Genomic DNA, 144179 nt, shown 5'->3' with positions numbered 1-144179 from the left:
ACACACACACACGGCCCTCAGCGCCTGTTTGAAAACCACCCCACGGCTCGGGGGACAAAAGTTACCCATAGTAGCCAATGTTAGCCCCATGGAGAGAGAAAGGGATAGAGTGAGGGATGGAGGGAGAAACAAGAGGGAGAGATGTGACTGTAATAGTAAACATTCCCAGTCTGCTCGCCATGGAAACGAGGGGGAAGGGTTGATTGAGGTGCCTGTGTGTGTCCACCCTCTAACCCCCCTCTCCCTCTCTCATTGAAAAGTTGTCTTGTTTGGGAGAGTGGGTGGGGGGTTGTCGGTGGCGAGGTCAGTGCCCGTGGAAGAAGGGAATGGGTTTTAGGCATTGCCAATGACCTACGGGTGGGCACAGTGCCCGCGAGTCAGCGCTGCCATGGGAGCCAGTGGCGGTTGCCCCCTGAGACACAGCACTGAGGACCCTGTGATGCTCTGCTCTGTGCCTGTCTAGAATACTGTTTTCACACACCAGATACACACACAGCCCGCCCCCTTGTCCTCCTGACTAGTCGAGACATGTATACGCCCACACACACACACACACACACACACACACACACACACACACACACACACACACACACACACACACACACACACACACACACACACACACACACACACACACACACACACACACACTCCTGTACACCTCTCCTCACCCTCGTACCCACAAGCAATTTGCAACAAAGACATTGGTACACACACACACACACACACTCACTCACACTCACTCACACTCACTCACTCACTCACTCACTCACTCACTCACACACACACACACAGTGAGGCTAGTACAAATGATCACAGTTGCCTTATAGTCACTTCTCTCATATAGGACATTAGCACATCTTTAGACGGAGGATTTAAATGCGCAATCTGTCTTTGTCTTCTCTGATTTGAAGGGATACTACCTCTGTACTTAAATGTGCATGAGTTACAGATTGCACCTTTACAGAAGTTAAATATTTCACCTTTTAAATTGTTTGTTTTGGCGCTGCCATAATTATAAACAGTGTGTTGTGTATTTAGGCGGGCTGGGTGTCGTTACCTTGTTGAACCAGTAGGGGGAGAAGCTCTGACCAGTTTACTTTCCCACAGTAATTATGATGCATTCTAATACAAGCAGACAACTGTCTCAGACAACACTGTCACTTATCAATGCATCTGGGGGTACAGTAATATTACAAGACGTGCCAAGACCAAAAACACACACTGTTAATAATGTTGCATTACAGTACTAGTCATTTCACTGATTATGATTATTTCACTGATTATGAGTTAGTTTGGGTGTCTGCACTAGTGGAGGTCTGCAGGACACCGAGGAGGTGTATCATAGGATACGTCCCAAATGGCACCCTATTCCCTATATAGTGCACTGCTTTCGACCAGAATACTATGGGTCCTGGTCAAAAGTAGTGCACTAGAAATGGAATTGGATTCCATTTGGGACTTTGACATAGCATAGTGTACTGTAATATACTGATAGGTGGCTGATGATAGTATGGATGTAAATAAGTAATGGAGGAAGGTAGAAGGGAGACATAGGTAGAGTGAGAGAAGGGAGAGAGGAAGGTAGAGGGGAGACATAGGTAGAGTGAGAGGGGGGGAGAGAGGGAGGGAGAGAGGCAGGGGGGCGACGCATGAGTAGAGCAAGAGGGGGGAGATGGGGATGCTGAGGGGGAGGCAGTGAAGAGATGAGGTGTAAAGAGAGATGGTGCGAGTCAGATTGAAAAAGGGGTAGGAAGAGAGACGGTTTGGCAGAGAAGAGATGGGTAGAAAGAGAGAGGGTTTGGCAGAGAAGAGATGGGTAGAAAGAGAGAGGGTTTGGCAGAGAAGAGATGGGTAGAAAGAGAGAGGGTTTGGCAGAGAAGAGACGGGTAGAAAGAGAGAGGGTTTGGCAGAGAAGAGATGAGTAGAAAGAGAGAGGGTTTGGCAGAGAAGAGATTGATAGGGGGGAATAAAGGGAGGCATAGAGAGAGAGGGAGAGGTGGTTTCATAAGCACACCGGGCTGGGAGCTGGTTTGCATTACATGAGGCTGAACTCCTCTGAGATGACACTCATCTGCAGGCACTTTAGCCCAGCGTCCTGAGTCAGCACTTCTCCACATGATGAGATTACTGGTTCCATTGACAGGAGTTTAAAGAAACAGGCCAAGATCCCTCCTTTCTCTCTCACTGGGTACTTCTTTCTCCTTACTATCTCTCTGTCTTCTCTCTTTCACTGGGTACTTCTTTCTCCTTACTATCTCTCTGTCTTCTCTCTTTCACTGGGTACTTCTTTCTCCTTACTATCTCTCCTTCTTCTCTCTTTCACTGGGTACTTCTTTCTCCTTACTATCTCTCTGTCTTCTCTCTTTCACTGGGTACTTCTTTCTCCTTACTATCTCTCTGTCTTCTCTCTCACTGGGTACTTCTTTCTTCTTACTATCTCTCTGTCTTCTCTCTTTCACTGGGTACTTCTTTCTCCTTACTATCTCTCTGTCTTCTCTCTCACTGGGTACTTCTTTCTTCTTACTATCTCTCTGTCTTCTCTCTTTCACTGGGTACTTCTTTCTCCTTACTATCTCTCCTTCTTCTCTCTTTCACTGGGTACTTCTTTCTCCTTACTATCTCTCTGTCTTCTCTCTCTCACTGGGTACTTCTTTCTCCTTACTATCTCTCTGTCTTCTCTCTCCTCTTTCTCTCTCCTAGGCTCTCTCCACATGCTTGACTGTATGACTCAAGTGTGTGTGTGTGTGTGTGTATATATTACCTAGTCCCTTAACCCCTACCTACAGTACATGTATATATTACCTAGTCCCTTCACCCCTACCTACAGTACATGTATATATCACCTAGTCCCTTAACCCCTACCTACAGTACATGTATATATTACCTAGTCCCTTAACCCCTACCTACAGTACATGTATATATTACCTAGTCCCTTCATCCCTACCTACAGTACATGTATATATTACCTAGTCCCTTAACCCCTGCCTACAGTACATGTATATATTACCTAGTCCCTTAACCCCTACCTACAGTACATGTATATATTACCTAGTCCCTTCATCCCTACCTACAGTACATGTATATATTACCTAGTCCCTTAACCCCTGCCTACAGTACATGTATATATTACCTAGTCCCTTAACCCCTACCTACAGTACATGTATATATCACCTAGTCCCTTAACCCCTACCTACAGTACATGTATATATTACCTAGTCCCTTAACCCCTGCCTACAGTACATGTATATATTACCTAGTCCCTTAACCCCTACCTACAGTACATGTATATATTACCTAGTCCCTTCATCCCTACCTACAGTACATGTATATATTACCTAGTCCCTTAACCCCTGCCTACAGTACATGTATATATTACCTAGTCCCTTAACCCCTACCTACAGTACATGTATATATCACCTAGTCCCTTAACCCCTACCTACAGTACATGTATATATTACCTAGTCCCTTAACCCCTGCCTACAGTACATGTATATATTACCTAGTCCCTTAACCCCTACCTACAGTACATGTATATATTACCTCAACTCCCTCGTACCCCTGCAACATTGACTTGGTACTGGTACTGTTTGTATATAGTCTCATTATTGTTGTTGTTATTTTATTGTTGTAACGGCGTTCTTCGTTTGTCGAAAGAGAGTCGGACCGAAATGCAGCGTGGTGGTTAATCATGATCTTTAATGAGAAAATGGTGACGATACATGAAATAACTAATAAATACAAAAACAACAAACGGAACGTGAAACCTAATTACAGCCTATCTGGTGAAACTACACAGAGACAGGAACAATCACCCACGAAAGACAAAGCGAACTCAGGCTACCTAAATACGGTTCCCAATCAGAGGCAACGAGAAGCACCTGACTGCTGATTGAGAACCGCCTCAGGCAGCCAAGCCTAACTAGACACACCCCTAAACCTAGCAATCCCAAATCCTATAAAACCCCAATACGAAACACAACACACAAACCCATGTCACACCCTGGCCTGAACAAATAATTAAAGAAAACACAAAATACTAAGACCAAGGCGTGACAGAACCCCCCCCCCCTAAGGTGCGGACTCCCGGACGCACCTCAAAACCATAGGGAGGGTCCGGGTGGGCGTCTGTCCATGGTGGCGGCTCCGGCTCGGGACGTGGACCCCACTCCATAAATGTCATAGTTCCTCCCCTTCGCGTCCTGGGATAATCCACCCTCGCCGCCGACCATGGCCTAATAGTCCTCACCCAGAACCCCACAGAACTGAGGAGCAGCTCGTGACTGAGGGGCATCTCGGGACTGAGGGACAGCTCGGGACTGAGGGACAGCTCGGGACTGAGGGGCAGCTCGGGACTGAGGGGCAGCTCGGGACTGCGGGGCAGCCCGGAACTGAGGGGCAGCTCGGGACTGAGGGGCAACGCGGGACTGAGGGGCAGCCCGGAACTGAGGGGCAGCCCGGAACTGAGGGGAAGCCCAGTACTGAGAGGAAGCCCAGTACTGAGAGGAAGCCCAGTACTGAGATGAAGCTCAGGTAGGTAGTAGGCTCCGGTAGATCCTGGCTGGCTGGCGGATCTGGAAGATTCAGGTTGACTAGCAGATCTGGAAGATTCTGGTTGACTAGCAGATCTGGAAGAATCTGGTTGACTGGCAGATCTAGAAGATCATGGCTGACTGGCGGATCTAGCTGCTCTATGCAGACTCACAGCTCTGACTGCTCCATGCAGGTTGACAGCTCCTTGCAGACTGGCAGCTCTGGCTGCTTCATGCAGACTGACAGCTCTGACTGCTCCATGCAGGCTGACAGCACCCTGCAGACTGGCAGCTCCTTGCAGACTGACAGCTCCTTGCAGACTGACAGCTCCCTGCAGACTGACAGCTCCCTGCAGACTGACAGCTCCCTGCAGACTGACAGCTCTGACTGCTCCATGCAGGCTGACAGCTCCTTGCAGACTGGCAGCTCCTTGCAGACTGGCAGCTCCTTGCAGACTGGCAGCTCCTTGCAGACTGACAGCTCCGACTGCTCCATGCAGGCTGACAGCTCCTTGCAGACTGACAGCTCCTTGCAGACTGGCAGCTCCTTGCAGAACTGGCAGCTCCTTGCAGACTGGCAGCTCCTTGCAGACTGACAGCTCCTTGCAGACTGACAACTCCCTGCAGACTGGCAGCTCCTTGCAGACTGACAGCTCTGACTGCTCCATGCAGGCTGACAGCTCCTTGCAGACTGACAGCTCCTTGCAGACTGGCAGCTCTGGCTGCTTCATGCAGACTGACAGCTCCTTACAGACTGGCAGCTCCTTGCAGACTGACAGCTCCTTGCAGACTGACAGCTCCTTGCAGACTGACAGTTCCCTGCAGACTGACAGTTCCCTGCAGACTGGCAGCTCCTTGCAGACTGACAGCTCTGACTGCTCCATGCAGACTGACAGCTCCTTGCAGACTGACAGCTCCTTGAAGACTGGCAGCTCCTTGCAGACTGACAGCTCTGGCTGCTTCATGCAGACTGACATCTCTGGCTGCTTCAAACAGGCAGGAGGCTCCGGCAGCACTGTAGAGAAGAAAGGCTCTGATAGCGCTGAACAGGCGGGAGACTCCGACAGCACAGGAGAGGAGGAAAACGCTGGCTGCGCTGAACAGGCGGGAGACTCCGACAGAGCAGGAGAGGCGAGGCGCACTGTAGGCCTGATGCGTGGTGCGGGCACTGGTGATACTGGAGCGAGGACACGCACAGGAAGCCTGGTGCGGGGAGCTGCTACCGGAGGACTGGTGTGTGGAGGTGGCTCTGGATAGACCGGACCGTGCAGGCGCACTGGAGCTCTTGAGCACCGAGCCTGCCCAAGCTTACCTGGCTCGATGCCCACTCTAGCCCGGCCAATACGAAGGGCTGGTATGAACCGTACCGGGCTATGCACCCGCACTGGAGACACCGTGCGCTCACTAGCATAACACGGTGCCTGCCCGGTCTCTTTAGCCCACCGGAAAGCACAGGGAGTTTGCGCAGGTCTCCTACCTGGCATAGCCATACTCCCTGTAAGCCCCCCCCCCCAATAATTGTTTGGGGTTGCTTCTCTGGCTTCCTTGCCAACCGTGTTCCCTCGTATCGCCGGCTCCTATCTCCTGCTGCCTCTGCTTCCTCCTTGGGGCGGCGATATTCACCAGGCTGAGCCCAGGGTCCTCTTCCGTCTAATATCATCTCCCAAGACCAGAAGTCCTTATATCGCTGCTCCTCATGATTAACAGGGAGAGTTGGCTCAGGTCTGACTCCTGACTCTGCCACTCTCTCCCTGAGCCCCCCCCCCCAATACATTTTTTGGGGTGACTTTCGGGTTTCGCTCTGCGCCGCCGTGTTTTCCTTTTCAACTCCATTCGCCTATAGCCTTCTTCGCACTGCTCAAGCGAATCCCATGCGGGCTCCTGCACTCTCTCTGGGTCGGCTGCCCACCTGTCGATTTATTCCCACGTCGTATAATCCATGCCATTGCTGTCCATAACGTCCTCCTTTCGCTTTTCCTGCGGTCGCTGCCTGTAACCATGCCGCTCGGTCCGTATGTGGTGGGTGATTCTGTAACGGCGTTCTTCGTTTGTCGAAAGAGAGTCGGACCGAAATGCAGCGTGGTGGTTAATCATGATCTTTAATGAGAAAATGGTGACGATACATGAAATAACTAATAAATACAAAAACAACAAACGGAACGTGAAACCTAATTACAGCCTATCTGGTGAAACTACACAGAGACAGGAACAATCACCCACGAAAGACAAAGCGAACTCAGGCTACCTAAATACGGTTCCCAATCAGAGGCAACGAGAAGCACCTGACTGCTGATTGAGAACCGCCTCAGGCAGCCAAGCCTAACTAGACACACCCCTAAACCTAGCAATCCCAAATCCTATAAAACCCCAATACGAAACACAACACGTAAACCCATGTCACACCCTGGCCTGAACAAATAATTAAAGAAAACACAAAATACTAAGACCAAGGCGTGACAATTGTGATACTATTTCCTTTTTGCCAATTGCTAAACTTTCTTATTCTGGATTGTTTTGGAAAGCTCCGTACCTAAGCATTTCACAGTAGAGTCTACTACACCTGTTGTATTCAGCATTTCACAGTAGAGTCTACTACACCTGTTGTATTCAGCATTTCACAGTAAAGTCTACTACACCTGTTGTATTCAGCATTTCACAGTAGAGTCTACTACACCTGTTGTATTCAGCATTTCACAGTAAAGTCTACTACACCTGTTGTATTCAGCATTTCACAGTAGAGTCTACTACACCTGTTGTATTCAGCATTTCACAGTAAAGTCTACTACACCTGTTGTATTCAGCATTTCACAGTAGAGTCTACTACACCTGTTGTATTCAGCATTTCACAGTAGAGTCTACTACACCTGTTGTATTCAGCATTTCACTGTAAGGTCTACTACACCTGTTGTATTCAGCATTTCACTGTAAGGTCTACTACACCTGTTGTATTCAGCATTTCACTGTAAGGTCTACTACACCTGTTGTATTCAGCATTTCACTGTAAGGTCTACTACACCTGTTGTATTCAGCATTTCACTGTAAGGTCTACTACACCTGTTGTATTCAGCATTTCACAGTATAGTCTACTACACCTGTTGTATTCAGCATTTCACTGTAAGGTCTACTACACCTGTTGTATTCAGCATTTCACTGTAAGGTCTACTACACCTGTTGTATTCAGCATTTCACTGTAAGGTCTACTACACCTGTTGTATTCAGCATTTCACAGTAGAGTCTACTACACCTGTTGTATTCAGCATTTCACTGTAGGGTCTACTACACCTGTTGTATTCAGCATTTCACTGTAAGGTCTACTACACCTGTTGTATTCAGCATTTCACAGTATAGTCTACTACACCTGTTGTATTCAGCATTTCACTGTAAGGTCTACTACACCTGTTGTATTCAGCATTTCACTGTAAGGTCTACTACACCTGTTGTATTCAGCATTTCACAGTAAGGTCTACTACACCTGTTGTATTCAGCATTTCACTGTAAGGTCTACTACACCTGTTGTATTCAGCATTTCACTGTAAGGTCTACTACACCTGTTGTATTCAGCATTTCACTGTAAGGTCTACTACACCTGTTGTATTCAGCATTTCACTGTAAGGTCTACTACACCTGTTGTATTCAGCATTTCACAGTAAGGTCTACTACACCTGTTGTATTCATCATTTCACAGTAAAGTCTACTACACCTGTTGTATTCGGCACATGATACAAATACAATTTGATGTGTGTGTGTGTGTGTGTGTGTTAGCGCGCGTGTGTGTATGTATGTGTGTGAAGCAACTCCTGTCCATATAAAAGCACCTTGAAGGCGTTCAGTTAGGACACTGACTCCTTGCTGTCCCCAGTCCACCTGGCCATGCTGCTGTTCCAGTTTCAACTGACCTGAGCCCTAGGACCATGCCCCAGGACTACCTGACATGATGACTCCTTGCTGTCCCCAGTCTACCTGGCCATGCTGCTGCTCCAGTTTCAACTTCCACCTGACTGTGCTGCTGCTCTAGTTTCAACTGTTCTGCCTTATTATTATTCGACCATGCTGGTCATTTATGAACATTGAACATCTTGGCCATGTTCTGTTATAATCTCCACCCGGCACAGCCAGAAGAGGACTGGCCACCCCACATAGCCTGGTTCCTCTCTAGGTTTCTTCCTAGGTATTGGCCTTTCTAGGGAGTTTTTCCTAGCCACCGTGCTTCTACACCTGCATTGCTTGCTGTTTGGGGTTTTAGGCTGGGTTTCTGTACAGCACTTTGAGATATCAGCTGATGTACGAAGGGCTATATAAATAAATTTGATTTGATTTGATTTGACACCCAGACAGATCAGTACGGTGCAGCTGTCCATTACCTGCTGCTAGTATTTCACTGTGAAGACCACCACACACACACACATACACACACACACACACACATTTGCATTCACTCTCTAAAAGACCTTAAGAACCCTGCCTGGTCTTCCTCTGTAATGCTATGCGTTACTCACAGATCAGTGGGGATATTGATTGGCTATATTGGATTGGCCACAAGGGAATTGAATGTTGTACTACCACAGCCTTTAACAGGACACTGCTTCCCTTACACTATCACTAACTATCTATCACTATCTATCACTAACTATCTACCACTAACTACCACTAACTATCTATCACTAACTATCTACCACTAACTATCTATCACTAACTATCTACCACTAACTATATATAACTAACTATCTACCACTATCTACCACTAACTATCTATCACTAACTATCTATCACTAACTACCACTAACTATCTACCACTAACTATCTACCACTAACTACCACTAACTATCTATCACTAACTATCTACCACTATCTACCACTAACTATCTACCACGATCTACCACTAGCTATCTACCACTAACTATCTATCACTAACTATCTACCACTAACTCTCTACCACTAACTCTCTACCACTAACTATCTACCACTAACTCTCTACCACTAACTAACTACCACTAACTATCTATCACTAACTAACTACCACTAACTATCCACCACTAACTATCTACCACTAACTACCACTAACTATCTACCACTAACTACCACTAACTATCTATCACTAACTATCTACCACTAACTATATACCACTAACTATCTACCACTAACTATCTACCACTAACTACCACTATCTATCACTAACTATCTACCACTAACTAACTATCTATCACTAACTAACTACCACTAACTATCTACCACTAACTAACTATATATCACTAACTATCTATCACTAACTAACTACCACTAACTATCTATCACTAACTATCTACCACTAACTAACTATATATCACTAACTATCTATCACTAACTATCTACCACTAACTACCACTAACTAACTATCTATCACTAACTATCTATCACTAACTAACTACCACTAACTATCTACCACTAACTATCTACCACTAACTATCTACCACTAACTAACTATCAATCACTAACTATCTATCACTAACTATCTACCACTAACTATCTACCACTAACTAACTATCTACCACTAACTAACTATCTACCACTAACTATCTACCACTAAATATCTACCACTAACTATCTACCACTATATATCTACCACTAACTATCTATCACTAACTATATACGACGAACTATCTACCACTAACTATATACCACTAACTATCTACCACTAACTATATACCACTATCTATCTACCACGAACTATATATCACTAACTATCTACCACTAACTAACTATCTACCACTAACTATCTACCACTAACTAACTACCACTAACTATCTACCACTAACTATCTACCACTAACTATATACCACTAACTATCTACCACTAACTATATACCACTAACTATATACCACTAACTATATACCACTAACTATATACCACTAACTATATACCACTAACTATATACCACTAACTATATACCACTAACTATATACCACTAACTATATACCACTAACTATATACCACTAACTATATACCACTAACTATATACCACTAACTATATACCACTAACTATCTACCACTAACTATATACCACTAACTATCTACCACTAACTATCTACCACTAACTATCTACCACTAACTATCTACCACTAACTATCTACCACTAACTATATACCACTATCTATCTACCACGAACTATATATCACTAACTATCTACCACTAACTAACTATATACCACTAACTATCTACCACTAACTATATACCACTATCTATCTACCACGAACTATATATCACTAACTATCTACCACTAACTAACTATCTACCACTAACTAACTATCTACCACTAACTATCTACCACTAACTATCTATCACTAACTATCTACCACTAACTATATATCACTAACTATCTATCACTAACTATATATCACTAACTATCTACCACTAACTACCTACCACTAACTACCACTATCTATCACTAACTATCTACCACTAACTAACTATCTATCACTAACTATCTACCACTAACTATCTACCACTAACAAACTATCTACCACTAACTACCACTAACTATCTACCACTAACTATCTACCACTAACTACCACTAACTATCCACCACTAACTATCTACCACTAACTATCACTAACTATCTACCACTAACTATCACTAACTATCTACCACTAACTATCTACCACTAACTAACTACCACTAACTATCCACCACTAACTCTCTACCACTAACTATCTACCACTAACTATCTACCACTAACTATCTACCACTAACTAACTACCACTAACTATCTACCACTAACTACCACTAACTATCCACCACTAACTATCTACCACTAACTATCACTAACTATCTACCACTAACTATCACTAACTATCTACCACTAACTATCTACCACTAACTAACTACCACTAACTATCCACCACTAACTCTCTACCACTAACTATCTACCACTAACTATCTACCACTAACTATCTACCACTAACTAACATTTAAACACCTCAATAAACTTTATAGTTAAATAGAACAAAAATACACTAACAAATCTAAATGTAAAATCCATATTTACTTATTTTTTATTTTTTACTTTTGATGAGCTAAAGTTACTCTCTCTCTCTTTCGTTGGTTTGATATCACACACTCGTACACATACACATCGCCCAGAGCACACAGCTGCCGACACAGGGTGTTGGAATCGCCACCTTTCTCTCTCCCCGGGCCTGTGTAGTATTTACTGTTCCAACCCCGGGGCTGTACGCCTGGTCTCTCTCTCTCTCTCTCTCTCTCTCTCTCTCTCTCTCTCTCTCTCTCTCATATCTATCTATCTGACTATACCAAACATTGGGAACCCCCCCAATTCATCGGGGCATGGACTCTACAAGGTGTTGAAAGCATTCCACAGGGATGCTGGCCCATGTTGACTCCAATGCTTCCCATAGTTGTGTGGATGTCCTTTGGGTGGTGGACCATTCTTGATGCACACAGGAAACTGTTTAGCGTGAAAATACCCAGCAGCTTTGCAGTTCTTGACACAAACCGGTGCACCTGGCACCTAGTACCCCGTTTAAAGGCACTTAAATATTTTGTCTTGCCCATTCACCCTCTGAATGGCACACATACACAATCCATGTTTCAATTGTCTCAGGGCTTAAAAATCCTTCTTTAACTTGTCTCCTCCCCTTCATCTACACTGATTGAAGTGGATTTAACAAGTAACATCAATAAGGGATCATAGCTTTCACCTGGTTTCACCTGGTCAGTCTATGGAAGGGCAAGGGGGATACCTAGTCAGTTGTACAGTTCCTCATTTAACTGAATCGAAGAGGTGTGGGGGGCTGCCTTAACATGGAAAGAGCAGGTGTTCATAATGTTTTGTAAACTCAGTGTATATATATTTATCTCTCTCCATTTCTTGCTCTCTGCCTTTCTCTCCATCTCCCCCCTTTCTCTGTCTCTAGCGCTCCCTCCACTCTCTCTCTCTCTCTCTCTCTCTCTCTCTCTCTTTCTGTCTCTCTCCCTTTCTCTCTCTCTCCCTCCTCTCTCTCTTTCTTTCTATCCCCCTCTCTCTATCTCTCCCTCCCTCTTTCTCTGCTGTGAAAGTCCTACTCCCCACCCCCACTTTTACTGGCCTGAATGTCTGGCTCTCACAGCACAACCTCAGCTGTCCCCTATTGACAAGTATGGTGTGTGAGTGTGTGACAGAGAGCAGAGTATCTATCTAGAGCCAGGTTGGAGCTAGAGAGAGTGTCTCGAATAAAAAACAGGGCTATAATCGATAGAGAGGAAGACCAAAAGGGAGGAGGATAAAGAAAGAGATTGAGAAAGGGAGAGGGAGAGAAAAAGAGGATGACTGAAGTATGTAATGCGTGTGGTGAAGGTCCTCACCAGTTTCTGTTCTGTCAGAACACTGAATGAAATCAATGTTGCTTTTCTTCACTTTCCTCAGCAAGGCGTGCACACAGCCCCCCCCCCCCCCCCGTTCCTATGTGTGCGTTTGCTCATGTGTGTGCGGTCACTGGTGGCACACAAGGGTCACAAATGGCCATGTCCTACCCCACCCTCCCTGTGCCCGCTCCACCCTCCCTGTGCCCGCTCCACCCTCCCTGTGCCCTCTCCACCCTCCCTGTGCCCGCTCCAGCCCCACAACGCATGGCATTGCTCATCCCAGACGTGAATCTGGTAGGCTTTCCTGTGGGCACTAGAACACACCTCAGTGTAATGGTTGGTGTTAAAGTGGGCCCCAGGCACCAGCTCCAACCAGCCCAGCAGAGCCCAGCACGGCAGAGCCCACAGAGCCCTGCCCAGCAGAGCCAAGCCCAGCCCAGCAGAGCGAAGTCCAGCCCACAGAGCCAAGCCCAGCCCACAGAGCCAAGCCCATCCCAGCAGAGCCAAGCCCAGCCCAGCAGAGCCCAGACCAGCAGAGCCCAGCCCACAGAGCCCAGCCCAGCAGAGCCCAGCCCACAGAGCCCAGCCCAGCAGAGCCCAGCCCACAGAGCCCAGCCCAGCAGAGCCCAGCCCAGCAGGGCACCACGTGTCCTCAATAACAGCCCCCTGTCTTCTGGTTCACAACACACACTGCTAATAGAGTGAACGTGTCCCTATGCTAATAACTGTGTGTGGACATTCTAACTTTCTCTCTCTCTCTCCCTACCCCATCTCTCTTTCTGTCTTTCTCTCTCCATCTCTCTCTCTCACTACCCCATCTCTCTCTCTCTGCCCTCTGCTCTGATGCAGTATCTGCAGTCTAAATCACAGCTGTCAGCACCAGCCCACTGTGTGGTAACACTACCCCACTATCCACACACACACACATACACCCCCCCCCCCCCCCCCACACACACACACACACAGACACAGTGTTTGGTCTGCAAGAGCTCCTCTCCTCAATCTTATCGGGACAGGGGGAAGATGGAGGGAGTTAGTGAAGGAGGGATGAGAAGAAAAAGGAGTAGGTAGAGGTGGAGTGGATGAAAAGTTTGAGTAGACAAAGATGGTGGATGGGGAAAGAGAGGGGGAGGGACGGAGGGAGAGAGAGGAAAGGAAGAGAGGAGAGAGTGGGGAGGGACCGAGAGAGAGAGAGAGAGAGAGAGAGAGAGAGAGATAGAGAGAGAGAGGAAAGGAAGAGAGGAGCGAGAGGGGGAGGGAGGGAGAGCGAGAGAGGAAAGGAAGAGAGTAGAGAGAGGGGGAGGGAGGGACGGAGGGAGAGAGAGAATGAGAGAGAATGAGACAGAAAGTCCTAGAGTCAGTAACTTGTATTGATTAAAAACCTTCCAGTCTTCCCTGCCGCCGAGCAGCAGCGTGTCGACAGTAGAATTTCAACCAGTCAGGAGCTAGTCCCGCTCAGGCAGATGACTGCCCGGCTAGCAACCTGCAGGAGCACACCCACTGACACACACACACACAGTACAGTCACACACACCCACAGTACGAACACACACACCCACAGTACAGACACCCACACACCCATAGTACAGACACACACACCCACAGTACAGACACCCACACACCCACAGTACAGGCACACACACACCCACAGTACAGATATACACACACAGTACAGACACACACACACACAGTACAGACACACACACATACACACACACACACACACCCACAGTACAGACATACACACAACACACAGATACAATAGACACATACGGCACACCCACAGTACAGACACACACACACACACACCCACAGTACAGACACACACACACACACCCACAGTACAGACACACAAACAACACACAGATACAATAGACACATACGGCACACCCACAGTACAGACACACACACACATACACACAGTACAGACACACACACACACACCCACAGTACAGACACACACACATACACACAGTACAGACACACAGACACATACACACAGTACAGATACACAAACAACACACAGATACAATAGACACATACTGCACATCCACAGTACAGACACACAAACAACACACAGATACAATAGACACACACACACACACCCACAGTACAGACACACACACAACACACAGATACAATAGACACACACACACACACCCACAGTACAGACACACAAACAACACACAGATACAATAGACACATACGGCACACCCACAGTACAGACACACACACACATACACACAGTACAGACACACACACACACACCCACAGTACAGACACACAGACAACACACAGATACAATAGACACATACGGCACACCCACAGTACACACACACACACACACATACACACAGTACAGACACACACACACACCCACAGTACAGACACACACACACACAGTACAGACACACAAACAACACACAGATACAATAGACACATACGGCACATCCACAGTACAGACACACACACACACACACCCACAGTACAGACACACACACACACACATACACACAGTACAGACACACACACACACACACCCACAGTACAGACACACACACACACACACCCACAGTACAGACACACAGACACACACACACACAGTACAGACACCCACACACACCCACAGTACAGACACACACACACGCCCATAGTACAGACACACACACACACCCACAGTACACACACACACACACACACACACACACACACACACACACACACACACACACACACACACACACACACACACACACACACAGTACAGACACACAAACAACACACATATACAATAGACACACACACACACCCACAGCACAGACACACACACACACCCACAGTACAGACACACAAACAACACACAGATACAATAGACACACACACACACACCCACAGTACAGACACACACACACCCACAGTACAGACACACACACACACCCACAGTACAGACACACACACACACCCACAGTACAGACACACACACACACCCACAGTACAGACACACACACACACCCACAGTACACACACACACACACACACACACACACACAGTACAGACACACACACACACCCACAGTACAGACACACACACACACCCACAGTACACACACACACCCACAAACAATAGCTTTATTTTAAATGCTTTAGCTTTGGGTACAGACACACTAGTCTCATGACTTAGTTTGGTGATTATATCCCATATTTGTCATTGTGTCTTTATGTTGAAGTGTGTTTCATTGTAAGTAGAGCAGAAGGGAGAGACAGCAGTCTGTTATTTACTTCCAGCAGGTAGAGACAAAGTTGGTTTCCATGTGTGCATTTGTTTCAGAGAGCGTGCGTGTATGTGTGTGTCGCAAGAGGGCCTGGCGGAGTGTGTGTGTGTGTTGGAAGAGGGGCTGGCGGAGTGTGTGTGTCTCAGAAGAGGGGCTGGCGGAGTGTGTGTGTTTGTGTGTCGGAAGAGGGGCTGGCGGAGTGTGTGTGTGTGTGTGTGTGTGTGTGAGCTCCCTCTGAATCAATAGCGATGTATTTGTGTCTGCGGCAGCGGCTGGGTGCTCCAACTTCACAGAACAGTGACAAGAGAGAACAGAGAAGGAGAAAGAGAGGGAGAAAGAGGGATACACAGGAAGGCTACCTGGGTCTTCCTAATGGTAGTCACGTCGACGTCTGTCTGGTTGTCACGGGCAACCAGACATGACGTAACACGGGGATGAACTTGAACTTGGGGCAGGGATGAGGGATGTTGAGATGGGAGGAAGGAGGAGAGAAACGGAGAGAAGAGAAGGAGGGGCGCTTGCTCAATCGCTGAAAACGTGAACAATGGAGTGGAGCAATCAATGAGACTGAAGGATTATGGAGGGCCAGCCAGCTAACCTGAAGAACCACCTCCCCTCTCTCTGTCTCTCAGTCTATCAGTCAGTCTGTCTGTCTGTCTGTCTGTCTGTCTGTCTGTCTGTCTGTCTGTCTGTCTGTCTGTCTGTCTGTCTGTCTGTCTGTCTGTCTGTCTGTCTGTCTGTCTGTCTGTCTGTCTGTCTGTCTGTCTGTCTGTCTGTCTGTCTGTCTGTCTGTCTGTCTGTCTGTCTGTCTGTCTGTCTGTCTGTCTGTCTGTCTGTCTGTCTCTCTCTCTCTCTCTCTCTCTCTCTCTCTCTCTCTCTCTCTCTCTGTCTCTCAGTCTGTCTGTCTGTCTGTCTTTCTCTTTTTTTCCTCTCTCTACCCCTCACTTTGTTCAGAGCTTAAACACAGTAAAGCATGGCAGAAGTTGTTCAGAAGGCACACAGTGACCGGCTGGATAGAGTGTATAGGAACACCCTTGCCTAGCAGCTAGGTACTCAGTAGAGAGGGAGTGAGACAGAGATGGAAAGGAAATGGAAAGGTAGAGCACCGACTTGAGGCAAAGGAACTGATCTATTGTCTGCTTAAATTAACTTTATCTCAACTGTCTTCTGTCTCCCTTCATCCCTCTCTCTGTTCTGCAGTGGTACCTGGGCTAGGGACTCCCCCTAGCAGCCCGCTGGACAGCCCACTGGACAGATCGCTGGACAGCCCACTGGACAGATCGCTGGACCCCCTACTTTCTCCCCTGAGTGCGACCTAACCTGAAACCCTGCAAACGTGCTCACCTGTTTGACAGAGAGAAGCCCAACCCCTCAAATCTGTCACTGCATGGCTACAACAGACCACCCCGCCCTCTCCCATCCCCCAAAAACAAGAGCAGAGATACTGACTGCTTACACACGTACATACTATATATCTATACAGCCCATATATACCCTCATTCATATGGTTCATATGTCTATATTCATATATAGTACCAGTCCCCCCAGCTGTCTATTGGATGTGCTAGCTGGAGCTCCAAGAGAGAGCTAGCGTATGTTTCCTGGTACACGTTGTGTTTGTTTATTTTTGTATTTCTTCTCGTCGTCCCAACTTTGCCGCAGAGGGGGGAGACATCACCTGACTAAATAAAAGAGCTTCCCTCAACCCTTCGTTGCCGTAGCCGACCTGTGGAGATGGTCCGGCACAGAGACCTAAGAGTCCCGTGTACATGTGTGTATAAAGCTCTGCTGGCGTCACATGTCCCGAAACGAGAGGAAGATCAGAGCTCTTGTTTCTTTTGTTCTATGGTTGTTACCGGACTCTGTTTTCGGTTCAGTGGCTCACGGAGGTAGAGGTTTTAGCTGGGTCAGATACCAACCAGTTAATAGCTCTCAGTCTCCCCACCCTACCCCAAACCAGACATACCCAGCACCCACCCTGAGGAGGGACACTCCCCCACAGCCAAGAGTCTGAAGGTCTTCACCCCACCACAGGGCTTTTCCAGGGACATCAGTGCAGCTGAAAGACCATGCAGAGGAGAACAACCAACACTATGAACTCACAGGGGACCAGAGAGGGGATGGGGTATTCATGTTTAATATCGGTCAATCAGGTGACATATTGAAACTGGTTTAAAGCCTGCAACAAGAAGAGAAGTATTTCAATGAGAAGCTTGTGAGAAAACCTCTGACTGGGAGGCTTGTTCATGTTACATTTTTGTATAGAGGTCATTTCAGTTCAAACTAACGGTTTTACAATGCTATACAATGCAAAAGGGCGAAGGTCTTTAATCCTACAAACTGACTGGAGACATCTATCTATCGTCAACAGTGGAATATTGAATTGAGGACAGTGCAATTTCGTTGGATAGTGGTTGGATAATTAAATATCTTTGTAGGATATGTCGTTAAAATAGTTGAAAATCATATATTTTTCTTCCTAGTCCATTCACACCTCTAAAATATCGGGGTACAAAAAAAAGTCAACTAGCACGATGGTCTGGTGAGAAAATAACAGATGTGTTGAGCTTTTGTTGTCTTTTATTTGTTTGTTTGTTCATCTTGTAAATTTGCTAGTATCGTAGAATGTAAAAAATGTAAATCCCTTTTAGAAATATTGTCATTTTAAACAATCCATTTTAAAGCATTTCTTGCAGCTTTGAATCTAGTCTGCTATTAATTTTTAAAAAGCAAAGTGATTAACTTATTTTAAGAAAGCACTTGATTTTAAAAGAAATAAGTAGTAGTTGAAATTTCTCATGAGGCAAAATCAAGAACATACAATGTGAACAAATATGGAAAACATAAATCTCCACTTTCGCTTGAAAAGATCATCTAATACCGGGCATCCAAGTTCTGGTTCGCCTGTTTGATTGGCTAGGCCTTATCTAAGCCTTGTCCAATCAGAGGCACTTATTCCTGCAGTTGGTTTATGGGCTGGGAGTCTAATCAGAGGATTGTAGTTGAGTGAGAAAGAGTGACCATTTGTGTTGAAAACACATTGATATCTACATCAAGGCAAGATTGCAACCAGACGGCGAAGCTTTTCAGTTGCTTCGCATGCAACTTACCATTTTATTGAAGTTTTGTTTTTCTTTCCTATACTAATATATATATATATACATATATATATATATATATATATATATATACATTGTTAAGACGGACTCATCCACCCTCGATCAAAACTGAATAAAAGTATTACAAATGTTTTTTTATCTGCATGTTGTAGTGTTAGTGACAAACTTTTACATAGATTAGAGTTAGTGAATAAAGACACAATATCCTAATCCCAACATCAGGCACTTGCCAATAGACTCTATCTGTTTGGCCCTTCGAGAGGCTTTTTTTTACTGCTGGCCTTCACAATCAACCAGCTTGAACGTCTTTCAGACTCTTCTTCGCTTCTCATCATTTCTGAATCCTTTTTCCTCTTTCGTTCCCTCTTGAAATGATCAACAACAAAAAACTCTAATCTTAAAGTATATCTTTCGTTCGTATGTTCTCTAATTGCACCAAACAATTGTTCCCCATAAATGTGCCTTGAGCGATGGTCTAGTCCCGAGCTGTTGCACAATGTTCCAATGTGGAGAGTTGACCTTGTTTCTTATTTGTTTTCATCCCCCACCTCCCATTGTGTAGAAACTGAATCAGCGTTGTTATACTGATAAGAAACATGAATGATGAAATGGAAGACATCTCAGGCCTGTACGACAGCACACTATGATGCAACATGGTGGTGCTGTGTGTGTAGCAGACCTGAAACACTATATCTGTCTCGTACTGCTGTTTAACTAGGCCAGCGTCAATCACCCCGACATGGCCCCCTTTTTACTCATTCCGTAAGTAGGAATAGACCTCTTTATATCTTGAAGATAGTTTAGTTAACCCCCCAGTCATCGACCCTTAACCATTCTTTGTGTTGAGAATACTAATCTATAGATATTTATGGATGTTGCTGACATTTCTAAATGGAAACTTCTTTTGGCTTTTGGAGTTTTCCTTTTTTATATAGATTTTTTATTCAGAAATGAATAATGAGAAAAGAATATGCAATAGCTGCTTGCACTCATGTAGACAGTCATTTAGTCATTTGTTTGTGATGTTTATTTTTTCTTTTTTTACCACAGTTAGGTTGCACTTGACTGGCTACATGGTTGGTGGTCGGTCCCTTAGGCAGACCCACTCCTGGAGAACAAAGGGCTCGCAAAGCCCAGTCAGCCTCGCTCGGGTATTCTACTTTCTTTGTTTTCAACACTAACAAGTCGACCGCAGAATATATCAGGGTTCTCCTTTTTTGGGGGGCGTTGGGGGGGGGTTCACAAGCAAGTCTTAAACAAGTCAAACTTCCTCTCCATCACAAAATCCACATTTGACAGACAAAAAAATATGACGTCCAACAAATAAAAATGCCACTTTCTATTTCCTCCATTTCAACAGACTTCCTGACATATATTCATTGTTTTCCTGTTGATCTGTCTATTACATTTATCAGTTAAAAAAGTCAATGATGTGTTTTTTGGGGGAAGCCTTGGTGATGGTTTAGTAGTAAGACTTCGTGGGTTTGTGTTTGTCCTTTAGTGTGACAGTTTTTGTCTTTGTTCTTGCCTACCCTTTAGCGATGAGTTGGGCATTACTTTCCTAATTATCTGCACTAAATGTGAAACAAATGACAATAGTGAGAATTATTGAAAAGAAACGGCTTCCACGGCTTAAAAGCGAAGGGAAAAAACAATTGCACGGACATTTTTTGTCACAAAACTCGTTGTGAACAGCCTAGCATCTAATCAGCAAGATTTGGCTGTGTGTGTGTAAGATACGACAAAATGACACCCTTTTTAAAGACAGAAAAACTAAGCAATAGTTTGGGCAGTCTGTTTTTGTTCTTGTGTTGTGTGTAATTTAGTTCTGGGTATAGAAGTGGGGAGAAGAGTTGATGATGACAAAGGAACACCTAAAAAAAGGAAGCGATGGAGCAGGCAGGGCTGAAAGCCCTGACTGTTGGAGACGTGGTGTTTGTATGTTGTATAGTTTTATTAATTACACTGATTTTAAAGCTGCCCTATTTTATAATGCAGGACTTTTGTAACATTGATTAAATGAGGAGAAAAACTAGTGTTGTGAATTTTCTGATTGTTTGTATTAAGGACACAGTCATAGAATGGGGTTTGTTTTTATTAAGGCCACAGTCATAGAATCGGGTTTGTTTGTATTAAGGCCACAGTCATAGAATGGGGTTTGTTTGTATTAAGGCCACAGTCATAGAATGGGGTTTGTTTTTATTAAGGCCACAGTCATAGAATGGGGTTTGTTTTTATTAAGGCCACAGTCATAGAATGGGGTTTGTTTGTATTAAGGCCACAGTCATAGAATGGGGTTTGTTTGTATTAAGGCCACAGTCATAGAATGGGGTTTGTTTTTATTAAGGCCACAGTCATAGAATGGGGTTTGTTTGTTCTCTGGGAACTGGATTTAAGTTGAAAACTTTCCCGTTTTCCTTTTTTGGGTTTTTTAAAAATGTATTTAAGGACTTTTCTTCTTTTGATGGTATAGCATATTCCTATACTTAAAAAGTATAGGGTATTGAGGTGAAAAGCCCATTGTAAATGGATGTTACAGTATACTGTATGTTTTGAAGGTTATTTGTTGCATCAGTGTTGATGAAGGTAAATTGAGGTAATTTTAAGGAAATTGGTAAGAAAATATAGCGTTTTTTTATGCATAATTTTTTTTTAGTTTAGGCAGAAGACAATGACATAGACAGGCAAAGGATGCCCCTATTATAAATGCATCCAGGCATCTTCTTTTCTGTTCACCATTCCATGCAGGAAAATAAACAGCTTGATATGCAACATGATTCTTTTCCTTTTTCACAGATTTCTTTCCCTCTCTCAACCCTTTTTATTGATTTATTTGACCTTTATTTAACTCGGCAAGTCAGCTAAGAACAAACTCGTATTTACAATGAAGGCCTCCCCTTGTTCAGGGGCAGAACAACATATTTTTAGCTCTGGGATTCAATCTAGCAACCTTTCGGTTACTGGCCCAACGCTCTAACCACTAGGCTACCTGCCACCCCACTTCATCACCAAATAGTCCTCATAAACCGTGGGTCCTCTCACACCACTTTCCATTGACACACTCACTTGCGGTTCTTCATTGCATTTGCAAAACACGGTTACCGCCAACAAACACACACCGTTGGCCTAGATTGGGGTGAGTTAAAAAAATAAGTATTGTACAAGTTTCCTGAAACTTTGTAACAGGAGCTGCGTGGGAAGGTGTGTGGAATAACCTGTGCACAACTTATCTGCAGTCACCCTCTGCTCCCTCAAACTGGGAACCTCAAAGATTTTGATGTTTAACTGAATTGGCAAGCTTTAATTCACATTTTGTGCTAATAGAGACATTTTTGGAATATCACCTCAAGAAATTAGAGTTTACAATTTAACCCACGGGGGCCTCAAACACTACTGACATTTTCAGTTGTACTACTTTTCTTCCATCTCCTCAGGTAACCATATCCTAACCATATACTAACCATTCACCACCAACATATACACATTTAACTCAAGATGGCCTGGCTAAGAAAAGCCTTTCCCTTCACCCACATCTTATCTTGGGCTTCTTGTTCTCAACATTTTGCCAAACACCCTTTGGAGTGTCTCTGGAACCGAGTTGAGCTGTAATGCTGAAACAAATAACTGGGGAATACCGTAATGTACAGCAGAGGGTGGAGAGCCAATACACGGTTGGCGATACCACACCTGAGTGGTAGCCCTGTGTGTGTACAACCGTATCAGATCTCCTTTAGAAGCCCACAGACTCCAATAGTAAAGAGTAGTCCTAGGAGAATACACTGTCATCTGACAGAGCAAAAGGACCCAACAGAAAGAGTCATTCCCCAAAATGAAGGATCTGGCTTTGAATTGATCCCTTAGTCTCTTGATGAAGCTCTCCTGTAACAACCCTGTGTAGTCTCGTTGGAGAAGTATACACTAGGTAGTCCTGGAGAAATAGAGGGGACACCGAACGGTTCATATTGATGAGCTGTTCAGTCCGGGCCTACAAGAAGAGCTTTCACACCATCCTTTTCCCATCCAGTCATGTCAGTTAGGCTATTTTATTTAACCTTTTTCTTAACTAGGCAAGTCAGTTAAGAACAAATTCTTACCTTACAATGACGGCCTACCCCGGCCAAACCCTCCCCTAAACCGGCCGATGCTGGGCCAATTGTGTGCCGCCCTATTGGACTCCCGACCACGGCCGGTCGTGATACAGCCTGGGATCGAACCAGGGTCTGTAGTGACGCATCTAGCACTGCGATGCAATGCCTTAGACAGCCTAGCCACTCTGTTTCATCCCTGTGAAACGATATCTATTTTGACCACCGTCTGAGGAATTCTGCCCGTAGATCAGGAAACAGGGTTGAATAACGGCCAGGCTTTGCGAACGCACATCAAAGGCCTTTCTTGTCTTTCATCTGTACAAATTCTCGTGGGCATTGTTGATGTCGTGATTTTCCATTTGCAGAGTCATCGGTTTAGGGCTGAAGAATCATAATACAATGTTTCATGCTGCGACTAAAGAAACAACACGTAATACTTTTCAATCCATTTAGACACCTAAATATGTGAAATATACCAATGGGTGTAATACATAGGCAGAATGGCATTCGCTAACGGTGTGGCAATCGTGCAAGACATGGGAAGAGCTTCAATGAACCCTGAGACACTTCTGTCCAAAGACACATGATACCAACTGAGATGTTTTCTCCCCTGGCATTGAACCCAGATGGAAAAGTTGCCGCTTTATACATATGGAAAAATTCAACAATACGGCCCGAGGAGGTGTGGTATACGGCCACTATACAACGGCTAAAGGCAGTTCTTATACACGATACAAAGCAGAGAGCCTGGATACAGCCCTTAGCAGTGGTATATTGACCATATACCACAACCCCCCAAGGTGTCTAATTGCTATTAGAGCAGTAAAAATGTATGTTGTGTCATACCCATGGTATACCATATACCATGGCTTTCAGCCAATCAGCATTCAGGGCTCGAACCACCCGATTTATAATTTAGTTTAGGGGTTGATCATATTTAGAAAATGAAGTAAACATTCTTCACATTGTTGTCTGTGTATAGAACCAAATTCATTGCAAAACAATAGGGAGGTACATTATGTTACATTTTCATTGAAGGGATAACAGAAAGTCATTTAATGCGAAGGGAGTTAACATGGAAGCTGTTCCATAGCTCTCCACTCTAATTAATAAATAGTGTCACTAATCCTTTGCAAAGATATTTATTTATCCTCTTGAAAAACCATTACATGGTGCTAAGTAGTAAACCAAGCCGCTGAAGGAGAGTGAAATGATCAAATGAGACAAATTGAACTTATTATCCTGCTTTCTGACAACGTATAAGCCTAGCAGTTTAATCTGCATGGCAACTATGCACTGATTAAATATATATCCACATAGTATATATACACATATTATCCATGTATATGTGTGTATATTTCAAATGGAGATCTTTGGTATCTACTTTGCCTTCTTTTATGACAAATTGTTTTGTTTTCGAGATCCCAGCTTAAAGATCAAACAAGTTATATGAAAATCTAGAAGAAACCAGCATATGACATGAAGAAGATGTAGTGCCTGTGAACTGTATTATATTGCTCTACTGAATATGATAATTGTTTGTAATTGTTTAAATCTCTGAACACCAGTAGCCTTTGCTGTCTGTCAGACCCCTCTGATTATAGCTCATGTACAATAACCTTAGAGATAGAATCGCATGCTCTTCCATAATCGCCTAGTAAGCTGTTTAGAATGTATCTACAAAAATGAATTTTATGTTTGTTTTGTATTTTATCCTTCCCATCACTTATACTCCTTTTAGCCCTTCTCTTATCTCCCTAAACCTCAAATGTTTTCTTTATTTCTACCATCCTGACTCCATCCTCATCTGACTTTTGAGTTATCAAGTTTTTTGGAGGGTATCTGGTTGCCATGAGAAGTATCTTCACGTTCATGTCAGTGTTTTTGTTGCACTCCTTCCAATCAACCTCATTGACTTTAGCCGGTGATGGTACCATGATGACTAGGCTAGGTGTTCAGTGGAGCCAGCTAGCTAAGATCCCCCCCCCCCCCCGCACTCCTTAGACAATCTGCACCGACTGACCATCAGGACTAAGCTCTCTCTCTCTCTAATGGGGGAGACGCAGAACTCCAGAACTCCCTACTCTTCTCAAGTACAGGAGTACCATTGATGAGAACCATGAGAAGCACTGCAGCTCCAGTGTGAATCTCCCTCACACGCCCTTTGTTAAGGGGGAGGAATCAATGGCTGCAGTCATTTCTGCTCCGTTCAGCACTATTGAGGACAGAATCCCTCATTGAGCTGCCGAGAGGCCCGAAGGTGGGCTTTCTGAGAGGCCTGCTCTTAGGGAAGCACTTCAAAAGAGAGGCAAATCAGTGCGAAGGTGGATGGGAAAGTTCCAGAAAGACAGCTAAGCACACCTAAGAGACTCTCGGTTAAACAATGCTAATCCCCAATCCTGTTAGCTCAATTGGCTCACCCAGGGATAGACTTCCCAACATCCTAACTCCCTATGTTCCAAACTGGTCAGCTGGTCAACGTGGGAAGCAGCCCTCTTTGAAACTAACATTTAAGCAGTAGGCTATTTCAATCTGACGTCACTTTCCTTCATATTACAAGTGGACTTTAGTAGACTAGTCTTGAACCTTTTTACATCAAACCAGGAGTGGAACTGTTGTAGACACCTGTTCATATGGTGCGTTAGTGAATATCGCAACTTCCCCCAGCCTTGAGTCTCAAATCTCCACCATGGTCAAACTAGCGAATACTAACGAAGGTCAGCTTGAGTGAACCTGAGTGACAGAGGGAGGAGATCAATGAACTCCTGGTGCAGTCTGAGTCCCACATCCTTATCACAAAGGCTTCATATCCCAGCATCCACGTCACCAAGACTTCATATCCCAGCATCCCCGTCACTGCCTCCGCGAGTCCTCACAAACCACCATTCCATTCGGTCCTCATAAATCACAATCAAACATTTTAGGATTCAACAGATAAGTGAAACTGACTAATACCTTGTGCCTCTACTATACTTTTATGGAACAGAACAGTGAACCATTGAGCACCTATTGTTTGTTGGATGTTACTAGCGCCATTGTTTATTGACTGCCATTGTATCTTCTGTTATGATGTGAGTTGTTGTTACCTGTCGGTTGTCCGAACACCTTGTGTGACCGTTGTTTTTTTATTACTGGTGTAAAATCATCCTTCTCATTTCCATTAGTGAAACCATCATGTCCACGCAGAATCAATTACTGGAATCAAGATATGCATTTCCTATGCAACAACAACAACAAATATCTAAATAAAGTCGCTAATGCTGTATTTCAGTGGCCTTGTTACTTATTTCACAAATGCAAGTGTTTGTATGGTTGTCACCACATTTGTGTTTGTGTCAAACTGCTACTGTTTACTCACTGAAATACTGAAGGGATGGAAAGATACAACAAATGGACCAAAAAAGGCTGAAATGTGTTCAGTAATGAAAGGTCATTGAAACATAAACAGTATAAATCACACCTAACTTTTTATATACATTCTCAGAACTTAATCGACTTACTTTCCAACCTGGCGTTTTGGTGCAGCATTAAAACGCCTTTGTGGCTCATCTCAGCACTTAGTGGTTTGGCGGCAGGTAACCTAGCGGTTAAGAGCATTGGGACAGTTACCGAAAGGGTGTTGGTTCGAATCCCCAAGCCGACTAGGTGCAAAATCTGTCAATGTGCCCTTGAACAAGGCACTTAACTCTAATTGCTCCTCCTGTAAGTTGCTCTGGATAAGAGCATCTGCTAAGTGGACAAAATGAGTGCTGACGCCAGCTGTCTGAGGGGAGATTACACCTGCGCTCTGTTGAACACTGCATGGCTGCTTCACACTAGTTCTCTCATGCTTCATTTGAGACAGGTGTTTCTTGGCTCAATCTCACTCTGGTGATTAACCAAAAAAGAGTTGAACATGGGCATAGTGATGGCATGAACTCCTTGACACACCCCTACTATAAATCCCTTACAGTGCCCTTTTTCCCACATCGGTAAACCACTCAAATAGAAATAGATGTCAGGTACAGGTACAGTGAGGTAAGGCTTTCAGTATTGCAAGACAACCGTGAAGAAATCCATTGACACACAAGTAAATGATTATACAACATTACTAGCCAATGTTGAAAGGCTTGTTTTATCACAGGGCTTAAAGACAGTATAAAAAAGGGGCCCCAAACAGTAGATATCACTGGACACGCCTGTCGTCCACAAACAATATGGAACGTGTATTTGTATTTCTAAACTTCGGTACACTAAGCTAACAATGATGTTGTTTGATGTGGTACGACATTCATATGATATAGCATGCATTAATGAACAATACAGTTTAAATTAAAGCCAAAACTCAAAGTAATCCATGAGTAACCGTTTTAAACAAGATATTTTGTCACGAAAAGATGCTCAACTATGCATATAATTGACAGCTTTGGAAAGAAAACACTCTGGCGTTTCCAAAACTGCAAAGATATTATCTGTGAGTGCCACAGAACTGATGTTACAGGCGAAACGCAGATAAAAATCCAACCAGGAAGTGCCGCATTTTTTTAAACAGCCTCATCGCCAATGACTCCTTATATGGTTGTGAATGAGCTACGAATGAGCTTACGTTTTCCACGTTTTCCCCAAGGTGTCTACAGCATTGTGACATCTTTTTAGGCATTTCCCTTGAAGAATGGCTGTAAAGGGACCATATATGGCATGTGGTCACATGGTGTCTCCCGCAGAAAACCTTGCGTAAAATACTGAGGTAGCCATTTTTCCAATCGCTTCTTATGAGAAACCAACTGCCTCGACGGATATATTATCGAATATATTTGATAAAAACACCTTGAGGATGGATCCTAAACAACGTTTGCCGTGTTTCTGTCGATTTTATGTAGCTAATTTAGAAAAAAGTTAGGCGTTATAGTTGTAGCATTTTTGGTCGATTTCTCAGCCAAGCATGGTGAAGAAACGGGAGCTTTTTCGCCTACAAAAATAATATTTTGGGAAAAAAGGAACATTTGCTATCTAACTGGGAGTCTCCTGAGTGAAAGCATCCGAAGTTCTTCAAAGGTAAATGATTTAATTTGGTTGCTTTTCTTATTTTTGTGAAAATTTTGCCTGCTGCCAGCAGAGCCTAGCATAGCATTATGCTATGATAAACTTACACAAATGCTTGTCTAGCGTTGGCTGTAACGCATATTTTGAAAATCTGAGATGACAGTGTTGTTAAAAAAGGCTAAGCTTGTGTTTGAATATATTTATTTCATTTCATTTGCGATTTTCATGAATAGGAAAAGTTTGTAGGGGTATTTATGTCCGTTGCGTTATGCTAATGCATTTGAGGCTATGATTACGCTCCCGGATATGGGTTTGCTCGTCGCAACTGGTTAAGAGCAAATTCAGGGAAGATACATATCTCCAACTGACGGGGGATTCAGTAAGTTGAAGGAAGTGTTTTTGACCAACCTCTCATTGACCTTTTAGAGAATATTTTTTTGTGTTTCAAAAGTGGAATTCCTATGTGCTGAAGTCTCGAAGAGTGACTGTTTAAGGTATGTCTGTAACCAGAGTTGGTGGTTTGAAGATATCCCTCTAGTGGTGTGGGGGCTGTGCTTTGGCAAAGTGGGTGGGGTTATATCCTGCCTAGTTGGCCCTGTCTGGGGGTATCGTTGGACAGGGCCACAGTGTCTCCTGACCTCTCCTGTCTCCGCCTATTTATTTATGCTGTCGGGGGCTAGGTTCAGTCTGTTATGTCTGGAGTATTTCTCCTGTCTCATCTGGTGTCCTGTGTGAATTTAAGTATGCTCCCTCTAATTCTTTCTCCCTACCCTCCTGGAGGACCTGAGCCCTAGGACCATGCCTCAGGACTACCTGGCATGATGTCTCCTTGCTGTCCCCAGTCCACCTGGCCGTACTGCTGCTCCAATTTCAACTGGAATTTCAACTGGAACCCTGACCTGTTCACCGGACGTGTTACCTGTCCCAGACCTGCTGTTGTCAACTTTCTGGAGACAGCAGGAGCGGTAGAGATACTTCGAATGATCGGCTCTGAAAAGCCAACTGACATTTACTCCTGAGGTGCTGACCTGTTGCACCCTCTACAACCACTGTGATTATTATTATTTGACCATGCTGGTCATCTATGAACGTTTGAACATCTTGGCCATGTACTGTTATAATCTCAATCCGGCACAGCCAGAAGAACACTGGCCACCCCTCAGAGCCTGGTTCCTCTCTAGGTTTCTTCCTAGGTTCCTGCCTTTCCAGGGAGTTTTTCCTAGCCACCGTGCCTCTACATCTGCATTGATTGCTGTTTGGGGTTTTAGGCTGGGTTTCTGTATAGCACTTTGAGATATCAGCTGATATAAGAAGGGCTTTATAACTACATTTGATTGATTGATTTCCAAAGCAAGTGAAATAGATAATAAACTAAAGTCAAATAACCAATAAAACTTCACAGTAAACATTACACTCACAAAAGCTCTCTGTCTCTCTCTCAGTAGGCACTTTCTCCAAGACGTGGTGCTGTGGGGAGTGAACTTGGATTCTCCCGGGGGATCAGCACCGACTGAGCATTGGGTTTCAGGACGAGATGCAATCCTCAGATGAAACCGCAAGAGATGCTGTGAATAATTCACCAGTAACAAGGGGCATCACATTTCCACCAAGGGCAAAACCCAAAACCATGTCTCCCCCTAGCTCACCCTCGTTCACCCTCACAACACACCCCTTTCCCAGAGAGATAAGCGGTTAGGAGGTCGGAGGTCTTGACCCCTTTTTGACAGGTTACCACAACATCGTTGGAGGACAGTCTTCTTTCCTCCCTTCCTGTTTTACTACTTGAAAGTGATCTTTATGGATACACACACAACCAGTCCCATAGTGACACGTCTGCACCTTGATTGAAGATCAAAGGAGGGATGGATTTATTTTAAGATAATTCTAACTAACCACACTTTTCACAGAGACTTTATAAACTTTATCAATACCGGTGTCACCCATGACAAAATAATGAATGGATTCCATTGACTGATAGTTAGTCAGTTGAGGTAGGAGCCAGCTGCAGAGCAAGCCCTCATTAAAACACAGATCATAAATTGTGGAGGATCTGAAGGGCTAATCTGGGATTTAAAGCCCTCCTGGCAAAATTATAATTAATTTCCCTTCATTTGCTTAGACAAAGCCTCTCCAATGTGGGAATGACTTGTGGCAAGGTTTTTAATTATTTGAACAAACCACTTAGAGACTAAATTCCACACCTACTGTAGCTAAATGAGTTGAGGAAACTCATGTTGTTTACATCGATTGATTTGAAAAGTTTTGTAGCACCTGTCCTTATATCCTCATTGTCGAAACATTGAGATTGGAATGGCCGTTACACTTAAAAACCCATGCATCCATGACATCAAGTTTTCCTTCAGGCAGGATCTTTTCTTATGGGTATACAGTATGTGTCCAGTATGTGTCCAGTATGTGTCCAGTATGTGTACAGTATGTGTCCAGTATGTGTCTATGCAAGTTTATCTGTAAACACACAACAAACGAATGACCCAAGGGCTCTGAATCTTTAATGTTCCTCCTAACCAGCACCTAGTTGGTGATGTGTGTACAGTACACCTTTAGGGAATATGTTCTTAGCTCGGGCTAAATTGGGGGTCAGCGCTAACCCCTCATTAAAGTTGTGTTCAGGCGTTATTCAGACATCGTTCAAATGTTGTTCGGACATTGTTCAGACTTTGTTCAGACATTGTACATACTTTCTTGTGACATTGTTCAAGTGTTTTTTCTACATCGTTCAGACATTGTTTAGATGTTGGGGCACAAAGCTCCTATAATTCACAGTGATTATAGATGTAATTCTATGCGCTGGGCCCTGTTTTAAATCTGCACATTCCAACGCCTCACTGACTACAGTACAATCGGCCATTCGCCATTCACTGAGTCTAATCAGAGCATGAGATTACAATCCCATAGAGTAATCAGAGGAGAGTTTGAACGCTTAATTGTATAACCATAATAGCCCATCAGGGTAGGCTTGAAGTGCAATGTTCTAGCTTCTTCCACAACTCAAAACAGATGTCACGTCTTGGTTTGAAGAGTTGTTTGTGGGCCAATAATCCCATAGTTCTCTCCAATAGAGCAGTGTGTTTCATGATGCTTTCTAGTGTGGTGGTGTTGTATAGAAAACAGGATGCAGAGGTTGAACCAATAAAGCAGTAGGAACAAGGGGAATGAAAGAAAGAAAGAAAGGGTCTGAGGAGGAGAAAATAATGAAGAGATGAAGGAAAAAGCAACTCAGCAGTTCCATTTTCTTTATTTAACTATCGTTGTTTCCCCCCCCTGGAATTAAAAGGTTTTAACAGCTTGTGTCGCCATGGGACAGGCACAGAGCTCAATGTGTCATGGGGTCATTGTTGTGTGTGTGTGTGTGTGTGTGTGTGTGTGTGTGTGTGTGTGTGTGTGTGTGTGTGTGTGTGTGTGTGTGTGTGTGTGTGTGTGTGTGTGTGTGTGTGTGTGTGTGTGTGTGAGAGAGAGAGTGTTTTGCATGTACACGAGCACCATGTGTGTGGTATTGGTGGTGCGACGGTAATTCCACCTGTGCCTTTTGTTGCAAAGCGCTCCACAGACGAGAGGGATTCCGTCTGTGGCCTGCCCCGCACACTCAGGATTACCACGCATCGTTAATCAAAGGCAACGCGGCAGGACCTAGGAGGGAGAGAAAAGTTCGCCACAGGTGATATCAAGTCCATTATCATATTATCGCCTCAGGCACAGCCATTACAGTGGAAATTGCGAAAAAGGGTTTTTTGAGAAACGGGGGAGATTCATGTGGGGATCAGTGGAACGACTTGGAACAGGAGGAGAGAGAGAGAGAGAGAGAGAGAGAGAGAGAGAGAGAGAGAGAGAGAGAGGGTCCAAGCCCCCCTTGGACCCTCTTCCATCTCCCTCTCTGTCACTGTCTCTGTCTCTGTCTCTCTCTCTTCTCTACTCTCTTCCTTGTTTCTCGTAGACAGAGGTAGGTGAGCTGCTCTAGTCTGGTTAGCCATCCAGTTGCTGGAAAGGATGAAGAAATTACTAATTTTACTTCAAGTTTGATTCAGTTCAAACTAAATGTGCTTCATTGGCACAACAAAGATAGCAGCCTATGTCTTATCGAGCTTAACCAAAATATATGATGAATATATTGTGCAGAATCTCTTTGTCTCTGATCATTTTTTTTCTCAAATCAAACTATTGGCTTTTTTGCAGTGAAAATGACCTATAACAGCCTATGGCTACGCTGCATTTAAATAAAAAACCAGAAGGCCCGCACACTGTTAAAGCTCCTGACAGCTTTTATTAACAACATCCCCAGACAGATCTTCGTTACGTCAAACAACAAACGGAGTGCTCACATCCCAAAATATACACATTTCACATCACATGAACATAGCGGACGTGAAGCATGGTGGGTGCAAAAACAATCTGTGTATCTCGTACATTTCTGCATTTAAACCATCGTAACTGTACCTTTACTTTGATTAACCAACACATGTCCTCAGTGAGCCAGCTATGGCAGCCCATTCACCCCTGTCCCCACTTCCCCCCTGTCCCCTAAATGAGCATTGTGTTGTTTGGCCTGCCCTTGGACTCTGGCCTCATCCATTCAATGGGGGGGGGGGGGGCACCCCACAGTGATGGAGAGCCCTGGCTACGCCTGGACCCCTAATGAACGGGCAATTAAAGAGTGCTTATTGGTCCTGGTGTCCATAGAGAAATGAACATGAATCAAAGACTAGGCCTGTGTGGGGTATTAGGGGGGGGGGGGGGGGACTGGTCCCACCAGGGGCCAGCAGTCAGCCCGACACACTGAATAGCAATGAGGAGCCTGGGAGGGGCCAGCTCCCAGCTTGAAACCCTTTAATTGCCCTTTAAAGTAGGGTGACGATCAATAGCTACCCCAGGACGTAATAACAGAGGCTGACTCAAATGGTACCCTGTTCCCTAAGTAGTGCACTACATTTGACCAGGGCCCATAAGGTATCCCATAGGGCTGTTCCCTAAGTAGTGCACTACTTTTGACCAGGGCCCATAAGGTACCCCATAGGGCTGTTCCCTAAGTAGTGCACTACTTTTGACCAGGGCCCATAAGGTACCCCATAGGGCTATTCCCTAAGTAGTGCACTACTTTTGACCAGGGCCCATAAGGTACCCCATAGGGCTGTGGTCATAGAGGGAATAGGGTGCCATTTGCGACGCAGACAGAGGCTGGGAGGGGTAATGCTAGCAGGTGAAGAGAGACAGAGAACATGGCCTTTGAACCGCTGCACTGCAGTCTGAAACCAATGATCTCATGGCTTGTACAACGCAAGCATAATAGTTTTGGGTGTGGGATGTAGGGTACAATGTGGTTTGATATTCAGTCAGGTTCAGTCTGACTCACTAGTCCCTATATTCCAGGTTCAGTATGACTCACTAGTCCCTATAGTCCAGGTTCAGACTCACTAGTCCCTATAGTCCAGGTTCAGTGTGACTCACTAGTCCCTATAGTCCAGGTTCAGTATGACTCACTAGTCCCTATAGTCCAGGTTCAGTATGACTCACTAGTCCCTATAGTCCAGGTTCAGTGTGACTCACTAGTCCCTATTATCCACAGGTCCGTAACCCCTCCGTGACAGCACAGAGCATCATCCCCTCTACACGCAGACACACGCTAACACACGCTGTCACACTCCACTGGAGCACTCCCTGTTTTACAAATGACTCACACTCTCTCTGTCACACACACACACATTCGGTCGGAGTTTATATTCTTGTATGTTTTCATTCCTGTATTTACAGGATCCAAGACAGCTTCTACCATAAGACTGCTAAATAGTTAATTAAATAGTTACCTGGACTATCTGCATTGACCATATCATGCACTGACTGTATGCACACTCACATGACTATAAAGTACCTTCAAGAAAGTATTCACACCTATTGGCTTTTTCCAAGTTTTGTTGTGTTACAGCGTGAATTTAAAATGTATTACATTTAGATTTTTGTGTCACTGATCTACACACAATACCCAATAATGTCAAAGTGGAATTATGTTTTTAGAAATTTTAACAAATGTCTTGAGTCAAGAAGTATTCAACTCCTCTGTTATGGCAAACCTAAACGCTTCAGGAGTAAAAATGTACTTAGCAAGTCAGATAATAAGTCACATGGAATACATGTGTATGCAGTAATGGTGGTTAACATGATGTTTTTATGAAAACCTCATCTCTGTACCTCAAGCACATACAATTCTCTGTAAGGTCCTTCAGTCAAGCAGTGAATGTCAAACACAGATTCAACCACACAGACCAGGGAGGTTTTCCGATGCCTCGCAAAGAAGGGCACCTATTGGTAGATGGGTAAATAAAAGCAGGCATTGGATATCCCTTTGAGCATGGTGAAGTTATTAATTAGGCTTTGAATGTTGTATCAATACACCCAGTCACTACGATGATACAGGCATCCTTCCTAACTCAGTTGCCGGAGAGGAAGGAAACCGCTCAGGGATTTCACCATGAGGCCAATGGTGATTTTAAGCCAGTTACAGAGTTGAATGGCTGTGATAGGAGAACTGAGGATGGATCAACAACATCGTAATTACTCCACAATACTAACCTATCATGGCGCCAGAGGAGATGGCTGCTGTTTTACGGTCTGCTAACCAATTGTGCTATTGTGTGTGTTTATTCGCGTTTTTGTAACTTATTTTGTACATAATGTTTCTTATGACCGTCTCTTATGAACGAAAAGAGCTCCTAGATATCAGGACAACGATTACTCACCTCGTACTGCACAAAGATTTTTCTTTAATGAGTCGGACGTGAAGGATTTACTTTAGACACCTGACAAGGCCCAAATCCCTGTCATTCCCATGAGAAAGAGACAGAGATATCGGGGATGTAGGTTGGGGTGCCTTATAAGGATCCGACGGCGAGTGGGTAATCTGCCTCTACCATCAGTCCTATTAGCCAACGTACAATCATTGGATAACAAAATTGACGAGCTACGGCCTCCGGTAAGACAAGGGGTGGCGGTCTGTGTATATTTGTAAACAACAGCTGGTGCACGAAATCTAATAGTAAGAAAAGCTCAAGGTTTTGCTGGCCAGAGGTAGAGTAGCGTATCACATGATAAGCTGTAGACCACACTATTTATCAAGAGAGTTTTCGTAGCTATCTATTTTCCACCACAAACCAATGCTGGCACTAAGACAGCACTCAATGGCTGTATAAGCAAACAGGAAACAGGAAAACTCTCATCCAGAGGCGGCGCTCCTAGTGGCCGGGGACTTTAATGCAGCCTAGTACATAACTGGGGCCAAGCTTCCTGCCATCCAGGTCCTCTATACCAGGCGGTGTCTATACCAGGCGGCCCTAAAAATGGTCATAGACTCCAGTCACCCTACTCATAGACTGTTTTCTCTGCTACTGCACAGCAAGCGGTACCGGAGCGCCAAGTCCAGGTCCAAAAGTCTTCTTAACAGCTTCTACCCCCAAGACTCCTGAACGACTAATCAAATGGCTAAAACCCCTCTTTTACGCTGCTGCTACTCTCTGTTTATTATCTATGCATATTTACTTTAACTCTACCTACATATACATATTACCTCACCTGTTGTATTCGGCGCATGTGACAAATACCATTTGAATTGATTTGAAAAGAAGGAAACCTGTACTGTACAGAAAAATATATATTCAAAAACGTGTCCTGTCTGTAGTAAAGGCACTAAAGTAATACTGCAAAAATATATATTCAAAAACGTGTCCTGTCTGTAGTAAAGGCACTAAAGTAATACTGCAAAAATATATATTCAAAAACGTGTCCTGTCTGTAGTAAAGGCACTAAAGTAATACTGCAAAAATATATCTAAAAAGAAAAGGAATAGAGCTAAGCAAAGACAAAGTACTAGATGAAAACTTGTTTCAGTCTGCTTTCCAACAGACACTGGGAAACAAAGCCACCTTTTAGCAGGACAATAACCTAAAAGGAAAGTAAGGGATAGTCAACGAGGGGCTATGCGTTAAATGGAAAATAATGAGCGACTTGGAAGGAGTGTTCCACGACACGACGTGCTAACAGAGTGGAACTAATCTCCTCTGGAGCGACTTGGAAGGAGTGTTCCAAAACACGACTTGCTAACAGAGTGGAACTAATCTTCCGTGGAGCGACTTGGAAGGAGTGTTCCACGACACGACGTGCTAACAGAGTGGAACTAATCTTCCGTGGAGCGACTTGGAAGGAGTGTTCCACGACACGACGTGCTAACAGAGTGGAACTAATCTCCTCTGGAGCGACTTGGAAGGAGTGTTCCAAAACACGACTTGCTAACAGAGTGGAACTAATCTTCCGTGGAGCGACTTGGAAGGAGTGTTCCACGACACGACGTGCTAACAGAGTGGAACTAATCTTCCGTGGAGCGACTTGGAAGGAGTGTTCCACGACACGACGTGCTAACAGAGTGGAACTAATCTTCCGTGGAGCGACTTGGAAGGAGTGTTCCACGACACGACGTGCTAACAGAGTGGAACTAATCTTCCGTGGAGCGACTTGGAAGGAGTGTTCCACGACACGACGTGCTAACAGAGTGGAACTAATCTTCCGTGGAGCGACTTGGAAGGAGTGTTCCACGACACGACGTGCTAACAGAGTGGAACTAATCTTCCGTGGAGCGACTTGGAAGGAGTGTTCCACGACACGTGTTCCACGACACGTGTTCCACGACACGTGTTCCACGACACGTGTTCCACGACACGTGTTCCACGACAGATAGCTACAGTAGTTGCCTTGGTAACCAAACAGACTTGCCAGTTTAGCTAACTTAACCATCAGTCCAAGCTTGCTATTATGACAATCTAATTCAGCAATGACAATAATGTTTCAATTTGACTTTTGCTTTCAAAAGCAGCTCAAACATAGAACATGCAAGAATGAACTATAGCCATTGAATTCTACCGTGCTGACATACTGTGCGTTATAGGGAAATAATGCATGCTCTAGAATACCCTTCAAGACAATCAGAAACAGGTATTCAACAATGCCATGGTATAAGCTCAATTATAAACTGGGTGGTTCGATCCCTGAGTGCTGATTGGCTGACAGCTGTGGTATATCAGACCATACACCACGGGTATGACAAAACATGTATTTTTTTCTGCTCTAAAGTATTCAGATCCCTTGACCTTTTCCGCATTACAGCCTTGTTCTAAAATGGATGAAATTATTACCCACCCCCCCTCATCGATCTACATAATGGCAAAGCAAAGACAAGTGCAGAATGCCACAGGATGTTTCTGTGCTGGTCAAGGGAAGTCAAGTCTGGGGTGAACCAAGGGCTATATCTGTTCTTAGTTCTACATTTTTTGAACGGGGCATGCATATTTAAGATGGAGAGGAAAGCACTTTTGAAGAGCAACCAGGCATCCTCTACTGACGGGATGAGGTCAATATCCTTCCAGGATACCCGGGCCAGGTCGATTAGAAAGGCCTGCTCACTGAAGTGTTTTAGGGAGCGTTTGACAGTGATGAGGGGTTGTCGTTTGACCGCGGACTCATTACGCACGCAGGCAATGAGGCAGTGATTGCTGAGATCATGGTTGAAGACAGCAGAGGTGTATTTAGAGGGCAAGTTGGTCAGGATGATATCTAAGAGGTTACGGATTTAGGGTTGTACCTGTTAGGTTCCTTGATAATTTGTGTGAGATTGAGGGCATCAAGCTTAGATTGTAGGACGACCGGGATGTTAAGCATGTCCCAGTTTAGGTCAACTAACAGGTGGTCTACATGGACAAGTTCTGGCCTGGTTTAGATCTTATCTGTCAGAAAGTTATCAGTTTGTCTCTGTGGATAGTTTGTACTCTGACAAATCAACTGTAAATGTCGGTGTTCCTCAAGGTTCCTTTTTAGGACCACTATTGTTTTCACTATATATTTTACCTCTTGGGGATGTCATTCGAAAACATAATGTTAACTTTCACTGCTATGCGGATGACACACAGCTGTACATTTCAATGAAACGTGGTGAAGCCCCAAAATTGCCCTTGCTAGAAGCCTGTGTTTCAGACATAAGGAAGTGGATGGCTGCAAACTTTCTACTTTCAAACTCGGACAAACCAGAGATGCTTGTTCTTGGTCCCAAGAAACAAAGAGATCTTCTGTTGAATCTGACAATTAATTGTAATGGTTGTACAGTCGTCTCAAATAAAACTGTTAAGGACCTCTGCGTTACTCTGGACCCTGATCTCTCTTTTGACGAACATATCAAGACTGTTTCATGGGCAGCTTTTTTCCATCTACGTAACATTGCAGAAATCAGAAACTTTCTGTCACTTCTAGGTTAGACTACTGCAATGCTCTACTTTCCGGCTACCCGGATAAAGCACTAAATTAACTTCAGTTAGTGCTGAATACGGCTGCTAGAATCCTGACTAGAACCAAACTATTTGATATATTACTCCAGTGCTAGCCTCCCTACACTGGCTTCCTGTCAAGGCAATGGCTGATTTCAAGGTTTTACTGCTAACCTACAAAGCATTACATGGGCTTGCTCCTACCTATCTCTCTGATTTGGTCCTGCCGTACATACCTACACGTACGCTACGGTCACAAGACGCAGGCCTCCTAATTGTCCCTAGAATTTCTAAGCAAACAGCTGGAGGCAAGGCTTTCTCCTATAGAGCTCTATTTTTATGGAATGGTCTGCCTACCCATGTGAGAGAGGCAAACTCAGTCTCAACCTTTAAGTCTTTACTGAAGACTCATCTCTTCAGTGGGTCATATGATTGAGTGTAGTCTGGCCCAGGGGTGTGAAGGTGAACGGAGAGGCTCTGGAGCAACGAACCACCCTTGCTGTCTCTGCCTGGCTGGTTCCCCTCTTTCCACTGGGATTCTCTGCTCTCTAACCCTATTACAGGGGCTAAGTCACTGTCTTACTGGTGCTCTTTCATGCTGTCCCTAGGAGGGGTGCGCCACTTGAGTGGGTTGAGTCACTAATGTGATCTTCCTGTCTGGGTTGGTGCCCCCCCTTGGGTTGTGCCGTGGCAGAGATCTTTGTGGTCTATACTCGGCCTTGTCTCAGGATGGTAAGTTGGTGGCTGAAGATATCCCTCTAGTGGTGTGGGGGCTGTGCTTTGGCAAAGTGGGTGGGGTTATATCCTTCCTGTTTTGCCCTGTCCGGGGGTATCATCGAATGGGGCCACAGTGTCTCCTGATCCCTCCTGTCTCAGCCTCCAGTATTTATGCTGCAGTAGTTTGTGTCGGGGGGCTAGGGTCAGTTTGTTATATCTGGAGTACTTCTCCTGTCTTATCCGGTGTCCTGTGTGAATTTAAGTATGCTCTCTCTAATTCTTTCTCTCTCTCTCTCTCTCGCTCTCTCTCTCTGAGGACCTGAGCCCTAGGACCATGCCTCAGGACTACCTGGCATGATGACTCCTTGCTGTCCCCAGTCCACCTGGCTGTACTGCTGCTCCAGTTTCAACTGTTCTGACTGCGGCTATGGAATCCTGACCTGTTCACCGGTCGTGCTACCTGTCCCAGACCTATTCTTTGACCATGCTGGTCATTTATGAACATTTGAACATCTCGGCCATGTTCTGTTATAATCTCCACCCGGCACAGCCAGAAGAGGACTGGCCACCCCTCATAGCCTGGTTCCTCTCTAGGTTTCTTCCTAGGTTTTGGCCTTTCTAGGGAGTTTTTCCTAGCCAACGTGCTTCAACACCTGCATTGCTTGCTGTTTGGGGTTTTAGGCTGGGTTTCTGTACAGCACTTTGAGATATCAGCTGATGTAAGAAGGGCTATATAAATACATTTGATTTGATTTGATTTAACAGTACGAACTCTGAAGATAGATGGGGGCGATCAATTCACATATGGTGTCCAGGGCACAGCTGGGGGCTGAAGGGGTCTATAACAAGCGGCAACAGTGAGAGACTTGGACCTCAATTCCTTCGACCTCGTGGCTTGGTTTTACTCTGACATGCACTGTGAACTGTAGGACCTTTTATGGACAGGTGTGTGCCTTTCCAAATCATGTCCAGTCAATTGAATTTACCACATGTGGACTCCAAGGATGATCAATGGAAACAGCATGCACTTGAGCTCAATTTCGAGTCTCATAATTGTAGTTCTAAATACTTATGTAAATAAGGTATTTCTGTTTTTTATTTTTTATAAAAAATAATTTAAAAAACAATTTAAAATGTTTTGCTTTCTCAATATGGGGTATTACGTGTAGATTGATGAGAAATGTTTTATTACATTTTTAGAGTAGGGCTGCAACAACAAAATGTGGAGAGGTCTGAATATTTTCTGAATTCACTGTACACTGGAGTTACTTAACAAGATAACGTTGAATGTTCCTGAGTGGATAGTTACAGTTTTGACTTAAATCAGCTTTAAGATCTATGGCAAGTCTTGAAAATGACTGTCTTGCAATGATCAACAACCAATTTTCTTTTAAAGAATGATGGACAAATATTGTATATTCCAGGTTTGCAAAGCTCTTCGAGACTTACCCAGAAAAACTCACAGCTGTAATTTGCTGCCAAAGGTAATTCTAACATGTATTGACTCAGGGCTTTGAATACTTATCTAATCAAGATACAGTATAATGCACGCACGCATGCACACACACACACACACACACACACACACACACACACACACACACACACACACACACACACACACACACACACACACACACACACACACACACACACACACACACACACACACACACTTTATTTGACTCTTATTACTATCTATCCTGATGCTTAGTCACTTTAGCCTGCCTTCATGTACATATCTACCTCAAATACCTTATTATTATCTATTCTGATGCCTAGTCACTTTACCCTGCCTTCATGTACATATCTACCTCAAATACCTTATTATTATCTATCCTGATGTCTAGTCACTTTACCCTGCCTTCATGTACATATCTACCTCAAATACCTTATTATTATCTATTCTGATGCCTAGTCACTTTACCCTGCCTTCATGTACATATCTACCTCAAATACCTTATTATTATCTATCCTGATGCCTAGTCACTTCACCCTGCCTTCATGTACATATCTACCTCAAATACCTTATTATTATCTATCCTGATGCCTAGTCACTTCACCCTGCCTTCATGAACATATCTACCTCAAATAGCTTGTACCTCTGGACAGAGATCTGGTACTGGCACTCCCTGTATATAACTGCACAGTGATCTGGTACTGGCACTCCCTGTATATAGCTGCACAGTGATCTGGTACTGGCACTCCCTGTATATAGCTGCACAGTGATCTGGTACTGGCACTCCCTGTATATAGCTGCACAGTGATCTGGTACTGGCACTCCCTGTATATAGCTGCACAGTGATCTGGTACTGGTACTCCCTGTATATAGCTGCACAGTGATCTGGTACTGGCACTCCCTGTATATAGCTGCACAGTGATCTGGTACTGGCACTCCCTGTATATAGCTGCACAGTGATCTGGTACTGGCACTCCCTGTATATAGCTGCACAGTGATCTGGTACTGGCACTCCCTGTATATAGCTGCACAGTGATCTGGTACTGGCACTCCCTGTATATAGCTGCACAGTGATCTGGTACTGGCACTCCCTGTATATAGCTGCACAGTGATCTGGTACTGGCACTCCCTGTATATAGCTGCACAGTGATCTGGTACTGGCACTCCCGGTATTGTAGCTCCATCTTAGTGTATTTTATTCACCTTGTGTTACTACTTGTATTTTTAACTTTTTTAAAACCTTTGCATCGTTGTGAAGGGGACGTAAGCATTTCACTGTAAAGTTGACAAGTAACACGTGACAAATAACAGCTGATTTGATTTCGGATTGTTACTCTGCTGAATATGTAATATAATCAATATCTGAGCTGTGTGTGTGTGTGTGTGTGTGTGTGTGTGTGTGTGTGTGTGTGTGTGTGTGTGTGTGTGTGTGTGCATGCGCGTGAGTGTGCGCATGTCTGTTCGTGGATGTGTGTTTGTACAGGCATGGGTGAGAGTATGTCCCTGTCGGCTTGCCTGCCACCTTACAGACCAGGTCTAGTTCGTTTATAGGGACTTAGTTTGTCTTCTTCTTTCATTTCTGTCGATGTAGAAGGTGTTGTTTTTCATCAGTCGCCTCTTGTATTTTTTCTGTCCTTCCTCACAATAAATCTCTCTATTCCATGGTTGACAATGGGACAACAGAGTACTGGGGAGTCCATTGGAGGAAACACAGAGAGAGAGAGAGAGAATGGGAGGAAGTGTTTTAGTAAGGTATTATCTATTAAGGTCCTAAGAGATTCTACTAGGTGATTGAAATGGTCTGTGTGAACACTGTGAAAAGAGAGAGGCATTCGACCACCGAACTCACATGTAGAGTTGGGCTACATCCCAAATAGTACCTTATTCCCTACCTAGTGCACTATGGCCCTATGGCACCTGTGGGCTCTGTTCCAAAGTAGTGCACTATGTAGGAAATAGGGTACCATTTGGGATGCAGCCCTGGAAGAGGAGTATTTCCCTTAGTCATTACTCTTCATTGGAGTCCAATAACTCTTTCTTTATTGAGGTCAGTTCACCAGCCTGTGGTAAAATGGATGACGCACACACAGGCACACACACGTACTCTCTCTCCTCTCATTTCTCTCCTCTCCCTCCCTCCCAAAATGGGGGTCGGTGAGAGGTAGGGCCCCAAATTCATTAGACCAATTTCATAATTTCACATCTTAACAGTGACCATTCACATCTTTTGCAGGCTTAGTGATTTTTGTATTTTAGTTTCTATCCGACTGAGGTCATGAAGGTTAGCCCTCTGGCTGCCAAATGTAGAACTCCGCAACATATTAATGCAAGGCCCGGGTGTGTTAATATTCTGCCAGAGTCCAGACCCAGACACTGTAGCAGGAGAGGAAAAAAGAGAAAGAGCCAGCAATCCATTTCTTTGTAAAGTAGTGCTGTCACAACCGTCCACTGTGTTGGGTAAAGGAGAGTAAGCGTGCTTCAGACTGGCTGCCAGGCTGGGCCGCAGTAGAAGGAATATGCACGGCAGCATGCATGGAAGCACACTGTGTGTGTGTGTGTGTGTGTGTGCGTGCGTGCGTGCGTGTGTGTGTGTGCGTGCACGTGCGTGTGTGTGTGTGCGCGTGTCTGCCTATGAGCCACCCCCCCAAAACAGGTGCTGCTTATTTCACGCCCGCTGCCTGTTTTTAAGTGGCTTGGCGGGCACAGAGAGAGATTAAATGGAAGACTTTGATAAGGCCTGTGTGTGTTATTGGTTTGCTTTATTTACCCTCTTGTTCTTCATATTGAGTCATTGAGCTTTTGTTAATATCCCAGCCCACATGTGCATTATAGTCTTACTGATTGACTGAGTGAGGCCACAATGAGGGTCTTTGTCAACCCCCTTTTGGGGGGTGGGGGGGGGGCTTTAAAACACACACCCCTACTGCAGTTTGAGCTGTTGAAACGTGGCTCTGTTCAAAACGTCTTCCCTACTTCCATCAGAGACCTGAATGCCTTGAAGAGATGTGTTTCCACCATTGTGCAGGTGGACACATCCCTTAAGATGAGATCCAGAGGGATTTGTATTGCTTTATTAGAGCAGAATGTGACCTCAGGTGAAACGTGAGGTTTAAGAACTGCATTTAAGATCTGCATTTAAGGGAGCAGGGGTAACCCAAAGCAATATGGGCATCATAACAATAATATACCATAAACCACCCACAGTCCCCCACCCGCCGTGACATAGTGCCCGCGGCGCCACTCTCATGCCAGCCTCCTCCAGCGCCAGGTTCCTGCTGGCAGGGAAGCCAAGTATCAGCTGAGTCGCTATGCCATACCATGCTATGCCTGAGCGCATGTGTGATTATTGAACTGGCTTATCTGGTACCACGCCAGCCTGAAATGGAAAACTAAAAGAAAGGGATTAGGAAGGGAGAGAGAGAGAAGGGGGGGGGGGAGAAGGGGGAGAGAGAGAGAAGGGGGGGGGGAGAAGGGGGAGAGAGAGAGAAGGGGGGGGGGGAGAAGGGGGAGAGAGAGAGAAGGGGGGGGGGGGAAGGGGGAGAGAGAGAGAGAGAGAGAGAGAAGGGGGGGTATAGGGGGGGAGGGGGAGAGAGACGGCAGGGCCTGAGGATTTCATTATTTATTAGCTCCTTTGATCAACACTTTATGAAGCCTGTCACCTTATCAGTGAATTCCTCTCCTGCACTTGGTCATGAGCGAAGTAACTGTAATTTCATGGCTTCTGTAACTTTGCAAATGTGCCAGTGAGGGGTGTTATGGGGGGGTAAACCATACTAAATCAAAATCGGGGTTTTGTTACTTTCCTTTTTTGTGTGCATTTCTTTACCACACCAACAAACAAACAAGGAAATTAAGTTTTATTTCAGTGATTAAATATCTCGTCTGGTGGTGACAGTTGACGTTGTCATTCTTTAAAGGGCTTTAATACTTGACCAATGTAGTCGAGTGGAGGAGACACCCACCCAGCTAGCATACAGACTTCCCTCCAGACTCTGAGGAGGAGTCATTTCTTTATCCATCTTAAACAGAATGTTATTGAACAGCAGATTTCATTAGCCCCAGGGAGGGACGCGTAAGGAGTAGAGAGGAAAGGGTGGCCATTTGGGTGTAAAATGGAGTGAGCCAAGATGAGGAGGAGGGAGAGGGAGCCAAGATAAGAAGGGAGGGAGCCAAGATAAGGAGAGAGGGAGTGAGCCAAGATTAGGAGAGAGGGAGTGAGCCAAGATTAGGAGAGGGAGTGAGCCAATATTAGGAGAGGGAGTGAGCCAAGATAAGGAAAGAGGGAGTGAGCCAAGATAAGGAGAGAGGGAGTGAGCCAAGATAAGGAGAGAGGAAGTGAGCCAAGATAAGGAGAGAGGGAGTGAGCCAAGATAAGGAGAGAGGGAGTGAGCCAAGATAAGGAGAGAGGGAGTGAGCCAAGATAAGGAGAGAGGGAATGAGCCAGGTAGATGTTTGTGTGTGTGTGTGTGTGTGTGTGTGTGTGTGTGTGTGTGTGTGTGTGTGTGTGTGTGTGTGTGTGTGTGTGTGTACAAGAGAGGGAGATGAGGGTATTACATGCAGTGTTTCTAACGGCCCTCAAGTAGTTTATCTCTGATATTGAGACACATTTTTGTTCAAGTGTGTAAGATGAGAGAAAGAAAGAATGTGTAGTGGAAAGGTGTGTGTGTGTAGAGAAAGTGTGTGTGTGTGTGCGCGCACAGGGTAAGGAAAAATAATTAGCTTATTGAGCAGTTTCAGACCACACCATTATCGCTGTGCACAGGGCCACGGTCCAATGAGACTGCAACATGACCTCCAGCCCTCCAATCAGCACATGATCAGGAAGTAGAAATTAGTTGTGACAGAGTCAACAAGCAGCTCTCAGAAGGCCTGGCGATGCACATGAATCAGTCTTGACCTGTGCTTACCAAACTGAACAGGGGTAATGAAAGCCCTCCCTTGGGCAGTTACGCAGGCACTGTGTGTGTGTTTGCTTGCGTGCCTGAGCATACTGTACGCCTTTGGGTGTGTGAATCTTCTCTTTTCTATGTGTGAGTGTGGTTTTGTGCATACGCCTGTGTGTGTATGTCTATTCATGTATGCCTGTGTGCGTACATCTGTGTGTGTACAGTAGGCTCATGCGTTGGAGGCTATGGGCAGAACAGTGCGCTCAAATACCTCAGAGAACCTTTAGCACAGGAAGTGATTCATCATAACATGTGTGGGGGAGATATTGCCCCCATACTGAACCAATTAGGGCCTGTCCTCTATGACCTGGGATGTGTCCCAACATAGTATTCCCACTAGGGAACCATTTGGGATGTAGTCCTGCTGCTGGGCTGAGAGGAGCTGAGGGGGCTCTGGAGCGTGGTACACTGCAATAATTACGTTGTGATTAAACACACATGGCTCGTGACCCTGCATGGATATACAGAGAGTTGTGACCTGTCCAGATATCTCTCTCTCTTGCTCTCGATTTTCTTTTTCAGAGCTGAGAAGTTGCCAGAAACCAGGACGTACTTAAGGAGTGAAGGAGGGAAGGAGGGAAGGAGGGATGGACGGAAAGATGTATGAACTTTATGAAAATCAGGGACAGCTGGAGAACAAAGATTGCTTTATGTCCCAGCTGGCCACCGCCGCTGCGGCTGTTTTGCTGCGCTAGCGAACATGATGTGAAGCCTGGATATCTTCTCTGGTGTTCTACTGGAGCTGAAGACTAGGTCTGTATCCCAAATGATACTCTATTCCCTACATAGTGCACTACTTTGAGACCAGGGCCCTATGTAGGGAATAGGGTGCCATTTGGGACGTAACCTACATTCACAATGCGACCCCCCCCCCCACACACACACACACACACACCTCCAGCATGACGGTACAACACAGTCAGACTTTCAACTATCATAAGACTTTATAAAAATAGAATACAGTTTTGTTCCCATTGCAGTGCTCAGCTTTTCACCCATTGAAGTCTGTTTAAAACACAGCTGGTTTCTCAGGTAGAACTTAAGTCTTTGGTTAAAAGGCTTGGACTAAAACCACATTGGTGCACTACTAGACTGGTTAAACTACTAGCCTGGTTAAACTACTACTCTTCCAATAAGGACAGACCCCGGGCTGTAGGCTCTTCCAATAGGGACATACCCCTGGCTGTAGGCTCTTCCAATAGGGACATACCCCTGGCTGTGGGCTCTTCCAATAAGGACAGACCCCTGGCTGTAGGCCCTTCCAATAAGGACAGACCCCTGGCTGTAGGCCCTTCCAATAAGGACAGACACCTGGCTGTAGGCCCTTCCAATAAGGAGAGACACCTGGCAGTAGGCCCTTCCAATAGGGACAGACACCAGGCTGTAGGCCCTTCCAATAAGGACAGACACCTGGCAGTAGGCCCTTCCAATAGGGACAGACCCCTGGCTGTAGGGCCTTCCAATAGGGACAGACCCCTGGCTGTAGGCCCTTCCAATAAGGACAGACACCTGGCTGTAGGCCCTTCCAATAGGGTTCTATTTGGGACATACCCCTGGCTGTAGGCCCAAGCCTTCCAACCCTGTCTCTGAGTAAACAAACCAGCTGGGACTCTCCCTGTGCCACTTTATGATTTCACTCACTTGACTTCTATAAAGACAAGCAAACGTTACTGAGGGGCCGGTGACGACATCATCCCAGCCTTCCTGTTATTTCAGCTTAGACTTTTCTCACAGTCCACTGTAGAGGTGCCTATAGGGGACAAGTTACTGCAGGGCCTCTCTGATTCTGAGAATGGAGTGTGTGTGTGTGTGAGAGAGAGCCTGGGAGAGAGGGAGGGAAGGGGGGGGTTGTGTTTAAACTCCTTGACATCAGGGTTTGCTTGGGTGTCAGTGTGAGTCTGTAGAGCAGCTACATCCTCCTCAGTCTGATTCAACTAGCACACGCTAAGGCCTGCATGCACTTCACAAATCACTGCAGACCAAACTATTATCTACTCCTCTCCCCACGCTCTCTCTCTCTCCCCTCTCTCTCTCTATGCTCGCTCCTCTCTCTCTCCCCCCTCTCTCTCCAGTCTCCGTTGTCAGGCTGTGGGTGCAATAGATGGAGGTTGCAATGCAGGAGAATTTCTCCAAAGGGGTTGAGATTGTTTTCAGGGGAGCAGGTTTGGAGCGGGTGCTGGAGTCTGACTGTCTCTCCTCTCCACTCTGTGTGTGCTCTGTAATATCAGTGTTCCACACTAGAGGAATGTGAGGCTATAAAGCACTCTGCTATATGAGAAATGGCCTCCTCTTTGTCAGGCGTGTGGTGTGAGGGAGGGTTAGGCCCAGCTCAGCCTCTACTCTGCAGCTCTCTCCTCTTCTGGGAAGTGCCCTATAAATCTCCTCACTCTTATCCCTGTACTGTATTGATGAGCTCTGGCTAGGGCAAAGGAAGAGGGAGAGTTGGGGTGAAGAGGTGGAGGGAGAGTTGGGGAGTGGAGGTGGAGAGCGAGACAGGGGAGTGGATTTGGGGGAGTTTTGAAATGAACTTAACCACTGTGTTTCAGACCACCACTTGGTTCTTGTTTCACTTCATACTAAAACAAACTTTATTCAGTTCTAACTGCTAACAAGTTCCTTCCTTAGGATTGCCCCATTATTGAACTTTAAAAAGTTATCCCTTCATAAAAATGTATTTTGCAAAGAAACCTTGAAAAGAGACTTCAAGTCCCACTGTCATTGAATATTACACACTCAGCTCCTACACCCTGAAACAGTCAAAACAACACCGCGACACAACTCTTGCTATAACAAATTGCATGAGCCACTGTATCCACCACAGTGGTGTTGGACATCCATACTGACACATCTACAATCTCCAGCTGCACACTGTTGCCTTCTATTGCACTGTGTTGATTAGGAGTGTCACATCCATCTAAAGATGGCTTTCAGGCTCACGGATCCCCTGTATCAGGCCGTTCACACTATGGGTGTGTTCCAAATGGCACCCTATTTTAACTATAGTGCACTTCTTTTCACCAGCCTTATGGGCCTTGGTCAAAAGTAGTGCACCGTGAAATGATGATGCCATTTGGGACACAGCCTGTATCAGGTACCCGATCAGGCAGACACACAGCAGGAAAGCTCTGCCTTGTGACTCTTCCCAAGAACCCCCACTTGGACCCTTTGTAATAAAAATGACACAAGGGATGGTTCTGGGGGGAGCGGGAGAAGATCGGTCTTCATCTGCAGGATGATGCCGAGAGCTAGCGTGTCATTTCTTTGACCTCTGAACTCCCTGCAGGACGATCGGTCACTGCCACAGTTCCTCCAATGAGCTCAGAGTTCGCTAAATTAACTGCTACTGCTCTGTGTTGGACTTAAACGGCAAGTTTGAACAGAACTTAATTTACAAAAGGCGTCCATTTTCATAAAATTACAATTTTATTACAAAAAAATAAAAATAAATCGCTAATGACAAATCAACAAAACAGTCATACAGAACATAAATAGTTCCCTTGCTGCCAGACATACTCAAATAACGCAATGGATGACATATTTACAGAACTGTTCTCAGTGCAGTCTAGATTATTATAGCTCTACGGCAGTGGTCATCAAGTCCTTGGTCCTGGAGAGCTACAGGGTGTGATAATGCTGGGTTGGAACAAAGGTCTGTACTCCTCTAACGCTCCAGGACCTGAGCTGGTGACCGCGGGTAAATATAGGTTTTTGCTTGATTCATTTGCAACCTCTATCCTCATCTCCTCTGATCTTTTAAAATGTGTTTGGAGGAGGTGGCAAGGAATGAAGGAAGGACTAAGGAGATGCTGGGTGAAGTCTAAACCAAAATGAAGCCTTCACTCTTAAGAGTATCCATTTTAAAAAGCCGAGCTTCACCACATTGGGGTACATGCAGACAGGATCAGTGATCAATGTGTTGACTGGGATGGTCTTAGTGTCCGTGTATCGGAATGATCAAGTGAAAAAGATCCCAAAAAGAGCGGCATAATCGACATGACAGGGTTGAGGGTAACGATAGTTGTTTTTCACTTTGGTCCTGAAACGAGAGAAAACAGGTTGTAAACAGTTGAACTTGGATACTCGAGGCAGTCAGTGTTACATTTTTATGTGGCCCTGAGATACATGCAGTAAAATGTACTGAGAGACTGAAGAACTGTAGAGGTGTGGATGAAGACTTCATCGCTCTCTCTCTCTATTTGTCTGAGCGTAAACACTCAAGGGCTTGTAATGGACTCCACATGTGTATAATTGAACCCAACACCCCCGTCACCACAAACACACTGCAGCTTCTATAATGCTAACCAGAGACACAGACAACAGAGTGGGAGAGAGAAGGGAGAGCTGAAATCTTGGAGACTTAAAAATGTAGATATTTTGTTGTTGTTGACAAACTGTGTGAAAGGGTGTGTGACTCTCGTTGCTCTGTGGTAGAGCTCAACCAATGAGGGACACCTATGCCAGGTATAATAACTGCACTCTCACGACCCTTTTCCCCCTCAGTCCTGAAGTGCCACCCTCCCCAAACATTTACTTAGCAGGCTGACATTAAAAATTCCCTCCCCAGGGTAGAAGGTCCGTCCTGGAGTACCAGAGAGGGGGGGGGGGGGGGCCAAGTTGTCCTTGGCTGGGTGTTTGCCTTTGCCCCCCATAGGTCATACAAGCTACAGAGTGATGCAAAACCACACATCCTTGGGATCTGGTTCACTTTTAGTGTTTGAGCCGTTCAGAGTTTGTCTTTCCACTTGACTGTGTACATGTCATTTTGTATTTTATTTAACTCTGCAAGTCAGTTAAGAACAAATTCTTATTTACAACGATGTCCTAGGAACAGTGGGTTAACTGCCTTGTTCAGGGGCAGAACGACAGATATTGGGTTGTTCATTTCTGGGAACGTTCAATAGATTGGAAGGATGTAGAAGGCCAAAACATCAATCTTTTAAACTTGTCTAATAAAAACTAGAGTGTTGTGAACTTCTCAATAGATTCCCTGGTTTCCCTGAAATCCCAGTTGGAGGATTCATAGAATTATGATGTAATAAGCAGGAAATCCAGAATCCTCCAGCTACGACTTCTGGAAAACCAGGGCATTTATTGAAAGTTAGAGAATTTCGCAACACTTTACAGATGTAATAATTAGACAATCAAATGTACATTAATACAGGGGCAGGTGGAAAGAAAAACTGTTACACAGTGAATAATCATTTGTGGACAGACTACGTAATATATGTTGAAAGGTACAAAACATTAGGAACATCTGCTCTTTCCATGAAATAGACTAACCAGGTGAATCCAGGTGAAAGCTATGATCCCATAGGGCCTCCCGTGTGGCGCAGTGGTCTGTGCCACCAGAAATTATGGGTTTGAGCCCAGGCTCTGTCGCAGCCGGCCGCGACCGGGAGGCCCATGGGGCGGTCACTTCAATCACTTCAATCAGTGTAGATGAAGGGGAGGAGACAGGTTAAAGAAGGATTTTTAAGCCTTTAGACAAGTATGTGTGCTATTCAGAGGGTGAATGGGCAAGACAAAAGTGCCTTTGAACGGGGTATGGTAGTAGGTGCACCGGTATGAGTGTGTCAAGAACTGCAACACTACTGGGTTTTTCATGCTCAACAGTTTCCTGTGTGTATCAAGAATGGTCCACCACCCAAAGGACATCCAGCCAACTTGACAACAGTGGGAAGCATTGGAGTCAACATGGGCCAGCATCCCTGTGGAACGCTTTCGACACCTTGTAGAGTTCATGCCCCGACCAATTGAGGCTGTTCTGTCGGCAAAAGGGGGTGCAACTCAATATTAGGAAGGTGTCCCTAATGTGTTGTACACAGAGTACATGTAAATGGTAGCTGATGATGTTACATACAATTTTAGTTCTGAGTTTCCACAATTACACAGGGAATGACTCACCGAAGCCTATTGTATGTCTAACTAACATGTTACTAGTGTAGCTACCTTCAGGGAGACATCTGGGTTCTTCTGTAAGTCTCATTGGTGATGGAGAGGCGTGTGAGTCTGGCACCGTAGTAGTCCACTATGTAGTCAGACTTATCTGACGGACCCACAATCTAAAGGAAGGAACGAGAAGAGACATCAGGGTACAGACGGTGAAAACCTAGGTACAGCAGGTAACACATATCTGGCAATCACAGCTGAGGGGGAGCAGTGACAGCACTCCACCTACTAGACTCTAGACCAACAGCACTCCACCTACTAGACTCTAGACCAACAGCACTCCACCTACTAGACTCTAGACCAACAGCACTCCACCTACTAGACTCTAGACCAACAGCACTCCACCTACTAGACTCTAGACCAACAGCACTCCACCTACTAGACTCTAGACCAACAGCACTCCACCTACTAGACTCTAGACCAACAGCACTCCACCTACTAGACTCTAGACCAACAGCACTCCACCTACTAGACTCTAGACCAACAGCACTCCACCTACTAGACTCTAGACCAACAGCACTCCACCTACTAGACTCTAGACCAACAGCACTCCACCTACTAGACTCTAGACCAACAGCACTCCACCTACTAGACTCCAGACCAACAGCACTCCACCTACTAGACTCTAGACCAACAGCACTCCACCTACTAAACTCCAGACCAACAGCACTCCACCTACTAGACTCCAGACCAACAGCACTCCACCTACTGGACTCTAGACCAACAGCACTCCATCTACTGGACTCTAGACCAACAGCACTCCACCTACTGGACTCTAGACCAACAGCACTCCACCTACTAGACTCTAGACCAACAGCACTCCACCTACTAGACTCTAGACCAACAGCACTCCACCTACTGGACTCCAGACCAACAGCACTCCACCTACTGGACTCCAGACCAACTTCAGCTCGGCTACCACTCAACTATGATGCATTCCAGCCTATATTTAATCCATAGCAGGTAGTGGCTTTAGTGATTGGGTTTTCAGAAGTGGGTTTGATTTTCACAACAACGTATGCCGGCCTGGAAACCCACTACCTTGTATTATTTAATCCCGTGCCTGACACACAGCTCCCTCCATTCACATTCCATCTATCTATCTATCACATCTGTCTAGCTCCTCCTCTGCCCAGTTTGAGAGTAAATTGGAAAATTCCCCAACATCATTCATCTGGTGTGGACCTCGGTCTTTCGATAGAGAGAAAGAGAGAAAGAGAGAGAGAAGCCTCAAACAAATGCTGTCCGGTTTCCTTTCCTCAAGCCCCGTCCAGCCAGAATCTATTAATAATAATTCCATTAGTTCAACTTCTCAAAAATGCATTTGCCCGCTCCGACGTTGCGCTTAGTCGCAATAGTTAGTCTTTCAAATATAGGGCAACGCCTCGCGGGAAGTTTAAATAGCTTCTCCGGACACGCAGAACTATTTATCAAAAGTGTCACTTTTACAAAAGGTGAGCGAGCCCAGACGCAGCGTATACACCTAATTGACAATGTAAGTGTTGCGCTGGGGCGTGCCAGCCAAAGCAGCATAAAAGCATTCCTCTCTCAGGGCCAGTAATACATTAGGAGAACAATAAACAGTGTGACGGTCGCCTCGTTTAATCAAAGTGGCCTAACGGACGCTGCTGCCATTTTCAGATGAAATAGCGACTTTATACAGGCCTGCTACACAGTGGGATGTAGTGTAGAACTGGAGAGGAAGAGGAAGGGGTTAAATAGAGGAAGAGGGGTATTCTGTTTCTTTGAAGGGTGTATCATGATGTGTGTTTTGGTCTCAGATGTGATACAGGGTGACTCCAGCAGCATAGGCCTTTGTTGAAATATTATTCAAGATGAAGGCATACAGTCCTAAAACTACACACACCACCACTAGTCTATATGACAAACTAATATATTTTTTCAAGGAACACGAGAAAAAAAATGAATCCCAAACAAATAAGCCTACTTTTCATTATAAATACATCCCACCATGTTGACTGAGTTAAAGCTGAAGGTCTGCTCTATATGCGTGCCGATGCTTGTCGTATTCATTAGTCAAATCAAATCGCATTAGTCACATGCACCGAATACAACAGGTGTTGACCTTAGTGAAATGCTTACTTACGAGCCCCTAACCAACAATGTAGTTAACAAAAATACGGATAAGAATAAGAAATAAAAGTGGGGTACGAGTACAGAGTCAATGTGTGGGGGCACCGGTTAGTTTAAAGTATGTACATGTAGGTAGAGTTATTAAAGTGACTGTGCATAGATGATAACAACAGAGAGTAGCAGCGGTGTAAAGGGGGGGGGGGGGGGGGGGGGCAATGCAATAGTTTGGGTATCCATTTGATTAGATGTTCAGGAGTCTTATGGCTTGGGGTTAGAAGCTGTTTAGAAGCCTATTGGACCGGGACTCAGCGCTCCGGAACTGCTTGCCGTGCGGTAGCAGAGTGTGGCTGGAGTCTCTGACAATTTTTAGGGCCTTCCTCTGACACCGCCTGGCGGTGGCCCAAGTGGTGTACTAGGCCGTACGCATTACCCTCTGTAGTGCCTTGCGGTGGAGGCAGAGCAATTGCCGTACCAGGCAGTGATGCAACCATGCTCTCGATGTTGGAGCTGAATAACCTTTTGATGCCAAATCCAGTTGCAGAGGGGGGTGTTTAGTCCCAGGGTCCTTAGCATAGTGATGAGATTTGAGGACACTATGGTGTTGAACGCTGAGCTGTAGTCAATGAATAGCATCCTCACGTAGGTATTCCTTTTGTCCAGGTAGGTACGGGCAGTGTTGAGGCCAATAGTGATAGAGATGGCAGGAAGCTTGGCCCCAGTGATGTACTGGACTGTTCGCACTACCCTCTGTAGCGCCTTGCGGTCGGAGGCCGAGCAGTTGCCGTACCAGGCAGTGATGCAACCATGCTCTCAATGGTGCAGCTTTAGAACCTTTTGAGGATCTGAGGACCCATGACAAGTATCTTTTCAGCCTCCTGAGGGGGAATAGGTTTTGTTGTGCCCTCTTCACAACTGTCTTGGTGTGTTTGGACCATGTTAGTTTGTTGGTGATGTGGACACAAAGGAACTTGAAGCCCTCAACCTGCTCCACTCCAGCCCCATCGATGAGAATGGGGGCGTGCTTGGTCCTCTTTTTCCTGTAGTCTACAATCATCTACTTTGTCTTGATCACATTGACGGAGAGGTTGTTGTCCTGGCACCACACGGCCTACCTCTAAGTCCTCCTCCCTATAGGCTGTCTCATCGTTGTCGGTGATCAGGCCTACCACTGTTGTGTCATCGGCAAATTTAATGATGGTGGTGTAGTCGTGCCTGGCCATGCAGTCGTGGCTGAACAGGGAGTACAGGAGGGGACTAGACACGCACCCCTGAGGGGCTCTTGTGTTGAGGATCAGCGTGGAGGATGTGTTGTTACCTACCCTTACCACCTGGGGGTGGCCCTTCAGGAAGTCCAGGATCCAGTTGCAGAGGGAGGTGTCCTTAGCTTAGTGATGAGCTTTGAGGACAATATGGTGCTGAACGCTGAGCTGTAGTCAATGAATAGCATTCTCACATAGGTGTTCCTTTTGTCCAGATGGGAAAGGGCAGTGTGGAGTGTAATAGAGATTGCATCATCTGTGAATCTGTTGGGGCGGTATGCAAATTGGAGTGGGTCTAGGGTTTCTGGGATAATGGTGTTGATGTGAGCCAGGACCAGCCTTTCAAAGCACTTCATGGCTACAGACGTGAGTGCTACGGGTCAATAGTCATTTAGGCAGGTTACCTTAGTGTTCTTGGGCACAAGGACTATGGTGGTCTGCTTAAAACATGTTGGCATTACAGACTTGGACAGGGAGAGGTTGAAAATGTCAGTGAAGACACTTGCTAGTTGGTCAGCACATGCTCGCAGTACACGTCCTGGTAATCCATCTGGTCCTGCGGCCTTGTGAATGTTGACCTGTTTAAAGGTCTTACTCACATTGGCTCTGGAGAGGGTGATCACACAGTTTTCCAGAACAACAGGTGCTCCCATGCATGTTTGTGTTATTTGCCTTGAAGCGAGCATATAAGTAGTTTAGGTCGTCTGGTAGGCTCGTGTCACTGGGCACCTCTCGGCTATGCTTCCCTTTTTAGGCTGTAATGGTTTGCAAGTCCTGCCACATCCAACGAACATCATGGCCGATGTAGTACGATTCAATCTTAGTCCTGTATTGACGCTTTGCCTGTTTGATGGTTCTTTGGAGGGAATAGCGGGTCCGGGTTAGAGACCTGCTCCTTGAAAGCGGCAGCTCTATCCTTTAGCTCAGTGCGGCTGTTGCCTGTAATGCATGGCTTCTGTTTGGGGTATGTACGTACGGTCACTGTGGGGACGACATCATCGATGCAGTTATTGATTAAGCCAGTGACCGATGTGGTGTACTCCTCAATGCCATCGGAAGAATCCCATAACATATTCCAGTGGTCGAGTCACTGGTGGTTCCTGCTTTAATTTTTTGCGAGGGAGAGCTTTGTATGCGTCTCTGTGTGTGGAGTAGAGGGGGTCAATTTTTTCCCCTTCTGGTTGCACATTTAACATGCTGATAGAAATTTGGTTAAACGGATTTAAGTTGGATTCACTGGTTCCCCAATGAGGATGGAGAGGGGTAAGAGGGGTGAGGCCCTAACAGGGTGAAAAATGGATTGGCTTCTCTCCCTGTCAGGCTCTGTGGACTAAACAGGTTAGGGGGGTCCTGGGGGAACGAGGGACGGGGGGGAGAGAAGCCCTTCTGCGAAAACAAACCAGTCTCATTAACCCCCATTTATAGAGAGCTTAGTGCTGAAAAGAGCAGAGGGCTGCGGCTGCACTGATTGAGACACAGGTTCCCTCTGAATACAAACAGACATTCACGCAAGCACACACACACTCCTCCTGACTGGCTTGGCTATGCTTCTGCGCAATGTTCCATGGTTTACTCTGATTGGAGTGTGTGAAGCATGACCATTGTAGCAAAGCCCAGGCTGCTCTGTGATGAACAAAATGTGCTCCACTTCATTGATTACCATCACTGTTAGTGGGAGAAAGAGCTACGGTTTATACATGAGACTGTGCCCAAATTGAGCAACTTGTTTTTGAAATCTTAGAAGTTGTTTTGAAATCATACAATTATCAAACTTGCATGAAATCCATCCGATTCTGATATCACAGTTGTTCCCTAACTCACTTTGCAGTGTAACCCAACTCAACTTTTGTGTCTTGTGACCAACCAATGTAATCATCAGCTGTGACCCAATAGGAGTCAGCTTCTACCCAACATTAGGGAAACACTGACCTAACCCACCCTTGTCATCAACACACCACATAAACCATTCCTTTCATGGTTACTGTGAAAAGAGCATCTTCACAGACATAACCAACAGATAAGAGGGCTTACTTAACAGCTCTGTGTTCCACAGCTGTCCCCTGAACGCCACTCACCTGCATTGAGATCAACATGAAATCCACCAAGCTCCCAATCCCACAGAAGCCAACTGTGCAGAATTTGAGCAGCCCTAGAGAGAGAGAGACATGTTGGAGTTAAATAGGTTGTAAAACAGGGAGGCCTCTCCAACCGTGTTACTGGAGAGCTACCCTCCTGTAGGTTTACACCGGGGCTCTCCAACCGTGTTACTGGAGAGCTACCCTCCTGTAGGTTTACACCGGGGCTCTCCAACCGTGTTACTGGAGAGCTACCCTCCTGTAGGTTTACACCAGGGCTCTCCAACCGTGTTACTGGAGAGCTACCCTCCTGTAGGTTTACACCGGGGCTCTCCAACCGTGTTACTGGAGAGCTACCCTCCTGTAGGTTTACACCGGGGCTCTCCAACCGTGTTACTGGAGAGCTACCCTCCTGTAGGTTTACACCGGTGCTCTCCAACCGTGTTACTGGAGAGCTACCCTCCTGTAGGTTTACACCGGGGCTCTCCAACCGTGTTATTGGAGAGCTACCCTCCTGTAGGTTTACACCGGGGCTCTCCAACCGTGTTACTGGAGAGCTACCCTCCTGTAGGTTTACACCGGGGCTCTCCAACCGTGTTACTGCAGAGCTACCCTCCTGTAGGTTTACACCGGGGCTCTCCAACCGTGTTACTGGAGAGCTACCCTCCTGTAGGTTTCACACCGGGGCTCTCCAACCGTGTTACTGGAGAGCTACCCTCCTGTAGGTTTACACCGGGGCTCTCCAACCGTGTTACTGGAGAGCTACCCTCCTGTAGGTTTACACCGGGGCTCTCCAACCGTGTTACTGGAGAGCTACCCTCCTGTAGGTTTCACACCGGGGCTCTCCAACCGTGTTACTGGAGAGCTACCCTCCTGTAGGTTTACACCAGGGCTCTCCAACCGTGTTATTGGAGAGCTACCCTCCTGTAGGTTTACACCAGGGCTCTCCAACCGTGTTACTGGAGAGCTACCCTCCTGTAGGTTTACACCAGGGCTCTCCAACCGTGTTACTGGAGAGCTACCCTCCTGTAGGTTTCACACCGGGGCTCTCCAACCGTGTTACTGGAGAGCTACCCTCCTGTAGGTTTCACACCAGGGCTCTCCAACCGTGTTATTGGAGAGCTACCCTCCTGTAGGTTTACACCAGGGCTCTCCAACCGTGTTACTGGAGAGCTACCCTCCCGCAGGTTTTCGCTCCAACCGCAGCTGTAACTAACCTGATTCACCTTCTGAATCTGCTAATTATTAGAATCCGGTGCGCTAGACTGGTTGAGTGTAAACCTATAGGACCGTAGCTCTCCAGGAACAGGGTTGGAGAGCCCTGGTATAAAGCTTTATGGGGTACTCCATGCCTCTTTAAAGTTGGCATAAATTAATCATAATTTGCTAGCTATTGTGTGAGGCGACTGGGCAAGGTTTCAGTTTATTCCCCATGTTCGGTTCCAACTTTGCCCATGTGTGGCTGAATGGGAAATTAACTTGCGAGGCAAAGGTGAACGATACTGAACTCTTTGACTGCTGAGCGGCGGAGTGGAGAGGCTATGTGGGTGTGTGGGTATTGGGTGTGTGGGTATTGGGTGTGTGGGTATTGGGTGTGTGGGTATTGGGTGTTTAGTTGTTTGCTGCCTGATTTGCTTTCAGAGGGAAATCGTGCCAAGTCAACTTTGTGTCCAAAACAACTTTGAGGATTGGGAATAACAGGTCTTTATCGTTGAGAGGAGCAGAGAAGAGTAAACATGAATTTGTGCAACTGAGCCGCTGTGAGCAGCTGAGGGTGTGAATTGGATGTATGAAAACACAGAGCACGGCGAGCAGGTCATTCAACTAAACACATCATCCTGTTAACATTCACACGGTCACTAGCTTACGACATAACTATGTAACATAACTTTAAGGTAGATCCGGAGATGACACTACTGCATGTCGGGGCGTACTCACTGCATCACTGGGCAATGACTACTGGCACTCACTAGCTCACTGACACACACACGCACGTACACACACACACACAGCTAAACCACAGAGAATCTGAATTGCAGGCAAATTATGGAAACACCAACTCCAAATAATTGTTAACACTATTGTAAATTGCTCCATTGGGAGGTAACAGGGGTAGCTTTGTTGATTCCAGGGTGGACGTTTTTAAAAACGATGCCAGTCGGGTGGCTACTCTACAAAGCAGAAGCCCACTTAATAAGCCACCGTTCCATGGTGATGCCCAAGCCAACCGTGCCAAACCAGGCCAGGTGTTGCTCAGTGCAGCCTCTAAAGCCGGCTCATGCCTGTCCTCAGTGTGGCTCTGCGATGCCAAAGTACTCCATGCTAGTTGGAAAAACTAAACCCCCCCCCCCCCCAAAAGAAAACAAGGCAGGGCTTTCAGCCACCAGACACTTTGTAATCTTGCAGGTGCCTAATTAAGAACAAGAATAAAGGAAAGGGAAGAAACAGCAGTGTTTCACTCCAGTGTCTGAGTTTACCACTGTTTTATAATGTCATGTAATAGTGGTTTCTTTCAGGTCCTCACAGGAAGTAGTGACCCTCTGTTTCTTATAAACCTGCTTCATTGATTAATGCTCAACTTTGATAAATGGTCTACTTTATACTAATCCACAAACATGCAAGTTGCGTTTCTGTCCAAAACCAGTAGATCTTTTCAAACTGTCTAATATGAATAAATCCAATAAATGAATGGGTAGCTAGTCATGCATTTCAACATGTGTTCTTCCTTTTTTTTACAAAAACAATTACAAAGAAAATCTTTCATTGTATTTAGACCGGTTTGTTAGCAGCAGATAGGATTTGAAAATGAATCTACTTATAAATATAATATAAATTCATCCATTGCACCCCCATGTCAGTTATTGAACAGCAATAACAACAGTCAGACTGTACCTAAAGCTGGGTATCCCAAGTAGAAGCGATCTGCTCCTAACCATCCCAGGAAGAGCGACAGGGCCACCGCTACTTTGTAGGAGTACCCGCTCCTGTAAGGAAATAACATGCTATCTCAAAACAGTTCAATAATGTTTCACATTTGTACAAAAACATCACATATGATGGTATATGATTTAGCCTAATCAATATCAATTGAAAATAAAACATGTTCAGGGTCATCATAGCTAGAACTTTTTGCTATGGTCTGATACAGACTATACAAAACATTAAGAACACCTGACCAGGTGAATCCAGGTGAAAGCTATGATCCCTTATTGATGTCGCGTGTTAAATTCACTTCAAATCAGTGTAGATGAAGGGGAGGAGACGGCTTAAAGACGGATGTTTAAGCATTTAAACAATTGATACATGGATTGTGTGTGAGCCAGTCAGAGGGTGAAAGGTCAAGACAAAAGATGTAAGTGCCTTTGAACGGGGTGTGGTAGTAGGGGCCTTTGAACAGGGTGTGGTAGTAGGGGCCTTTGAACGGGGTGTGGTAGTAGGGGCCTTTGAACAGGGTGTGGTAGTAGGGGCCTTTGAACGGGGTGTGGTAGTATGGGGCCTTTGAACGGGGTATGGTATATGGGGCCTTTGAACGGGGTATGGTATATGGGGCCTTTGAACGGGGTATGGTAGTAGGGGTCTTTGAATGGGGTATGGTAGTAGGGGCCTTTGAACGGGGTATGGTAGTATGGGGCCTTTGAACGGGGTGTGGTAGTAGGGGCCTTTGAACGGGGTGTGGTAGTAGGGGCCTTTGAACGGGGTGTGGTAGTAGGGGCCTTTGAACGGGGTATGGTAGTATGGGGCCTTTGAACGGGGTATGGTAGTATGGGGCCTTTGAACGGGGTGTGGTAGTAGGGGCCTTTGAACGGGGTGTGGTAGTAGGGGCCTTTGAACGGGGTGTGGTAGTAGGGGCCTTTGAACGGGGTATGGTAGTATGGGGCCTTTGAACGGGGTATGGTAGTATGGGGCCTTTGAACGGGGTGTGGTAGTATGGGGCCTTTGAACGGGGTATGGTATATGGGGCCTTTGAACGGGGTGTGATAGTATGGGGCCTTTGAACGGGGTATGGTAGTAGGGGCCTTTGAACGGGGTATGGTAGTATGGGGCCTTTGAACGGGGTATGGTAGTAGGGGCCTTTGAACGGGGTGTGGTAGTAGGGGCCTTTGAACAGGGTGTGGTAGTAGGGGCCTTTGAACGGGGTATGGTAGTATGGGGCCTTTGAACGGGGTATGGTAGTATGGGGCCTTTGAACGGGGTGTGGTAGTAGGGGCCTTTGAACGGGGTATGGTAGTATGGGGCCTTTGAACGGGGTATGGTGGTATGGGGCCTTTGAACGGGGTATGGTAGTATGGGGCCTTTGAACGGGGTGTGGTAGTAGGGGCCTTTGAACGGGGCATGGTAGTATGGGGCCTTTGAACGGGGTATGGTAGTAGGGGCCTTTGAACGGGGTGTGGTAGTAGGGGCCTTTGAACAGGGTGTGGTAGTAGGGGCCTTTGAACAGGGTGTGGTAGTAGGGGCCTTTGAACGGGGTGTGGTAGTATGGGGCCTTTGAACGGGGTATGGTAGTAGGGGCCTTTGAACGGGGTATGGTAGTAGGGGCCTTTGAACGGGGTATGGTATATGGGGCCTTTGAACGGGGTGTGGTAGTAGGGGCCTTTGAACGGGGTGTGGTAGTAGGGGCCTTTGAACGGGGTGTGGTAGTAGGGGCCTTTGAACGGGGTGTGGTAGTATGGGGCCTTTGAACGGGGTGTGGTAGTATGGGGCCTTTGAACGGGGTGTGGTAGTAGGGTCCTTTGAACGGGGTGTGGTAGTATGAGGCCTTTGAACGGGGTGTGGTAGTATGGGGCCTTTGAACGGGGTGTGGTAGTATGGGGCCTTTGAACGGGGTATGGTAGTATGGGGCCTTTGAACGGGGTATGGTAGTATGGGGCCTTTGAACGGGGTATGGTAGTATGGGGCCTTTGAACGGGGTGTGGTAGTAGGGGCCTTTGAACGGGGTATGGTAGTATGGGGCCTTTGAACGGGGTATGGTAGTATGGGGCCTTTGAACGGGGTGTGGTAGTAGGGGCCTTTGAACGGGGTGTGGTAGTATGAGGCCTTTGAACGGGGTATGGTAGTAGGGGCCTTTGAACGGGGTGTGGTAGTAGGGGCCTTTGAACGGGGTGTGGTAGTATGGGGCCTTTGAACGGGGTGTGGTAGTATGGGGCCTTTGAACGGGGTGTGGTAGTATGGGGCCTTTGAACGGGGTGTGGTAGTATGGGGCCTTTGAACGGGGTGTGGTAGTAGGGTCCTTTGAACGGGGTGTGGTAGTATGAGGCCTTTGAACGGGGTATGGTAGTAGGGGCCTTTGAACAGGGTGTGGTAGTAGGGGCCTTTGAACGGGGTATGGTAGTATGGGGCCTTTGAACGGGGTATGGTAGTAGGGGCCTTTGAACGGGGTGTGGTAGTAGGGGCCTTTGAACAGGGTGTGGTAGTAGGGGCCTTTGAACGGGGTGTGGTAGTAGGGGCCTTTGAACGGGGTGTGGTAGTATGGGGCCTTTGAACGGGGTGTGGTAGTATGGGGCCTTTGAACGGGGTGTGGTAGTAGGGGCCTTTGAACGGGGTGTGGTAGTATGGGGCCTTTGAACGGGGTGTGGTAGTAGGGGCCTTTGAACGGGGTATGGTAGTATGGGGCCTTTGAACGGGGTGTGGTAGTAGGTGCAAGGCATACTGGTTTGTGTCAAGGACTGCAATGTTACTGGGTTTTTCACGCTCAACAGTTTCCTGTGTGTATCAAGAATGGTCCACCACCCAAAGGACATCCAGCCAACTAGACAACTGTGGGAAGCATTGGAGTCAACATGGGCCAGCATCCCTGTGGAACACTTTCGACACCTTGTAGAGTCCATAACCCGACAAATTAAGGCTGTTCTAAGGGCAAAGGGGGTGGAAGTCAATATTAGGAAATTGTTCCTAATGTTTGGCATACTGGGTGTACATGTGCAACACTTCCACAGTGCCTGGTACTGTACATACACATTCCTGCAAGGGAGGCTTTTGTTAAAGCCCACTTCCTCTCCGCTGAATCGAAACTCCGTCCCATTGGACAAGCGGCAGCTGACATTTGGAGAAGGTAGGCATTCCACTGAAAACCACAACAGATGGTTTAGGACAAAGCAACACAGAACAGCAGTTATGTGGGTTTCAATTTGTGTAGATTCTAATGGAAATACACATTGATAAAAGTATTACAAAATATTATGACAGTTAAGAACCAGGACCTAAATGACCTATCAGGGCTACCTATTATAATTTCTTGTCCCTGCAAATTAGTCTTTCAATTTGAGTTAGGCTACGTGGTACCTCCATGCATATACTGTGTCAACTACATTCTAATTCCCAAAGTAGATGGAGAATCTATTAGAACCAATCATTATGGTGGTCCTCTGTAGCTCAGTTGGTAGACCATGACGCTTGCCACACCAGGATAGTGGGTTCTATTCCTGGGACCTTCCGTACGTAAAATGTGTGCATGAAAGACTAATGGTCGTACAAACTCAAAAAGCACAAAAGAGGATTTCACCACCCATCATCTAAGATTGTTCTAAAATAATTGATGTTAGAAACAGATATGATTAGCAATCATTAAGCTCATTGATTGCATCCAAATTGGCCATTTCTCTTTTTAGGATTCATATAATACTCAATAAATATAGTACCTAACATCCAATTTTGGACCGAACTTTGTTCTGACTATGAGTTAGACATTGGTCAACAGCCACCCACGGACTACCCACGCCAATCCCACCCCAACAATTGGTATATAGTATCAGTTCTGTGTCTGACCAGTAGTATGGAGCTGCGGCTCTAAGTGTTGTTTCTTCATACTATTCAATGTATTACCAGGGAATTTGGTGATGTTTGTTTTACCCCTGTTCTTAGAAATTTGTCATTTAAGTTGTTAGGTTAATGTCCCATCTTACATCCGGATATTACCGGATTCTGACCACTAGACGGAGCTGTTCCTACTATTAAGTTAAAGTTTCAAGACCCCCGAACCCCCACCCTCAATGTTAAATGGATAGTTCACCCAAATGACTAAATGACATTGTTTCTTACCCTGTAAGCAGTCTGTTGACAAGGTATGGCAGAAACATATGCTTTGGTTTTGTTGGCCACTGTTTGAAATGCTAACTTCTTAGAATTTGTGCCACAAACCCAATGCAAGTCAATGGTACCTCCATTAGCATTGTCACATGTCATGTTCAAATCATCCTAAAGTATCTAGAAATGTATTGCGTAACTCAATGGATGTTACTTATAGATGGATAGGAAGCGAGAAAATGCTAATATAGATAACATTGACTTGCATTGGATTGGTGCCACAAAATGCTAAAAAGTTACCATTTGAAACAGTGGCCAAGTAAACAAAACCAAAGCATAGGTTGCTGCCATACCCTGTAAGCAGTCTATGGACAAGGTAAGGAAACCAGTGTAACTTTGTAATTTGGGTTAACTATCCCTTTTAACATTGGGGTGGGGGAATTGGAACTGATGCTATATACTCGTTCTTGGGGTGGGATTGGCATGGGGGGGGGTCCGTGGGTGGCTTCTAAAAATGTCTTTGGAATCCTCATGTCTTACTAATTCTTAGAAAAACATAACATACTATATTTATTGAATACTAAATGAATCATACAAATCTTTAAAATAAAAAATAAAAAAAGATGTTTCAGGAATGCTTATCTAACTACAGAAACGATTTCAGAACAATCTGAGATGGTGGGTGCTAAACGCCATATTATTATTACAATGAACAAAAATAAACAACATGCAACAAATTCAAAGATTTTACTGAGTTACCGTTCATATAAGGAAACCAGTCAACTTAAATCCATTAACTAGGCCCTAATCTATGGATTTCACATGACTGGGAATACAGATATGCATCTGTTGGTCACACATACCAACAAAAAAAAAAGTAGGGGCGTGGATCAGAAAAACAGTCAGTATCTGATGAGACCCCCATGTGGTCATGCACACATCTCCATCACATAGAGTTGATCAGGCTGTTGATTGTGGCCAGTGGAATTTTGTCCCACTCCTCTTCAATGGCTGTGCGAAGTTGCTGGATATTGATGGGAACGGGAACTGGAACACGCTGTCGTACACATCGATCCAGAGCATCCCAAACATGCTCAATGGGTGACATGTCTGGTGACAGGTAGCCTAGTGGTTAGTGTGTTGGGTCAATAACAGAAAGGTTGCTGGATCGAATCCCCAAGCAGACAAGGTAAAAATCTGTCATTCTCCCCCTGAACAAGGCAGTTAACCCACTGTTCCGCGGTAGGCTGTCATTGTAAATAAGAATTTGTTCTTTAACTGACTTGCCTAGTCAAATAAAGGTTAAATATATAAAATAAAAATATGCAGGCAATGGAAGAACTGGGACATTTTCAGATTCCAGGAATTGTGTACAGATCCTTGTGACATTGGGCCGTGCATTATCATGCTGCAACATGAGCTGATGGTGGTCGATGAATGGCACGACAATGGGCCTCAGGATCTCTTCACAGTATCTCTGTGCATTCAAATTGCCATTGATAAAATGCAATTGTGTTTGTCGTCTGTAGCTTATGCCTGTCCATACCTTTATCTGACCACCATGGTTACAAAGTTGACATCAGCAAACCGCTCGACCACACGATGCTGTCTGTCACCTGCCCAGGACAGTCGAAACCGGGATTTATCCATGAAGAGCACATTGAAGGTGTGCAGTCTGTTATGATGCCAAACTGCAGTCAGGTCAAGACACTGGTGAGGACAATGAGCACGAAGATGAGCTTCCCAGAGACGGTTTCTGACAGTTTGCGCAGAAATTCTTCAGTTGTGCAAACCCACAGTTTCATCACCTGTCCAGATGGTTGGTCTCATCCCACAGGTGAAGAAAGTGGATGTGAGGGTCCTGGGCTGGCTTGGTTACATGTGTTCTACAGTTGTCAGGCCAACTGGACGTACTGCCAAATTCTCTAAAACACTACTTATGGTCGAGAAATTAACATTAAATTCTCTGGCAACAGCTCTGGTGGACAATCCTACAGTCAGCATGCCAATTGGACGCTCCCTCAAAACTTGATACATCTGTGGCATTGTATTGTGTTCCAAAACTGCACATTTTAGAATGGCCTTTTATTGTTCCCAGCACAAGGTGCATCTGTGTAATGATCATGCTGTTTAATCAGTTTCTTGATATGCCACACCTGTCAGTTGGATGGATTATCTTGACAAAGGAGAAATGCTCACTAACAGGGATGTAAACAAATTTGTTGCCAACATTTGAGAGAAATACGTTTTTTGTGCATTTGGAACATTTCTGGGATATTTTATTTAAGCCCATGAAACCAACACATTACATATTGCGTTAAAATGTTTCTAAAGTATATTATACATCACACAACCAGAACCACTTACCCCAAGCAATCATGTCCTTGCAATTCTCAGGTTCTTGAGTGGCATCATCTATCCTTGGTTCTTTACAAATATACTTGAACAGTATTAAGGCAACAACAAAGTATCAACTGTCATCCACAGCATAGTAGATAATGTAACATGATATCTAACAAATTGTGCTTGTCAGGTTATACAGTACCAGTCAAAAGTTTTGATTTGTTTAGTGTTAAACAAATCAAAATATATTTTAGATTCTTCAAAGTAGCCACCATTTGTCTTGACAGCTTTGCATTCTCTCAACCAGCTTCATCTGGAATGCTTTTCCAACAGTCTTGAAGGAGTTCCCACATATGCTGAGCACTTGCTGGCTGCTTTTCCTTCACTCTGTGGTCCAACTCATCCCAAACCATCTCAATTGGGTTGAGGTCAGGGGATTGTGGAGGCCGGGTCATCTGATGCAGCACAATCACTCTCCTTCTTGGTCAAATAGCCCTTATTTAACCTTTATTTCACTACGCAAGTCAGTTAAGAACAAATTCTTATTTACAATGACGGCCTACCCCGGACGACACTGGGCCAATTATGCGCCGCCCTATTGGACTCCCAATCACGGCTGGTTGTGAATCGAACCAGGGTCTGTAGTAGCGCCTTTAGCACTGAGATGCAGTGCCTTAGACCGCTGCGCCACTCGGGAGTCCTCCATCACTCGCCTTCTTGGAAAAATGATCCTTGCACAGCCTGGATGTGTGTTGGGCCATTGTCCTGTTGAAAAAATAATGATAGTCCCACTAAGCGCAAAACAGATGGGATGGCGTATCGCTGCAGAATGCTGTGGTAGCCATGCTGGTTAAGTGTGCCTTGAATTCTAAATAAATCACTGACAGTATCACCAGCAAAGCACCCCCAAACCTCCTCCTCCATTCTTCACGTGGGAACCTCACATGGAGATAATCCGTTCACCTGCTCTGCGTCTCACAAATACATGGCGGTTGCAACCAAAAAAATAATCAGACCAGAAGACATATTTCCACTGGTCTAATGTCCATTGCTCGTGTTTCTTGGCCCAAGCAAGTCTCCTCTTCTTATGGGTGTCCTTTAGTAGGGGTTACTTTGCAGAAATTCGACCATGAAGGCCTGATTCACACAGTCTCCTCTGAAAAGTTGATGTTGAGATTTTTTTGTTAGTTGAACTCTGAAGTATTTATTTGGGCTGCAATTTCTGAGGCTGTTACTCTAATGAACTTATCCTCTTCCTTTCCTGTGGAGGTCCTCATGAGACAGTTTCATCAGTGCTTGATGGTTTTTGCGACTGCACTTGATGAAACTTTCAAAGTTCCTGAAATTTTCCAGAATGACTGACCTTCATTTCATCAAGTAACAATGGGCTGTTGTTTCTCTGCTTATTTGAGCTGTTCTTGCCATAATATGGACTTTATTTTCTACCAAATAGGGCTATCTTCTGTAAACCACCCCTACCTTGTCACAACACAACTGATTGGCTCAAACACATTAAGAAGGAAATAAACTTTTAACAAGGCACACATGTTAACTGAAATGCATTCCAGTTGGCTACCTCAAGAAGCTGGTTGAGAGAATGTCAAGAGTGTGCAAAGCTGTCATCAAGGCAAAGTGTGGCTACTTTGAAGAATCTAAAATGTGTTATTTCACAGTTATGTCTTCACTATTATTCTACAATGTAAAACAAATAGTAAAACTAAAAAAATGGAATAGGTAGGCATGTCCAAACTTTTGATTGGTACTGTATATTCATCCATTCAGTCATCAGCATCGTTCAAGGGAACATATCCACATGACATTACAAAAATGCATACCAATGAATAATGGTTGACAGAATAGTGGCGTTAGTTATCTATCTTACACATAATGAAACATGCGGTCAATAAAGACCCGAGAACATATCTTGATGAAAAAACAAGACTCTTGCCAAGAGTTAACGTTACATGGAAGATGACTGGTGAATATAGACGAGAAAACATAGCTATACTATTCATCTGTTTCAAAATCGGATTAGTTATATTTTCCAAAAGTACACAACATGCAGGCTTATGTTTGCTAGCTAGCTAAATAAATGCATGCTAACGTCAGTTAGCCAGGTAACATTAGCTAGCTAGCGTGCATGAAAACCCTGTCATATTTTCGTGATTTGCAAGTAATCACGTATAAAAGGATATTGTCCCAGGCGTAGACTTTCACAACTATCGACATCATTTGCGAGAACAAATTGGAAATGGCAATACGTACAGTAAAACAAAATGACCAACGACATGGTCCGTAAAGAGAACAGCCGACTTCCGGGAAACGCCATGTTGACAACGCGCCCACTCGGTCACGTGACATCGTTTTTAAACCTCTGTCTGAGTCCAAAACCAAAACCTTGTGAATTCGTACCAGTAAGACTTGTTTTCAACGTTAAAAGTAGTTTAACTGAAACATCTGAACAGGTTAAGCTATGAGATTGTTACAATGCAAGTGCTCAATAGAAATTAAATTAATGTATCATTGTAGTAGGATAATCTTACCCCATTTGCACACACTGTATATATATATTTTATATTGTGTTATTGACTGTACGTTTGTTTATTACATGTGTAACTCTGTTGTTGTTTGTGTTGCACTGCCTTGCTCTTGGCCAGGTCACAGTTGTAAATGGGAACTTGTTCTCAACTAGCCTACCTGGTTAAATAAAGGTGAAATAAAACAAAAAATTGTATGCAAAAACATGTTAGCTAGCAAATCAGTTTCTGTATCGCAACAGCTGGCTAATGTTAGCTAAATAGAACAGTAGCTGACTCATTTAAATTGGCTGCTACTGACTGTAGCTAGCTGACTCACTGAAGTTAGCGGAACATTTCGAGAAGCTCATTTAAAAGTTGTTTTATGGAGTTATTTGATGTTCAGACTAAGCTCCTGTTAAAGAAAACCTACACTTAAAGCAAAAGTTTAGTTCATAGATTTAGACTAGCTATGCTAGTTCGCTGGACAGAAAGAGATGATGATGTGCACCTGCTGATTGTAAAGCAAAGCAAGTGTTTGCTAACGTTAACTACACCTCTACATTTAGAGGGCTCTCACAGCTTAAACCTTGCTCACAAACAAAGTGATAGTTCAGTGATTTTTGTGGAGCAGTTTCTCCAGTTCGTTATTTTTCTCTCGCCCCACTGATTCTTTTAAAACTTTACATCCTGGTTCAGGTAAGGGGCGGGTTCATTTATTAACTTCCGCTGTACCGGTAGGGTGGAACAAAGTCATATCTCTTCCTTTAGCTAGATAATTTAGTAGCTAGTTAGCTAGTTTTATCTTCTTTTGGGTTTAGCTAACACATTTGCTGTGGCTTGTTAACTTGAGACATCTGTGGCATTTGTGTTACTTGGCAAATATAAACGTGGCTTAGTTTACCTGTCGAAACTTGTTTACCACTGGCTATGTAAATAGTTAACCCATGCTGATGGCTTGCTGACTGACAGAAGGACAATTTGTGTATTTCTCACAAATATTTGAACCTATACTTTTAGTGTTGTATTGTGAAGTGTTGCAAAAGGGCTGTATTGTGATGATGCTTAGCCAACTTGATGGACCCAGCTCAAAAGCAGTACGGCCTTGTACTCCGTAGTAATGGAGGCGATCACTAATTGTTCTTCATAGGCCTTTTATTCGATACATTATCATCTGCCTAAAGATGATTAGAATTGTTGTTATGAGCTTTGTTTTTCATGTAAACTTGCCCTGCTTCCTCACAGGCTGCATCACAAAGATACTCTGAGACAGAGTTAGGACAATGTATGAAAATGTCCCAACAGGTACATTTAAGTCTGCTCCCATTATTGAACTGTTTTATGAACAGTACTGGATATAAATGTGATACAAATGAACTTTTTCATAAGCAACATTGTGTGTGTGTGTCTGTGTGTGTGTGTGTGTGTACACGAGCACATGGGGCTGTGTGTTTATGATGTGTGTGTCAGTCTCCACAGTGGAGCGCCAGCAGGTATTGCAGGCTTTGGAGCGGCTGCAGGCCAAGATGGCCCAGAGGGAGGAGTGGACCCACAGTGAGAGGCTGGGGGTGCTGAGGGATGCTCTACAGAGCCCACTGCTAGGACACATCCTCACACTGCAGCATTCAATCAAACAACTCAAAGACCAGGTAATGCTGAATACCTGCAGAGAAAGGGAAAACCTAATAGTAAGACCCATGGCTTGTGAATAGCACATAGGAGATTTCATTAGTGAGGGAAAGCGGGATACCTTGTCAGTTGTACAATTGAATGCATTCAACTGAATTGTGTCTTCTGTATTTAACCCAACCCCTCTAAATCAGTGAGGTGCGGGGGGTTGCCATAATCAACATCTGTGTCTTCGGTGCCTGGGAACAGTGGGTTAACTGCCTTGCACAGAGGCAGAACGACAGATTTTTACCTTGTCAGCAACCCTTCGGGTTACCGGCCCAGCGCTCTAACCACTAGGCTACCTGCCACCCCATGTGGCCACTTATGATTATACTATGATTAAGCCAACTGTTCTGCTATTATATGTGGGCTTACTTGAGCTTACATGCAGCAAGACAATGATCTAAAACACACAATCAAGTCTACATGAAAATGGCTAAAAAGCAACAAATTTGAAGTTTTGGAATGGAAGTGAAAGACCAGACCTAATCCTAATTGAGATGTTGTGGCAGTATTTAAAACGAGCAGTTCATGCTTGAAAACCCACAAATGTTGTTTAGTTAAAGCACTTCTGCATGGAGGAGTGGTCCAAATTTCCTCCACAGAGATGTGAGAGACTGATTAAAAACTACAGGAAGTGTTGGAGTCATTGCAGCTAAAGGTGGCACAACCAGTTATTGAGAGTAAGGGGGCAATACATTTTTCACACAGAGGAATAATTTTGTTTATGAAATTAATGAAATAGGTATGTCATTTGTGTTATTTGTTCACTCAGGTTCCATTTATCTAACATTACAGTAGGTTACGGTTGAAGATCTGATAACATATAGTATAAAAAAATACGCAAAAGAATATAATTAGAAAGGGGGCAAATACTTTCACAGCACTTTAGCAACAAATGAACCTGGTTTTGGAATATGTAACATTTCAGATTGTGATGAAATGGTAAAACCACTCAATGTCAGTGTGCTTTAAGTCTACAGAACACAGCATTCTAAACCTTGTACTTGTGGTTAAAAGGAGGCATGGGAAAAACCGCCCAGCCACACTCCCAATTCATTTGTATTCAGGTTGCATTATTATTGACGTAAAAAAAGAACCCTTAAAATAAACTATCCACATGCCAAATTAAGATAATGGCATTAACCAATGCCTGCCTTCATATTCTAAGTGCTGCGAAGGTCAGCCGAGTGTCTATGAATGCTTCAGGTAAAAATGTATGGCGTGATAGCAAGGCGGAGGTGGCGGAGGGGCTTTTCTGTGCATCTATCAAGCTTTAATATCTACTGGCGCGGCTTGAGTAAGTGCCTTGTCCGAGATGTATTGATGAAATGGTGGAGGAAGGCTGCGTCGTCAGCCCGGGCAAAATGAGCAAGGAGACTGATAACTTTCCACAATGTGAGTCATTAATGCAGTACCTGTTTGGGACCGGCCAGAGCTGCTGCAGAGGATTTTATTGCCCCCCACCCTACAGTAGTGCTAATATGTGAAAGAATGTGTCTTACGGTTGTTGGTGAACGAAAGCAGCTTAGAATGTCTGCGTTTCCTTGGAGACTTTTTTTTGTGTGGCTTTATCGAAATAGATGTCTCTGAACTATCTTAGTTCACAATCACATTCAATTAAATGATTCTACTGAATTTTTGTAAACAGTAAACAAAGCCGCTCTACCTTAGCTTTCTTTGTATCCTCCTCTACTGTGAAATGACACACCAAACCTCCCTCTCCTCCTCCTCTCCTCCCCCCCAGCTGAACTGCATGCCTCCAGACACCTGCAGTGATTTCAGCTTCTCTAGGAAGGGCCAGATGATCGTCAGTGCCAGCCGCCCAGCCAGCAGCCTGTGCACGTCCAGCCCCGGCACTGTGTTGTCCAACGGCTCGGCCCTTGCCTCCCCCGACCAGCTCCAGAGATGGTTCTGCACCTCCGCTAAGGTGGGTGGCTGCACCGGTTCTGCCCACACACACCGCCCACCTGATGCTATGGTCCCAGCTAGCTAGGATACTCCGCGGTGGAGAGATGATGGTTTTAGAGTAGACTGTCATTTGTGTGTTGGTGTGCTGTAATTGGTGGAGAATCAAGACAATATGGGTTTAAATAGTTTTACCTGGGTGTTTTATGTAGGGAAAACAGAGGTTAAATGCTTGTAATTGTTTTACTGCATCAGGGATAGGGTACACAGATGTTTCAGCTTTACAGCCGCCTTCAGTGTATAGGTACAATTTTCTTTCATTCAAAACAGCATTTACAAAGAACAACGGATGAGCAGCTGGTGCCTCTAATTAGGGTTTCCGCTCATCTGCCAATCCAACATATTGGTTAAATCAGACGGGGTCAGAGAGAAAAGGATGCTTCCCCTGTAGATCGTGTGTCTCTTGTTGCACCATAAGGAAATGTTTTAACTTTGTTTGCCCTCAGACTTCTAGGACCTATAAGATAAAGTTGTGTGTAACTTGCACTACTAAAGGAGTTATTTATATGTTAGTGTTCTTGTAGTAAGATTTATATTGGAAAAACATCCTCCGCCTTGAAAGTACGTCTTGGAGAACATAAATCCGCTATTAGATGTCAAGATATCACCTCGCCAGTTGCGAGACACTTTATAGAACAGAATCATTCTATTAATGAATTGTGTTGAGTCGGGATGGAAAAAGTTCATCCAGCACGTAGAGGAGGTAACTATGACAACAAAATACTGTGGCTATATAAATCACATTCTTTATCTCCACACGGTTTAAACAAAGAATTCGATTTCACCTCCTTCCTACGAGCCACATTTAGACTGTTATACAAGAACACTGTCCATATCAGATTTTGCATTTAGCTTATGAGTTGGCCCCACATGTTTATGAACTGCAGTGCATTATGTCCTTTGTGGTGGGCGATCTCATGATGTGATGTATTTAGGTGAGCAGACATCTGGGGCAATTGATTTGTGAATTGCCCTTCGTGCCTGCTCCCATAACCTATAATTCTGTATCTCTTTGACTCATTTGAATACAGTTAGGGTAGAAAAGCCACTTCCCTGATTGGCAGATGAGTGTCAACCCTGATTAGAAACACCTGCTGTTCATCTGTAGTTCTTTACAAATGCTGTTTTGAATTAAATAACATTGTACCTACACACTGAAGAAGGCTGTAAAGCCGAAACATCTGTGTACTCTCTCTAATGCAGTAATATCTATATACAGTGCCTTGCGAAAGTATTCGGCCCCCTTGAACTTTGCGACCTTTTGCCACATTTCAGGCTTCAAACATAAAGATATAAAAGTGTATTTTTTTGTGAAGAATCAAAAACAAGTGGGACACAATCATGAAGTGGAACGACATTTATTGGATATTTAAAACTTTTTTAACAAATCAAAAACTGAAAAATTGGGCGTGCAAAATTATTCAGCCCCCTTAAGTTAATACTTTGTAGCGCCACCTTTTGCTGCGATTACAGCTGTAAGTCGCTTGGGGTATGTCTCTATCAGTTTTGCACATCGAGAGACTGAACTTTTTTCCCATTCCTCCTTGCAAAACAGCTCGAGCTCAGTGAGGTTGGATGGAGAGCATTTGTGAACAGCAGTTTTCAGTTCTTTCCACAGATTCTCGATTGGATTCAGGTCTGGACTTTGACTTGGCCATTCTAACACCTGGATATGTTTATTTTTGAACCATTCCATTGTAGATTTTGCTTTATGTTTTGGATCATTGTCTTGTTGGAAGACAAATCTCCGTCCCAGTCTCAGGTCTTTTGCAGACTCCATCAGGTTTTCTTCCAGAATGGTCCTGTATTTGGCTCCATCCATCTTCCCATCAATTTTAACCATCTTCCCTGTCCCTGCTGAAGAAAAGCAGGCCCAAACCATGATGCTGCCACCACCATGTTTGACAGTGGGGATGGTGTGTTGCTTTTACGCCAAACATAACGTTTTGCATTGTTGCCAAAAAGTTCAATTTTGGTTTCATCTGACCAGAGCACCTTCTTCCACATGTTTGGTGTGTCTCCCAGGTGGCTTGTGGCAAACTTTAAACAACACTTTTTATGGATATCTTTAAGAAATGGCTTTCTTCTTGCCACTCTTCCATAAAGGCCAGATTTGTGCAATATACGACTGATTGTTGTCCTATGGACAGAGTCTCCCACCTCAGCTGTAGATCTCTGCAGTTCATCCAGAGTGATCATGGGCCTCTTGGCTGCATCTCTGATCAGTCTTCTCCTTGTATGAGCTGAAAGTTTAGAGGGACGGCCAGGTCTTGGTAGATTTGCAGTGGTCTGATACTCCTTCCATTTCAATATTATCGCTTGCACAGTGCTCCTTGGGATGTTTAAAGCTTGGGAATTATTTTTGTATCCAAATCCGGCTTTAAACTTCTTCACAACAGTATCTCGGACCTGCCTGGTGTGTTCCTTGTTCTTCATGATGCTTTCTGCGCTTTTAACGGACCTCTTATACTATCACAGTGCAGGTGCATTTATACGGAGACTTGATTACACACAGGTGGATTGTATTATCATCATTAGTCATTTAGGTCAACATTGGATCATTCAGAGATCCTCACTGAACTTCTGGAGAGAGTTTGCTGCACTGAAAGTAAAGGTGCTGAATAATTTTGCACGCCCAATTTTTCAGTTTATGATTTGTTAAAAAGTTTGAAGTATTCAATAAATGTCGGTCCACTTCATGATTGTGTCCCACTTGTTGTTGATTCTTCACAAAAAAATACAGTTTTATATCTTTATGTTTGAAGCCTGAAATGTGGAAAAGGTCACAAAGTTCAAGGGGGCCGAATACTTTCGCAAGGCACTGTATTTGTAAGAATGAGGTAAGTTTTATGCGACATACATATTTGTTTGCCTGAATTTGTGCGTTTTACACACCAGCCAAGCTTCTGGGAAAGCACCAAGCTTCCCTGTTGATTATGTAGGCCTACTGCTGTTGGTGGAGATATACATTCACCGGACAGTTTATTAGGTGGCTTGCTATGTAAAGCTGGAAGACGGGAATCAAGGCATTCAGTTACTGTTCGATTCAACGTTACAATGGGCAAAACGAGTTAACTTAATCGACTTTGAGCGTGGTATGATCGTCGATGCCAGGCGTGCCGGATCCAGCGTCTCAGAAACTGACACCCTCCTGGGCTTTTCACACACCACAGTGTCTAGGGTTTCCAGAGAATGGTGTGACAAACAAAAACCATCCAGTTAGCGGAAGACCTGTGGGCGAAAACCGCTTGTTGATGAAAGAGAATGGCCAATTCTCCCAGCGTCATCTCTGAACGCACAACTCGTCAATTCTTGTCACTGATGGGATTTTGCAACAGACGACCACACTAGGTTCCACTCCTATCAGCGGAAAACAACAAGAAGAAGCAGCTCAAGTGGGCTCGTAATCACCTACCTTTTTAATTTATTTTATTTCACCTTTATTTAACCAGGTAGGCTAGTTGAGAACAAGATCTCATTTGCAACTGCGACCTGGCCAAGATAAAGCATAGCAGTGTGAACAGACAACACAGAGTTACACATGGAGTAAACAATTAACCTTGGACAATCGAGGAGTGGAAAAACATTGTCTGGTCCGACAAATCCCGATTCAGGATTTGGCGCAGGCAGCATGAGTCCATGGACCCATCCTGCCTGGTGCTAACGGTACAGGCTGGTGGTGGTTGTGTACCGCCGTCCAATATGCAGCAACTGCGTGATGCCACAGGGACCAACATCCCTGTGGAACGTTTCCGACTTGTAGAATCCATGCACGAATAATTCAGGTTGTTCTGGAGGCAAAGGGGCGTCTGAACCAGTACTAGATGTGTGTACCTAATAAACCGGCTGGTGAGTGTAGCTTAAGGTTTTCCCTGGGTATTTGCAATGTGTAAATGTTGACCTGATTTCAGATTTTTTCCCCCACCAATGCAATTTGAGTGTTTTTGGATTTTTATTTTAAAGTTTTGACTGTGATGATTAATTCATTACCTATTTATTCACTGTGTCTTCTTGTGATGTAGGGGAGGCAGACAGAGCACATCAGCCTGCCTAAGCCCTTGTCTGGGGGCCTGGGCTTCAGTGTGGTGAGCCTAAGGGCCGAAGGGACAGGGGACCACGGGGTCTTCATCAGACACGTCCAGCCTAGGAGCATCGCACACAGGTACCGCCTACTCTCTCACCAGCTCCTCCTTCCTCAATCTCTTTACCAAGCCAACACAATATTAGTCAAGGATAACTCATGCTGATTTAGAATGTTTGACAGCTCGTATTAGAGCCCCTTTTAAAGGAAACATTTTTTTTAAATTGAGCATGCATGCACTCAGAAGCATTTCTGATTGTTATCAGCTTATGTTAACAACAAAGAGTATGCAGTGACATTTGTAGTTAAATTAGCACAGCTTGTAAAGGCACTGCCAAAAATGAGATACACAGACCTCATACCGTTCTAGAAAAAGTCATATGAGCAAAGATGAGAATCTTCTAAAAATACTTCCTGGTTCAGTAAACGTTACATGAAAAAAACATACAAGATACACTTCTTGGTAGCAACTCCTGTGGCAGGCCGGGCCGCATGCACGCTGACACGGTCGCCAGGTGTACGGTGTTTCCTCCGACACATTGGTGCAGCTGGCTTCCGGGTTAAGTGGGCATTGTGTCAAGAAGCAGTGTGGCTTGGCGGGGTTGTGTTTCAGAGGACGCACGGCTCTCGACCTTCGCCTCCCCTGAGTCCGTACGGGAGTTGCAGCGATGAGTCAAGACTCTTAACAACCAATTGGATCCCACGAAGAAGGGGGTCTCAAAAGTACATTATAATATATAAAAAATGTAAATACACCTTTTGTGTTTTCTTGCTCTTTGGGATCAAGGCGGGGTTGCTGTAAAAATACTTAGTGACCATTTCTGATGTACAAATTGCTTTATAAATACATTTGATTGATTTGTGTTCTATGTGCCGGTAGGGATGGGCGCATACAGGAGAACGACCAGATCCTGGTGATCAACGGGACGCCCCTGGACCAGAGTGTCACCCAGCATCAGGCCATCGCTCTCCTGCAGCAGCCTGGGGACGGTGGATCTAGTGGTGGCCAGGGATCCTGCCACCATCACACAGCATACACACACCCTCCCGCCCCAACTCCCGCCTGGGCCCTGTCACAAGGTAAGGGTGGAGCACACATTTATGTATCTCAGTATGAAAATGTTTTTCTACTGCCATGTCTTGGTGCTATCAATCAATTAAGCTAGCATGGTGCTATCAATCAATTAAGCTAGCATGGTGCTATCAATCAATTAAGCTAGCATGGTGCTATCATTCAATTAAGCTAGCATGGTGCTATCAATCAATTAAGCTAGCATGGTGCTATCAATCAATTAAGCTAGCATGGTGCTATCAATCAATTAAGCTAGCATGGTGCTATCAATCAATTAAGCTAGCATGGTGCTATCAATCAATTAAGCTAGCATGGTGCTATCAATCAATTAAGCTAGCATGGTGCTATCAATCAATTAAGCTAGCATGTGCTATCAATCAATTAAGCTAGCATGGTGCTATCAATCAATTAAGCTAGCATGGTGCTATCAATCAATTAAGCTAGCATGGTGCTATCAATCAATTAAGCTAGCATGGTGCTATCAATCAATCAAATGTATTTTGTAAAGCCCTTTTTACATAAGCAGTTGTTCATTGGATTTAATCCTTAGAATAAATACTTTTAAGCCATTGTGTTTTCACTGTTTTCAGTGTTGCACGTGGGACTGTGACGATCATGGAATTTGGGAGGACTGTAATTGTCCAACCAAATGACTGTGGTGTCTGTAATAACCGTTCGGGGAAAAAACGAAAACATTTACACACATTTTCTCCTCCTCTTCTGACTGCATGTGCTGCCATAGAAATATAATGAATAAAATGGGGAAACCCATTCAAGTCAATGATGGCTTAAGTGTGGACTGGCCACGGATGCAGTGACGAGGTAAATCGGTAGAGGTCAATAATAGAATGCAGATGTTACATTGACCAGATTGGCACACATTCAACAAATCTGATCTAACAAAGTGTCTGTTTTCGCTGCATAACATGTAGAAGCTGTCTCTTTTCAGGTTTAGGAGAGACTGCTAAATGCTAACTCCCGTTTGTATACAGTAAGCTGGTTAGCATAGCTAGCATACAGAAATGGGTGGTGGTAGTTAGTCGTTTTTAACTGTAATGCAGTTGATTGGTAAAGATGGCATGAACATGTGTTGGGGTAGACATCCATACAGGCGTTATACTCAGATTTTTACCTTAACATATTGTGAAATACACATATAACTAATAGCCTAAATGTAGGCTAATTTTACAGAGGGACAATGAGGAGACAGAATCCCCCCCCCCCCCCCCCCAGCCAGCGTTTCCATGACAATTCCATTGTTTTTTAGAAGCAAAGCAGGAAGTAGAATATGTGCTAAAATATTTGTTGAGTCAACTCGAACTGACAGTACAAAAAATACATTCCATTGCATGAGCCACATCAGTCATCATCATTTGAATGAACATTCTACATTGCATCACAATATCAGGCAGTCATTTTGTGTGTACCCATGAGTTTGCCAGGGTTAAAGGTTCCAAGTTCTATTCATTCTATTTCTGTGTGTGCTGCTGCATTGTGGGAGGCATTGCCTAGGCAAACAAAGTCTAGTTTGCTTGTTTTAGCAAGGATCAACAAAGTTTCATCACGTTAAGAGTCCATGTTACGGCAGAAACGGAATCAACCACACAAATGCCTGTCCATCCTGTCTTCAGTTAGCTGTTCGTTCCACACAAATGCCTGGCCATCCTGTCTTCAGTTAGCTGTTCGTTCCACACACATGCCTGTCCATCCTGTCTTCAGTTAGCTGTTCGTTCCACACAAATGCCTGTCCATCCTGTCTTCAGTTAGCTGTTCGTTCCACACAAATGCCTGTCCATCCTGTCTTCAGTTAGCTGTTCGTTCCACACAAATGCCTGTCCATCCTGTCTTCAGTTAGCTGTTCGTTCCACACAAATGCCTGTCCATCCTGTCTTCAGTTAGCTGTTCGTTCCACACAAATGCCTGTCCATCCTGTCTTCAGTTAGCTGTTCGTTCCACACACATGCCTGTCCATCCTGTCTTCAGTTAGCTGTTCGTTCCACACAAATGCCTGTCCATCCTGTCTTCAGTTAGCTGTTCGTTCCACACAAATGCCTGTCCATCCTGTCTTCAGTTAGCTGTTCGTTCCACACAATTGTATTAAAAAAACAACTTATGACTAGTATTTTAATTTCATGACAGTCTTGATCCAGAATCGTCAGTTATATGGTAATTGTGCCAGCCCTACCTAGTTGCATGACACATAATCCGCTATTTAAGTGTCTTTTTTTCAGTTATATAAGTAGGTGAGAGAAATTCAGGAAACCCGTCAGAAAATATAGGAGGCAACTCTTTCTCATTTGAAAAGTTGTCGATTTATTGTGGCACATTTTTTTCTGGTCAATGTTTTTAACCAGACCAATAAATACAAGTACTAGAAAGGAGTATGGTCCAGAACAATGCCCTGTGGTTTCTGGCTGCACATCAACTCATGTTGTCTACTGACCTCTCGCCATTTGACTCATATGCAGTGGTCAATAGGTCACAGGACGTTGTTATGTTTAACTTTGTCATAAAGTCTATTTCCTGTCACTCAGAATAGGCACTTGACCATCACTGGAGACTAACGTTTGGAGTTCAGTTTTTAGGTGACTACTTAACTCTGTAGCAGTCAAAATTCTGATTTATGCAGTATGGTACCGGACTGTGGGCTGTTGACATTGAGTGTATGATGTTGATGTCCTTATAGCCTATAGGAAATGAAGTTAGTGCTTCATTTGCAGGTTTGCCCTGACTTTGTATTGAAGTTCTACACAAATGTGTTAAAAAAAAAAATGGTTATGACTGTTATTTTAATTTCATGACAGTCTGTCCAGATCTGGAAGGACAACAGTATCACTCGTCTCCAGAGGTGTTTTGACTGTACTATGTGGGAGGTATTTGGTCTCCAGGGTGTTTTGACCGTACTATGTGGGAGGTATTTGGTCTCCAGGGGTGTTTTGACTGTACTATGTGGGAGGTATTTGGTCTCCAGGGGTGTTTTGACTGTACTATGTGGGAGGTATTTGGTCTCCAGGGGTGTTTTGACTGTACTATGTGGGAGGTATTTGGTCTCCAGGGGTGTTTTGACTGTACTATGTGGGAGGTATTTGGTCTCCAGGGTGTTTTGACTGTACTATGTGGGAGGTATTTGGTCTCCAGGGGTGTTTTGACTGTACTATGTGGGAGGTATTTGGTCTCCAGGGTGTTTTGACTGTACTATGTGGGAGGTATTTGGTCTCCAGGGTGTTTTGACTGTACTATGTGGGAGGTATTTGGTCTCCAGGGGTGTTTTGACTGTACTATGTGGGAGGTATTTGGTCTCCAGGGTGTTTTGACTGTACTATGTGGGAGGTATTTGGTCTCCAGGGGTGTTTTGACTGTACTATGTGGGAGGTATTTGGTCTCCAGGGTGTTTTGACTGTACTATGTGGGAGGTATTTGGTCTCCAGGGGTGTTTTGACTGTACTATGTGGGAGGTATTTGGTCTCCAGGGTGTTTTGACTGTACTATGTGGGAGGTATTTGGTCTCCAGGGGTGTTTTGACTGTACTATGTGGGAGGTATTTGGTCTCCAGGGGTGTTTTGACTGTACTATGTGGGAGGTATTTGGTCTCCAGGGGTGGTTTGACTGTACTATGTGGGAGGTATTTGGTCTCCAGGGGTGTTTTGACTGTACTATGTGGGAGGTATTTGGTCTCCAGGGTGTTTTGACTGTACTATGTGGGAGGTATTTGGTCTCCAGGGGTGTTTTGACTGTACTATGTGGGAGGTATTTGGTCTCCAGGGTGTTTTGACTGTACTATGTGGGAGGTATTTGGTCTCCAGGGGTGTTTTGACTGTACTATGTGTAGCTCCCTTCAGTAACCACGAGCACAACCGTTCCTTGATTTTAACTGGCGGCTTTATTCTGTAGTTTTAGTCAGAATTATCACCTTCCGTGAGAACTATAAAGTAAATGAAAAATACAGTTAAGCTTGATATAACTCTGAAGTGCTTACATACATAACAGTTTAACCGGCGTTATAACGGGTTCAGATTAAACACATGAATAAAGGAAAAAATACCTCATTGGCTGCTTATTACAGAAGGGAGGAAATCAAACTTCACACTTATTATTCCTGGCATGAATTCAAACTTCATCCTAACATACACTCTTCAACCTTTATGAACTACACCCGATGACATGAAAACTTAGCTAACGCAGCGCAGGATTGCCTTCCCTCCAAAAGTGTGTTGCTACAATAAGGATCCCCGTTACAACAGTATTAGCTACGTAGTTCCGCTTGTATTATCATTTCCCCCGCACAGCGGACACGTAAACAATTCAAACAAAAGACAACGACATAACCTGTAAGTCTAACTGTCAGTTACACTATGTGGGAGGTATTTGGTCTCCAGGGGTGGTTTGACTGTACTATGTGGGAGGTATTTGGTCTCCAGGGGTGGTTTGACTGTACTATGTGGGAGGTATTTGGTCTCCAGGGTGTTTTGACTGTACTATGTGGGAGGTATTTGGTCTCCAGGGTGTTTTGACTGTACTATGTGGGAGGTATTTGGTCTCCAGGGGTGTTTTGACTGTACTATGTGGGAGGTATTTGGTCTCCAGGGGTGGTTTGACTGTACTATGTGGGAGGTATTTGGTCTCCAGGGGTGGTTTGACCGTACTATGTGGGAGGTATTTGGTCTCCAGGGGTGTTTTGACTGTACTATGTGGGAGGTATTTGGTCTCCAGGGGTGGTTTGACTGTACTATGTGGGAAGTTTTTGAGAACAGCAGCTCTGATCTTGATGAAGTTACAGATGTTTCAGACAATGTAAACTTCTGTGTTGAGTCAGTTGTGCCTCCTAAAACCTGTAAAATCTTCCTTAACAATAAGCCTTGGGTATCAAAACATCTAAAATCACTACTTAATAGGAAGAAGGCAGTTTATGCTGAGGGTAACAGACAGGATGTAAGAGATGTACAACGTGAGATCAAAAGACAGACACTGGTGGACAAGGAGGCACACAAGCAAAGGGTGGAGAGGACCCTCTCCTCAGGAAACTAGAGGGTGGCCTGGCAAGGGATTAAATCCATGGCTAGTGCCCCCCACATAGACAGGGGAAAACCCAGTGCTGACCTTAGGAGATATGAGGACCAGAACATGGCTAATGAACTGAATGTTTTCTTCTCAAGATTTGATTCAGACAATTTTGTGTCGGAGGTAAAAACAAATGGAAGCATAATTACATGTTTGAGATGGTGTTAAAGTACTGTGCTGAACAATTGGCTGGTGTTTTTACAGACATTTTCCTATCCTCGCTCGACCAGCAACACGTGCCAGTATTGTGTAAAACCTCAATTCTACCCATTCTTAAAGCATCTAATCCCTCTGTGCTGAATGACTACCGCCCTGTTGCCTTGACATCCTTAGGAAAATTATGAAAAGTCATGTTCTCAGCGTCACCCAGAAGCTCCTCGACCCATTTCAGTTGACCAATCAGCCCAGCAGAGGAGTTGATTATGCCATTCTTACTCTCCTCAACATGGTCTATAGACATCTGGAGGGGGCAAAATCTCATGTCAGGGTTTTGTTGTTTGACTTTTCGTCTGCCTTCAACACAATCCAGCCTTACATTCTGGCACAGAGACTCATTTGGGACTTCTCCTTAGATGGGGGGAGGGGGGCTGGTTTTGTGGCTGGTGGACTTCCTGAGCCAGAGGTCACAACACAGCGGGTCAAAATAGGTCCCCACTTGTCGGACATACGCACCACCATCACAGCCTCTCCTCAGGGATGTGTTTAGTCCCCACTCCACCACCATCACAGGCTCTCCTCAGGGATGTGTTTAGTCCCCACTCCACCACCAACACAGGCTCTCCTCAGGGATGTGTTTAGTCCCCACTCCACCACCAACACAACCTCTCCTCAGGGATGTGTTTAGTCCCCACTCCACCACCAACACAGCCTCTCCTCAGGGATGTGTTTAGTCCCCACTCCACCACCATCACAGGCTCTCCTCAGGGATGTGTTTAGTCCCCACTCCACCACCAACACAGGCTCTCCTCAGGGATGTGTTTAGTCCTCACTCCACCACCAACACAGCCTCTCCTCAGGGATGTGTTTAGTCCCCACTCCACCACCAACACAGGCTCTCCTCAGGGATGTGTTTAGTCCCCACTCCACCACCAACACAACCTCTCCTCAGGGATGTGTTTAGTCCCCACTCCACCACCAACACAGCCTCTCCTCAGGGATGTGTTTAGTCCCCACTCCACCACCAACACAGCCTCTCCTCAAAGATGTGTTTAGTCCCCACTCCACCACCAACACAACCTCTCCTCAGGGATGTGTTTAGTCCCCACTCCACCACCAACACAGCCTCTCCTCAGGGATGTGTTTAGTCCCCACTCCACCACCAACACAACCTCTCCTCAGGGATGTGTTTAGTCCCCACTCCACCACCAACACAACCTCTCCTCACTCCTGTACATCTTGTACACTAATAGTTGTACTTGTTCCCATCCTGACAGACACCTCGTTAAGTTCTCTGATGACACTGCCTTGATCAGCCTGTTGCATGATGACGAGGAACTTCATGGCCCAGTCCTAGATGACTTTGTAGAGTGGTGTGATGAATCACACTTGGTCCTCAATACCAACAAGGCCAAAGAGATGTGCATAGACTTCAGGAAGCGTACAACACCTACTTGTGCAACATCTATCAGAGGTCAGGACAGATATTGTAGAGGAATACAAATATCTGGGTGTCCTCTTGGACAATAAGCTTCAGTGAGTCAACAGAGACTGTGCTTTCTCAAAATGGTGGGATTTTTGAATGTTGATAGTACTATACTGACTCTGTTTTACAAATCTTTCATTGAGAATATTTGAACTTTTGGTATTGTTTGTTGGTTTGTTGTTTTTGGTATTGTTTGTTGGTTTGGCAATGCCACTGTCAGCCAGATAAATATGCTGAGAAGGATTATCACCACAGCAAGCAAGGTACTTGGAGTCAAACAGACAGGCCTGGATGAGATCTTTAAGGTCAGGGGCCTCTGCAAGGTACTTGGAGTCAAACAGACAGGCCTGGATGAGATCTTTAAGGTCAGGGCCCTCCGCAAGGCTCACAAAATCATTTTAGACCTAAGCCACCCCCTGTACCCGGAACTTTGAACTACCCACCTCTGGGTGCAGATATAGGGCACCCCGCGGCAGGAAGAACAGAATTAGACAATAATTTGTGCCAGGTGTGATATCCCTCCTAAATGGCTCGGGCTCATGTTCCTATCCACCCAGTAAGACCAGCAGGCTAATGTTCCTATCCACCCAGTAAGACCAGTAGGCTAATGTTCCTATCCACCCAGTAAGACCAGTAGGCTAATGTTCCTATCCACCCAGTAAGACCAGTAGGCTAATGTTCCTATCCACCCAGTAAGACCAGCAGGCTAATGTTCCTATCCACCCAGTAAGACCAGTAGGCTAATGTTCCTATCCACCCAGTAAGACCAGCAGGCTAATGTTCCTATCCACCCAGTAAGACCAGTAGGCTAATGTTCCTATCCACCCAGTAAGACCAGCAGGCTAATGTTCCTATCCACCCAGTAAGACCAGCAGGCTAATGTTCCTATCCACCCAGTAAGACCAGCAGGCTAATGTTCCTATCCACCCAGTAAGATCAGCAGGCTAATGTTCCTATCCACCCAGTAAGACCAGCAGGCTAATGTTCCTATCCACCCAGTAAGACCAGCAGGCTAATGTTCCTATCCACCCAGTAAGACCAGTAGGCTAATGTTCCTATCCACCCAGTAAGACCAGCAGGCTAATGTTCCTATCCACCCAGTAAGACCAGCAGGCTAATGTTCCTATCCACCCAGTAAGACCAGCAGGCTAATGTTCCTATCCACCCAGTAAGATCAGCAGGCTAATGTTCCTATCCACCCAGTAAGACCAGCAGGCTAATGTTCCTATCCACCCAGTAAGACCAGTAGGCTAATGTTCCTAACCACCCAGTAAGACCAGCAGGCTAATGTTCCTATCCACCCAGTAAGACCAGCAGGCTAATGTTCCTATCCACCCAGTAAGACCAGCAGGCTAATGTTCCTATCCACCCAGTAAGACCAGCAGGCTAATGTTCCTATCCACCCAGTAAGATCAGCAGGCTAATGTTCCTATCCACCCAGTAAGACCAGCAGGCTAATGTTCCTATCCACCCAGTAAGGCCAGTAGGCTAATGTTCCTATCCACCCAGTAAGACCAGCAGGCTAATGTTCCTATCCACCCAGTAAGATCAGTAGGCTAATGTTCCTATCCACCCAGTAAGACCAGCAGGCTAATGTTCCTATCCACCCAGTAAGATCAGCAGGCTAATGTTCCTATCCACCCAGTAAGACCAGCAGGCTAATGTTCCTATCCACCCAGTAAGACCAGCAGGCTAATGTTCCTATCCACCCAGTAAGATCAGTAGGCTAATGTTCCTATCCACCCAGTAAGACCAGCAGGCTAATGTTCCTATCCACCCAGTAAGACCAGCAGGCTAATGTTCCTATCCACCCAGTAAGACCAGCAGGCTTGTCTCTTTTTATTGGTATGTAACTGTTATGAAAGTTGTATTGTCAATTTGTTTTGTATTTAAATGCCACTTTCAACGTGTACATAACACTGCAACAAAATGTCCCCATGGGAACAGTAAAGTCGCTGTACACTGCTTTAATCAATGTAGACATGAGATGGAAGTCAATGAGATGAAAGCAGAGAGCGTTAGAAGACGTAGACCTAGATCACAGATTTACTGTTCTTTTTAAAACTACGGTGAGCGATATGGTTCAATGTGCCGATATATCAACACAATCTCATTTTTTTTATTTTTTTTATTTTTTAACTTCAAATCAAATCAAATCAAATTTATTTATATAGCCCTTCGTACATCAGCTGATATCTCAAAGTGCTGTACAGAAACCCAGCCTAAAACCCCAAACAGCAAGCAATGCAGGTGTAGAAGCACGGTGGCTAGGAAAAACTCCCTAGAAAGGCCAATACCTAGGAAGAAACCTAGAGAGGAACCAGGCTATGTGGGGTGGCCAGTCCTCTTCTGGCTGTGCCGGGTGGAGATTATAACAGAACATGGCCAAGATGTTCAAATGTCCATAAATGACCAGCATGGTCGAATAATAATAAGGCAGAACAGTTGAAACTGGAGCAGCAGCACAGTCAGGTGGAAGTTGAAACTGGAGCAGCAGCATGGCCAGGTGGACTGGGGACAGCAAGGAGTCATCATGTCAGGTAGTCCTGGGGCATGGTCCTAGGGCTCAGGTCCTCCGAGAGAGAGAAAGAAAGAGAGAAGGAGAGAACTTGCTGGCGTCTTGAAACTAAAGTTGGGTTCATGTATATTCTGCTAATGACCATACCAAAAAAGAGTAATGTACAATACAGCAGACTTAGCAAAACAAGGAATTAGTGGTAAGTGCATGGGAGCTGCCATCTTCATGCACCTCAGCTATTGCAATCATTAGGCCTACAATCTGACAAAATGCAATACTTAACCTAACACTTTTCAGCAATATTAATCTTGAAACTCTATGACTATAGCAAGCTCTGTTTTTTTAGTGGATCCATTTTTCATTCAAACAATTAAATGAGGTTTACACGTATTATGGTGATTCAGTGTAGGGTGACCCATACTTAATTCAGTGTAGGGTGACCCATACTTAATTCAGTGTAGGGTGACCCATACTTAATTCAGTGTAGGGTGACCCATACTTAATTCAGTGTAGGGTGACCCATACTTAATTCAGTGTAGGGTGACCCATACTTAATTCAGTGTAGCGTGACCCACACTTAATTCAGTGTAGCGTGACCCACACTTAATTCAGTGTAGCGTGACCCACACTTAATTCAGTGTAGCGTGACCCACACTTAATTCAGTGTAGCGTGACCCACACTTAATTCAGTGTAGCGTGACCCACACTTAATTCAGTGTAGCGTGACCCACACTTAATTCAGTGTAGCGTGACCCACACTTAATTCAGTGTAGCGTGACCCACACTTAATTCAGTGTAGCGTGACCCACACTTAATTCAGTGTAGCGTGACCCACACTTAATTCAGTGTAGCGTGACCCACACTTAATTCAGTGTAGCGTGACCCACACTTAATTCAGTGTAGCGTGACCCACACTTAATTCAGTGTAGCGTGACCCACACTTAATTCAGTGTAGCGTGACCCATACTTAATTCAGTGTAGGGTGACCCATACTTAATTCAGTGTAGGGTGACCCATACTTAATTCAGTGTAGCGTGACCCATACTTAATTCAGTGTAGGGTGACCCATACTTAATTCAGTGTATGGTGACCCATACTTAATTCAGTGTAGCGTGACCCACACTTAATTCAGTGTAGCGTGACCCATACTTAATTCAGTGTAGGGTGACCCACACTTAAGCAAAGAGCAGCGGTCTATTAACAAAGCATAATTATCATTCAACTCAATAGGATAATATGGGTGGTAATTTACATCAGACCTGACAAGCAAAGGGAGGAGTAGAATGAAAAGCAACACAGACCGGCTGACCCCTCTGTTTTCTTACGGACGGAAAATAACCGTGAGCGGATGAAAGCCAGACTGGGATAGATCAACACTGGGGTGATCCACATGATTAACCTGAAGCTCCGACAACAAACAGAACCAGCTCTACCCGCCACAAGTTTAATTAAATAACCCCAAAGAAAAGCCTTCAGAAATCCCTCCTGAAAAACCATTATCGTGGGGATAAAAATATGAGAAACTAGTGCCAGACGCCCAAATCTTAGTTTAATGCGAAGGATACGTCACAGACAAGTTAGGCTGCCTAGTTCCAGCCATTATTATAATGTAGTGCCTATTTCTTGGTCATTATCGTGTGCTATTTCACTATTCCTGTTGTTTTTAATGCTGTTTGGATCGAGGCCATATCCTGCATTGTATCAAGCCTGGGCCTTGCTTTTGCCTTGTGTTTCATTCATGTGCTGTTTCTCTTGAGGTTGTTTAATGAAACGCTGGTTTAAAAAAAGACTGATGTCTGGATTTGATTTTTATTGCCGTTTTCCCCGGCCTAACTATCTGTCACCCGAGCCAAGCTTCTACAAAAACCCAGATGCCGGTCCTGAGTCTCTTCATTAAAATGTTTAAGTGTCAGCTTGGCACCACTCCCTCCATTAGCTCTCTCCGTTCTGATTTGTCAGAAAAACCTGACAATAAATACTGAAAATGTGGAAATAACCAACTCTTGAAAAGCCAGTATAAATTACATATACTGAACAAAAATATAAATGCAACATGCTTAATTTTAAAAGATTTGACTGATTTGCAGTTTATGAGGAAATCAGGCAATTGAAATAAATTCATTAGGCCAAAATCTATGAATTTCACATGACTGGGAATACAGATATGCATCTGTTGGTCACAGATACCTTAAAAAAAAGGTAGGGGCGTGGATCAGAAAACCAGTCCGTATCTGGTGGGACCACCATTTGCCTCATGCAGCGCAACACATCTCCTTCACAGAGTTGATCAGGGTGTTGATTGTGGCCTGTGGAAGGTTGTCCCACTCCTCTTCAATGGCTGTGTGAAGTTGCTGGATATTGGCAGGAACTGGAAAACTCTGTTGTACATGTCGATCCAGAGCATCCCAAACAGGCTCAATTGGTGACATGTCTGGTGAGTACGCAGGCCATGGAAGAACTGGGACATGTTCAGCTTCCAGGGATTGTGTACAGATCCTTATGACATGAGGCTGTGCATTATCATGCTGAAACATGAGGTGATGGTGGCGGATGAATGGCGCGACAATGGGCCTCAGGATCTCATCACGGTATCTCTGTGCAGTCAAATTGCCATTGATAAAAATGCAATTGTGTTCGTTGTCCGTAGCTTATGCCTGCCCATACCATAACCCCACCGCCACCATGGGGCACTCTGTTCACAACGTTCACCTCAGCAAACCTCTCATCCACATGACGCCATACATGTGGTTGTGAGACCAGTTGAACGTACTGCCAAATTATCTAAAACAACATTTTAGGTGGCTTATTGTAGTGAAATTAACATTAAATTCTCTGGCAACAGCTCTGGTGGACATTCCTGCAGTCAGCATGCCAATTGCACGCTCCCTCAACTTAACATATGTATTATGTTATATGTGCTATTTCATACTGTTGATGTGTTCACTATTATTCTACAATGTAAAAATAAAGAAAAACCCTTGAATGAGTAGGTATCTAACCTTTTGACTGGTACTGTATATCAGAAGTCAAATTGCTCTGCCGCGATCCTGTTTATTTGCGTGTTTATTCTGTCATTGTTTTCCGTCTGTGCAGGACCCTGTCACACTGACAAATGATCTCCTCTTTCCTCTTGAGGAACTCCACAGGCAACCTGAACTCCGCACGATGAGTCGCATGTCAATCAAAGATGTCATTCTGCCCCTCTCAACCCCAATACCCATTAACTGATTGTTCCCCTTAAAAACAAATGTTCCTAATCCCTACTCTCCCCTTTAAACAAGCTCCCCTGCCCATCCAAACCGGCTCTCTAATTGTGAAAAGCTGAGAAAATATTGAGTTAGGTTGGCTTCAGGGATTCGTTCCCTTCCGTGCCTGAAATGGCAGATTGCACAGTCTGTTTCTCTGGTGCGTTGCTCGCTCTCATACACCCACCTGACCTCATACCTGTCATTCTCACCGAACATGGCTTCTAGAGGTCGTTGCCGATGTCTTGAACCCTAAGTTCCTTGAAACATTTTAAAACAAGTCTGACATCCCTTTCTACACTGAAATGAGAGGCAATATTCACTGTGTCAGAGTAGGAGTGCCTTTTTAAGTCATGATAAATAGTATTATATCAACAAGGGTGATCTGATCCTAGATCAGCACTCCTACTCCAAGATGAATGATCTAGATGCCATGTTGTCCCAGGTTCACAGTAGAACAGTTTTTAAAATTTTCTTCCTGAAACAGAGTGCCTGGAATCCACGTTCCCATTATGGCTTTCTCATTAAAACCGGCATTAACCCACATTCTCTGTTTGTCTAATAATTCTGTAACGTCTCATGGGGTAGAACTGTCAATATGGAAGGACATGGAATTTTAGGCCAAACCTTGCAATCAGGATAATGTTTTGTATGTGTGGTTGAGATTATCTCAAATATGTTTAGTATTTAGTTCCTTTAATGAAGTGTGTTTAATTCAATCTCATAATGTCTAGTGAATATTTAATGTCCTGACAATCATAATTCTGTTTTCTGACAATTCAGACTCTGTTCCATTGTCATGTTAACCCAGTAGTATATAAACATACCATATTTCGGTGCTCAAATGAATTAAGCTACAGAATGTCTTTTTGAATACTGTAAAACCAGCAAGTAGACTCTGTCTTCACATCTAGATGTTGAGTCTTCAGCAGGGCAATTTTTATATAGAATAAATTCAAATAATTCAAATGTGAGATTTACTGCAATGTTCCAAATTTCTATATCGCAAGAATCAATTTATTTTTATTTTTTAATGAGCGTAGACACCACACAGACACCAAGCCCCTCCTCCTGTGCTGTGTGCACTGTGTACCTCCCCACTCACACAGACACCAAGCCCCTCCTCCTGTGCTGTGTGCACTGTGTACCTCCCCACTCACACAGACACCAAGCCCCTCCTCCTGTGCTGTGTGCACTGTGTACCTCCCCACTCACACAGACACCAAGCCCCTCCTCCTGTGCTGTGTGCACTGTGTACCTCCCCACTCACACAGACACCAAGCCCCTCCTCCTGTGCTGTGTGCACTGTGTACCTCCCCACTCACACAGACACCAAGCCCCTCCTCCTGTGCTGTGTGCACTGTGTACCTCCCCACTCACACAGACACCAAGCCCCTCCTCCTGTGCTGTGTGCACTGTGTACCTCCCCACTCACACAGACACCAAGCCCCTCCTCCTGTGCTGTGTGCACTGTGTACCTTCCCACTCACACAGACACAAAGCCCCTCCTCCTGTGCTGTGTGCACTGTGTACCTCCCCACTCACACAGACACCAAGCCCCTCCTCCTGTGCTGTGTGCGCTGTGTACCTCCCCACTCACACAAACACCAAGCCCCTCCTCCTGTGCTGTGTACACTGTGTACCTCCCCACTCACACAGACACCAAGCCCCTCCTCCTGTGCTGTGTGCACTGTGTACCTCCCCACTCACACAGACACCAAGCCCCTCCTCCTGTGCTGTGTGCACTGTGTACCTCCCCACTCACACAGACACCAAGCCCCTCCTCCTGTGCTGTGTGCACTGTGTACCTCCCCACTCACACAGACACCAAGCCCCTCCTCCTGTGCTGTGTGCACTGTGTACCTCCCCACTCACACAGACACCAAGCCCCTCCTGTGCTGTGTGCACTGTGTACCTCCCCACTCACACAGACACCAAGCCCCTCCTGTGCTGTGTGCACTGTGTACCTTCCCACTCACAACAACAAAGACGAAAGACGTCTTCCTCTCTGACAACAAGCAATTTCAACTCGCTCTTTGCATTTGAGGTTTGGTTCCAACAGAATCGATCTATTACCCTTCCAACGATAACGTTTTAAATATCAACTCCCAAAGTTTAGAACAGAGCAAACCCTACTAAAATGGGAGTATCAATTAACATGATTGTGGAAAGTGTGTTTGCCGCCCATGGCATTGCGGTACCAAGTACTGCTAACAGCCTTTTAGTCTCCTGCTGTTATGTGCTAGCTGTCTAAGCTGTGTTTATAAATGTGCAATGACTGTAAAAATACACATTTATATAAGGAATTGGCAACTCATTCTCATTCTGAAAAATAAGCGTCTTCTTATCCAGGTAGGCCACTGGATTTCAACCTGTAAACAAAGTGAACAGCCCATGTTGTTGAAACAGTTGGAGACGGACAGGAGGGTCTATTCATACGTTTTACCTGGTTAGAAAGCAAATACATCTGAGTTGTCCAGACCTTAAGTACAAAGATTAGCTGGCTACTAAGTAGCACATGGGCTTGTACTTGAGAGATTGTTTATGAGACCTGTGTTAATTTTCTATAATGTTTGCTACCAGAAGTGGATCATTATTAGTGAATGTGCATGGTTCTGGTTAAATTTGTGTCAAAAAAATACATTTTCATCGACAGACTTGAAAGCCAGATTACAGTAATTATTTCAAAACAGCATGTTTAAACTATTATGGTAAATGTAATACAGTTATTAGTGGGTGTTATGGTTGTGGAAGGCTTATTTAACCGTGGTATCATTTTACAAGCCCTAAACTCATTAGGTTATTCCTGACTGTTTGAAATGCGATGTATTGACCATTAATTGTGCAACGAAGCCTTTTTAGAGAACTTTTTGTTGTTGTTGTTGATATACAGTATATTGTGAATCACCCATATGTTGGAAAAAAAATCAAGAACGTGTCTTATTTTCAGAGTAAACTCACACAGAACGTACAAATTGTCAAACAATTTGTACGGAATTTGATGTTTGATGGAATCTGTTGTTTCACGAAATTGCTTATTGAACTAAACCAAGCCTGCTTTACATCTCCACTTGTAAGGAAACAGGCAACACTTGTTAATTTGGCCTGAAAGCTGTAGACGAAAACCAGCCCTCGACAACAACAAAAAACATCTGTGTCACTGACTGTGAAGCTCCACTTCTTATCTTGGGAAATGGCTCTTAGTCTTTTCCCGTAGACGGGATAAGCAGTGAGCAGGAGAGGGAGAAAAGCTTTGTCTCGCCAGGGGCTGCAGTATGTAAGACACCACAGTAAGGTTTCATTAGATAGTTCACTTCCTGTGCAGTTTGCTCTCTATCAGATAACGCTGTGTAATAAGAAAAAGAGCTGCTGTGATTGCAGCCTGCTGGTTGGTTAATAAAGAGCCTAGGAGGAGACGTTGTGGTGATTAGGCTGGGGGGAGTGTGTGTGTGTGTGATCAAGGAGGTAGTAACGGGGGCTAGACAACAGGACACAAGGGATTCCCTGACCTGGACATGAATCAGCCTCTGCTGCTCGTTTGTATTTCAAACGTTTAGTGAAAACCATTAAAAGTTGGTCTGATAATGCTCCACAGCCATGTGCAGTTAGACACAATGGTTAAGTTAATATCGCAGGTCACGTACGCACTGATAATTAATAAGGCTTGACTCTGGCAGGGACCAGACTAAATGTTCAGAGCTGCTTCTAGTGAATTTATGGTGTCAGTGGGCCTGCTGTACAAACTACATGTATGCACAAATGTATGCAACGTCATTGGAGATGTGATTTCCCCCCGATTTAATCAGGTTTACCTGATATTTTTACCTGAAAAAATCTGTAATACTTACATCTGTGTTTTATCATTAAACTGGACCAGTAGCCTTTAATCACTGCTTCTTTATTGTACCAAATTTATTGGGCCCTGCTTAGGCTATATCTTGGGTTATATCCACCAATCACGGCCCTGCTTAGGCTATATCTTGGGTTATATCCACCAATCACGGCCCTGCTTAGGCTATATCTTGGGTTATATCCACCAATCACGGCCCAGTTTAGGCCATATATTGAGTTATATCCACCAATCATTCACGCTGTCTTCTCTTTATCTCTTCCTCTATGGAGCCTCCAGGAGCAGTGGGGCCAAATGGAGGAGATTGAGCTGCTGAACGACGGCTCGGGCCTGGGCTTTGGGATTGTTGGAGGCAAGGCCACTGGGGTGGTGGTGCGGACTCTGGTTCCAAACAGTGTGGCTGACAAGGTATGATACTGGACATTACATAAACTCTAAATCAAAGCTAACAGACAAAGCAGTCTGCTAAGACTTGTACCTGGGTTGTGTTTATTAGTCACTAAACAGAAGAAAACGGTCTAATCTGAACTGGTCCAATAAGACATGGGTTTTCAAACTTTTCTTGACCAAGGACCCATGCTCCGGCAAACTGGCGACCCAGGGAACCCCATCGTATGTTAGCAAGAAATGGTCACGTCTTTGAAAACCCATGTCTTATTGGACCAGTTCAGATTAGACCGTTTTCTTCTGTTTAGTGCCTAATAAACACAACCCAGGTACCAGTCTTAGGTGAATGATCATGGCAAGTAGAAGTAATCAACATTTTAAAAGGAATAGATTTGGAACCAGAGTCCTGTTTCAATATGAAACAGTCTACCACAGTTCATTGGAAGAGGAAGTGTAAACTCTAATAGTCTATTACCTAGAAAGGTAATGGTATCTTGGTGGCATAGAGGAAAAGTTGCTGTTGTAAAGCACATTTTCTGCAATATATATTTATTTATTTTTTAGCTGAGAGACAATTTAGCAATTTTGAAGCTCATTTCCAGCAATTATCTATAGTTTATCATGGAACTGAGACTATTCGGCAGTTTTAAAGCACATTTTCTGCAATTCTATGCATTTTGCCATGGCTAATACTGTTTTCCTCTGCTTAAACATTGTAACAATCAATGGCCATGTGCTCTGAATGCCTGATTCTGCCTGACTGTCTAGCTTTTATTTAATTCTTAGTTCTTCTCAAGATGGTATTATTAAAACACACATATATATATATATATATATATATATATATATATATATATATATATATATATATATATATATATATTATGGTTGAGGTCGGGGGATTGTGGAGGCCAGATCATCTTCATTCTTTTTTAAGATTTTAAATTAAGATAATTCGACAAGACGATTAAGATGTAGGCTGTGAACTTTTTCCATTGCACAACAGTTCTCCGCAGTAGGCCTACTAAACCATTACATACTCTCCATTACATTCCTTCTCTCTCTTCCTCCTGATCCTTTGGTAACAGACCGGTCTTCCCCTATGAATAGTAACAGCCAGTTTAGCTGAATTAATGCTGAGCGTGTCCCATAAAGGGCTCAGTTACATTATAATAGCCATTGAGCCGGAGGGAAAAAAATGATCACCTTGTAAGGGGATTACATCCTGGCTACACAGAGCACGCTAGGCCTGCACCCGGCTCGAAGGACCACTTTTCTGTTCACAATTACAGAGATGTTGGCGAAAGGTTTATTCGCAGACGCCCAAAGTCCCTGACACAGCCGATGCTCATTTACAAGCAGACCCTTTCTTTTCTCTTCCCACTTACCGGTTGGCTTTTTGTCCTTCGTTTTGTGAGCTTGGGGTGTATTCAGTTATTCAGCGAGTTAACATGGGAACATGTCATTTGATTTGTTAAAAAAAACAGTCTGTCGGTTATAACCTTTTATAATAAAGTGTTATCCAAGAGGGATCTGGATTTAAAAAACCTTATCCCTTGTTTCTGAAACTGCTTTGCACCACTCCTCTCTTTTTTCTTTCTCTCTCTCGCTCTCGACCCCTCCCTCCTTTCCTTTTCACTCTCTCTCACTCTGTCTACCACACCCTCCCTTTCTCTCTCTGTCTCTCTCTGTCTCTCTCTCTCTTTCTCTTTGAATGTCCAAGAGAGTCCAGGCTGGGCAACAAAACCCCGCTTGTTCAAAAGGCACAGTGCAGCATTTCACACATCACTGGATCTTATGCTCCAAAAAAGCTGTCAAAATTGGGTCTTTGTTAGACCCTGGCGTTTCCCATTTCAATGTTTAATGGCCAGGGCTGGCTTCAATGCGCCCCCGTTGTCCCGTGCACAGACCCAGGGAGAGAAGTTGGGGAGATTTCCTGCACCACGGTTATGCATCAAACACTTTTCATTCCTCTTTCCACAAAGGATGCTGTTCTCCCCTCTCTTTTGACTTTTTCCTCTTTTTCCCTCGCTGAGTTTATTCTGCTTGACCTGCGAGTCGGTGAATACATTTCCCAGCTTAGTACCGCGGGGCCAGGCCCAGACCAGGGTGGGACTGGCCTGTTCAAGTGGGATGTAAAATGCATTGGACAACATTGGCTGAAATTATCAAATGGTCCAACTAAGCGAAATGTTGAATATGAGCAGATTTTTGGGGTAGTTCTTTCATGTACTAGCAACCAACAATAAAGTACCCAAATGTCATGCTTGAGTCATTTTCTATTAAGGTATCTTTACTTTTACTCATATTAAAAATCACCCAGTAAAATTCTACTTGAGTAAAAGTCTAATTAATTGCTGTTATTGCTAGACCCTGAACTTAACTATAATGCATTGTGTATTATTCATATTTCCAGTTTGTACAAATGTTAACATTGTCTTTCTTTCTGTCCTTCTGTCTTTCTGTCTTTCTTTCTTTCTTTCTTTCCTCCCCTATAGGATGGGCGCCTGCATACAGGTGACCACATCCTGCGTATTGGTGAGACCCCCACAGATGGCTTGACCAGCGACCAGGTGGTCAAGGTGCTGCAGGGCTGCGGGAGCCACGTGCGCATGCTCATCGCCCGTAACCCCTCGGGACAGTACTCCACCTCCCCGCCGCCCCCTCCCCCGCCCTCCGCCAGCCCCGTCTTTGTCTTACCCTCTGGAGTCGAACCCCAGAGTAGGATCCGCAGGACAGTGAGTGAGACAGGACAATGGGGAACACACACACAAACCTAGACATGCACACACCTTCTCTTGTGACCCCTGCCCCTCTACTGCCCTACATATTTTGGGGAATATGTCCGTGACATTAGAACGTCAGTACATGTACAGCATATCTCTATGGTTTTCCAGCCCAACCTGGAGGGTTATGAGATCCATAAAGTGCCTCTGAGGAAGAAGGAGGGCCAGAGCCTGGGGATCACCATCATCGGATACAACTCCTTAACCCGCGAAGGTAGGCCGATGCCCAATACCATGTCAACTCCTGGCTCCCTAGCCTTTTACCCTGAACCCAGGCCCCTAATCCTAGTCCCCTAGCCTTTTACCCTTACCCAGGCCCCTAATCCTAGTCCCCTAGCCTCTTACCCTGAACCCAGGCCCCTAATCCTAGTCCCCTAGCCTCTTACCCTGAACCCAGGCCCCTAATCCTAGTCCCCTAGCCTTTTACCCTGAACCCAGGCCCCTAATCCTAGTCCCCTAGCCTTTTACCCTGAACCCAGGCCCCTAATCCTACTACCCTAGCCTTTTACCCTGAACCCAGGCCCCTAATCCTACTACCCTAGCCTTTTACCCTGAACCCAGGCCCCTAATCCTACTACCCTAGCCTTTTACCCTGAACCCAGGCCCCTAATCCTAGTCCCCTAGCCTTTTACCCTGAACCCAGGCCCCTAATCCTACTACCCTAGCCTTTTACCCTGAACCCAGGCCCCTAATCCTAGTCCCCTAGCCTTTTACCCTGAACCCAGGCCCCTAATCCTAGTCCCCTACCCTGAACCCAGCCCCCTAATCCTAGTCCCCTACCCTGAACCCAGGCCCCTAATCCTAGTCCCCTAGCCTTTTACCCTGAACCCAGGCCCCTAATCCTAGTCCCCTACCCTGAACCCAGCCCCCTAATCCTAGTCCCCTACCCTGAACCCAGGCCCCTAATCCTAGTCCCCTAGCCTTTTACCCTGAACCCAGGCCCCTAATCCTAGTCCCCTACCCTGAACCCAGCCCCCTAATCCTAGTCCCCTACCCTGAACCCAGGCCCCTAATCCTAGTCCCCTAGCCTTTTACCCTGAACCCAGGCCCCTAATCCTAGTCCCCTAGCCTTTTACCCTGAACCCAGGCCCCTAATCCTAGTCCCCTAGCCTTTTACCCTGAACCCAGCCCCTAATCCTAGTCCCCTAGCCTTTTACCCTTACCCAGGCCCCTAATCATAGTCCCCTAGCCTTAACCCAGGCCCCTAATCCTAGTCCCCTACCCTTTTACCCTGAACCCAGGCCCCTAATCCTAGTCCCCTACCCTGAACCCAGCCCCCTAATCCTAGTCCCCTACCCTGAACCCAGGCCCCTAATCCTAGTCCCCTAGCCTTTTACCCTGAACCCAGGCCCCTAATCCTAGTCCCCTACCCTGAACCCAGCCCCCTAATCCTAGTCCCCTACCCTGAACCCAGCCCCCTAATCCTAGTCCCCTACCCTGAACCCAGGCCCCTAATCCTAGTCCCCTAGCCTCTTACCCTTAACCCAGTCCCCTAATCCTAGTCCCCTACCCTGAACCCAGGCCCCTAATCCTAGTCCCCTAGCCTTTTACCCTGAACCCAGCCCCCTAATCCTAGTCCCCTAGCCTTTTACCCTGAACCCAGCCCCCTAATCCTAGTCCCCTAGCCTTTTACCCTGAACCCAGGCCCCTAATCCTAGTCCCCTAGCCTCTTACCCTTAACCCAGTCCCATAATCCTAGTCCCCTACCCTGAACCCAGGCCCCTAATTCTAGTCCCCTAGCCTCTTAACCTTACCCAGGCCCCTAATCCTAGTCCCCTACCCTTTTACCCTGAACCCAGCCCCCTAATCCTAGTTCCCTAGCCTTTTACCCTGAACCCAGGCCCCTAATCCTAGTCCCCTAGCCTCTTACCCTTAACCCAGCCCCCTAATCCTAGTCCCCTAGCCTCTTACCCTTAACCCAGCCCCCTAATCCTAGTCCCCTACCCTTAACCCAGCCCCCTAATCCTAGTCCCCTACCCTTAACCCAGCCCCCTAATCCTAGTCCCCTAGTCCCTATTTGTACTCCGATCCTGTATTGTTGACTCTGTTTGAGATGTATTGTTTTGATGGTGTCTTGTCTCTCTATTCCCCTCTCCTTGGTCTCTCTCTCTCTGCTCTCTCATTCTTTCCTTCAGTCTGTCTCACTTTCTCCACCTCCCCTTCTCTCTCTCCTAGACGCGGTCGGGGTGTTTGTGAAGAACGTGGTTCCTGGGAGTGCCGCTGAGCAGAGCGGAAACATCCGGATCTATGACAGGATAATGGAGGTGAGACCATTAATCAGATTTTAATGAGCGCAACCCTCATTAACCCCAAGGTGTGTGTGTGTGAGAGTGAGAGAGAGCATTAGAGTGAATGAGTGAGCGAGTGTGAGAGAGTGTGAGAGAGTGAACCATACACCACACTATAACACAACCATACACCACACTATAACACAACCACACACCACACTATAACACAACCATATTGGGTCTTCATTGTCAGTTCAGATTTCTATTGAAAATCTGTTCTCACTGTCTTACCTGCTTAAAATAGAAAATTGTCAGAAACCCCCTGTCAGAGATTACGGGGACAAGGGTGAGAAGTAATTTTGGCCTGTTTCATTGTGCCAGCTGGACGGGGTGAGCCTGCAGGGCTTCACTAACCAGGAGGTTCTGGAGGTGATGAAGCAGACAGGCCAGACGGTCCTCCTCACCCTGGTCAGGAAGATGGCCTCGCCCAAACCGTCACTGGAGAGGTCCCTGGACAAAGGTAAAGACTACTAGTACTCTTTACCAGTTACCTGTGAGTGTGTATCACTCGTCCTACTAGAGCAGAAATACAGCCGGTATTATGTGTTTTGCATCACATAAGGATCTGTTTCACGTCAGGATGCGTTTTGCGTCACGTCAGGGTGCGTTTTGCGTCACGTCAGGATGCGTTTTGCGTCACGTCAGGGTGCGTTTTGCGTCACGTCAGGGTGCGTTTTGCGTCACGTCAGGGTGCGTTTTGCGTCACGTCAGGGTGCGTTTTGCGTCACGTCAGGGTGCGTTTTGCGTCACGTCAGGGTGCGTTTTGCGTCACGTCAGGGTGCGTTTTGCGTCACGTCAGAGTGCGTTTTGCGTCACGTCAGGGTGCGTTTTGCGTCATACCGGCTGTATTTCTGTATTTTGACATTTATATATATCTTGATAACTTGATTGCTGACATGAAAAACATTTTGGGACTATATCAACAATGGACTAATGAAACAAATACCAATTTGGTGGAATTTTCCTGTAAGACCAATGGACTTATTCAGAAATGCAGACTTTCATAAGGGTACATTGGTGGCTCGGGAAGTGCACCGGTGTAATTAGTGAAAGGACATCCCTAAACCCTCGGGAGTGTACATGTAACTGTGACAGGATGATAAGGTGGACACGAAGACAGGACCTTTTTAAACTACCATCCTAATAGATACATACTCCACTGTCCTGCAGTCCAATGAGTTCAACCTTCCTCCTGCCATCTGCAGTCCACTGAGTTCAACCTCCCTCCAGCCTTCTGCAGTCCACTGAGTTCAGCCTCCCTCCAGCCTTCTGCAGTCCACTGAGTTCAGCCTCCCTCCAGCCTTCTGCAATCCAATGAGTTCAGCCTCCCTCCAGCCTTCTGCAGTCCACTGAGTTCAGCCTCCCTCCAGCCTTCTGCAGTCCACTGAGTTCAGCCTCCCTCCTGCCATCTGCAATCCACTGAGTTCAGCCTCCCTCCGGCCTTCTGCAATCCACTGAGTTCAACCTCCCTCCGGCCTTCTGCAGTCCACTGAGTTCAGCCTCCCTCCAGCCTTCTGCAGTCCACTGAGTTCAGCCTCCCTCCTGCCATCTGCAATCCACTGAGTTCAACCTCCCTCCGGCCTTCTGCAGTCCACTGAGTTCAGCCTCCCTCCAGCCTTCTGCAGTCCACTGAGTTCAGCCTCCCTCCTGCCATCTGCAATCCACTGAGTTCAACCTCCCTCCGGCCTTCTGCAGTCCACTGAGTTCAGCCTCCCTCCAGCCTTCTGCAGTCCACTGAGTTCAGCCTCCCTCCAGCCTTCTGCAGTCCACTGAGTTCAGCCTCCCTCCAGCCTTCTGCAGTCTACTGAGTTCAGCCTCCCTCCTGCCATCTGCAATCCACTGAGTTCAACCTCCCTCCGGCCTTCTGCAGTCCACTGAGTTCAACCTCCCTCCTGCCATTTCTAATTACCATCCAGCATCAGAGGGGAAGATTACTATGACAAATTTGTTTACTACTCTATACATTCATTTTCAAAAAGTCTCGGGGGAAAGCATCCAAAGTTCTATGAACTAATTTCCTGTGACTTCTCAGATGCTTGCTGCATTGGTCACTTCATTGGCCATTGGTCAGCTGAGCAGTGTGACAGAGGTGATTTAGAAGAGGTTGAATCACTGTGGAACTCTTATCTCTCCTGGGCTCTTTGTTTCATTACACCGGTTAGGGAGAGGGATACAACACCCTCTGAGCTAACTGGAGACTGCTAACCTTGTAAAGTGAGCGGTCTGATTTCACACACTCACACACACACACACACACACACACACACACACACTCACAGTCACACACTCACAGTCACAGTCACACTCACACAGGCACTGGTGTTTTCCCTCATGTACAGTCTGCTTGACTTGTCGTACTTGGATGGCCCAGTGCCTTCAGAAAGTATTCACACCCCTGGACTTTTGACATATTTTGTTGTTACAGCCTGAATTTTGTCAACACACAATACCGCATAATGAAAACATGCTTTTATAAATTCTTGCATATTTATTGGATATAAAATACAGAAATATCTGATTTTACATAAGTATTCACACCCCGAGTCAGTACATGTTAGAATCAACTTTGGCAGCGTTTACAGCTGTGAGTCTTTCTGGGTAAGTCTCCAAAAGCTTTGCACACTTAGATTTTTTAGACAGCAAGGTGAATTTGTCTCCCAGTGTCTGTACAGCAGGGATCATCAACTATACTGAACAGAAATATAAACGCAACATGAAACAATTTCAATGATTTTACTGAGTTACAGTTCATATAATAAAGTCAGTCAATTGAATTAAAGGAATTAGGCCCAAATGTATGGATTCCACATGACTAGGAAGGGGCATAGACCCACCCACTGGGGAGCCAGGCCCAGCCACTGGGGAGCCAGGCCCAGCCCCTGGGGAGCCAGGCCCAGCCCCTGGGGAGCCAGGCCCAGCCCCTGGGGAGCCAGGCCCAGCCCCTGGGGAGCCAGGCCCAGCCCCTGGGGAGCCAGGCCCAGCCACTGGGGAGCCAGGCCCAGCCACTGGGGAGCCAGGCCCAGCCACTGGGGAGCCAGGCCCAGCCCCTGGGGAGCCAGGCCCAGCCCCTGGGGAGCCAGGCCCAGCCCCTGGGGAGCCAGGCCCAGCCCCTGGGGAGCCAGGCCCAGCCCCTGGGGAGCCAGGCCCAGCCACTGGGGAGCCAGGCCCAGCCACTGGGGAGCCAGGCCCAGCCCCTGGGGAGCCAGGCCCAGCCCCTGGGGAGCCAGGCCCAGCCCCTGGGGAGCCAGGCCCAGCCACTGGGGAGCCAGGCCCAGCCACTGGGGTTTATAGCTGTGATTGAAGAAAACAATGGAGGATAGATCAACAAGATTGTAGTTACTCCACAATACTAATCTAAATGACAGACGGAAAGAAGGAAGCCTGTACAGAATAAATATATTCTAGAACATGCATCCTGTTTGCAATAAGGTACTAAAGTAATGCTGCAACTAATGTGGCAAAGAAATGAACTTATTGTCCAGAATACAAAGCATTATGTTTGTGGCGAATCCAACACATCACTGAGTACCCTCTGTTAAAATGTTCAAACATGGTGGCGGATGCCTCATAATAGGGGCATGCTTGTAATCAGCAAGGACTAGGGAGTTATTCTAGGCTAAAAAGAAACAGAATAGAGCTAAGCACAGGCAAAATCCTAGAGGAAAACCTGGTTCAGTCTGCTTTCCAACAGACACTGGGAGACAAATTCACCTTTCAGCAGGACAATAACCTAAAACACAAGGTCAAATATACACTGGAGTTGCTTACAAGATGACATTGAATGCTCCCGAGTGGCCTAGTTACAGTTTTGACTTAAAAATCTATAGCAAGACTTGAAAATGGCTGTCTAGCAATGATCAACAACCAACTTGACAGAGGTGACGAGTTTAAAACAGAATAATGTGCGAATATTGTACAATCCAGGTGTGCAAAGATCTTTAGACTGATGGGTGTAATCGCTGCCGAAGGTGATTCTAACATGTATTATTTACCCAGGGGTGTACAAAAATACATTTGCACAAAATATTCCAAAAATCTGTTTTAACTTTTTCATTATGTGCTATTGTCTGTAGATGTGTGACAAATTCAGTCTGCAACAACAAAATGTTGAATAAGTCAAGGGGTTTGAAAACTTTCTGCAGGCACTGTACATGTCTCCCCTTTTCATATGTGTCTGGTGTTATCTAGTTACTGGATGGAACAAAAGAGGGTTATGATTTTGGAAAGAGATGTACGACGATCAGGTGTCCACATACTGTTGGTCATGTAGTGTATGTTTGTCTCATTTAAAGGTGATAGCTAGGGAAGTAACACCTGAAGCAGAAATACATGAGTTCTGTCCCAAATGGTAGTAAGTGTCAGGCGCACCGATTTTTGAGTGTGTCAAGAACCGCAAAGCTGCTGAGTTTTTACACGCTCAACAGCTTCGTGTGTCTATCAAGAATGGTCCACCACCGAAAAGACATCCAGCCAACTTGACACACTGTGGGAGGCATTGGAGTCAACATGGGCCAGGATCCCTGTGGAACACTTTCAACACCTTGTAGAGTCCATGCCCCGAGTGCAACTCAATATCAGGAAGGTGTTCCTAATGTTTTGTACACTCAGTGTATAGTGCACTTATTTTGAACAGAGCCCTATGGGCTCAAAGTAGTGTCCTAGGGAATAGTGTGCTGTTTGGGACAAATACCTGCGTTGTTATATGTATTAGAATCATTGAAAGTTGAAGATGTTGGAAACTGATTCTAGTCCATTCCACTGCAGAACAACTGTTGGCTGATGTCCACGTGGAGGTTTTGAGTGAGTCTTAACTGAAGCGCTGATTTGGGCTTTTTAGTTTTTACTGTAGTTCAGTGTAGTGGCACAATGAGCTGTCAATCACGTAGAACAATGTATGTCTGAACCATTGACATTCACAGTACATTACACAACACATTTGCAAAAAAATCTCTTATGGTAGTGCCACTGTGCCAGTACAGTAACTTAACACTTGAACCAGTCTGATTGTGCTTGTCCACCCTGACTCCCACGTCCACCCTGGCTCCCACGTCCACCCTGGCTCCCACGTCCACCCTGGCTCCACCGTCCACCCTGGCTCCACCGTGCACCCTGGCTCCACCGTCCACCCTGGCTCCACCGTCCACCCTGGCTCCACCGTGCACCCTGGCTCCACCGTCCACCCTGGCTCCACCGTCCACCCTGGCTCCCACGTCCACCCTGACTCCACCCTGGCTCCACCGTGCACCCTGGCTCCCACGTCCACCCTGACTCCCACGTCCACCCTGGCTCCACCGTCCACCCTGACTCCACCCTGACTCCCATGTCCACCCTGGCTCCCACGTCCACCCTGGCTCCCACGTCCACCCTGACTCCCACGTCCACCCTGGCTCCCACGTCCACCCTGGCTCCCACGTCCACCCTGGCTCCCACGTCCACCCTGGCTCCCACGTCCACCCTGGCTCCCACGTCCACCCTGACTCCCACGTCCACCCTGGCTCCCACGTCCACCCTGACTCCACCGTCCACCCTGACTCCACCCTGGCTCCACCGTGCACCCTGGCTCCACCGTGCACCCTGGCTCCACCGTGCACCCTGGCTCCACCGTGCACCCTGGCTCCCACGTCCACCCTGGCTCCCACGTCCACCCTGGCTCCCACATCCACCCTGGCTCCCACGTCCACCCTGACTCCACCCTGACTCCACCCTGACTCCACCCTGACTCCACCCTGGCTCCACCGTGCACCCTGGCTCCACCGTGCACCCTGGCTCCACCGTGCACCCTGGCTCCCACGTCCACCCTGGCTCCCACGTCCACCCTGACTCCACCCTGACTCCCACGTCCACCCTGACTCCACCGTCCACCCTGACTCCACCCTGACTCCCACGTCCACCCTGACTCCACCGTCCACCCTGACTCCACCCTGGCTCCACCGTGCACCCTGGCTCCACCGTGCACCCTGGCTCCACCGTGGACCCTGGCTCCACCGTGCACCCTGGCTCCACCGTGCACCCTGGCTCCACCGTGCACCCTGGCTCCCACGTCCACCCTGGCTCCCACGTCCACCCTGACTCCACCGTCCACCCTGACTCCACCCTGGCTCCACCGTGCACCCTGGCTCCACCGTGCACCCTCGCTCCCACGTCCACCCTGGCTCCCACGTCCACCCTGACTCCACTGTCCACCCTGACTCCACCCTGGCTCCACCGTGCACCCTGGCTCCACCGTGCACCCTGGCTCCACCGTGCACCCTGGCTCCCACGTCCACCCTGGCTCCCACGTCCACCCTGACTCCACCGTCCACCCTGGCTCCCACGTCCACCCTGGCTCCCACGTCCACCCTGACTCCACCGTCCACCCTGACTCCCACGTCCACCCTGACTCCACCGTCCACCCTGACTCCACCCTGACTCCCACGTCCACCCTGACTCCACCGTACACCCTGACTCCACCCTGACTCCCACGTCCACCCTGACTCCACCGTCCACCCTGACTCCACCCTGGCTCCACCGTGCACCCTGGCTCCACCGTGCACCCTGGCTCCACCGTGCACCCTGGCTCCCACGTCCACCCTGGCTCCCACGTCCACCCTGACTCCACCGTCCACCCTGACTCCCACGTCCACCCTGACTCCACCGTCCACCCTGACTCCACCCTGACTCCCACGTCCACCCTGACTCCACCGTACACCCTGACTCCACCCTGACTCCACCGTCCACCCTGACTCCACCGTCCACCCTGACTCCACCGTCCACCCTGACTCCACCCTGACTCCACCGTCCACCCTGACTCCACCCTGACTCCACCGTCCACCCTGACTCCACCCTGACTCCACCCTGACTCCACCCTGACTCCACCGTCCACCCTGACTCCACCCTGACTCCACCCTGACTCCACCGTCCACCCTGACTCCACCCTGACTCCACCGTCCACCCTGACTCCACCCTGACTCCACCGTCCACCCTGACTCCACCCTGACTCCACCGTCCACCCTGACTCCACCGTCCACCCTGACTCCACCCTGACTCCACCGTCCACCCTGACTCCACCCTGACTCCACCCTGACTCCACCCTGACTCCACCGTCCACCCTGACTCCACCGTCCACCCTGACTCCACCCTGACTCCACCCTGACTCCACCCTGACTCCACCGTCCACCCTGACTCCACCCTGACTCCACCCTGACTCCACCCTGACTCCACCCTGACTCCACCGTCCACCCTGACTCCACCCTGACTCCACCGTCCACCCTGACTCCACCCTGACTCCACCGTCCACCCTAACTCCACCCTGACTCCACCGTCCACCCTGACTTTCTTTCTTTCTCTCTTGCCTCTCTCTTCCTTCCCTCTATTTGTCTTTGCTAACTGACTGAAATGTATTGTAAATATTTAGGGTGTGTATTATATTCATCAGGGATGCCCATTAGCTGTTGCCAAGGCAGTTACTCTTCCGAACACATTAAGGCACTTGCGTCACTTCCAACTTTGTGGCAACAGTTTGTGGTGGGTATGTGTGTTCGTGCGTGTCCTCCGCCTGGCCCACAGATGTTCCTTCCTCCTTGACATCCCAAAACCATGTATTAGGCTATTTATTCAGTGAAACATTGGAGAGGAATTGCTCAGCGGCGAGTGGAAGGAACACCGTCCACCCTGACTCCACCCTGGCTCCACCGTGCACCCTGGCTCCACCGTGCACCCTGGCTCCACCGTGCACCCTGGCTCCACCGTGCACCCTGGCTCCCACGTCCACCCTGGCTCCCACATCCACCCTGGCTCCCACGTCCACCCTGACTCCACCCTGACTCCACCCTGGCTCCACCGTGCACCCTGGCTCCACCGTGCACCCTGGCTCCACCGTGCACCCTGGCTCCCACGTCCACCCTGGCTCCCACGTCCACCCTGACTCCACCCTGACTCCCACGTCCACCCTGACTCCACCGTCCACCCTGACTCCACCCTGACTCCCACGTCCACCCTGACTCCACCGTCCACCCTGACTCCACCCTGGCTCCACCGTGCACCCTGGCTCCACCGTGCACCCTGGCTCCACCGTGCACCCTGGCTCCCACGGCCACCCTGGCTCCCACGTCCACCCTGACTCCACCGTCCACCCTGACTCCACCCTGGCTCCACCGTGCACCCTGGCTCCACCGTGCACCCTGGCTCCCACGTCCACCCTGACTCCACTGTCCACCCTGACTCCACCCTGGCTCCACCGTGCACCCTGGCTCCACCGTGCACCCTGGCTCCACCGTGCACCCTGGCTCCCACGTCCACCCTGACTCCACCGTCCACCCTGACTCCCACGTCCACCCTGACTCCACCGTACACCCTGACTCCACCCTGACTCCCACGTCCACCCTGACTCCACCGTCCACCCTGACTCCACCCTGACTCCACCGTCCACCCTGACTCCACCCTGACTCCACCCTGACTCCACCCTGACTCCACCGTCCACCCTGACTCCACCCTGACTCCACCGTCCACCCTGACTCCACCCTGACTCCACCCTGACTCCACCGTCCACCCTGACTCCACCCTGACTCCACCGTCCACCCTGACTCCACCCTGACTCCACCGTCCACCCTGACTCCACCCTGACTCCACCCTGACTCCACCCTGACTCCACCGTCCACCCTGACTCCACCCTGACTCCACCCTGACTCCACCCTGACTCCACCGTCCACCCTGACTCCACCCTGACTCCCACGTCCAGCTGTTCTCTTTCTTTCTTTCTCTCTTGCCTCTCTCTTCCTTCCCTCTATTTGTCTTTGCTAACTGACTGAAATGTATTGTAAATATTTAGGGTGTGTATTATATTCATCAGGGATGCCCATTAGCTGTTGCCAAGGCAGTTACTCTTCCGAACACATTAAGGCACTTGCGTCACTTCCAACTTTGTGGCAACAGTTTGTGGTGGGTATGTGTGTTCGTGCGTGTCCTCCGCCTGGCCCACAGATGTTCCTTCCTCCTTGACATCCCAAAACCATGTATTAGGCTATTTATTCAGTGAAACATTGGAGAGGAATTGCTCAGCGGCGAGTGGTTAGCCATGTTAATTAATCAGGTACAGTACTGGAGCTCATGTCACAAGCCTTTGGGTTTTTACACACCGGGGCTGACAGAAAGCGAGAGAGACACACACACACCATGTAGGACTCAAACGCTTCCATGTGTGTGGGGAGTGGTTGTGGTCAGTCCAAGGGAGCTAGCTCTGAGGAGTTTCTCTTTACATCTTTACACTGGTAATGAACACGCAGCATAAATAATTCCTCCTTCATGTCCTGCTGCTGATTTCCCCCCAGGTTCACTGTAAAAAGTCCTACAGTACAGTTGTGGGGGAGCCGAACTCATGTCTGTCTCATTACTTCCTGGATCACAAGCAGCAATCTTGTTACCCTGTCAGTGTCCCAGGGTTGACTTCTCACTCAGTTAAGCTTAAAGGGAAATTCTGCCACCAGGGATCTGCGTAGACTATGTGAAAACAGCAGGTTTCTATAGTCTGTGGTTAAAAATACTGTATAATAAGAATGGTCCTAAAAAAAATGCTTCTCTGTGACAGGTAGGATTAAAAGTAAAAAACAATGATTTCTTAGCCCAAACAAGGTTTTTTTTGTTTGAACTTTTGCTGTTTTCTACAAAATGTAAATGTGCCGTTTTCACATATGTTGATGCTGGTATTGTGCCGGGGATGATGACAGTGGGGTTGTAAAGTGGTGTAATTGCCCTTAACAGCGAAGTTCCATTCAAAATACAATTGAACATGTTTTGTGTCGTTCCTCACGTCCCAGAGTTATTAACATGTGCATTGACACTGTCCTTGTGTCTTACAGGTGTGGAGGAGATATCTCTGTCTGAGCTGGAGCTGAAGGACAAATGGGAGCAGTCTCTGGGGCCACAGTACGATGATCTGGTGAGATTCTAACTGACAGCAGGAAATGAACATATGGACAGAATACCAACACACCATAGACAAACTCAGAGAAATCAGTCATGTCAATCAGTAACAGTTTGATTTGATATCAAGCGAGGTTTGATCATCCCATAGGGAAGGAATTATATAATTAAGCAATAAGCTATGAGGGGTTGTGGTATATGGCCAAATAAACCATAGCTAACATGCTGACCAGACCGCTCGCACACCCGCTATCACACGCATGTTGATTTTGTCCACCCACACCAGACGTGATCAAGACCCATGTTGCTATATCAAAATGAACTCTGAACCAACTTTATTCATTTCCGTCAATTTAGCTTGCTGTTGCTAACTAATTTGTCCTGGGATATAAAAATTGGGTTGTTATTTTACCTGAAATGCACAGGCCAGAAATGCACAAGGTAAACCAAGCTTGTTTTTCTAGTAATCTTTCTTCCTTCAGGCTTCTTGGAATTTTATATGATGGTTGCAACCAACTTTAAGGTGCATCACCACCACCAACTGGACTGGAGTGTAAACCTTAGTTCATCTTTCAATCACCCACGTGGGTATATGCTCCTAAAATACAATGAGATCAGTGTGGGTGCAATGATTGAATAACATGTATGTGTACATTTATTTTGCAATGCCTATGTACGCGTCAGCATGTAAGGGCTGATCTTGACGCGGATACAGCCTGTTGCCGTGGTATATTGGCCATATACCACAAACCCCCGAGGTGTTATTATTCCTATTATCAACTGGTTACCAATGTAATTAGAACAGTAAAAATAAATGTTTTGTCAGCCAATCAGCATTCAGGGCTCAAACCACCCAGTTTATAATGACCATTGTTTGTGTGTTTTCCCTCCCAGGTGGTTGAACTGGACCCTGTTATTGAAGATGATGCTGAATTACAGAATTACTCCAAGGTGACCACCAGTTACCATCAAATATTGTTATATATATCAAACACAGTTCCCTTTGACAAAACCACCCCAGTTATCACAGGGATGTTAAAGAATGGCGCCGGAGGGGGATGGCTGCCATTTACGGGCTCCCAACCAACTGTGCTATTTTGTGTGTTTTCTCACATTGTTTGTAACTTATTTTGTACATAATGTTGCTGCTACCGTCTCTTATGACCGAGAAGAGCTTCTGGACATCAGAACGGCGATTACTCACCTCGAACTGGATTAAGATTTTTCCCTTTAATGAGTCTAAAGCAAAGGACATACTGTTTCTCCGAGACCAGGCCCAAATCCCCATCATTCGCATGAAGAACAGGAGGTACAGGGGGTGGAGTTCGATGTGCCTTGTGAAAATTTGTTGGTGAGTGGGTAAGAATAAACTGGATGAGGTCCGTTCGAGACTATCCTACCAGCGGGACATTAAAACTGTGATATCTGATGTTTCGCCAAGTTGTGGCTGAACGACGATACGGATAATATGGCTGGGTTTTCCTGTCAGGACAGAACGGCTACGTCCGGTAAGACGAGGTGTGTCTATTTGTCAATAACAGCTGGTGCGCAATGTCTAATATTAAGCCTTGAGGTATTGCTTGCCTGAGGTAGAGTACCTCATGATAAGCTCGGTTTGTTATTTTTGATTAAAACAAAACCACTATTCATTAAATACGAATATCGAACTTGTTGATGCCACGAAGCGGTTAGCTTTTAACAGCTAGGACCTTTAACTTTGTCCCAGAATCCTGCTTAACAGACAGGTTAAAGCCTGCTTGACAGAGACGCTACGCTGCCATCAAGCTAACGAAGTTGCTACCAGATGAGTTTTCCATTGGAGCCCTCTTTGTCTGGAGAAATAAATGAACGGTTCCTGCGCTGTAGGAGCTGTATCTACTACGCTTTGTTTCTGGACCAACTGAATCACTCAGAGTTCCGATGTGGCAATTGTTTGCTTGCCGAGGATTATAGGCTTGAGGTGGCTTCCTTTGATCACGCAGATCACCAGCTTACGTAAGAAACTGGGGAAAACGCAGAGTGGAACATTTACATTTTCTGCGCTGGTGGCTGGACTGCGTTCGCGCATGTTGGATGTAAACAACAAATATTTTGGCCGTCCTAGATCTTCCTGCACCTTCATTGCTGGGGGTGCCTGTGTCTTGTCAGCCGCAGTGCCTACTACTACGATTTTGAAGTCGATATCGCCAACCTTACGTCCCTGCTCTGGATCTCCATCTGACACAGGACTGCGCCAGGAGAAATGGGCTCAAGTTATCCTTCTTCCTGCCCGTCCATAAAGGGTTCTCTGAATTCTGTAAAGCAAGGGTGTGGTCTGATTTCCTTGTCATTCTTGCCAGCTGTGATTTTGGGCAGCTCCATGGTAAGTGACTGTTTTTGCACCAGGAACAATGTCCTATCCCGGAGCTTGAGTAAAGGACGTGGGTTTTAATGACATGAAGGGTAGCTCTGAACAGTTGAAACTGGATTTTAAAGAGCCGATTGACTCTCTGCTAGACCCATCTGGCCCTGTTCCCTCTCTGAATCATGGCATTAAATGCTTAAGCAGGATTATTTATCTTCACAACTGGCTATGTGATTAATGCAGCTCACTGCGTATAACTTTTGTTGACAATTTCAATACCTTTTGGAAACAAAACACGTTTTATAAGGAGGATGGTATCCACCCAAATCATTTGGGTTCCTGGATCCTTTCACAGCATTGTAAGGCTGCATTGAGACAATGATTTATCAATGACCCAAACCCAGCTCAGCTGATCCCTACCATTGTGACGTGGAGTTGTCATAATCCTTCAGCAAATGTACATTACACCAGAGGCGTTGGTAGACACAATCTTCCCAGTAACGCAATGAAAACAAGTAAGCATCCCAGAAGAAAAATGCTCACAATAGCCCACTTTAACATAAGAGGTTTAAGAAACAAGGTTCATGAAATCAATAATTTGCTAGACTTCAGTGTGGCTTTTGACATTATCGAGCATAGTCTGCTGCTGGAAAAATGTATGTGTAGGCTTTACACCCTCTGCAATATTGTGGATAAAGAGTTGCCTGTCTAACAGAACACAGATGATGCTATTTAATGGAACATCAGTTATTCCCCAGGGCAGCTGTCTAGGCCCCTTACTTTTTTCAATCTTTACTAATGACATGCCACTGGCTTTGAGCATTATTTCAAATCAAATCAAACTTTATTTGTCACATGCGCCGAATACGGGATGTGTAGACTTAACCAACAGTGCAGTTCAATAAAGAATTAAGAAATATTTACCAAATAAACTAAAGTAAAAATAAAAAGTAACACAATAAAATAACAGTAATGAGGCTGTATACAGGGGATACTGGTACCGAGTCAATGTGCGGGGGTACAGGTTAGTCAAGGTAATTTATACAGTTAGGTAGGGGTGAAGAGACTATGCATAGATAATAAACAGATTGATTTGGGACAAATCATTCACTAAACCCTAAAATCAACTAAATCTTGTAATAAATAATGTGGAATTTATTTTACTATATTTCACCTTTATTTAACCAGGTAGGCAAGTTGAGAACAAGTTCTCATTTACTATTGCGACCTGGCCAAGATAAAGCAAAGCAGTTCAACACATACAACAACACAGAGTTACACATGGAGTAAAACAAACATACAGTCAATAATACAGTAGAAAAATAAGTCTATATATAATGTAAGCAAATGAGGTGAGATAAGGGAGGCAAAGGTTAAAAAAAAGGCCATGGTGGCAAAGTAAATACAATATAGCAAGTAAAACACTGGAATGGTAGATTTGCAGTGGAAGAATGTGCGATAATATAGAGATAGAAATAATGGGGTGCAAAGGAGCAAAATAAATAAATAAATACAGTAGGGGGAGAGGTAGTTGTTTGGACTAAATTATATATGGGCTATGTACAGGTGCAGTAATCTGTGAGCTGCTCTGACAGCTGGTGCTTAAAGCTAGTGAGGGAGATTGAATTGAGTTGAGGTGACTAAACAGCTTGGAGTAACCCTGGATTGTAAACTGTCATGGTCAAAGCATATTGAAACAACAGTAGCTAAGATGGGGAGAAGTCTGGCCATAATAAAGCGCTGCTCTACCTTCTTAACAGCACTGTCAACAAGGCAGGTCTTACAGGTCCTAGTTTTGTCACACCTGGACTACTGTACAGTCATGGGGTCAGGTGCCACAAAAAGGGACTTAGGAAAATTGCAATTGGCTCAGAACAGGGCAGCACAGCTGGTCCTTGGATCAATCAATCTCTAATGGCTCAAAGTGGAGGAGCGATTGACTTCACCACTACTTGTATTTATGAGAGGTATTGACATGTTGAACGCACCGAGCTGTCTGTCTAAACTACTGGCACACAGCTCGGACATCTGTGCATACCCCACAAGACATACATCTTCACAGTCACCAAGAACAGACTATGGGAGACCCACAGTACTACAGAGCCATGACCACATTAAGTAACTGATGCAAGTAGTAAAATTAGATTTAAAAAACATATAACAAACACCTTACGGAACAGCGGGGACTGTGAAGCAACACAAACATAGGCACACACACATGCTCGCACACACACACGATAACATACGCACTGTACACACACGTACGCATGGATTTTGTATTGTAGATATATGGTAGTGGTGGAGTAGGGGCCTGAGGGCACACAGTGTGTTGTGAAATCTGTGAATTTATTGTAATGTTTTTAAAATAGTTTTTACACTGCTGCTACTCACTTTTTATTATCTATGTATAGTCACTTTACCCCCACCTACATGTACAAATTACCTCGACTTTTACCCCCGCACACTGACTCGGTATATAGCCTCGGTATTGTTATTTTATTGTGTTACAATTTTTATAAAATTGTACTTTCATTTATTTAGTAAATATTTTATTAACTCTATTTCTTGAACTGCATTGTTGGTTAAGGGCTTGTAAGTAAGCATTTCACAGTAAGGTCCACTACACCTGTTGTTGTATTCGGCGCATTTGATTAGATGAGAAAGTATTCTATTCTTTTAATCCTAGCTGCTACCCATCCACACCATGCGTCTGGGGGTGGAGTTGGACTCGTTTGACGGCCACCACTACATCTCCTCTGTGGCCCCAGGAGGCCCTGTGGCCAAACACGGCCTCCTGAGACCAGAGGACGAACTACTAGAGGTACTGGACAGGCATCGAAACAACACACCACATCGAACAACAACACACCGCACAACATTTTCCTTGTCTAAAGGCATACAAAGTAACCAAACCATGACATTTAAAAATAGATGGGATGTAGCATAAAGATCAGGAAGTGATAGAAAACCCGTGATCTGTCAGTCATAATGCACTGGTTATACATGCAGGCTTTACTTGGCAGAACCTCAAGATTATGGTAGCACACGTCTAATGTGTCATAACTTCAAATCATTTCCTAGTATTTTTTGTTCCCTATCACCTTGAGCCTGTCCAATGACCTTGGTGGTCAGGCGATGTCCCTGGCTCCAGTTCAGATGTAGCTGTGACTGGAGGGGGTTAGTTAGACCCGTGTCTAATGTACACTACAGGGGAACTCTGGGCTGTTGTATTTTCTGTTGTTCATTGGGCTTTTGCATTATAGGTGTGTGTGTTTGTCTATTTGAGTGTGTGGTTGGGGGAGTGTGTGTGTTTGTCTATTTGAGTGTGTGGTTGGGGGAGTGTGTGTGTTTGTCTATTTGAGTGTGTGGTTGGGGGAGTGTGTGTGTTTGTCTATTTGAGTGTGTGGTTGGGGGAGTGTGTGTGTTTGTCTTTATGAGTGTGTGGTTGGGGGAGTGTGTGTGTTTGTCTTTATGAGTGTGTGGTTGGGGGAGTGTGTATGTGTGGGTACATACTCCTGTGAAGAGGGGTTAGCAGGCTAACCGAGGCCATCTGTACGTCAGACCCCTGCCTCCCTCGCCCCCTCTGTGCCACCCCCTGCGCACCCCTACCCCTCTTCCTGCCCGCTCCCCTCCCTGGCATGGCTTGGTGCAGATTCACCACTGTGCCCTCAGCCTGTTGCTGTTGGCAGTCGTGGCAGAAGAAAGCACCATGGTACTGTGGCACAGGACAGGAATACTCTGAGAGAGGAGTAGAGGAGAGCGAGGAGGGGAGGGAGGCTAGTTTTTAGAGCTCCAAATGTATCGCTAGATTCATGTTTTAAATGCCTGAAGGTATAGCTCATTTTATGTTAGGCTTCGTCACATCCCCAACCCTGCATACTAGTACACACACATTTTATGTCAGGCTTTGTCACATCCCCAACCCTGCATACTAGTACACACACATTTTATGTCAGGCTTCGTCACATCCCCAACCCTGCATACTAGTACACACACATTTTATGTCAGGCTTCGTCACATCCCCAACCCTGCATACTAGTACACACACATTTTTCTGAGCCGCAGTCTCCCGGTAAGATGGCAGGCCCCTAAACCTTAGTAGAGGTGGCCAGGTCTCACCTACATCTCTGGGCAGATGGCACGGAGCAGCCAGCGTCAGCTGGGCTCTCCAGATGCTCCTGCACATCCCGCTCCATTAAACAGCAATCAAGAGGCCCAGCGGCTCCCTGAGTCCCCTCTCTGAGAATAGGGCTATACCACTGGGTTGGCCCCTCTGATCTCACACACACGCGCGCACACACACATGCATGATCACGAGCACACACACACACAGGCGCGTGTACAGGCGCACACACGGGCGCAAGTACCAACACACACCCTCCTGCGGGCTACTATATCTCTCTTGGTTCACTTCATTAACAGTGAGAGAACCTTTGTTGGGAATTGTTGAAGTCACAAATTGACTCCATTAGCTTCTGATGTCTTACACTACATGACCAGAAGTATGTGGACACCTGCTCGTCGAACATCTCATTCCAAAATCATGGGCATTAAACATGGAGTTGGTCCCCCCTTCACTGCTATAACAGCCTCCTCTCTTCTGGGAAGGCTTTCCACTAGATGTTGGAACATTGCTGCTATAACAGCCTCCTCTCTTCTGGGAAGACTTTCCACTAGATGTTGGAACATTGCTGCTATAACAGCCTCCTCTCTTCTGGGAAGGCTTTCCACTAGATGTTGGAACATTGCTGCTATAACAGCCTCCACTCTTCTGGGAAGGCTTTCCACTAGATGTTGGAACATTGCTGCGGAGACTTTTTTCCATTCAGCGATGAGCATTAGTGAGGTCGGACACTGATGTTGCGCGATTAGGCCTGGCTTGCATTTGGCATTCCAATTCATCCGAAAGGTCTTCGATGGGGTTGAGGGGAGGGCTCTCTGCAGACCAAGTTCTTCCACACCGATCTCGACAAAACATTTCTGTATGGACCTTGCTTTGTGCATGGGGGCATTGTCATGCTGAAAGAGGAAAGGGCCTTCCCCAAACAATTGTCACAAAGTTGGAAACACAGAATTGTCTAGAATGTCATTGTATGCTGTAGCGTTAAGATTTCCTTTCACTGGAACTACAGGGCCTAGCCCGAACCATGAAAAACAGCCCCAGACCATTATTCCTCCTCCAACAAACTTTACAGTTGGCACTATGCATTGGGGCAGGTAGCGTTCTCCTGGAATCCGCCAAATTTGTCCATCAGACTGCCAGATGGCTCCAGAGAATGCGTTTCCGCTGCTCCAGAGTGCCACCATTGGAAACTTTACACTACTACAGCCGACGCTTGTTATTGCGCTTGGTGATGTTAGGCTTGTGTATCTGCTCGGCCATGGCAATCCATTTCATGAAGCTCCCAACTAACAGTTATTGTGCTGACATTGTGTCCAGAAGCCGTTTGGAATTCGGCAGGGAGGACAGACTATTCTTACACGCTTCAGCACTCACCGGTCCCGTTCTGTGAGCTTGTGTAGTCCACCACTTCACGGCTGAGCCATGGTTTCTCCTAGACGTTTCCACTTCACAATAACAGCACTCACCGGTCCCGTTCTGAGCTTGTGTAGTCCACCACTTCGCGACTGAGCCATGGTTTCTCCTAGACGTTTCCACTTCACAATAACAGCACTCACCGGTCCCGTTCTGTGAGCTTGTGTAGTCCACCACTTCGCGACTGAGCCATGGTTTCTCCTAGATGTTTCCACTTCACAATAACAGCACTCACCGGTCCCGTTCTGTGAGCTTGTGTAGTCCACCACTTCGCGACTGAGCCATGGTTTCTCCTAGACGTTTCCTCTTCACAATAACATCACTTACAGTGGACAGGGGCAAGTCTAGAAAGGCAGAAATGTGACGAACTGACTTGTTGGTAAGGGACAATCCTATTATGGTGCCACGTTGAAAGTCACTGATCTATTTAGTAAGGACATTCTACTGCCAATGTTTGTCTATGGAGATTGCATGGCGGTGTGCTCAATTTTTATACACCTGTCACCAATGGGTGTAGCTGAAATCATCAAATCAAATGTATTTATATAGCCCTTCGTACATCAGCTGATATCTCAAAGTGCTGTACAGAAACCCAGTCTAAAACTCCAAGCAGAAAGCGATGCATGTGTAGAAGCACGGTGGCTAGGAAAAACTCCCTAGAAAGGCCAAAACCTAGGAAGAAACCTAGAGAGGAACCAGGCTATGTGGGGTGGCCAGTCCTCTTCTGGCTGTGCCGGGTGGAGATTATAACAGAACATGGCCAAGATGTTCAAATGTTCATAAATGACCAGCATGGTCCAATAATAATAAGGCAGAACAGTTGAAACTGGAGCAGCAGCACGGCCAGGTGGACTGGGGACAGCAAGGAGTCATCATGTCAGGTAGTCCTGGGGCATGGTCCTAGGGCTCAGGTCCTCCGAGAGAGAGAAAGAAGAGAGAAAGAGAGAATTAGAGAGAGCACACTTAAATTCACACAGGACACCGAATAGGACAGGAGAAGTACTCCAGATATAACAAACTGACCCTAGCCCCCCGACACAAACTACTGTAGCATAAATACTGGAGGCTGAGACAGGAGGTGTCAGGAGACACTGTGGCCCCATCCGAGGACACCCCCGGACAGGGTCAAACAGGAAGGATATAACCCCACCCACTTTGCCAAAGCACAGCCCCCACACCACTAGAGGGAAATAGCCGTATCCTCTAATTTGAAGGGGTGTCCACATTCTGTTGTATATATGGTACCAGTCAAAAGTTTGGACACACCTTCTCATTCAAGGTTTTTTGTTTATTTCTACATTGTAGAATAATAATGAAGACACTATGAAATAACACATGGAATCATGTAGTAACCAAAAAAGTGATAAACATATAAAAATATATTTGAGATTCTTCAAAGTAGCTACTCTTTGCCTTGATGACAAGGCAAAGGGTGGCTAAAATCAAAAATATATTTGGATTTCTTTAACACTTTTTTGGTTACTACATGATTCCATATGTGTTATTTCATTGTTTAGATGTCTTCACTATTATTCTGTGTGTCCAAAATGTTGAATTGTACTGTATAGTGTATCTTCCCTTTTGAAACTGGTCACCAGTGTATTTACTCTTAAGTGAATGGTGTGTGTGTGTGTGTGTGTGTGTGTGCGCACTGTGCAGGTAAATGGCCTGCTTTTCTGTGTGTCTGCCTTGTGCCTGAGATAGAGCACCTCTGTGTGTTATTGTGTTTATGATATCTTAAGGGAATTTCCTGTACGCTACATGTGAATTGTATTTGTGTCGCTGTACGTGCTTGTGTCTCTGTCTACAGGTAAACGCGGTGCAGCTGTACGGCAAGTCGAGGCGTGAGGCGGTGGCGTTCCTTCGTGAGGTTCCCCCTCCCTTCACCCTCGTGTGCTGCAGACACCTGACAGAGGAGAACTCAGACTACCAGCATGACCGGGACGATAAGAGGCGCTCGCCCAGCACTGCTGCCAGCCTCTCTGAGGTCAGGACACACATTCAGACAGTCACACACGTGCACATACACACACTCACATATGTAAGCATGTACACACACACATACGTATGATAGCCATCCTTCTAGATTGAAGCCAAGCTGTCTTCTTTATGGATTAGTCAGGCATACCACCGAGACCCTACTCGTCACCAGCTTCAGGTATGCTACTCTATAATTTCACTGCAGTGCTGACACTTACTGGACAGCTTACTGTGTGTAACGTAGCCGATGACAGTTGCCAGGTGACAGTCTGTGTTGTAGCATGATGTACTGCAGTACAACACATATCTGGTAAAGATGTTCCGGAATCTAAAATATCCTGTCTTAACCGTGTTCCTTTTTCACCCAGCAGGACCGAGCCACCCTAAAGGAGATCTCGGAGGAGGACCAAGCCACCCTAAAGGAGATCTCAGAGGAGGACCAAGCCACCCTAAAGGAGATCTCGGAGGAGGACCAAGCCACCCTAAAGGAGATCTCAGAGGAGGACCAAGCCACCCTAAAGGAGATCTCAGAGGAGGAGCAAGCCACCCTAAAGGAGATCTCAGAGGAGGAGCAAGCCACCCTAAAGGAGATCTCGGAGGAGGACCAAGCCACCCTAAAGGAGATCTCAGAGGAGGACCAAGCCACCCTAAAGGAGATCTCAGAGGAGGAGCAAGCCACCCTAAAGGAGATCTCAGATGAGGAGCAAGCCACCCTAAAGGAGATCTCAGAGGAGGAGCAAGCCACCCTGAAGGAGATCTCAGAGGAGGACCAAGCCACCCTAAAGGAGATCTCAGAGGAGGAGCAAGCCACCCTAAAGGAGATCTCGGAGGAGGACCAAGCCACCCTAAAGGAGATCTCGGAGGAGGACCAAGCCACCCTGAAGGAGATCTCAGAGGAGGAGCAAGCCACCCTGAAGGAGATCTCAGAGGAGGACCAAGCCACCCTAAAGGAGATCTCGGAGGAGGACCAAGCCACCCTAAAGGAGATCTCGGAGGAGGACCAAGCCACCCTGAAGGAGATCTCAGAGGAGGAGCAAGCCACCCTAAAGGAGATCTCAGAGGAGGAGCAAGCCACCTTAAAGGAGATCTCGGAGGAGGAGCAAGCCAGCCTAAAGGAGATCTCGGAGGAGGACCAAGCCACCCTAAAGGAGATCTCAGAGGAGGACCAAGCCACCCTAAAGGAGATCTCAGAGGAGGACCAAGCCACCCTAAAGGAGATCTCGGAGGAGGACCAAGCCACCCTAAAGGAGATCTCAGAGGAGGACCAAGCCACCCTGAAGGAGATCTCAGAGGAGGAGCAAGTGCCCACATACCCAAGCCACCAGGAGGAGAAAGTGCATGAGGAAGGAGAAGACGAAGAGCATGAAGAGGGAGAGCTGGCTCTGTGGCCCCCAGACATCCAGTTGTTGGAGCTGGAGAAGAGAGAGGGAGGCCTGGGCTTCAGCATCCTAGACTACCAGGTAGGGAGAGAGAGAGGGAGGCCTGGGCTTCAGCATCCTAGACTACCAGGTAGGGAGAGAGAGAGAGAGGCCTGGGCTTCAGCATCCTAGACTACCAGGCAGGGAGAGAGAGAGGGAGGCCTGGGCTTCAGCATCCTAGACTACCAGGTAGGGAGAGAGAGAGGCCTGGGCTTCAGCATCCTAGACTACCAGGTAGGGAGAGAGAGAGAGAGGCCTGGGCTTCAGCATCCTAGACTACCAGGTAGGGAGAGAGAGAGAGAGGCCTGGGCTTCAGCATCCTAGACTACCAGGTAGGGAGAGAGAGAGAGAGGCCTGGGCTTCAGCATCCTAGACTACCAGGTAGGGAGAGAGAGAGGGAGGCCTGGGCTTCAGCATCCTAGACTACCAGGTAGGGAGAGAGAGAGGGAGGACTGGGCTTCAGCATCCTAGACTACCAGGTAGGGAGAGAGAGAGGGAGGCCTGGGCTTCAGCATCCTAGACTACCAGGTAGGGAGAGAGAGAGGCCTGGGCTTCAGCATCCTAGACTACCAGGTAGGGAGAGAGAGAGGGAGGCCTGGGCTTCAGCATACAAGACTACCAGGTAGGGGGAGAGAGAGGCCTGGGCTTCAGCATACAAGACTACCAGGTAGGGAGAGAGAGGCCTGGGCTTCAGCATACAAGACTACCAGGTAGGGAGAGAGAGGCCTGGGCTTCAGCATACAAGACTACCAGGTAGGGAGAGAGAGGGAGGCCTGGGCTTCAGCATCCTAGACTACCAGGTAGGGAGAGAGAGGCCTGGGCTTCAGCATCCTAGACTACCAGGTAGGGGGAGAGAGGCCTGGGCTTCAGCATCCTAGACTACCAGGTAGGGAGAGAGAGAGAGGCCTGGGCTTCAGCATCCTAGACTACCAGGTAGGGAGAGAGAGAGAGGCCTGGGCTTCAGCATCCTAGACTACCAGGTAGGGAGAGAGAGAGAGGCCTGGGCTTCAGCATCCTAGACTACCAGGTAGGGAGAGAGAGAGAGGCCTGGGCTTCAGCATCCTAGACTACCAGGTAGGGGGAGAGAGAGGGAGGCCTGGGCTTCAGCATCCTAGAATACCAGGTAGGGAGAGAGAGAGAGAGAGGCCTTGGCTTCAGCATCCTAGACTACCAGGTAGGGGGAGAGAGAGCGAGAGAGAGGCCTGGGCTTCAGCATCCTAGACTACCAGGTAGGGAGAGGGAGGCCTGGGCTTCAGCATCCTAGACTACCAGGTAGGGAGAGAGAAAGGTAGGCCTGGGCTTCAGCATCCTAGACTACCAGGTAGGGAGAGAGGCCTGGGCTTCAGCATCCTAGACTACCAGGTAGGGAGAGAGGCCTGGGCTTCAGCATCCTAGACTACCAGGTAGAGAGAGAGAGGGAGGCCTTGGCTTCAGCATCCTACACTACCAGGTAGGGAGAGAGAGAGAGAGAGAGAGGCCTGGGCTTCAGCATCCTAGACTACCAGGTAGGGAGAGAGAGAGGGAGGCCTGGGCTTCAGCATCCTAGACTACCAGGTAGGGAGAGAGAGAGAGAGGCCTGGGCTTCAGCATCCTAGACTACCAGGTAGGGAGAGAGAGAGAGAGGCCTGGGCTTCAGCATCCTAGACTACCAGGTAGGGAGAGAGAGAGGGAGGACTGGGCTTCAGCATCCTAGACTACCAGGTAGGGAGAGAGAGAGGCCTGGGCTTCAGCATCCTAGACTACCAGGTAGGGAGAGAGAGAGGGAGGCCTGGGCTTCAGCATACAAGACTACCAGGTAGGGGGAGAGAGAGGCCTGGGCTTCAGCATCCTAGACTACCAGGTAGGGGGAGAGAGGCCTGGGCTTCAGCATCCTAGACTACCAGGTAGGGAGAGAGAGGCCTGGGCTTCAGCATCCTAGACTACCAGGTAGGGAGAGAGAGAGAGAGAGAGAGAGAGGCCTTGGCTTCAGCATCCTAGACTACCAGGTAGGGAGAGGGAGGCCTGGGCTTCAGCATCCTAGACTACCAGGTAGGGAGAGAGAAAGGTAGGCCTGGGCTTCAGCATCCTAGACTACCAGGTAGGGAGAGAGGCCTGGGCTTCAGCATCCTAGACTACCAGGTAGGGAGAGAGGCCTGGGCTTCAGCATCCTAGACTACCAGGTAGAGAGAGAGAGGGATGCCTTGGCTTCAGCATCCTAGACTACCAGGTAGGGAGAGAGAGAGCGAGAGAGAGGCCTGGGCTTCAGCATCCTAGACTACCAGGTAGGGAGAGAGAGGCCTGGCCTTCAGCATCCTAGACTACCAGATAGGGAGAGAGAGAGAGGCCTGGGCTTCAGCATCCTAGACTACCAGGTAGGGAGAGAGAGAGAGGCCTGGGCTTCAGCATCCTAGACTACCAGGTAGGGAGAGAGAGAGAGGCCTGGGCTTCAGCATCCTAGACTACCAGGTAGGGAGAGAGAGAGAGAGAGAGAGGCCTGGGCTTCAGCATCCTAGACTACCAGGTAGGGAGAGAGAGAGAGAGGCCTGGGCTTCAGCATCCTAGACTACCAGGTAGGGAGAGCGAGAGGGAGGCCTGGGCTTCAGCATCCTAGACTACCAGGTAGGGAGAGAGAGAGAGGCCTGGGCTTCAGCATCCTAGACTACCAGGTAGGGAGAGAGAGAGAGGGAGGCCTGGGCTTCAGCATCCTAGACTACCAGGTAGGGAGAGAGAGAGAGAGGCCTGGGCTTCAGCATCCTAGACTACCAGGTAGGGAGAGAGAGAGGGAGGCCTGGGCTTCAGCATCCTAGACTACCAGGTAGGGAGAGAGAGAGAGAGGCCTGGGCTTCAACATCCTAGACTACCAGGTAGGGAGAGAGAGAGGCCTGGGCTTCAGCATCCTAGACTACCAGGTAGGGAGAGAGAGAGGGAGGCCTGGGCTTCAGCATACAAGACTACCAGGTAGGGGGAGAGAGAGGCCTGGGCTTCAGCATACAAGACTACCAGGTAGGGGGAGAGAGGCCTGGGCTTCAGCATACAAGACTACCAGGTAGGGAGAGAGAGGCCTGGGCTTCAGCATACAAGACTACCAGGTAGGGAGAGAGAGGCCTGGGCTTCAGCATACAAGACTACCAGGTAGGGAGAGAGAGGGAGGCCTGGGCTTCAGCATCCTAGACTACCAGGTAGGGAGAGAGAGGCCTGGGCTTCAGCATCCTAGACTACCAGGTAGGGGGAGAGAGGCCTGGGCTTCAGCATCCTAGACTACCAGGTAGGGAGAGAGAGGCCTGGGCTTCAGCATCCTAGACTACCAGGTAGGGAGAGAGAGAGAGAGAGAGAGAGAGGCCTTGGCTTCAGCATCCTAGACTACCAGGTAGGGAGAGGGAGGCCTGGGCTTCAGCATCCTAGACTACCAGGTAGGGAGAGAGAAAGGTAGGCCTGGGCTTCAGCATCCTAGACTACCAGGTAGGGAGAGAGGCCTGGGCTTCAGCATCCTAGACTACCAGGTAGGGAGAGAGGCCTGGGCTTCAGCATCCTAGACTACCAGGTAGAGAGAGAGAGGGATGCCTTGGCTTCAGCATCCTAGACTACCAGGTAGGGAGAGAGAGAGCGAGAGAGAGGCCTGGGCTTCAGCATCCTAGACTACCAGGTAGGGAGAGAGAGGCCTGGCCTTCAGCATCCTAGACTACCAGATAGGGAGAGAGAGAGAGGCCTGGGCTTCAGCATCCTAGACTACCAGGTAGGGAGAGAGAGAGAGGCCTGGGCTTCAGCATCCTAGACTACCAGGTAGGGAGAGAGAGAGAGGCCTGGGCTTCAGCATCCTAGACTACCAGGTAGGGAGAGAGAGAGAGAGAGAGAGGCCTGGGCTTCAGCATCCTAGACTACCAGGTAGGGAGAGAGAGAGAGAGGCCTGGGCTTCAGCATCCTAGACTACCAGGTAGGGAGAGCGAGAGGGAGGCCTGGGCTTCAGCATCCTAGACTACCAGGTAGGGAGAGAGAGAGAGGCCTGGGCTTCAGCATCCTAGACTACCAGGTAGGGAGAGAGAGAGAGGGAGGCCTGGGCTTCAGCATCCTAGACTACCAGGTAGGGAGAGAGAGAGAGAGGCCTGGGCTTCAGCATCCTAGACTACCAGGTAGGGAGAGAGAGAGGGAGGCCTGGGCTTCAGCATCCTAGACTACCAGGTAGGGAGAGAGAGAGAGAGGCCTGGGCTTCAACATCCTAGACTACCAGGTAGGGAGAGAGAGAGTCCTGGGCTTCAGCATCCTAGACTACCAGGTAGGGAGAGAGAGAGAGAGGCCTGGGCTTCAGCATCCTAGACTACCAGGTAGGGAGAGAGAGAGGGAGGCCTGGGCTTCAGCATACAAGACTACCAGGTAGGGGGAGAGAGAGGCCTGGGCTTCAGCATACAAGACTACCAGGTAGGGGGAGAGAGGCCTGGGCTTCAGCATACAAGACTACCAGGTAGGGAGAGAGAGGCCTGGGCTTCAGCATACAAGACTACCAGGTAGGGAGAGAGAGGGAGGCCTGGGCTTCAGCATCCTAGACTACCAGGTAGGGAGAGAGAGGCCTGGGCTTCAGCATCCTTGACTACCAGGTAGGGGGAGAGAGGCCTGGGCTTCAGCATCCTAGACTACCAGGTAGGGAGAGAGGCCTGGGCTTCAGCATCCTAGACTACCAGGTAGGGGGAGAGATGCCTGGGCTTCAGCATCCTAGACTACCAGGTAGGGAGAGAGAGAGGGAGGCCTGGGCTTCAGCATCCTAGACTACCAGGTAGGGAGAGAGAGAGCGAGAGAGAGGCCTGGGCTTCAGCATCCTAGACTACCAGGTAGAGAGAGGGAGGCCTGGGCTTCAGCATCCTAGACTACCAGGTAGGGAGAGAGAGGCCTGGGCTTCAGCATCCTAGACTACCAGATAGGGAGAGAGAGAGAGAGGCCTGGGCTTCAGCATCCTAGACTACCAGGTAGGGAGAGAGAGAGAGAGGCCTGGGCTTCAGCATCCTAGACTACCAGGTAGGGAGAGAGAGAGAGAGGCCTGGGCTTCAGCATCCTAGACTACCAGGTAGGGAGAGAGAGAGAGAGGCCTGGGCTTCAGCATCCTAGACTACCAGGTAGGGAGAGAGAGAGGGAGGCCTGGGCTTCAGCATCCTAGACTACCAGGTAGGGAGAGAGAGAGAGGCCTGGGCTTCAGCATCCTAGACTACCAGGTAGGGAGAGAGAGAGAGGGAGGCCTGGGCTTCAGCATCCTAGACTACCACGTAGGGAGAGAGAGAGAGAGGCCTGGGCTTCAGCATCCTAGACTACCAGGTAGGGAGAGAGAGAGGGAGGCCTGGGCTTCAGCATCCTAGACTACCAGGTAGGGAGAGAGAGAGAGAGGCCTGGGCTTCAGCATCCTAGACTACCAGGTAGGGAGAGAGAGAGAGAGGCCTGGGCTTCAGCATCCTAGACTACCAGGTAGGGAGAGAGAGAGAGGCCTGGGCTTCAGCATCCTAGACTACCAGGTAGGGAGAGAGAGAGGGAGGCCTGGGCTTCAGCATCCTAGACTACCAGGTAGGGAGAGAGAGAGAGGCCTTGGCTTCAGCATCCTAGACTACCAGGTAGGGAGAGAGAGAGCGAGAGAGAGGCCTGGGCTTCAGCATCCTAGACTACCAGGTAGGGAGAGAGAGAGAGGCCTGGGCTTCAGCATCCTAGACTACCAGGTAGGGAGAGAGAGAGAGAGGCCTGGGCTTCAGCATCCTAGACTACCAGGTAGGGAGAGAGAGAGCGAGAGAGAGGCCTGGGCTTCAGCATCCTAGACTACCAGGTAGGGAGAGAGAGAGGGAGGCCTGGGCTTCAGCATCCTAGACTACCAGGTAGGGAGAGAGAGAGAGGCCTGGGCTTCAGCATCCTAGACTACCAGGTAGGGAGAGAGAGGCCTGGGCTTCAGCATCCTAGACTACCAGATAGGGAGAGAGAGAGAGAGAGAGGCCTGGGCTTCAGCATCCTAGACTACCAGGTAGGGAGAGAGAGAGAGAGGCCTGGGCTTCAGCATCCTAGACTACCAGGTAGGGAGAGAGAGAGAGAGGCCTGGGCTTCAGCATCCTAGACTACCAGGTAGGGAGAGAGAGAGAGAGGCCTGGGCTTCAGCATCCTAGACTACCAGGTAGGGAGAGAGAGAGGGAGGCCTGGGCTTCAGCATCCTAGACTACCAGGTAGGGAGAGAGAGAGAGAGGCCTGGGCTTCAGCATCCTAGACTACCAGGTAGGGAGAGAGAGAGAGGCCTGGGCTTCAGCATCCTAGACTACCAGGTAGGGAGAGAGAGAGAGGGAGGCCTGGGCTTCAGCATCCTAGACTTCCAGGTAGAGGGAGAGAGAGGCCTGGGCTTCAGCATCCTAGACTACCAGGTAGGGAGAGAGAGGCCTGCGCTTCAGCATCCTAGACTACCAGGTAGGGAGAGAGAGGCCTGGGCTTCAGCATCCTAGACTACCAGGTAGGGAGAGAGAGGCCTGGGCTTCAGCATCCTAGACTACCAGGTAGGGAGAGAGGCCTGGGCTTCAGCATCCTAGACTACCAGGTAGGGAGAGAGAGGGAGGCCTGGGCTTCAGCATCCTAGACTACCAGGTAGGGAGAGAGAGAGGCCTGGGCTTCAGCATCCTAGACTACCAGGTAGGGAGAGAGAGAAGTTGAAACAGAAGAGGAAAACAAGCGCGTTTTATTGTCGTCCCTCCCTATTTTAGTCTACTTTTCATTTTGGTGCCTAATTAAGACGACCGACCAAAGCCTTCCACCTCGGCAGGTTCTCTTCAGGGATTGGGGGATGCAACAGGAGGAGGGAAAATAAGCTAATGAAATTCCGCTTGTCTTTTCTCCTATAGTTCGATCGGAAAAGGAAATGTGCACGACCTTGTCACATGTCATCGAGTAAGGGACAACAAAAGGACACAGTCTGTAGTTGGGCTTGACAAGGGGCCGCGGTGTTGCCTGGAGCTGGGCCAACCGCCCAACATCACACACGTCAGGCACCCAGCTCCATATCAGTTCATTGTGACTGGAAACTTTTTGCCCCCTTTCTGATTTTCTCTATTTTTGCATATTTTTTATTCTGAATGTTATCAGATCTTATTAGATAAACGGAACCTGACTTTACAAATAAAGATAAGTATACTTCATTTTTTTATTAAATGTCTTAATAAATTAAATAAGTATTTAATTGTTGTGTTATTTGTTCACTCAGGTTCATTTTACCTAATGTTAGATTTAGGTTGAAGATCTGGCAAAACATTTGGTATAATTTAAAACAATTAAAAGTAGAGAAAATTAGAAAGGGGGCAAGTACTTTTCACAGCAATGCATAATAAGGCCCCAATCACAGTCAGTATGAAATCACTTTAAATTATCAATGGAGTAGACCTAGGGTACTGTTCAATCAAAATCTGATATCCAGGTATACCAGATAACTAAAAACATTTCAATATTACACTCACCCGCTAACAATACAAACAGAACACTCACCCGCTAACAATACAAACAGGACACTCACCCGCTAACAATACAAACAGAACACTCACCCGCTAACAATACAAACAGGACACTCACCTGCTAACAATACAAACAGAACACTCACCTGCTAACAATACAAACAGGACACTCACCCGCTAACAATACAAACAGGACACTCACCTGCTAACAATACAAACAGGACACTCACCTGCTATTAATACAAACAGAACACTCACCTGCTAACAATACAAACAGAACACTCACCTGCTAACAATACAAACAGGACACTCACCTGCTATTAATACAAACAGAACACTCACCTGCTAACAATACAAACAGAACACTCACCTGCTAACAATACAAACAGGACACTCACCTGCTAACAATACAAACAGGACACTCACCTACTAACAATACAAACAGAACACTCACCCGCTAACAATACAAACAGGACACTCACCTGCTAACAATACAAACAGGACACTCACCTGCTAACAATACAAACAGGACACTCACCTGCTAACAATACAAACAGAACACTCACCTGCTAACAGTACAAACAGGACACTCACCTGCTAACAATACAAACAGAACACTCACCTGCTAACAATACAAACAGAACACTCACCTGCTAACAATACAAACAGGACACTCACCTGCTAACAATACAAACAGAACACTCACCTACTAACAATACAAACAGGACACTCACCTGCTAACAATACAAACAGAACACTCACCTGCTAACAATACAAACAGAACACTCACCTGCTAACAATACAAACAGAACACTCACCTGCTAACAATACAAACAGAACACTCACCTGCTAACAGTACAAACAGAACACTCACCTGCTAACAATACAAACAGAACACTCACCTGCTAACAATACAAACAGAACACTCACTCGCTAACAATACAAACAGAACACTCACTCGCTAACAATACAAACAGAACACTCACTCGCTAACAGTACAAACAGGACACTCACCTGCTAACAATACAAACAGAACACTCACCTGCTAACAATACAAACAGAACACTCACTCACTAACAATACAAACAGGACACTCACCTGCTAACAATACAAACAGAACACTCACCTGCTAACAATACAAACAGAACACTCACTCGCTAACAATACAAACAGGACACTCACCTGCTATTAATACAAACAGAACACTCACCTGCTAACAATACAAACAGAACACTCACCTGCTAACAATACAAACAGAACACTCACCTGCTAACAATACAAACAGAACACTCACTCGCTAACAATACAAACAGAACACTCACTCGCTAACAATACAAACAGAACACTCACTCGCTAACAGTACAAACAGGACACTCACCTGCTAACAATACAAACAGAACACTCACCTGCTAACAATACAAACAGAACACTCACCTGCTAACAATACAAACAGAACACTCACCCGCTAACAATACAAACAGGACACTCACCCGCTAACAATACAAACAGAACACTCACCTGCTAACAATACAAACAGAACACTCACCTGCTAACAATACAAACAGAACACTCACCTGCTAACAATACAAACAGAACACTCACCCGCTAACAATACAAACAGGACACTCACCTGCTAACAATACAAACAGGACACTCACCTACTAACAATACAAACAGAACACTCACCCGCTAACAATACAAACAGGACACTCACCTGCTAACAATACAAACAGGACACTCACCTGCTAACAATACAAACAGGACACTCACCTGCTAACAATACAAACAGAACACTCACCTGCTAACAGTACAAACAGGACACTCACCTGCTAACAATACAAACAGAACACTCACCTGCTAACAATACAAACAGAACACTCACCTGCTAACAATACAAACAGGACACTCACCTGCTAACAATACAAACAGAACACTCACCTACTAACAATACAAACAGGACACTCACCTGCTAACAATACAAACAGAACACTCACCTGCTAACAATACAAACAGAACACTCACCTGCTAACAATACAAACAGAACACTCACCTGCTAACAATACAAACAGAACACTCACCTGCTAACAGTACAAACAGAACACTCACCTGCTAACAATACAAACAGAACACTCACCTGCTAACAATACAAACAGAACACTCACTCGCTAACAATACAAACAGAACACTCACTCGCTAACAATACAAACAGAACACTCACTCGCTAACAGTACAAACAGGACACTCACCTGCTAACAATACAAACAGAACACTCACCTGCTAACAATACAAACAGAACACTCACTCGCTAACAATACAAACAGGACACTCACCTGCTAACAATACAAACAGAACACTCACCTGCTAACAATACAAACAGAACACTCACTCGCTAACAATACAAACAGGACACTCACCTGCTATTAATACAAACAGAACACTCACCTGCTAACAATACAAACAGAACACTCACCTGCTAACAATACAAACAGAACACTCACCTGCTAACAATACAAACAGAACACTCACCTGCTATTAATACAAACAGAACACTCACTCGCTAACAATACAAACAGGACACTCACCTGCTAACAATACAAACAGGACACTCACCTGCTAACAATACAAACAGGACACTCACCTGCTAACAATACAAACAGAACACTCACCTGCTAACAATACAAACAGGACACTCACCTGCTATTAATACAAACAGAACACTCACTCGCTAACAATACAAACAGGACACTCACCTGCTAACAATACAAACAGGACACTCACCTGCTATTAATACAAACAGAACACTCACTCGCTAACAATACAAACAGTGTCTTCATGTTGGCCAACATTGGCAGCAGAAAGGATGCATCGTTAACCTTTATTTCTTAGTGTTAAAATAAAAGTCACAACAAAAGTTAAGGCTACACATCACCACCTCATAACTATTACCAAGAGTCGTTCAGGAATGAGTGAAGTCAGAAAGAACGAAGTCGCTCACAAATGAACTAAAGGAAGTATCCATAGGACTACCTTCAGAAAGTAGTCATACCTCTCAACTCATTTCACTTATTGGCCTAGTATTTGGTGTCACTATGTACCTCATCGTTGTGATTGTCTAGCTCTTTTTCTCATTGCTTTAGTTTGCAACAAGCTTGAACTGAAATACGCAGCATTGGAGAAATAGGACATTTAAAAAGTATTATTCATATTGTCCCAATTTCTATCATTTATAGATGGCATTGAACAGATAAGACAAGACACAAGATTAGATGAGAGCGATTCAAGGAAGATGGGAAAGACTGTCAGAATTGCAGAGGCTTTATATGAAGGGTTTAATGGATTGTTTGTGAATGTGTTATGGGGCCCCTTGTGTTTAAGAACAACTGTATCCTGGGGCCTTGAATCCTTAAATATAGGCATAGCTTCACCTCGAACACCTCTATTTCTACTCTCTCTCCCTCCTTTCCTACTCCACTCCTCTTCTCCTCCTTCCCTCTCTCCCTCCTCTCCTCCAGCCCTCTCTCCCTCCTTTTGTCATCCAGCCCACTCTCCCTCCTCTCTTCATCCTCTGTCTCTCTCACTCCTCCTCCAGCCCTGTCTCCCTCCTCTCCTCCTCCACCGATCTCTCTCTCTCTCTCTCTCTCTCTCTCTTCTGTCCCTCTTGCACTCCCCTCCTCCATTCCTCTTTCCCTCCTAATGGAAGTTACGCATCACTGCATATTAATGTAAAGAATGAGGTGTTCACACACTAATTAATATGAATGAGATGGCGCTTTGTACATTGACAACAATAACACAAGTTATATCATAGCAGCACTACATAGTTAAAGTGTCGGTCTTGCCTTATCACTCCCTCTTTCTCTTTTGCAGTCTCTCTCCTTACCTGTTCTCTCTCCCCCTCCTTCCCTGTTCTCTCTCTCCTTCCCTGTTCTCTCTCTCCTTCCCTGTTCTCTCTCCCCTCCTTTCCTGTTCTCTCTCTCCTTCCCTGTTCTCTCTCCCCTCCTTCCCTGTTCTCTCTCCCCTCCTTCCCTGTTCTCTCTCTCTCTCCTTCCCTGTTCTCTCTCTCTCCTTCCCTGTTCTCTCTCTCTCCTTCCCTGTTCTCTCTCTCTCTCCTTCCCTGTTCTCTCTCTCTCCTTGCCTGTTCTTCTCTCTCTCTCTCTCCTTGCCTGTTCTTTCTCTCTCTCTCTCTCCTTGCCTGTTCTTTCTCTCTCTCTCTCTCTCCTTGCCTGTTATTTTCCTCTCTCTCCCTCCTTGCCTGTTATTTCTCTCTCTCTCTCCTCTCTCTCTCTCTCTCTCTCTCTCTCTCTCTCTCTCTCTCTCTCTCTCTCTCTCTCTCTCTCTCTCTCCTTGCCTGTTCTTTCTCTCTCTCTCTCTCTCTCTCCTTGCCTGTTCTTTCTCTCTCTCTCTCTCCTTGCCTGTTATTTCTCTCTCTCTCTCTCTCTCTCTCTCTCTCTCTCTCTCTCCTTGCCTGTTCTTTCTCTCTCTCTCTCTCCTTGCCTGTTCTTTCTCTCTCTCTCCTTGCCTGTTATTTCTCTCTCTCTCTCTCCTTGCCTGTTATTTCTCTCTCTCTCTCTCTCTCTCTCTCTCCTTGCCTGTTATTCTCTCTCTCTCTCTCTCTCTCTCTCCTCTCTCTCTCTCTCTCTCCTTGCCTGTTCTTTCTCTCTCTCTCTCCTTGCCTGTTCTTTCTCTCTCTCTCTCCTTGCCTGTTCTTTCTCTCTCTCTCTCCTTGCCTGTTCTTTCTCTCTCTCTCTCCTTGCCTGTTCTTTCTCTCTCTCTCCTTGCCTGTTCTTTCTCTCTCTCTCCTTCCCTGTTCTTTCTCTCTCTTCCTGTTCTTTCTCTCTCCTTCCCTGTTCTCTCTCTCTCTCTCTCCTTCCCTGTTCTCTCTTCTCTTCTCTCCTTCCCTGTTCTCTCTCTCTCTCATCTCTCTCTCCTTCCCTGTTCTCTCTCTCTCTCTCTCTCTCTCTCTCTCTCCTGCCCTGTTCTCTCTCTCTCTCTCTCTTCTCTCTCTCCTTGCCTGTTATTTCTCTCTCTCTCTCTCTCCTTGCCTGTTCTCTCTCTCTCTCTCTCTCTCTCTCTCTCTCTCTCTCTCTCCTTGCCTGTTCTTTCTCTCTCTCTCTCCTTGCCTGTTCTTTCTCTCTCTCTCTCTCCTTGCCTGTTATTTCTCTCTCTCTCTCTCTCTCTCCTTGCCTGTTATTTCTCTCTCTCTCTCTCTCCTTGCCTGTTCTCTCTCTCTCTCTCTCTCCTTGCTGTTCTTTCTCTCTCTCTCCTTGCCTGTTCTTTCTCTCTCTCTCTCTCCTTGCCTGTTCTTTCTCTCTCTCTCCTTGCCTGTTATTTCTCTCTCTCTCTCTCCTTGCCTGTTATTTCTCTCTCTCTCTCTCTCTCTCTCTCTCTCTCTCTCTCTCTCTCTCTCTCTCTCTCCTTGCCTGTTCTTTCTCTCTCTCTCTCCTTGCCTGTTCTTTCTCTCTCTCTCTCCTTGCCTGTTCTTTCTCTCTCTCTCTCCTTGCTCTCTCTCTCTCTCTCCTTCCTGTTCTTTCTCTCTCTCCTTCCCTGTTCTCTCTCTCTCTCTCTCCTTCCCTGTTCTCTCTCTCTCTCTCTCCTTCCCTGTTCTCTCTCTCTTTCTCTCCTTCCCTGTTCTCTTCTCTCTCCTCTCTCTCCTTCCCTGTTCTCTCTCTCTCTCTCTCCTTCCCTGTTCTCTCTCTCTCTCTCTCTCTCTCTCTCTCTCCTGCCCTGTTCTCTCTCTCTCTCTCTCTCTCTCTCTCTCCTTGCCTGTTATTTCTCTCTCTCTCTCTCCTTGCCTGTTCTCTCTCTCTCTCTCTCTCTCCTTGCCTGTAATTTCTCTCTCTCTCTCTCTCTCTCTCTCTCTCTCTCTCTCTCTCTCTCTCTCTCTCTCTCTCTCTCTCTCTCTCTCTCTCTCTCTCTCTCTCTCTCTCCTTCCCTGTTCTCTCTCTCTCTCTCTCTCCTTCCCTGTTCTCTCTCTCTTTCTCTCTCTCCTTCCCTGTTCTCTTTCTCTCTCTCCTTCCCTGTTCTCCTTCTCTCGCTCTCTCTCCTTCCCTGTTCTCCTTCTCTCTCTCTCTCTCCTTCCCTGTTCTCCTTCTCTCTCTCTTCTAATCCATCTCTCACTGCAAGCCGAGGCAGGCTGCCCTGGGCGAGAGGGTGAATTGATTTTTCAGATCTGTATGAGTATCCGTTAGAGGTATTAGGCTGATGAGACTGAATGGGATCCACTGTGCAGTCTGCAGCACCAGTGTCTGTAGACACACTCTGGGCTGTAGTCTGCAGTACAGGAGGCTCTGTTTGTCTGTCTGCTGAATGAATGTTGGGGTCAGCAGCCTAGACACACACACACACACACACACACACACACACACACACACACACACACACAATCACACAAATGATCCCCGCACAGTTCAATATAGTGCACATTACATTCAGCACACAATTTATGCACACAATTTATGCCCCTAGGACTATCGTTCGTTAAATGTTTAATTAGTACACACTGTTGTAAAAGGTTTTGCAACGGCATACGAAAATAAATGTTTCTTATTGGACGCGTTCCCGTTTCCCAGGACAACTTCTTTTAAATGTATGGAACGGACCTCATCATAGTGAGACGCCATGTCATATGGCGTTACACCACGACCAGCGGCTGCAGCCCGGACACTTCCGAGGTCATTCACAGGAAACATCACTCCGGGAGAAGCAGAAAGACCCAAATAACAGTGTCTAGCTTCGCTGAGACAGCATGTCACGGTTGTCGTAAGAACCGGGACCATGGCGCAGCGGATATTGAGTTCCACATATTTATTCCAAAGTGAAACATAAGCCAAAACAATAAATCAAATAAACGAACAAGGGAACGTGACTACGTGGTGCACAAACACAAAATAATATCCCACAAACACAGGTGGGAAAAATAGCTACTTAAATATGATCCCCAATTAGAGTCAATCATTCACCAGCATAGGAAACATAAACTAGAACACAACATCGAAATGATAAACTAGAATACCCCCTAGTCACGCCCTGACCTACTACACCATAGAGAAACAAGGGCTCTCTATGGTCGGGGCGTGACACAGCAAGCGTGTTTTAAAGGCGTGACGGGGATCAGAGCTAACGATAGTGGGGAGGAGGGACCCCTCACCGGCACCTCTTAATGGAGAGGGGGGGGGGGGGGTGCGCTTTTCAAATGGCCGTTTGGCGCAGTGGGCCCAGGCTTAGTTTTACTTCAGTGGTATCAGGTTTGACCCAGCTCTTCTTACGACCCAGACATTTAAAAGTCCTTATTCTCTTGTTCTCCCCATTTATTTTACTGAGTGGCATAATCCGTGAAGTCATAGGATTTCCTTCTCTGTAAAGGATCTTGATTGAGGACCCTGCGTGTGTGTGCGCGTGTGTGTGCATGTGTGTGTGTGCGTGTGTGCGCAGCTGAAAGTGTGTGTTTTGCGTTCATTTGTTCAGTATCACTTGTTCCAATTAGGGATCAAAGGTCAACCTACTGTTTTGAAATCCTTTTACACACACTATGACCTGTATGTTGTTGGCATTGGCCTGTTCATTTCTATATGATGCAGACATTGCAAAGGTGCACTTGGTAAATAATTCCATAGAACCAAATATTTGAGACAAAAAAGGGAAGCTTCCACCCTTTTGTAGTCTGTGACTACAGCCAAATGTTGTCTCAAATGGCACCATCTTCCCTATGTAGTGCACTCCTTTTGACCGGAGCCCTGTGGCCCCTGGTCAAAAGTAGTGCCCTACATAGGGAATAGGGTGCAATTTGGGACTCAAACAAAATAACTGTACTTCCGACCTTGTCATAAACCAATGCTATGTTTAGTTTAGTTCTCCCTATATAAATCAGTGTGTGGCTACGTTCCCTTTGTTGGGACAAATGTACATTACCTATATGCCAAAATAAATCACTGGGAGAAGTAAGAAACCGAGAATTCAGTCTGAAACGGAATCCATTTTGAATTTTCGACCGGCAGTTGAAAAATAGCCTCACATGCACATCAATACAGCGTTTAGTTCAGGACAAACATAAATCATCCTCTGTATTTGTTATTACTTAATTATACAGTTGTTACTGTAACTCCGGTAGAATCCGGTCAAATAAATGTTAGTGGTCGACTGGTAAATCGCTGAGTAAGTGAGATTGAATTGGATGACGATGGACATTAAAACGCATTGCTAAGCAGATGGCTTCGTCACACACTGCAATGATAACCAGTAGTCCTAAGCACAGATCTAGGATCAGATAACCTAGCCCTAAAGTCTAGCCTTAACTGTTAGGTAGGAGGATTAGATCTGAAGCTTGGTCAGTCGTTAGGGGCAGCTGCTATGTTATTAAGTATGGCTGTCTGGGGATGTTATGAAACAGGTTCCCAGCATACACATATCAGGGATGTTGGAAGAGGTGTGTGTGTGTGTGTGCGTGTGTGTGTCTCCCTCTATCTGTGTGTGCCGTTCGAGCGTGTGTGTGTGTCTCCCTCTGTCTGTGTCTGCCGTTCGAGCGTGTGTGTGTGTCTCCCTCTGTCTGTGTGTGTGTGTGTGTCTCCCTCTGTGTGTGTGTGTCTCCCTCTGTCTGTGTCTGGCGTTCGAGCATGTGTGTGTGTCTCCCTCTGTCTGTGTCTGCCGTTCGAGCGTGTGTGTGTCTCCCTCTGTCTGTGTGTGTGTGTGTGTGTGTGTCTCCCTCTGTCTGTGTGTGTGTGTGTGTGTGTCTCCCTCTGTCTGTGTGTGCCAGGGTTTCCGTCAGGAAGTGTTAATTTACTGGACATTAGATAAACCGTATGCATTGGTTGCGTAACCTGATTAGGACATCAGAATGACAGAAGATTATTGTCTTTCATATTAACAGAACATGCAAGTCGAGGATGCAACAATGTGCAGTCCTTCCTACCCAATTCTGTTCCTACCGAACTGTGACTCCAATGCTTCCCACTGTTGAGTGTGATAAATCTAGCACCTGCTACCATACTCTGTTCAAAGGCACTTACAGTGCATTCAGAAAGTATTCAGACACCTTGACTTTTTCCCACATTTTGTTACGTTACAGCCTTATTCTAAAATGGATGCAATTCTTTTTTTCAGTCATCAATCTATACACAACACCCCATAATAACAAAGCAAGAAAAAGTCTGCAGAGAAGAATGGGAGAAACTCCCCAAATACAGGTGTGCCAAGCTTGTAGCATCATTCCCCAAAAGACTAGAGGCTTTAATCTGCCAAAGGTGCCTCAACAATGTACAGAGTAAAGGGTCTGAATACATGTCTAATGTACAGAGTAAAGGGTCTGAATACATGTCTAATGTACAGAGTAAAGGGTCTGAATACATGTCCAATGTACAGAGTAAAGGGTCTGAATACATGTCCAATGTACAGAGTAAAGGGTCTGAATACATGTCTAATGTACAGAGTAAAGGGTCTGAATACATGTCTAATGTACAGAGTAAAGGGTCTGAATACATGTCTAATGTACATAGTGAAGGGTCTGAATACATGTCTAATGTACAGAGTGAAGGGTCTGAATACATGTCTAATATACAGAGTGAAGGGTCTGAATACATGTCCAATATACAGAGTAAAGGGTCTGAATACATGTCCAATGTACAGAGTAAAGGGTCTGAATACATGTCTAATGTACAGAGTAAAGGGTCTGAATACATGTCTAATGTACAGAGTAAAGGGTCTGAATACATGTCTAATGTACATAGTGAAGGGTCTGAATACATGTCTAATGTACAGAGTGAAGGGTCTGAATACATGTCTAATATACAGAGTGAAGGGTCTGAATACATGTCCAATATACAGAGTAAAGGGTCTGAATACATGTCCAATGTACAGAGTAAAGGGTCTGAATACATGTCCAATGTACAGAGTAAAGGGTCTGAATACATGTCTAATATACAGAGTGAAGGGTCTGAATACATGTCTAATATACAGAGTGAAGGGTCTGAATACATGTCTAATATACAGAGTGAAGGGTCTGAATACATGTCTAATATACAGAGTGAAGGGTCTGAATACATGTCTAATATACAGAGTAAAGGGTCTGAATACATGTCTAATGTACAGAGTAAAGGGTCTGAATACATGTCTAATGTACAGAGTAAAGGGTCTGAATACATGTCTAATGTACAGAGTAAAGGGTCTGAATACATGTCTAATGTACAGAGTGAAGGGTCTGAATACATGTCCAATGTACAGAGTAAAGGGTCTGAATACATGTCAAATGTACAGAGTGAAGGGTCTGAATACATGTCTAATGTACAGAGTAAAGGGTCTGAATACATGTCCAATGTACAGAGTAAAGGGTCTGAATACATGTCTAATGTACAGAGTAAAGGGTCTGAATACATGTCCAATGTACAGAGTAAAGGGTCTGAATACATGTCCAATGTACAGAGTAAAGGGTCTGAATACATGTCTAATGTACAGAGTGAAGGGTCTGAATACATGTCTAATGTACAGAGTAAAGGGTCTGAAGACATGTCTAATGTACAGAGTGAAGGGTCTGAATACATGTCCAATGTACAGAGTAAAGGGTCTGAATACATGTCTAATGTACAGAGTGAAGGGTCTGAATACATGTCTAATGTACAGAGTGAAGGGTCTGAATACATGTCCAATGTACAGAGTAAAGGGTCTGAATACATGTCCAATGTACAGAGTAAAGGGTCTGAATACATGTCTAATGTACAGAGTGAAGGGTCTGAATACATGTCTAATGTACAGAGTAAAGGGTCTGAATACATGTCTAATGTACAGAGTGAAGGGTCTGAATACATGTCCAATGTACAGAGTAAAGGGTCTGAATACATGTCTAATGTACAGAGTGAAGGGTCTGAATACATGTCTAATGTACAGAGTGAAGGGTCTGAATACATGTCCAATGTACAGAGTAAAGGGTCTGAATACATGTCCAATGTACAGAGTAAAGGGTCTGAATACATGTCTAATATACAGAGTGAAGGGTCTGAATACATGTCTAATGTACAGAGTAAAGGGTCTGAATACATGTCTAATGTACAGAGTGAAGGGTCTGAATACATGTCCAATGTACAGAGTAAAGGGTCTGAATACATGTCAAATGTACAGAGTGAAGGGTCTGAATACATGTCTAATGTACAGAGTAAAGGGTCTGAATACATGTCCAATGTACAGAGTAAAGGGTCTGAATACATGTCTAATGTACAGAGTAAAGGGTCTGAATACATGTCCAATGTACAGAGTAAAGGGTCTGAATACATGTCCAATGTACAGAGTAAAGGGTCTGAATACATGTCTAATGTACAGAGTGAAGGGTCTGAATACATGTCTAATGTACAGAGTAAAGGGTCTGAAGACATGTCTAATGTACAGAGTGAAGGGTCTGAATACATGTCCAATGTACAGAGTAAAGGGTCTGAATACATGTCTAATGTACAGAGTGAAGGGTCTGAATACATGTCTAATGTACAGAGTGAAGGGTCTGAATACATGTCCAATGTACAGAGTAAAGGGTCTGAATACATGTCCAATGTACAGAGTAAAGGGTCTGAATACATGTCTAATGTACAGAGTGAAGGGTCTGAATACATGTCTAATGTACAGAGTAAAGGGTCTGAATACATGTCTAATGTACAGAGTGAAGGGTCTGAATACATGTCCAATGTACAGAGTAAAGGGTCTGAATACATGTCTAATGTACAGAGTGAAGGGTCTGAATACATGTCTAATGTACAGAGTGAAGGGTCTGAATACATGTCCAATGTACAGAGTAAAGGGTCTGAATACATGTCCAATGTACAGAGTAAAGGGTCTGAATACATGTCTAATATACAGAGTGAAGGGTCTGAATACATGTCTAATATACAGAGTGAAGGGTCTGAATACATGTCAAATGTACAGAGTGAAGGGTCTGAATACATGTCTAATGTACAGAGTAAAGGGTCTGAATACATGTCCAATGTACAGAGTGAAGGGTCTGAATACATGTCTAATGTACAGAGTAAAGGGTCTGAATACATGTCCAATGTACAGAGTAAAGGGTCTGAATACATGTCTAATGTACAGAGTAAAGGGTCTGAATACATGTCCAATGTACAGAGTAAAGGGTCTGAATACATGTCCAATGTACAGAGTAAAGGGTCTGAATACATGTCTAATGTACAGAGTAAAGGGTCTGAATACATGTCCAATGTACAGAGTAAAGGGTCTGAATACATGTCTAATGTACAGAGTAAAGGGTCTGAATACATGTCTAATATACAGAGTAAAGGGTCTGAATACATGTCTAATATACAGAGTGAAGGGTCTGAATACATGTCTAATGTACAGAGTAAAGGGTCTGAATACATGTCCAATGTACAGAGTAAAGGGTCTGAATACATGTCTAATGTACAGAGTAAAGGGTCTGAATACATGTCTAATATACAGAGTAAAGGGTCTGAATACATGTCTAATGTACAGAGTAAAGGGTCTGAATACATGTCCAATGTACAGAGTAAAGGGTCTGAATACATGTCTAATGTACAGAGTAAAGGGTCTGAATACATGTCTAATGTACAGAGTAAAGGGTCTGAATACATGTCTAATGTACAGAGTAAAGGGTCTGAATACATGTCTAATGTACAGAGTAAAGGGTCTGAATACATGTCCAATGTACAGAGTAAAGGGTCTGAATACATGTCCAATGTACAGAGTAAAGGGTCTGAATACATGTCTAATGTACAGAGTAAAGGGTCTGAATACATGTCCAATGTACAGAGTAAAGGGTCTGAATACATGTCAAATGTACAGAGTGAAGGGTCTGAATAGATGTCGAATGTACAGAGTAAAGGGTCTGAATACATGTCCAATGTACAGAGTGAAGGGTCTGAATACATGTCTAATGTACAGAGTAAAGGGTCTGAATACATGTCCAATGTACAGAGTAAAGGGTCTGAATACATGTCTAATGTACAGAGTAAAGGGTCTGAATACATGTCCAATGTACAGAGTAAAGGGTCTGAATACATGTCTAATGTACAGAGTAAAGGGTCTGAATACATGTCCAATGTACAGAGTAAAGGGTCTGAATACATGTCCAATGTACAGAGTAAAGGGTCTGAATACATGTCTAATGTACAGAGTGAAGGGTCTGAATACATGTCTAATGTACAGAGTAAAGGGTCTGAATACATGTCTAATGTACAGAGTAAAGGGTCTGAATACATGTCCAATGTACAGAGTAAAGGGTCTGAATACATGTCCAATGTACAGAGTAAAGGGTCTGAATACATGTCTAATGTACAGAGTGAAGGGTCTGAATACATGTCCAATGTACAGAGTAAAGGGTCTGAATACATGTCTAATGTACAGAGTGAAGGGTCTGAATACATGTCTAATGTACAGAGTGAAGGGTCTGAATACATGTCCAATGTACAGAGTAAAGGGTCTGAATACATGTCCAATGTACAGAGTAAAGGGTCTGAATACATGTCTAATGTACAGAGTGAAGGGTCTGAATACATGTCTAATGTACAGAGTAAAGGGTCTGAATACATGTCTAATGTACAGAGTGAAGGGTCTGAATACATGTCCAATGTACAGAGTAAAGGGTCTGAATACATGTCTAATGTACAGAGTGAAGGGTCTGAATACATGTCTAATGTACAGAGTGAAGGGTCTGAATACATGTCCAATGTACAGAGTAAAGGGTCTGAATACATGTCCAATGTACAGAGTAAAGGGTCTGAATACATGTCTAATATACAGAGTGAAGGGTCTGAATACATGTCTAATATACAGAGTGAAGGGTCTGAATACATGTCAAATGTACAGAGTGAAGGGTCTGAATACATGTCTAATGTACAGAGTAAAGGGTCTGAATACATGTCCAATGTACAGAGTGAAGGGTCTGAATACATGTCTAATGTACAGAGTAAAGGGTCTGAATACATGTCCAATGTACAGAGTAAAGGGTCTGAATACATGTCTAATGTACAGAGTAAAGGGTCTGAATACATGTCCAATGTACAGAGTAAAGGGTCTGAATACATGTCCAATGTACAGAGTAAAGGGTCTGAATACATGTCTAATGTACAGAGTAAAGGGTCTGAATACATGTCCAATGTACAGAGTAAAGGGTCTGAATACATGTCTAATGTACAGAGTAAAGGGTCTGAATACATGTCTAATATACAGAGTAAAGGGTCTGAATACATGTCTAATATACAGAGTGAAGGGTCTGAATACATGTCTAATGTACAGAGTAAAGGGTCTGAATACATGTCCAATGTACAGAGTAAAGGGTCTGAATACATCAAATCAAATCAAATCAAATTTATTTATATAGCCCTTCGTACATCAGCTGATATCTCAAAGTGCTGTACAGAAACCCAGCCTAAAACCCCAAACAGCAAGCAATGCAGGTGGAGAAGCACGGTGGCTAGGAAAAACTCCCTAGAAAGGCCAATACCTAGGAAGAAACCTAGAGAGGAACCAGGCTATGTGGGGTGGCCAGTCCTCTTCTGGCTGTGCCGGGTGGAGATTATAACAGAACATGGTCAAGATGTTCAATGTTCATAAATGACCAGCATGGTCGAATAATAATAAGGCAGAACAGTTGAAACTAGAGCAGCAGCACAGTCAGGTGGAAGTTGAAACTGGAGCAGCAGCATGGCCAGGTAGACTGGGGACAGCAAGGAGTCATCATGTCAGGTAGTCCTGGGGCATGGTCCTAGGGCTCAGGTCAGTTGAAACTGGAACAGCAGCATGGCCAGGTGGACTGGGGACAGCAAGGAGTCATCATGTCAGGTAGTCCTGGGGCATGGTCCTAGGGCTCAGGTCCTCCGAGAGAGAGAAAGAAAGAGAGAAGGAGAGAATTAGAGAACGCACACTTAGATTCACACAGGACACCGAATAGGACAGGAGAAGTACTCCAGATATAACAAACTGACCCCAGCCCCCCGACACATAAACTACTGCAGCATAAATACTGGAGGCTGAGACAGGAGGGGTCAGGAGACACTGTGGCCCCATCCGAGGACACCCCCGGACAGGGCCAAACAGGAAGGATATAACCCCACCCACTTTGCCAAAGCACAGCCCCCACACCACTAGAGGGATATCTTCAACCACCAACTTACCATCCTGAGACAAGGCTGAGTATAGCCCACAAAGATCTCCGCCACGGCACAACCCAAGGGGGGGGGGGGGCGCCAACCCAGACAGGATGACCACAACAGTGAATCAACCCACTCAGGTGACGCACCCCCTCCAGGGACAGCATGAGAGAGCCCCAGCAAGCCAGTGACTCAGCCCCTGTAATAGGGTTAGAGGCAGAGAATCCCAGTGGAAAGAGGGGAACCGGCCAGGCAGAGACAGCAAGGGCGGTTCGTTGCTCCAGAGCCTTTCCGTTCACCTTCCCACTCCTGGGCCAGACTACACTCAATCATATGACCCACTGAAGAGATGAGTCTTCAGTAAAGACTTAAAGGTTGAGACCGAGTTTGCGTCTCTGACATGGGTAGGCAGACCGTTCCATAAAAATGGAGCTCTATAGGAGAAAGCCCTGCCTCCAGCTGTTTGCTTAGAAATTCTAGGGACAATTAGGAGGCCTGCGTCTTGTGACCGTAGCGTACGTATAGGTATGTACGGCAGGACCAAATCAGAGAGATATGTAGGAGCAAGCCCATGTAATGCTTTGTAGGTTAGCAGTAAAACCTTGAAATCAGCCCTTGCTTTGACAGGAAGCCAGTGTAGAGAGGCTAGCACTGGAGTAATATGATCAAATTTTTTGGTTCTAGTCAGGATTCTAGCAGCCGTATTTAGCACTAACTGAAGTTTATTTAGTGCTTTATCCGGGTAGCCGGAAAATAGAGCATTGCAGTAGTCTAACCTAGAAGTGACAAAAGCATGGATTAATTTTTCTGCATCATTTTTGGACAGAAAGTTTCTGATTTTTGCAATGTTACGTAGAT

General features: G+C 46.0%; 3 protein-coding genes across 4 annotated transcripts; 1 reads left to right on the top strand and 2 right to left on the bottom strand.

Moving 5' to 3' along the window:
• Positions 1-49205: 49205 nt before the first annotated feature.
• On the bottom strand, positions 49206-68893 carry LOC109889065 (TM2 domain-containing protein 1-like). Its single transcript, XM_020480229.2, has 7 exons — positions 68741-68893; positions 66570-66643; positions 63135-63243; positions 60075-60166; positions 57183-57256; positions 51755-51867; positions 49206-49841 (listed from the first exon to the last, which is right to left on the bottom strand). The coding sequence occupies exons 1-6, from the start codon at positions 68872-68874 to the stop codon at positions 51757-51759; spliced, it is 594 nt and encodes a 197-aa protein (XP_020335818.1). The 5' UTR covers positions 68875-68893; the 3' UTR covers positions 49206-49841; positions 51755-51756.
• Positions 68894-69680: 787 nt separating this feature from the next.
• On the top strand, positions 69681-97222 carry LOC109888520 (inaD-like protein). Of its 2 annotated transcripts, XR_004209650.1 has the most exons (7): positions 69681-70366; positions 70532-70710; positions 72480-72662; positions 76723-76862; positions 77662-77861; positions 94439-94574; positions 97052-97222. XR_004209650.1 is itself a non-coding variant. In XM_031822457.1 (6 exons), the coding sequence occupies exons 1-6, from the start codon at positions 70345-70347 to the stop codon at positions 94472-94474; spliced, it is 753 nt and encodes a 250-aa protein (XP_031678317.1). In that variant the 5' UTR covers positions 69681-70344; the 3' UTR covers positions 94475-94573. The 2 variants fall into 2 exon arrangements, 1 of the variants encoding a protein (XP_031678317.1); XM_031822457.1 differs by lacking the exon at positions 97052-97222 and having other exon boundaries at positions 94446-94573.
• Positions 97223-103811: 6589 nt separating this feature from the next.
• On the bottom strand, positions 103812-108800 carry LOC116373922 (fibril-forming collagen alpha chain-like). The gene is made up of 4 exons (XM_031822232.1): positions 108777-108800; positions 107270-107833; positions 104605-106280; positions 103812-103818 (listed from the first exon to the last, which is right to left on the bottom strand). The coding sequence occupies exons 1-4, from the start codon at positions 108798-108800 to the stop codon at positions 103812-103814; spliced, it is 2271 nt and encodes a 756-aa protein (XP_031678092.1).
• Between the last annotated feature and the right edge of the window lie 35379 nt (positions 108801-144179).

This window comes from Oncorhynchus kisutch, linkage group LG4 (genome assembly GCF_002021735.2).
Source record: "Oncorhynchus kisutch isolate 150728-3 linkage group LG4, Okis_V2, whole genome shotgun sequence".
Taxonomy (NCBI): domain Eukaryota; kingdom Metazoa; phylum Chordata; class Actinopteri; order Salmoniformes; family Salmonidae; genus Oncorhynchus; species Oncorhynchus kisutch.
Note: the sequence above shows the minus strand (reverse complement) of the source record. Positions and strands in the feature narration are given on the sequence as shown.

What these genes read in the sequence shown, in the direction of transcription:
- LOC109889065 (XM_020480229.2), bottom strand. Translation starts at nt 68,874, where the DNA reads ATGGCGTTTCCCGGAAGTCGGCTGTTCTCTTTACGGACCATGTCGTTG. An exon ending in CAAGGACATGATTGCTTGGG is followed by an intron (nt 63,244 to 66,569) that starts GTAAGTGGTTCT and finishes TGTGGTTTTCAG; the next exon opens with TGGAATGCCTACCTTCTCCA. An exon ending in AGCCTCCCTTGCAGGAATGT is followed by an intron (nt 60,167 to 63,134) that starts GTATGTACAGTA and finishes ATTTCCTTACAG; the next exon opens with GAGCGGGTACTCCTACAAAG.
- LOC109888520 (XM_031822457.1), top strand. Translation starts at nt 70,345, where the DNA reads ATGTATGAAAATGTCCCAACAG. An exon ending in GGTTCTGCACCTCCGCTAAG is followed by an intron (nt 72,663 to 76,722) that starts GTGGGTGGCTGC and finishes CTTGTGATGTAG; the next exon opens with GGGAGGCAGACAGAGCACAT. An exon ending in CCTAGGAGCATCGCACACAG is followed by an intron (nt 76,863 to 77,661) that starts GTACCGCCTACT and finishes ATGTGCCGGTAG; the next exon opens with GGATGGGCGCATACAGGAGA.
- LOC116373922 (XM_031822232.1), bottom strand. Translation starts at nt 108,800, where the DNA reads ATGGAAGCGTTTGAGTCCTACATG. An exon ending in AAGCGTTTGAGTCCTACATG is followed by an intron (nt 107,834 to 108,776) that starts GTGTGTGTGTGT and finishes CGGTGGAGCCAG; the next exon opens with GGTGGAGTCAGGGTGGACAG. An exon ending in GGGTGGAGTCAGGGTGGACG is followed by an intron (nt 106,281 to 107,269) that starts GTGTTCCTTCCA and finishes CGTGGGAGTCAG; the next exon opens with GGTGGAGTCAGGGTGGACGG.